This window comes from Pelophylax lessonae (assembly GCF_965119305.1).
Source record: "Pelophylax lessonae genome assembly, chromosome: 6".
NCBI lineage: Eukaryota > Metazoa > Chordata > Amphibia > Anura > Ranidae > Pelophylax > Pelophylax lessonae.
Genome location: NC_138773.1, coordinates 75,266,876 through 75,411,054, shown reverse-complemented (window position 1 = coordinate 75,411,054; position 144,179 = coordinate 75,266,876). Strand labels below are relative to the sequence as shown.

The following is a 144,179-nucleotide window of genomic DNA, read 5'->3' as shown; positions in this document are numbered from 1 at the left end:
TTATGTAGGATGCATTTTTTCATTGTGTTTTCACTTCCAGGTATAATTACCTCTCACAGAGATCACAGTGCTCCCCGTGACAATGCCTTTATCATCTTTCTTCAGACATCACCCGGGGTCAGCATTATACACAAAGCAAATAAAGGACAAAGGAATAGTCACCAGTGATGTCTGTGATCCCCCCCCCTGCAGCTGATGTTTTCCTTATTACCGATTTGCCATGCCTTGTTCTCCACTGTGTCCATCTTGGTAGGGGAAGGTCTTTGGTTTTCAATTTCAGAGTCGTCCCCTTTGATGACTTGTAGAGTAGGGTGACCAGACGTCCCCGGGCTGAGGACACTGTCCCCGGTTTTGTGCCCGCGTTGCAGAGCTGATCCTGGGTGGGTGCACTGCGAGCTGGGACAGGGGGGCATCCAGGGTCTCGCTGGGCCTATTAGGCTACCTCGGAGGGGAAGGGGGGGGCCAGCGCCACCGGATAACACAGAACAGGGATCTCGCGCTTACACAGCAGCTGCTGTCATACCAAGTCCCGCCTCCTGGACTGACTCCTATGATAGAGAGCACACTGGTGACGTCTATCATAGGAGCCGGGACTTTGTATGACATCGGTTGCGCAGGGTAAGTGCAAGATCCCTGTTCTGTGTCATCTGGCGGCTCTCCCATTCCCATGCACTGATCATGCTGCATTGATGGGGCACTGGTGAGGCTGCATTGATGGGGCACTGGTGAGGCTGCATTGATGGGGCACTGGTGGGGCTGCATTGATGGGGCACTGGTGGGGCTACATTGATGGGGCACTGGTGGGGCTGCATTGATGGGGCACTGGTGGGGCTGCATTGATGGGGCACTGGTGAGGCTGCATTGATGGGGCACTGGTGAGGCTGCATTGATGGGGCACTGGTGAGGCTGCATTGATGGGGCACTGGTAGGGCTGCATTGATGGGGCACTGGTGGGGCTACATTGGTGGGGCTACATTGATGGGGCACTGGTGAGGCTACATTGATGGGGCACTGGTGAGGCTGCATTGATGGGGCACTGGTGGGGCTGCATTGATGGGGCTGCACTGATGGGCACTGGTGAGGCTGTATTGATGGGCACTGATCAGGGTACATTGATGTTCACTAGTGAAGCTGCATTGATGGGCAAACACATCTCCACCATCAGGGGCTCTAGTGAACACTGGTTAGTACTTAGATCTTGCACTGGCCTCCGAGCCCTAACCCCTGACTTTGACATTATTTCCCTTTCCCCCTAATCAATATGCAAACAAAATGTTAAAATAAAACCTTGCCATTTTATTACAGAATATATTTTAGTCCCAGTGATGTCATCACTGCATTTCTGTACTTCTCTATGCAATGCAGGCAGATGATGACTAGTGAGAGAGGCCAGTAGGGTGCTCTGCAAAGCTTCCTGAGAAAATTACAGTACAATTCAAGAGTCTTCAGTCCTGATACATGCAGTGAGTTGGCTCTTAAGAGGAGTCATACAAATATCAATATACCTTACTAGGAAAATGTATATAAATACACTATTTTGTATGCATGACTGACATTGTTCATTTTATTGCAATTTAGTAGCGCACCAGACTTTTTTTACACTTACTAGGAAAATGTCTGCAGGAGTGGGCATTCCTAGGCAGACTGCATTTGCATGCAGACCCCACCCTAGGTAACACTCACATGTAAAGGCAAGCCTCCATAATTGAAAAAAAAAAAAAAATACAATGAATAAAAAGGGGTGGGTCAGGGACAGTAAAGCTCCATACACACGGGTCGAATGCAGACCTACATCAGCCAGATCAATAAAAACTGGCCGACATTGAGCACGTGTGTATGCCAGCTGGTCCAACAGATGTCGACCGTTTATTCGGCTTCTGTCGGACGAGCATGCTGGAAAACCACCAGCCAACCATCCCCTGATCAGCGCTGTCAGCCAATGGCTGAGAGCTCAGACTGGAGTGGTCTGGCGGGGGGGCTACCCTCCCCGTCAGAACACAACAGCTCAGCAGGGGAGATTGCTGTACTAATGTCGGATCGTTAGTACAGCGGCTCCAACCACAGCGGACAGTTTTTTTTTCATTGAACCTGCTGGGTTGAACAGAGAAAAACTAACAGTGTTCCAGGCCTAAAGAGTAACTCCACTTTTGTTGAAAAAAAAAAACATTCCCCTCTGAGTGATCTCTGTACATTGCAAGGATTATAACAAACTTTGTTGCAGATTCCTACCTTTTGTTATTCTGAAGAAATCCCTGTTTGTTCCTCTGTGCTGAGTAGGTCTTATGGGAGTGGTTTCATAATTATCAATCAGCTGTGCACCAATGAGAAAATCTGCTGGGCCTGCATCCCTTTAGACGTGTTCCTATTGGAAGTATCTGACCAAAAATGACATTTTTGTTCCAAGGGAAGCCTGAAATCTGTGAGCCAATCACACAAGCAGAAAATTATGTTCCTGGGGGGGCTGTTCAGCACACAATCTGTGTACAGAACACCTCCAGGTAGCCATATTACATTGCATTTACAGAGCTGCAGATTAAAAAGGACAGTTAATTTTTGATAACATTCATTTACATAATGACTTGTGTCACATCTGTATACGTCATATTTTTTCCTTTTTTGCCATTTTTTTCCCCACGAAAGTGGAGTTACCCTTTAAGGTTTGATATCCTGCAGCCAGGAAACGAGACAGACTCTGAAAAAAACAACAACAACAACAACAAGAGAAAGGCGCACCAACCTCGTGCATTACCACAAACAGAGTTTATTAAAATCCAAAAAGGTAGCATACATTGTACTCACAAACGTAGGATATATATATATACGCATGTAGAAATTAGAGACCGATTGCTTCCAGGATACTAAATTGCTGGATGACGTGATGGTGTCTGGAATGGTCTGGCTGACGTGTTTCGAGGGAGGACCCTCTTTCTCAGAGCCAAAAGTGCTACTTTTGAGGGGCCCTTCAGGATACCATCACGTCATCCAGCAGTTTAGGGGAGTATCCTGGAGGCGATTGGTCTCTAATTTCTACATGCGTATATATACATCCTATGTTTGTGAGTACAATGTATGCTACCTTTTTGGATTTTAATAAACTCTTTTAGTGGTAATGCATGAGGTTGGTGCGCCTGTCTCTTGTTGTTTTTCAGTATAATTGCATGGCTCCCAACTGTCCCTGATTTCGATGGGACTGTCCCTGATTTCGAGGGACTGTCCCTGATTTCGAGGGACTGTCCCTGATTCAGAACAGAGTCCCTCTGTCCCTCTTCATTTGTCCCTCATTTTGGTCTGATCTATATAGTTGTAAATAAAATGCACTTTTTGATTTCTAACAGCGGCCCTGCCAGTAGAATAGTATGTGTAAATGTTATCGCGGGATGTACAGTAATTGCAGTTTTAACCACTTAGTTATACTGCGGCAGGCAGCTGCTCCTGCGCAAACCGCCGTAGGTATATGTCGGTCGCGCGCAGGGAGCTAGGAGGCCAGCATGCGCCGCCGCCGATATGCTCATCAGGGGGAAAGCCGATGCACGGGTCAGGCGGCTCCGATTGCTGCATGACACCCGCGATCGCTCCCTACTGAGAGAGAAGAATGGTCAATTGTTGTAAACGCAGCTGACAGTTCTTTTCCCTGGAATGATCATAGAGCCCCTGTGATCCTTCTATATAGGATTATATATCTCTGTGATCACTTCACAAGCCACCCCCCCCCTCACAGATAGAATCACTCCCCTAGGCTCACATTTAACCCCCTTGATCACCCACAGTGTTAACCCATTCCCTGCCAGTGTCATTATTACAGTAACATGACATTTTTAGCACCGATTATTGTAGTAATGTCGCTGGTCCCCCCAAAAGTGTCAAAAATGTCAGTCAGGGGTCCAATCTGGCCGCCGCAATGTCGCAGTCCCGCATAAAAAAAAAAAAAGAAAATCGCAGATCGCCGACATTACTAGTAAAAAAATAAATAAAAATGACATAAATATTTCCCATAGTTAGTAGATACAATAACTTATGCGCAAACCAATCAAAATATGCTTATTGCAATTTTTTTTACCAAAAATATGTAGCATAAAACAAATTGGCCTAAAAGGTTAAAAAATTTTGATTTTTAATTTTTTTTCAGAATTAACGCTCTTTTTTTTATAGCTCAAAAAATAAAAATCACACAGGGGATCAAATGCCACCAAAAGAAAGCTCTATTTGGGGGGAAAAAAAAGGACATCAATTTTATTTGAGTACAGCATTGCATGACCGCGCAATTGTCAAAGTAACGCAGTGCCGAATCGCAAAATATGGCCTGGTCATTAAGGGGGAAAATGTTCCGGTCCAGAAGTGGTTAAATTGAGATTTTTATTTTCTATTTTTGCATAGAACGGTTTCGGTTTAGCAATAGTACTGGCTGCTTGTGTAACGTATTGCTCCCATAAAGGCCATCTCCTCTCCTCGCTGTCTCACCGATTACAACATTAGTCTTCCACTTCCTTTTTTAACACTTCCACAGTCACATGAGTGATCCCTGCCCTTCTTCTTTTCTCAGCCATTTCAGAAAAATCAATGCACGGCTATTCCTCTGTCTGGTCCTGCTTGCCTGTGCGAGACTCTCAGTCCTCCCGTCACCCTGCCCTATCCCCTCCCTTCTTTAGCCGATTCGGAACTTGGGTCACGTTTTAGTGTAAAATCAGAGCAGGCCGTTTATCTGCTGGAGAATGTTTGTATTGCTCTGTGTATGGCCCCATCCATGTGCACCTTTCCTCTTCCTAGCCTTAAATCAATGCGGGCAGTTCCCATACTTGCTTTGTTGGACTCCGGATGTATAATTACTTATAAAATAAAGGGAAGATTGATAAAACTGGAGAGGTGTTGGCACTTTCGGGTCGGTTCACATTGGTGCAATGCGGGAACCCTCCAAATCCACTGCGGGTTCCCGCTTTGCACCCGAGTCGCAGGCAGTTCACACTGCCATATGATGCGAACTGCTGGGGGTGGCAATACAAAGTTAATGACTCCCCCAGATCAGTTCGCATATCGCAGTGAGAACTGTCAATTTGGATATACATCGGATAGCATAGGTGTGAACACCCATGTGATCCGATTCTGGTGCGGACCAAAGTCCAGTTTAGTCCGAATGCGTTGCAAATTTGGCCATGCAAGCTGTATGGCTATATTTGAATCGCACAGACATCGCGATGCACAGTGCGAATCACATGCAATGTTTGACATCTCTGCAGTGTGAACCGGCCCTTCCTCAGCAACATGTCAGGAGCTTACTTTTTAATGTACACACAGAATATAGAAAATGACAGTTGGAATTAGTTTGGTTGCTGCAATCAAAACTGACAGTTTCCTTGCTCCCATTTTATGGAACAAAAAGCAAGCGCTCTGGGCAACTGTAGGGGGGTCGGATGTAACCAATATACAAACAAATGGTCAGACAATAAAATGTCTCATAAATAGAGGATGGTATAATACAAGTTGTATAATACAATCATATGCATGGGGAACCATGAAAGATATTCTAGTCCATAGTGATAAATGAAAGTCCTAGGGAAGAGACAGTGTGCCAATAGGAATTGGATGCAAGTGCCGGTTCACACTTGTGCGGCTGCGGAGATCGCATTTAATTCAGAGCGCACTGCTCCTTCATTACATGTGATCTCATGTGCGGTGCGAATTTCAGCCATACACTTTGTATGGCTGAATTCGCACTGCATCCACACCAAAGACGCACAGGAGGCATTTTTTGAGCCGCATCAAAATCGGATCGCACAGTGGTTCACACTTGTGCGATCCGATTCTGTGCGTACTAGCAGATCGCACTGCGATATGCAATCAAACAGGGGGTGTCGTTAACTTTTAATTGACACCCCCCGCGTATCGCATATGGTAGTGTGAACTGCCAGATGTGCGGATGCGATGCGGTAACACGCTGCATATTTGCAGCGTTCCCGCATCGCACAAGTGTGAACCGAGCCTAAGTCTGCAGTAAGGGCTAGCTCCACAGCACAGGGAAGTCAGCTCTGTGGGAGAAGCATATGAAAAAACAAGCAGAGCGCCTCGAAGTGCAGTATTGATTTATTCCAAGGAAGCACACAATAATGTACAATAATGTACAAACTCACATGGGGTAAAAGATCATAGGCTCAGTCCAAGTCCGGTGGTCCGCGGGGATGGCTGTGGGATCCAGCGTCCAGAGCATGCGCCAAGCTCACAACGTGCATGCGCACTCTTTTCTCAAGTGTAGGCATGCTCTGAAATGCGTTGCGTAATTTTCCCAGTCCCGGGGACTTCACGCGGCGTACGCTGCGTTCCAGCATGGTTCACGGAAACTAGCCGAACCCAGAAGACTCATAGCCGGCCTCCCCATCTCCCGGCTCCATCCACCTGGCTACAGCCACCATCACATCTCCGGACGCTGGATCCCACAGCCATCCCCGCAGACCACCAGACTTAAGACTGAGCCTATGATCTTTTACCCCATGTGAGTTTGTATATTGTGTGCTTCCTCGGGAATAAATCAATACTGCACCTAGAGGCGCTCTGCTTGTTTTTTCATTTGCTCCCATTTTATAGGTCAGCCCCGGATTGTGTATTTGAGTACCGGTTCACACATATGCGATGCGGGAACCCTGCGAATGCACTGCGGGTTCCTGCATCGCACCCGACCCGCAGGCAGTTCACACTGCCATATGCAAATCGCTGTGGGTGTCAATACAATGTTAACGACACCCCCCAGATCAGTTTGCATATTGCAGTGCGAACTGTCAATTCAGACATAAATCAGATCGCATAGGTGTGAACACCCATGCGATCCGATTCTCGTGCGGACCAAAAAAAGGGTCCTGTGCGACTTTGGCCCAAATGCAATGCAAATTCAGCCTTACAATCTGTATGGCTGAATTCGCAATACACAGACATCGCATATGATTTGCAGAGCAGTGCAAATCACATGCGATGTCTGAAATCGCACACTGAGGGAATTCAAATAGTCTTAGAGCCTGGTCACACCACATGCAGTCCAGTGCGTTTTCTTCTGCATCGAAAACGCATGGAAAGTAGGTTATATGGTTACAAATGGCATAGTTCACACCAGTGCTTGCAGTTCCAGAAAAAAAAAGGAGAACATGCTGCATTTTTCCTGCCCTGGACTGTACTGGTACACTGTAAAATGCATCAAAAACACAATGGAACGCACCAAAAAACACAATGTAACACACGTTCCTTTTTAAGGTTAAGAAAAAAGAGGGGGGGGGGGATGCACTGGAACGCATCTAAAACGCACATTCAGAAAAGCATCTGGAATGCATCCGGACTGCATTTCTATGGTGTGAACTGGCCCTTAAAGTGGTTGTAAACTCTTTAAGGGTTAGTTCACATCACATGCAGTCCATTGCATTTTTTTTCTGCATCAAAAATGCATGGAAAGTAGGTTATATGGTTTTCAATGGCATAGTTCACACCAGTGCTTGCAGTTCCAGAAAAAAAGAACGTGCTGCATTTTTCCTGCATTGGACTGTACTGAAATGCTGTAAACGCATCAAAAATGCACCGGAACGCACCTAAACACACCAAAACCGCACTGGAACACTAATGTCCTGAAGCCCCGTACACACGTACCGATCGTTGGCCGAACGATCGGCCGACTTTTGTCCAGGGCTGTCGTGTCTGTTGAAAACTGCAAAAGACTGCACAAGAATTTTGTCCGCCGACTACAGCCGACTGCAGAAGTGATGTCATGTAATGGTTAACTTTCCCTGTGTTTTTTCTTTTCTGAGCATGCCCAGTCTTGCAAATCTGCGGTCTGTCGGCCGAATTCTGTACTGACTGGCGAACAATTGGCCGCTCTGGTGTCGGCATACAAAAAATTTAATGCTTGCATGACAGATTCTTTTCGGCCGAATGTGCGCTGTCGGAGGCATCATACTAACAAGCCGACAATCGGCCGTCGGCCGAAGCTTTTCGGCCGACGATCGGTACGTGTGTACGGGCCTTTATTGAAGAAAAGAGGGGAAAAATTAACTGGAATGCATCAAAAACACGCATGCAGAAAAGCATCTGGAGCACATTTCTATGGTGTGAGCTAGCCAGGACAGCAATTAAAACAATGGCTCTAACGTGATAATTTTCAATAAGTCAGACTCCGTTGCAAGGAAAGGGTTAAGTTTGCCCAGTGTGAGAGGTAGAAATGAAGGGGTTAAATGTTTCCAGGAAGGAGGAAGGATGATGATGGCAGCGGCTCTGTGTGGTTTCCAGTCATGTGATCTGTCCATGTCTTGGTGTGACTGTCCAGTGTGACGTTTACCTGGCCTAGAAAACTTCCAAAAACACAGAACGTTCCCAATGACTGCACTGCTTATAGGTGGTTTTTTTTTAAATCCATTATTACTTAACCACTTCTGAACCGGAAGTTTTTACCCCCCTTAATGACCAGGCCATTTTTTGCAATTCGGCACTGCGTTACTTTAACTGACAATTGCACATTCATGAGACGCTGTACCCAAATAAAATTGATGTCCTTTTTTCCCACAAATAGAGCTTTCTTTTGTTAGTATTTGATCATCTGTGCGATTTTTATAAACAAAAGAAAGAGCGCAAATTCTGAAAAAAAATTTCTGCTATAAATTATAGAAAAAAAAAAAAAAAAAAAATGAAAAGATCACATTTTTTCATAATTTTAGGCCAATTTGTTTCTGCTACATATTTTTGGTAGAAAAAAAAAATCCCAATAAGTGTATATTGATTGGTTTGAGCAAAAGTTATCGCATCTACAAACTAGGGGATAGATTTATGTCCTTTTTTTTCTTTTACTAGTAATGGCGGTGATCAGTGATTTTTAGCGAGACTGCGATATTGTGGCGGACAGATCAGACCCCTAACTGACAATTTTTTTTTTCAACAATAGATTTTTATAAATTTTTTATGAAGAGTCACAAAAAAGTAACAGAAAACATAGAACATATAGCGCGGTCGCAGCCGCTAATGGTAATATAAGAATACAGTGGTTACAAAATGAACTGCACCAATGGGTAAGGTAACAATAACAAAACCGCTTTGGGGGGGGGGGGCAGTGACATTACTACAGTAATTAGTGCTAAAAAAAATATGCACGGTTACTGTACTAGAGACACTGGCAGGGAAGGGCTTAACACCAGGGGGCGACCAAAGGGTTAAATGTGTCCCTAGGGGGTGCTTTCTAACTGTGTGGGGGATGGACTCACTGGATGAACATACAGATCTGTGTTCTTGAATAGGAGGAACAAAAATTGTGAATCGTTTTTTGTTTATAGCGCCAAAAATAAGAGAGACGCAGAGACAAATACCACCAGAAGAAAGCTCTATTTGTGGGGAAAAAGGACAACATTTTTATTTTTTGGGTACAGTGTCGCACGACTGTGCAATTGTCAGTTAAAGTAATGCAGTGCGGTTTCGCAAAAAAATAGCCTGGTCATGAAGGGGGATAAATCTTCCGGAGCTGAAGTGGTTAAACTGTCAACACAATGCAATGCAAGTATTAAAAGGTACCCACACGTTTTGGTCCAATACTCTTCTTTATAAATGGCCAACGCGCCACAAAAGTTCATGACCCTTAAATTTTGCAAGACGGTATACCCCACCACACGGTATTTGCATTGTGGCGCACTGCACAATGTGTTGGGGTGCCGATCACAATAAATTATGACTCCCCTGTAAATTCCATATCTTGAAGTGCAGTACAGGGCACGGGCAGAGAATTGGCAGATCCTGGCTTATAGGCTGGTACCTTCAGGTGATTGGAAACAATTTACAGGCAAGTCAAAATTCCTCTTCTCCTAATTGTACAGTACAGGACACAGGCTGGACGTCCTGAAAATCCAATTTTATGTTGATATTAAAACATGGACAGAGGGGAAATCTTCCAATAGGGACACTAGTTCTGGTGACACCCTGAGATTTCCTGACTTTGGAGGAATTTCCTCTCACTTCCTGCTTTGGCTATGAGACAGGAAGTAAAGGGAAATCTCCCCCCAATAGGACACAGATGTGAAAAAACAGACACGGGTTTATATCCTCCCTTATTTATGCCTGGTATACACGAGATTATCAGACAAATGATCTTCTGCTTTCTTTTTTTTTTTTTGCATGCTAATGTCATATCGAAAGTGAAGTGTACTAAAGGTACGAAAATTCTCATACGACAGAAAAAAAAAAAAAAAATCTGGAAGTGATGTAATGTGTTGTAGTGTATTTGTATTGTATTTTCGAATGAAAACTGTACTGATTAAAATGCAAATTGGAAGGTCTTGTATTGTATGAGAAAAAATGTTCCTGCTCGTCAATCGGGTGTGATCGGCTCTCAAAAGCTCTGTACTAGTGATCGTCTGATATAGTTTTTTTAATTGCCGATACCGATATTTTGGTCATCGTATATCGGTATCGGCTGATATTTTCATACAGTAAAAAAAAAAATTTTTTTTTATTTCTTTTTTTTGACAGGTACTCTTGTGGAGGGACCTGGGGGTCCAAAAGACCCCAAACCCCTCCTCTGCATTTAAAAGCATTCAAAACACTACGTTTGGCTGTTTCGAATGCTGTCATTTTTTTTAATTTGGCGCCGAGTACATCATGACATCACTTCTGGGTTTTTACATGGAGACCCGATCAGAGCCAAATGCGGCTTTGATCGGGTCTTCTCTTCGGCGGCCGTGTAGGCTGGTTGCCTGGGTCTCCCGGGCGAGCCACGTCCCCTCACGGTCCTTGTAATGACAGCCGAGCGGCTTCTTAGCCGCATCAGTTGTCATTCCAATCAGCCGACCGTCAGCTATGGACGCCGGTACCGGGGTGGTGCCTCTAGCTGCAGGCATCACTCCGGTACAAGCACTTTCCCGAAATATCGGCAATATCGGTAACCTCAGGGGCCGAATCCGATATATCGGGGAAAGTGCAGATCGGCTTTACCGATAATGGGTCAATTCCTACTCTGTACTCTGATCAGATTAACGTACAATTGCTTTGAATGTGGTATTTTTCATACGATTTTCTGATCGTGTGTACAGGTGTTTACACTGAGGAGTTTTTCAAGCACTTTTGCATAAAAAAAAAAAAAAAGCCCATGAAAAGCTAAAAAAAAAATGCTTCCCATTAAAATCAATAAAATGCTTTCACACTGGGGCGGTGCAAGAAAATCCTGCATGCAGCATTTTTGGAGAGCTAAAAAAAAAGCAACTCAAAAATGCCCCTCTGCATTGAAATGAATAGGAAAAAAAGTCTCAAAAAACACCCCACAGGGTTTTTACAGCAGTTTTTGAGTCACATGTCCTTTAACCACTTTACAACCGGAGGATTTTGCTGTCTTCCGTCCAGGCCACTTTTTGCGATTCGGCGCTGTGCGACTTCAACTGACAATTGCGCGGTCGTGCGATGCCGTACCCAAACAAAATTTACGTCCTTTTTTTCCCACAAACAGAGCTTTCTTTTGGTGGTATTTGATCACCTGTGCGATTTTTACTTTTTGCGCTATAAACAAAAAAAGAGCGTTTATTTTGAAAAAATAACAATATTTTTCACATTTTTTTATATGAAATTCCCCCCAAAAAAGATGTAAAAACCAATTTTTTTAAAAGTTTTTGGCCAATTTGTTTTATGCTACATACGTTTGGTAAAAAAAAAATCGCAATAAGCGTATTTTGATTGGTTTGCGCAAAAGTTATTGCGTTTACTAACAAAGGGAAAGATTTCTGTCATTTTTGGTGTTTTTTTTTTAACGCGTAATGGCGGCGATCTGCGATTTTTTTTGCGGGACTGCGACATTGCGGCGGACAGACCGGACCCCTGACTGACATTTTTGACACTTTTGGGGGTACCAGTGACATTACTGCAGTAATCAGTGCTATATATATGCACTGTTACTGTAAAAATGACACTGGCAGGGAAGGGGTTAATTTTATTGGAGAGGGAGGGGTTAATGTATGCCTGGTGCTTACTGACGTGTAGGGGGGGAGGTGACTGTGTGATTCATGGACAGATCGGATGTCCAGCTATGCTGAACAGTCCGATCTGTCACTCCCTGTCACTATGGAGATCCGCCCGCTGTGTTTACACACAGCGGGCGGATCTCCAGACTCGATCCCCGACGATCGGGTAAGAGCAGCGGCGATCGCCGCTGCTCCTCCCCTGGCCCGACTCCCGCTGTGAATGAAAACAGCGGGAGCGAGCCTCCGGCGGCGCGCAAGCGCCGCCCAGAAGGGGAGGAGTCCAGTCACGTTAATACTACGTGACTGGACGATAACGAACCACTCTGCCGCAGTAGTATTACTGTGAGCGGTAGCAGAGTGGTTAAAAACCACACCGCAAATGCCTCAAAATTGCTGTAAAAGCATTGCAGAAGCTTTCAGCTCAGAACCTCAGTGTGAAAGGGGCCTATCCAAAATGAAAAAAAGGTTTTGCCTTTAGTTACACTTTTACCCCAAGCAGATACAAAAGACAAATGAATGCCGCTCTGTAATCACAAATACATCAATAAATTTTCTTCTCACGTGATCCAGTGAAACCTCTCGGTGCCAGGCTCAATCTCTACCCATTATGCCACCAACGCACGTTGCATCTTCTGGTTTCCCTCCAGATGAAGCCACATGGACGGTGGCGTAACGCGTAGGGGTTGAGCCTAGCGGTTGGAGTCTCACTGGATTACGTGAGAAGCTGCATTTTATTATATGCTTGTTTTTTACCTAATAAATATGAGCGCATTTTATGAAGTGGGTTCTGTGCGCAGTGTTGAGCTTAATAATCCAGATACTGCTCTATTGGAGGCTGTTTTTTCTGTTTGTTGCTATGACCTATGTGTGAGCTGTGCGGAGCCATCTTGGAGAGGGAATTTTATTGTTCTTAAAGGAACCTGAACACCAAAGTTTGGCCCATCAGATTGATTCAGGTTTATGCTTTGAAGACCCTTAGGGGTCAATAATGGAGGTGAGTTTGCACTTCATCTGGTGAAAGGAGCACAAGTGAAAAATTATCATTTCACTGTGGTGTTATCTCTATGAAGCATCTTACCGAATAGAGACTTTTTTTGATTGCACAATCTATAGGAAGCTTTATTATTTACTGCATTGGCCTTTTTGTATTATAGGTTTGTTTATGGATTTAAATTTGAACTTACCTATTTAGTCATTTTTTCTTATCACTTTCTAGTTATTTTTACCTTGATTTAGAGGCAGTGTGATCACACATTTTAGTATTGATTTAATGCGGATGTGGGAACATATTTGGTGATTGCAGCAGCTGCACCCTGTAATTTCCTGATTTCGATCAATAGGAGGCAGCGTGCTACTACCACATTTATATACATTGCATTGCACATGCCAACGATACCACAAAAACAGTGTGAACACGCCTTCAATGTCTAGTCGTAGGCTGGGCCATAATAGCTTGGGCTCAGAGGAAGTAGGTTAAAAGATGATTGCTGTGTTTTAACGTAGAAGACTGACATCTAGTGGCAGAAAGTCATTACTGAGGGATAGTTCTGGATTTATACAGAAAAGTGCTGCAAAAGGGGCTTTTTATTCTTTAATAAGCTATTTTTCTTAATGGAGTTCTGCTTGAAGAGTCTTTGAAGGAGGCTCAAACAACAGACACCAAATCAGGAAACAATGAGAAGTAAAGAGAATGATTCATTTATTCCATAAGGAGTGTAATGTGAGCAACAAGCTTGTAAACAAGTGGCGGAAGCAGTCCTAACCCTGCAGTTACATCCAGAGGTGACTGGTTAATATAGCCTCTTTCGTCTGACTTTGATAAATGAGGCCAAACATATCCTTGTGTGATGAGAAAACAGTAACCAGAAACAAGCTGCTAGGCTTTGCTCAAAGTTTGGCCTTGCAGCCCTAGTTCTTACCGCCGCAGGAGCCGCTGGTGATGATGGGTCCTCTGTTCTTCCACGACTCTTGAAGCTGCTCTGTCCCTACTGACACACATGGTTATAGGTAGAAGACCGCTTACAACTGTGTGACTTAATATGTATGTATTTAATAGTACTTAATATTAGTATGCTACACTCCAACACCATACAGGAAATAGGCCAAGCGCCTGCTGGTAGATTGACCGCGTTTCTTCAATATATTTATTTCAACAATGCACAGATCATCCAACAAGCAAATAAACAGATTCAAGGATACCATACTAGGTAAATGAACATGGACCTATTAGCTGGCAATAAATTTAACTATAACAATGTTAAATTAAACTATGCCTACTGCAACTAGAGTATAAGTAACGGTATCAAATAACTCAGGAAAATAAAAAGGTCCCTGTGTGCACACCATGCATACAGCCACAATAGTGGTTGAGGGTATATGTTCCTGACTAAGAGGTACTCCGGAAGTAATGGCAAAGTACCTGGCGTCGAACCATTAGTGTTGGCTAAGAGTGTGCAGCAGATTGCTAGTGGGCTACCAAACAGGGGGGGGGGGGGGGGGGTTCTCTCCTGCCTTAACTGTGTCAGTATTGCGATAGGCATGAGTTTTCAGCTCACCCCTCCTGCATAGTTGCCAACAGTCCAGATTTTACCAGGACATTCACGGAATTCAGACCCATGTCCCGGTCTGACCATTTTTCGTGAAGACTAACAGAAAATTGGCTTTGTCCCAGGACAGCTGCAGTTACTGCAGGTAAAAACATGGCCGCAGGCCGACTTTTAAACTGCACATGCGCTGTGCAGGCTAGCTTGGTCATTCAGGCCCAGGCAGGGGGGCAATGCACAACGTCGCGAGACACAGGTGAATTGAGCTGCCGGGCTGTGAGCGGAGGAGTCCAGGGACCGACCGGGACACAACAGGAATGAAGGTGGTTATCATCCTATCTTCTCTGTACACCTCATCTCTCTGTGGTATCAGTTGTGTCCTTAGTCTCTGACCCCATCTCCTGCATCATGTCTGCACAGTCCCTGTCCAACTTCTGCATCATGTCCGCACACTCCCTGACCATCTCCTGCATCATATCCCCATGCTCCCTGACCATCTCCTGCATCATGTCCCCACGCTCCCTGACCATCTCCTGCATCATGTCCCCACGCTCCCTGACCATCTCCTGCATCATGTCCCCATGCTCCCTGACCATCTCCTGCATCATGTCCCCACTCTCTCTGAACATCGCCTGCATCATGTCCCCACTCTCTCTGACCATCTCCTGCATCATGTCCGCACGCTCCCTGACCATCTCCTGCATCATGTCCCCACACTCCCTGAACATCGCCTGCATCATGTCCCCACGCTCTCTGACCATCTCCTGCATTATGTCCGCACGCTCCCTGACCATCTCCTGCATTATGTCCCCACGCTCCCTGACCATCTCCTGCATCATGTCCCCACGCTCCCTGACCATCTCCTGCATCATGTCCCCACGCTCTCTGACCATCTCCTGCATCATGTCCCCACTCTCTCTGAACATCGCCTGCATCATGTCCCCACTCTCCCTGACCATCTCCTGCATCATGTCCCCACTCTCTCTGACCATCTCCTGCATCATGTCCCCACTCTCTCTGAACATCGCCTGCATCATGTCCCCACTCTCCCTGACCATCTCCTGCATCATGTCCCCACTCTCTCTGAACATCGCCTGCATCATGTCCCCACTCTCCCTGACCATCTCCTACATCATGTCCGCACGCTCCCTGACCATCTCCTGCATCATGTCCCCACACTCACTGAACATCTCCTGCATCATGTCCCCACTCTCTCTGACCATCTCCTGCATCATGACCCCACACTCTCTGACCATCTCCTGCATCATGTCTGCACGCTCTCTGACCATCTCCTGTATCACGTCTGCAGTCTCTGACCATCTCTCGTATCCATTTGGTGGGATCTGCCGGGGGGGCGATGGTGGTGGTGTTTGGAATATCTTTCTCTGCGGTTTATTAAACTGTCTGGCATACACATATTGCTATTATGGTGTAGGATCTGGGCCTGCTGTCTCTCGCTCCCTCTTTCTTTTCTTCTTTCCTTCTCTCTCGCTCCCTCTTTCCTTCTTTTTTTCCCCTTCTCTCCCTTTCTCTCTCTCTTCCTTCTCCCTCCATTCCTCTTTCATCTCAGACTCTATTTAACCACACCCAATATTTAGCATAGTTTATACTACGCCCATTTTCCCGCTACAACTAGACCACGCCTAAAAATAAATGCCCTGCTCCTAATTAAAACAATACTCCGCCTACAGCCAAAAAAGTGTCCCTATACATTTTTTGAAAATGTTGGCAACTATGCTCCCGGTACACAGGAATCTGGTCCAGATCACCTGGCGGTCTGCAATACTGCAAGACCGGTCCCACAGGGCTCAGTCTGTCAGTTCTGGTATAGGCACTCCTGGCAGCGAGTCTCTCAGCTCTGGTCCCAAGGCACAGCAAGCGATCCTTCTGCGGTTCAGTCCTTAGGCTCTTGTGGACACAGTAATAGCTCCTGGTCTCTGTGCAGACTCAGGAAAGACATTACATCAGAGCAGCCCAGCATCAGCTTAGTCTTTAGATTTGCCCGGGAAAACAGTCCTATGCCTCTCCTCGTCTGTATACAAGGATTTTGGCTCCTGTAGTTTTTGCAGCCGTTCACTTCCATTATCCAGTGCCCCCTACACTTTCCATGAAGCTCTGCTGCACAGCAAGTGTCCTTCTCTGATGTTCTCATTGGGTCAGACTCTCCTGCCCTCTGAACGGCCCTTTACTACTGCCCAAAGGGAAGGGGGGGGGGGGGGTGGAAGAATAAGCAGGGGATTTTAAACAGATCCTGCGCCTGTCAACTCAGAGAGGGTGAGAACTGGCGGCTTTCTTATTCTCTCTCTGTATGCCAACTAGCTCACTACTAGCAGAGAACAGGGAATGGGGGGGGGGGGGGGGGGTGAGCGGATCACACAAACAGCTGCACCCGGCTACTCAACAATAGAGTCTGCCCTCTCATTCCATTGATAAGATAATTATTTGATCTTTCTATATTTTTACTTTTACAGTTACAATCATTAGCTTCCCTTAAACTGGCCTGAGTGCACTTCTGCCTGGGTGACTGCAGCACTGCACACCACATTGGGGAAGTCAACTATTCTATATATTGTTTTCTATATAGTAAGTCAAGCTTTGTGAAAAGTCCAGCACTAAATACACAAAAATACTGCTGTAACAGTAGGATGGGTAACGGATGAAGGAATAAGCGCAGTCCATGCAGCTTTGTCCAACATTTTACAGAAGTAGTCCAAGCTTAAATTATATTTAATGCTATATTTTCCCCCTATGTAGAAAGATGATCCGCACACCGGTAGTTGCTCTTAAAAAAAATCTTCATCTTTATTCAGGAACCACAGAACACAAATGCTGATATTTTTCACCTAATCTTATGTCTCATTTGGGAGATTTCCCTTCCCTTCCGGTTACTCAACGGGAAGTGAAAGGATATATTTCCTATGAGAGGGCTATCACATCCCCCCATTGGAAGATTCTCCCTCTATTCCAGTTCTGTTGGCAGCTCTAAACTTTGGATTTACACCATTACCTTCATTCCAGGTGACATTGGTAGCGGGAACATTTACAAGCAGTGAATCTCCCACACAGGGACGCAGACTGAAATTAAAATTTGACAGTGGTTCTAACCCATCACCACTATCCAAAAGATGCATGTTCTTGTGCCTTTTGGGGTTTCCTCCAGGTACTCAGGCTTCCTCCTAAACCCCAAAAACATGCTAGTAGGGCAATTGGCTCATGTCTAAATTGGCCCTAGTGTGTGTGCGCGCTTGTAAATGTATGCATGTGGGATTAGGACCTTAGACCAGGGTTTCTCAGCCTTTGTCCCCGTCAAGGCACCCCATTCTAACATGTAAAAAAAATTAACCTATTTTTACGCATTGCAACAACATCTATGCACACAAGACACACAAAATTAGAGTTTTATTCTTTAAAAGCAAATAGACTTTTGCACACCTGTACTGACTAGTATCCCAGCTATTCTTATTCCTAATTTTCCCTACCCCACACAGCTAACATGACCCCAGTGCTGACACAGAGGAGCATGGGGCGGGTAAACAAGGATAGTGTGCCAGTGCCAAGTGTACTCATTTTCAAGCAATGTCAAATGAAATGCCCAAGGTTGTAATGCTGTGCAATGAAAAGCTGTGGCTTGGTGTATCAAAAAGGAAGGCTGATCCACTTGCTAGTACACATTTTTTGGGCAATTTTTAGGCACTTTGCCTTGGCACCCCGGTTGAAAAAGGCTGCCTTTCATCTTTATCAACCCTTTCCTATGTCACACAATATGAGCAAGACCTTGGATCTGGTATTGAGGGGGGAGAACTGGAGTATGGCTTGGACAACCATAGTGAAATGTTCATTCAACACTACCACCCTAGAGGTCTCTTATAAAGGGTTCCTGCGGTGGTACTGGGTCCTAGCTAGGCTTGCTCATGCTTATCCTGGCAGCAGTGACAGATAGTTTCAGAATTGTGGTCAACGTGGGAATGTCCTACAAATACGGTGCTCTTGCCCACGATTGATTGGCTTCTGATCCAGGGTCTTTTGCAGATGTTATTTCATATAACTGTCCACAAGGATGACAGGCTGGCTCTTCTACGTTGCCCTATACCAGGGCTCTTGGGACCCCAGCAGAAATTGGCCACATACCTTTTTATCTCTGCCAAGAGAGCCATTACCCAGACCTGGAAGACTCCATCTGTTGCTTTCCAGGGGATGAAAACCAGAATGACCACTCTGATAGTTAATGAGCAGGATGCCAGCATACTGAAGGATTCACGTGCAACATTTTTGAAAATCCAGGAACGGTGAATAAAGTACTCCTTCCCATCCCTGACTAGTTATGGTCAGCTTTAAACCATGTGGTTTTGTACAGGTCCCACATCTGTGGTACTCACCCTCACTTGCAGCCCCTGTTTTCTTTCTCCTCTTTTTTTTTTTCTCCCTTTTCTCTTTACTCCCAAAAGGAAGGCAAGGCTAGACTGCTGTACTCCAGGGTACGGAGTAATCTAGTCCATGATATTTGCCTAATTTTTAACCTGGTCCTCTATGGTCCTGTCAACGGTTTATTGTTAAAGTTACTTATTATGCTTACACACGCAGTTTCTTTACCTGTTCGATGTCGCCCATGCGTGGGTAAACCATGGCTTGTTATGAATCTTGAAACCGAAAAAGGCTGCCTGATACTGTAAGCTATCAGTGCAGGGACTTGCGTGAATATACAGTATTGTAAATCACTGCATAAAATTATTATGGGTGCTCAATAAAGAATTTTATTAGGGTCAGCCCTCTATCAATGCTGCCATCTAGTGGATGCTTGAGAATTGGCAGTACACCTGGCAAGTATTTTCCTTAGTAGTAACAAGCTTTATTTAGGGCAGGGGACAGGGGTATATTCTTCAAATGAACAAATCTAAAAATCACATGGGTCAGAAAGCCATCTAAAAAAAAAAAAAAAAAAGTAAACTGAGAACAATGGAATACCAATGTCTTTCATGGAAAAAAAAAAGGCCTTTGGTTTCCTCTAACATTCATGATAAAATAGAAAGCAAGCTAGAATACATAAACACCGAATTGATCCTGGTAAAAGAGAAAAGTTATCATTGAGTTGTCTGTATTGGTACAGCTTCAACTCAAGTACACAAATTGCAAGTTGACTGGCTGTGCATGCCTGCTTCCAAGTCAAAAGACTCAAAGCACTGTGAAGACCCACCACTGGCATTTTCAGGAAAAGGGTGTAGTTTATATCAGTGCAGGTTTCCTTATAGAACAAAATGAGATCTCCTTATAATGGTTTAGGGAAGTGGATGATCTTGGCACACTGGTGCAAAAATGTAGAGAGGCTAGAGAGATTCAAATCCCCAAAATCTATTCCAAACAAAAACAGTTTTGAGTTGACAGACCATTTAAAATGGGCCTATACGCAAACACCAGCATACCGTTCTTTAAACCAGGGCTTGCCAGATTTGCTTAGAATCTAGGAGCCAGCTTAAAAAAAAAAAGTTAGGAGCCAGTATTTTTTTTTTTTTCCGTGCATGCCGAATGGCCAGCTTCTGTCAGACCGGCTGCCATACAGATGGGCTGAATGGCAGGCCAGTTTTTAAGTAAACCAGCTGATGTTGCCTGGCGTTCAGCCTGTGTGTACTTGGCTTGATGGTGTGATGGGCAGTGGCTCACTAGGGGTAGGACAGTGCAGCAAGGTGGAGGCGATAGGAGATCCAGTAACTCATGCCAGCTTAGGCTCCTTTCACGCGGGCAACTCCGCTAAGCAGAATCCTCTTGCTCAGCGGGGATTTCTCCGCAAATTTCCACTGAGCAGGTGGATGACAGGTCTTGTCCACACTGCTATGCAGAGTGAACATGTACAGTCCCACTCTCCTCTGAGGCAGTTAGATGGAAATGGACTGCCTGTCCATTTCCATTCGATGCCATCTGATTCGATCTGTCAGACAGATGGAAAGTAGGACCACTATCAGTCTGTTTTTGGCTGTGGAGACTGGAGGGTGCGATTAGGTCCGCCTGAAAAACTGACAAATGGACCTGAACAGACAGTTCATGTAAAAAAAGGGGCCTTCAGCTGTGTGGCATAACAGGGAAAGAATTAAAAAAAAAAAAAAAAAATTATAGATATATAGATTTTTGAGTTACGGTAAAATCCATTTCTCTGATGTTCGATGACGGACAACTCTTGATATTCTTGACCATTGGGTTATATTACCCCCTACAGGAGTAGGACACTAGGCAGAAAAAAAGTCTGGCTATGGGTAGTCCCAGGAGGAATACTCCCCCTCTCTGCTATAGGTACAGAGAAATGGATATTATGGAAAGTCAAAAATCCCATTTTTGTCTTTCATTCATTGACAGACACAGCTCCTGATATTCTTAACCATTGGGACATCCCCAAAGCAGTGTTAAACATGAGGGGTGGGAACAGCAAAAAATTCAAGGCTAAAAACCGTAGCCAACCAGGCAACCGGTGGTGCTCAACCAAAACAACTGGAGCCCACCTGAAAAAAAAAAAAACAAACAAACAATACACCCTCAAAGAGGACCAAGTCCTCTGAACAGCAGCCCACAAAATCTTGCAACCAAAAAGGAGAAGACCAAAAAACAAAAAAACGGGTACGCACCAGGGAGTGTGGCCAATGGTCGCTGAAAGAAGCCCGCCAAAGCCAACACTTGGCCTTTGATGGTACTCAGGGCCAATTTCTGTTCAAGCCCCCGTGAAGGACGGACAAGTTCCAAGCCACCGAGAAGGAGCGAGGATGAACCCCAAGGGACTCACACCACACGATGAGAGAAAGCGTCCAAGGAATGCTGGCAACCAGCCGCACCAGATCGGCGTACCAAGCCCAGCGATGCCAGTCCAGGGCCACAAGATGACCGGAATCCCTTCTGCCTCAATCCTGCGTGGAAAGTCTTGGCATAAGCTTAAGAGGAGGGAACGCATAAAACAGACGATACTGACCCCCACATGGGGCCACCAGTGTGTCTGTGGCGTCTGCCAGAGGATCCCATGACCATGCTACAAACCTCTGCACCATTCTGTTGGGCCAAGACGCCAACAGATCCACCTTGGGCGTGCCCCATCCGAGACACAATTGATGAAACCTCTTCGGATGAAGAGACCATTCCCCCTGGTCCAACGCCTGCCGACTGAGGTAATCTGCCTGCCAGTTTTACACTCTGGAAATGTGTACGACGCTAAAGGCTGGAATGAACGTTCTGCCCACCTGAGAATGCCAGCTACCTCAGAGCCGCCAGGACACTTCTTGCGACCCGTTGGCGACTGACATAAGCCACGGCTGTGGCATGGTCTGATTGAATGCGCACGGGACATCCTTGCAGATGATCCATCCAATGACCCAGGCACAGTCTGATCGCTCGGAGCTCCAGGATATTGATCGGTAGTCTTGACTCTTTCATGGGTCAGAGCCCCCTGAGCAGAATTTGTCGAGAACGCCTCCCCACCCCGAGAGGCTGGCATCCATGGTGACAACCGTCCAATACAAGGAAAGGAAGGATTTGCCCTGGCGGAGTTCTGGAGAACGAAGCCACAAGATCAGGGACCCTTTTGCACCCCAGCTCAGCTGGATTTGGTTGTCCAGAGACTGGAGTCTTGTCCCATTTGATCAGTATCTCGCTTGCAGGGACCATGTATGTAACCGTGCAAACAGGACCGCCTCGAAGGTAGACACCATGAGGCCTAGCACTCGCATGCAAGTCTGGAGGAATGACCATCTGCTTGACAGCAGGAGACAAATTGCAGGCTGCGGTTTCTGGAGTTTGGAGAGGAAGAATTCTGGCTAAGGCCGAGTCCACAGTCAGACCCATATAGTCTAGATTCATAGAAGGAACCAAGGCAGACTTCTGAAGATTCAGAATCCAGCCGAACTTCCTCAGGGTCCGTATGGAGGAGATCTTCAGGTTTTCCATCAGCACAGTAGGAGACTCTGCTCAGAGAAGGCCATTCAAGTAGCCCTGGACCACGATCCCCTGGTGAGGTAACAATGCTAGCACTAATGCCAACACTTTCATGAAGAACCAAGAAGTGGAGGCGAGACTAAGGGTAACGCCACAAACTGATAATGCTCCTCTGCCACGGCAAAGCGGAGAAAGTGCTGATCGACACAAATTGAAATGTGAAGGCAAGTGTCCTTGAGGTCAATGGAGGCAAAAAAAACAAAAAAAAAACAAACCCTAATGCAGGGAAGCCACCACCATGCTAACAGACTCCATTCTGAACCTGCACAATTTCAATACCTTGAGGTCCAGGATTGGACGCACCTTGCCTTCCTTTCAGGGGACTGTAAACATGTTTGAGTAAAACCTCTGTCCTGGTTCCAACTTTAGAACGTTTTCAATCACCCCTTGAAGTAAAAGGTCTTGCACAGCCCCAAATAGCCTTTAAGTGGATTGGGGACAGTCACACGTTGGAGGGAAAGAACCTTTCTGGAGGTTAAGAATGAAACTCGATCTTGTAGCCAGATCGTTTGACTTCGTGGACCCACTTGTCTCGTACTGGGAAGTCCACAGGTCCAGGAACAAGCGAACACACCCCCCCCACCCCAGATACGGGTGAGGGCGCACCTTTAAGCTGAAGGGGCCTTGTCCTTAGGTCTGGAGAATCCCGCTCTTGACTTGCCAAACTGACAAGAGATTGAAGCCCTTTTTGTCGACCCTGCGGGACGAAAAAAATCTTCTGGATGAGCCGAGAAGGAGGTCCCACATCTACGAGGGCCCTTGCTCTTAGTAGTCTGTGGAAGGGTAGTCTTCCCCCCCCCCCGTGAGACCTTTAATAATGTCATCCAGGGTAGCACCAAACAGCCGCTCTCCTGAAAACGGGAAGATTAGTCAAGGCCTTTTTAGAAGTCTGGTCCGCAGACCAGCATTTGAGCCAAAACGACACGCCGAAGGACCACTGTCGAAACAGAGCTGAGCTACTAGGGGAGCTGCATCAAAAGGAGGCATCGCAGATAAAAACTGCAGCCCCTGGAGAAGCTGGTTCGCCAGTTCAGCAAAAGCAGAGGGGAGCTGTTCTCCCTCCAGGTCACGGCGTAAAAAAGCTTAGCCCACTCAGTCAGAGTCTGCGACATCAGGGCAATGGTGAATATTGGACTCAGTGCCAAACCAGCCAGAGTGTACATATCACGGGCCACACCCTCTGCCTTCCTGTCAGCCGGTTCTTATAGGCCGGGGACTCTTCACTGGAATCATTGCTGCCTTGTTAATCTGGAAACGGGAGGGTCCACCACCGGTGAAACAGTCCACTTCTTAAGGGACTCCTTATAGGGTATTGCCCAGCAAAGCACTTAGGGACCCCAAGGGGGCGCTTTGGTCGTCCCCACTATGTAGTGACAACTCTGTCAAAATAGGAGGGGAAAGGTTGTACCCTTGCCGCTCCGGATGGCTAGTGAATGCCAAAGGGGACCTGCGCCTCTGTCGCAGCTGCGTATTCCATTTTTAAAGTCTCATGCACAAATACAATCAGTGCGTGCTCCAGCCCCTTTTTGTGTACGGTTGCAGAAGTGGAGAAATCCTCCTCACCATCTGAGGATTCAGGGTGCGTGGTGGCAGACCCATGCAGGGTGACCCACGTCTGCGGCGGTCGAATCAGATTCAGGATCTGAGGGAACAGATGAGGCAGGGGTGCTTTTTTTTTGCCAGCCCGTTGCCCAAAAGCCAACAACTCCAACCAGGACATAAAGCACTCCAGAACTGCGGTCAGTGCGACGATGGATGGTTGGGACCCAGAGGGCGCCGCGGCCTCAGAGTGGATCATGTGGGGAGATGTGCTCTAAAAAGACTTCATGAGGCACCAGGGGGACGCCATAAAAAGAAGTGTAAACCACTACTAAGGGACACACCCATGGCTCTGGCAGCACACCCGGTTGCCAGTCACAGAGTCCCAATTAATCCTCAGCAGAGAGGGAGAAGACCCCACCAGACTCACCACTCCGCAGAAATCAGGCACTGCAGCCACCAGGAGAATCTGAACTTCATTTACGGCAATCAGGAAAGGATCAGGAATCAGCACCAGGGGATGAGGGGCTCCCACCGCCGAAATCACTGACCATAGGGCTCCACTGTCATGGCTGCCGCTGTTTTCAATGGAAAACCACTGCAAAATGGCCACCAGACTATACAATAATGGCCGCCATGCATTGCAGCACAAAGGCTACAAGAAAATGGTGGCCCCACGAAGTTCCCAGGAGGGATCCCCCACCAGGTACAACTCTCCGCACAGCCGCTCGTCCAGTCGCTAGCAGCGCACCCCCTGCCCCCTTTGCCAACATAGCGCCCTGCCCAAAACCCTCCAGGGGGGGGACCGCTACTCACCATACCAGAAACCAGGTGGGCACCACTCCAGAAAGAAACCCCTGCCATCGAAATAGGGGGGCTGTCAGCCAGGAGGAATGCTGCGACTCGGGCCGAGATCTGGTCGTATGTGACTTCACTTACAGGCCAGCCCCCGTTCGGTGGGGCTATGTCGCGGCCAACCTAGCACGGAGCTGAGGTCTGCATGTGCTCGCTGGCCAGACTGGTGTGACCACTGGATCTAGATTATCCAGCCCGTCGCCCAGTCCGGCAGTTGATTGTAGATTTCACAGGAAAAACCAGGAGAAATAAATCTAAAATAAATTTTTGCCAGGACTAGAGATCCCAGCAAGGAACTAGGTCCTTACTCCTGACTAGGCAGGAAAAACAAAAAACTGAGTAGCTATAGCAGAGAGGGAGTATACCTCCTGGGACTTCCCATAGGCATAGCCAGACTTTCTGCCTAGTGTCCTACTCCTGTAGGGGGCAGTATAACCCAATGGTTAACAATATCAGGAGCTGCGTCCCATCAATGAACGAAAGAGAAAATAAAATGAAAAAAAAAAAAAAAAAAAAAAATTTTTCATCTATGTGGGGTTGTAAATGAAACGGAAGTTGTTCCGATGAGCTGGCCCACACTCCCTGTCCACTCACCCATAAGGACATGGCGCCAGATCAAGTCCTCAACATCTTTAACCTCTTCTCTTGGGAAAGAGATGGGCAGGCAGTGAGAACAGGCAGGGGAAACCCTCAGCGCCACCAGTGACTTCTTGTTGCAGCCCCGCCCTCCACAAGGACACCAGTTCCCCGGTGTAAGCGCGTCGCTACAGCAGGCCGCAAAACCTCAATTACTGGCCGAAGCCAGTAAGACTAAGTCTTAGTCTGTGCACCCACGGGCAGGGGCCACATGGGGACAAGGCACCCCAAAGCTCAAAACACACAACTTTCTTGTGATTAGGAACACCATTAGTAACATCATTAAGCTCCCAAGAACACCTGGCACACCCCCTGTGCAACACCTATGCATTTCATCATGTATGTTCAGATTAGCTGATCCTCCCTCTTTGGTGACCCTCCAAACCACAAGGTTAGACTGTTGGCCACATGACCAGAACCTGAGGAAGCATGAGCCAACATTCTGCCTTTAATTCTTGTTGAGATGGATAAAGATAAAGTGTTACTAAACCCACAACAGTTAAATCAGTCTGTATATGCAGTAAACCACATACATTCTGAGACAACTCGTGGCGTAGTGGAGTCTTTTCTATTCATAAAAGCTTGAACGTGGTAAGACGCCGTCTACATGCATCTGGTAAGGGTAAGGAGCCAAGAAAATGGGTAATTTGTAGTTTCTGCCAGAACAATAATCCCGCAAAACGCCAGTTAGTCCATGATATGTTTGCCTAGAGACCCATTGTCCATTTATAATAAAGTGTCGGGCTTGAAAAAGCCCAGTGGACCTCAGATCCTGAAAACGAGCAACCTGTATACCTGCAGCGAAGGCCGGGTTCCCAATTATTGGAGTAAGCAGAGAGGGGACCGTGGAAACAGACGTGGACCGGAAAGTCTTGGGAGCATAAGCGGCATGTTTCACTCACCGTAGGGTGGGCGAGAAATTAAGTGGGTAGGTCGGTTTGGCACCACAGCAGAGGGTCTAACGGAAGCCCGGAAAGACGCTGTTCCACCTGCACCCATTGTTTAAGAGGGCCATGATGGTGCCAATCCAGTACCCTTGCCAGATGTCATGCCGCGTGATAAAGGGCAGCATCAGATAAAGCTATACCTCCCAACAATTTTGGCAATCGTAGTATTTGACTAAGACAAAGAGGCTTCTAAGCCTAGAGGAAAAGGATAAGCGCTTGATTGACCGCTCGAAGAAAAGGTCCAGGTATACGGATTGGAAGGGCCAAACGTGGCATAATGTTCATCTTGACAATGCTACATCTTTCAAACCATGAAAACAGACCGCGTTGCGATCTTCGAAAGATCTTTTGATGGTTGTAAGAGGCAGAAAGTTTAGGGCAAATAGGTCTTACACCTTATCAGGAAGAAAGTCTAGGTATTTTATATAGGAAGTATCCCATTTGAAGAGGAAGTCCATCCTAAGAAGAGTGGCTGTAGAGGCTAGCATGGAAACACTTAGCGCCTCTGATTTTTGATAGTTAACCCTAAAAAAGGGATAAATCTTTATAGGTCTTCAATTCCGACATTCAATTTGGAAGAGAAACAAGAGGGTTGGCACAGAAAAAAAAAATAGCATGTCATCAGTGTACGCTGTAACTTTTGGCGAGAGTGTTAAATCAAGATGATCATCTGTATTATCTGGGTATTCCTGATCGAGCATAAAAAAGGTTTGAGTGTCAGGATGAAAATTAAGGGTGATAGGGGACAGCCCTGCCGGGTCCCATAAGTGATCCTGAAGGAGGGAGAAAGAGGACCGTTCGCCTTCACTTGGGCAGGGGGACGGGAGTAAATTGCGTGAATCCAGTGCATCATCCTCTGACCTAGACCAATATGTTTGAGAGTTTCTGTTTAAAAGACCCGATTCACCCTATCAAATGCTTTTTCTGCATTCGTCGATAGGAGCAACATAGGGATTTTTCAAACATGGGCTGCGGGGATCAAAATTGATAGCTTTAATTGTGTTGTCTTGGGCTTCTCTTCTCTTGAAGCCCACCTGATCAGAATGGCTCAGCTTGGGGATCAACTCAATAGTGCAATTTGAGGTCAGTGTTCAGAAGGGAGATCGGGTGATATTTTCGACAATGTAACGGATCCCTACCTTCCTTCCCAATTACTGCGACAACTGCTCGAATCGTGTCTCCCAGAAAGACAGCGCCCCCTACCCACGTCATTGTATGCAGAAAAAAAAAATGGGGAGTCAAAAGAGATGCAAATTTTCTGTAATAAAGAAGAGAATAACCATCTGGGCCAGGGCAGTTACCCGTTTTCGTATGAGGAGATAGAGAGATAGAGAGCGAGATAGATATACATTTTTTTTTTTTTTTTTTGAGTCCCTAATCCTTACATATGCCCCCCCGCCCCCTGCAAGAGCATGGCCTGTGCACAATAGTAAGGCTGCTGGTGCTGTGCCTGACTGGCATGTGAGCAGTAGGGCCTGGTGGCACATGTACAGTAAGGGCTGCCATTTTAGAGATCTGGCTCTGAGAAGATAGGAAGTATGGTACAGCTCGAAAACAATGTACGGTACAGCACATGCGCCTGACAGCTCTAGAGGCCCCTACCACATATGCAAGGCACCAGTTGGCAGGAGCAGACACTTTGGGGAGGCACGGTGGGATGGGGTACCAGAGACACCCTATTGTCAGAAACATTTATAGGCTGGTAAGTTTGAAAAAACAATCCAAAGTTCCAGTGCTAAACAAAACGCCATCGTGTGAAACATGTCGTCACGGCATCCCATATGCGTTCCAGGCTGGTCTTGACTGTCGCTGACGTCCATTCCGTTCAGCCGCTTCCGGTCCAAGCGACGCCGCTCCGCTGCGCCTGGCTCTGCAATCGGCAGGAGGTGGTCCCGTTGTGGACACCGGCTGGCCCGGCACCACTCAGGACCCAAGGCTTCACCATCCAGCAGCCCCTCCCACACCATCGCGGTCACCGTTTCTTTCCACCCAACTGCTCTGCCATTGTGTGACTTTCACCACCAGCAGCTTCAGCGGTGACAAGTTACCAGTTTGGAACCTTATTTCATTTACATGTTCTTTCAAAAAACATGATGCTGTTTCTATGGGCTATTTTCCTAATGTTGCAATTTATCCACCGTGATTAGCGCTGCTTTCCTCTCCTCTTTAGTAATGTTGTAAAGTCTGCATAGGGGACTCTACCAGCCTATGAAAGACTAAACAACACTGGGAACAGAAAGTAATGGGGATATAAAAAAGGTATGCAGCTACATGTATTTTTTTCCCCAGGAGGGTTTACGATCACTTTAACAAAAGCCAAGCACAGAAAGCCATAGCTGCAGCAGCTGTACCCATCGGTGTCCGAAGGAATACACTGGAGGTTAACTGCAGGAAAAACATAAAATTCAGTAGTAATGCGAATAGCAAAAATTACCCCATGTCTAGTACCAGTAGTAACAGGGTCTGCCATAGGAGGTTGCAGTTCAGATTTTTAGATAACAGTCAAATTAATCTACCAGCTAGAGTGTGTGAGGAAACCGTACCCAGAAGGAAATCCAAGTAAGCAGAGAGAAATTGCAAACTCCATACAGATAGTGTCATGACCGGCATTCACACCAAGGCCCCCAGTGCTGCAAGGCATAAGTGCCAACGACTATGCTGCCCCTGGAGTTCTCCTTAAAAAAGCTATATTTATAGAAAAAAAGAAAACCAACAAAACCAATCAATGCCTGAGATTCACTTTTATTCCTAAAATTTCCCACATGGGAGACAAACTCAGGACAAGTGAAATAATTCCCTATCCAGACTCAGGTTCTTTTTAATGTTTCTTATTTAATGTTACAAATGATAGCTGGTCTCTAAGGGAGGAGAAGGGAAGACTGAATACACAAATACATGAAGACAGTACAAATAGCTGCATGTGACAAGCACACAGGGCACAATACCACAGCAAACACACTCTGGAATGGGCGGAAGTCACATATCCCTGGTGCAAAGTCTAAATGATAAGAACTCTTTGATATGCTATGGAATGAAGAGGATGAGGTTACTTCAACAGACATCTAGCCGTAAATCTCAGACTCAGAGGTCATAGTATGGTCTTATACAACACAACAACAGATACACATTTCAGTCCATCAGACAAGAACCGCAACTCCACGACCAGAAACTCCAGCAGACCGCCTGTGTACCTGCTTAGCTGTCCCAGAATTCTGCGCTGGTGACATCAGTCATTGCGAAATGCCTCAAGGTAATGTTGAGGGACGATCCTCATTGTGGAGATTGTCCTTAAAACCCCACACCTCTATTATTGCCACCTGGAAGGTTTCAGAGCACAGAGGCTGGTTGTTGAAAGTGTTGCAGTGGCTGGTTCTTCCATAATTCAGATCAGAGTCCAAAAATAAAGCTTGACCATCTCCGCCACCTAGTGGAAGGAAAGATTCAGGCAGGACCCATCAGTTAAGACCATAACCGGAAGCAATGCAGCAGATCAAAGGTTTTATCTGACAATCAGTAAACATTTTCTAAAAGCAATAAAATGCACACATTAATGACCTTCTGAAAAAGTTGGTTATCTGATTATACTAAAAGCCTGGCTTTAGTACTGTTTAACATGGTAGATCAGGTCGGAAGTGTTTTTTTTTTTTTTTAACTTCACACTTGCAAAAGCTGAACTAAAAAAGGTGCAAAATACCTCCTATCTCTTATCTGCGGTCCGCGAGGTCCCTAGCCTTGATTAACTGCCACAAGATGCAAATGCCTTGCATGTGTAGGAATTAAATGTATCCCTACATCAAGGGACTGAGGAAAAAAAAATGTACAGAAATAAGATCAGCATAAAAGCCAGACAAACTTTCAGGATTAGAAGTCAACAATGGTGGCCTCTCGTTTCACTAAGGGTTTCCTTTAACTTCACAGCAATTAAAAAATATTTAAAGTAGGGCTTTTATTTACCCTTGGGATCACAGGAATGCACTTAAGTTATGCACTCCTGTGAATCATATTCAGCTGACAGCGGGCTAAAGTCTGTTGGCTGACATCACTGAGCCAGTCCAGGCTCTGTAGGGATCTCGACTTTAATGTAGGGATCCACCCAGATGCCTGGACCAGCAGCTGACTCAGCGTCTCAAGGAGCCACAGAGCCTTGAGCCATCCTCCCCCCACTAGCCTTGCACTGACAGCCATAGACTGAAGACTGAGAACAGAGCGATCAGCAGTCTTTCATCACTCAGTTCTTGGCCTTCGAAGCGGCAGGGGGCAAATGAAGCATTGGACCAACGCTGTATAGGTGAATACAATTTTTTTTGCATTCCCATCCTTCTTTAAAAAGCAACTTGGTTACTAAAAGATTTTTTTTTTTTTTTTACAAAAGTGGCTCCCACAAGTGGCTGACATGATTACAGCCGACTAACTAAAACAATTCAGATGACTAAAATAAGACAAACTAAAATGGCATTTTAGCCAAAAGACAAACTAAATCGAAATGGAGGTCAAAATGAAAACTTCTCCTACAAAGACTGGTCAATTTTCCTTCTGAGTTGCCAATACTAGCGATCGCTGCTGTAATAAAGAGGGCCCATCACCCACAGCATACAGCAGCGGTACAAGAATTAACAGATTTTGGAGATTCTACGGGCACTGGTTCCTCTGACAGGACCGTCGAGCACCCAGCTTGGGTGCCTGCGTCCAGATAAGAGCTTCTTTCAGTCTGGAACCAGAAACCAGGTATTCTAGCTGAATTAATATTGCACCCAAGATACTAGGCATCACTAGCTTAGATGCAAACTGGAACTAGAACTCTTTATTGTAAATTCACACAAACTGACACAAACACAAAACCAAAGAACACAAACTGACTATGGAAACTTCACACTGGACCTCATGCAACTTACAGTGCCTTGCGAAAGTATTTGCCCCCCTTGAACTTTGCGACCTTTTGCCACATTTCAGGCTTCAAACAAAGATATATAACTGTAATTTTTTGTGAAGAAACAACAACAAGTGGGACACAATCATGAAGTGGAACAAAATTTATTGGCTATTTCAACTTTGGTAAAAAACTGAAGAATTGGGCGTGCAAAATTATTCAGCCCCTTTACTTTCAGTGCAGCAAACTCTCTCCAGAAGTTCAGTGAGGATCTCTGAATGATCCAATGTTGACCTAAATGACTTATGATGATAAATAGAATCCACCTGTGTGTAATCAAGTCTCCGTATCAATGCACCTGCTCTGTGATATAGTCTCAGAGGTCCGTTTAAAGCACAGAGAGCATCATGAAGAACAAGGAACACACCAGGCAGGTCCGAGATACTGTTGTGGAGAAGTTTAAAGCCCGATTTGGATACAAAAAGACTTCCCAAGCTTTAAACAGCCTAAGGAGCACTGTGCAAGCGATAATATTGAAATGGAAGGAGTATCAGACCACTGCAAATCTACGAAGACCTGGCTGTCCCTCTAAACTTTCAGCTCATACAAGGAGAAGACTGATTAGAGATGCAGCCAAGAGGCCCATGATCACTCTGGATGAACTGAAGAGATCTACAGCTGAGGTGGGAGACTCTGTCCATAGGAGAACAATCAGTCGTATACTGCACAAATCTGGCCTTTATGGAAGAGTGGCAAGAAGAAAGCCATTTCTTAAAGATATCCATAAAAAGTGTTGTTTAAAGTTTGCCACAAGCCACCTGGGAGACGCACCAAACATGTGGAAGAAGGTGCTCTGGTCAGATGAAACCAAAATTGAACTTTTTGGCAACAATGCAAAACGTTATGTTTGGCGTAAAAGCAACACAGCTCATCACCCTGAACACACCATCCCCACTGTCAAACATGGTGGTGGCAGCATCATGGTTTGGGCCTGCTTTTCTTTAGCAGGGACAGGGAAGATGGTTAAAATTGATGGGAAGAAGGATGAAGCCAAATACAGGACCATTCTGGAAGAAAACCTGATGGAGTCTGCAAAAGACCTGAGACTGGGACGGATATTTGTCTTCCAACAAGACAATGATCCAAAACAAAGCAAAATCTACAATGGAATGGTTAACAAATAAACATATCCAGGTGTTAGAATGGCCAAGTCAAAGTCCAGACCTGAATCCAATCGAGAATCTGTGGAAAGAACTGAAAACTGCTGTTCACAAACGCTCTCCATCCAACCTCACTGAGCTTGATCTGTTTTGCAAGGAGGAATGGGCAAGAATTTCAGTCTCTCGATGTGCAAAACTGATAGAGACATACCCCAAGCGACTTACAGCTGTAATCGCAGCAAAAGGTGGCGCTACAAAGTATTAACTTAAGGGGGCTGAATAATTTTGCACGCCCAATTTTTCAGTTTTTTATTTGTTAAAAAAGTTTGAAATATCCAATAAATTTCGTTCCACTTCATGATTGTGTCCCACTTGTTGATTCTTCACAAAAAATTACAGTTTTATATCTTTAGGTTTGAAGCCTGAAATGTGGCAAAAGGTCGCAAAGTTCAAGGGGACCGAATACTTTCGCAAGGCACTGTAGATTCTATGTCTCTCAACTCTTCCTCCAGACTCTGGAACCTTGATTTCCAAATAAAATGCAACATTTTCCACAGTCAGTGATGATTTGGGGAGCCATGTCATCTGCTGGTGTTGGTCCACTGTGTTTTATCAAGTCCAAAGTCAGTGCAGCCCTCTACCAGGAAATTCTAGAGTACTTCATGCTTCCCTTTGCTGACCAGCTTTATGGGGATGCTGATTTTATCAGCGAAACCTGGGCTTCCATAACACCTCAGCAGTGCCACAGGCTGATCACCCCCAAGCCACACCACATTCATGCAAAAAGGAGCCCCGATCAAGTATTGAAGGCATACTATACTTTACACCAGTGGTCCTCAACTCCGGTCCTCGGGGCCCACTAACAGGCCAGGTTTTAAGTATTACCTTGGGGAGATGAAAGCTAGAATACTTCAATCACTGAGCAGCAAATGAGTTCACCTGTGAGGTTATTTAGTTATCTTGCAAACCTGGCCTGTTAGTGGGCCCCAAGGACCAGGGTTGAGGACCACTGCTTTACACGGACATACTTTTCAGAAAGCCAACATTTCTGTATTGAAAATCCTTTATTGGTCTTATGTAATATTCTAGTTTTCTGAGATACTGAATTTTGGGTTTTCACTAGCTGTAAGACAATCATCAAAACTGAAAAATGCTTGAAATATATCACTTTTTAAATTGAATTATTGAAAACCAATTAAAATTTTGATGATATTCTAATTTTTTTTAGATGCACCTGTATATATGTAAAGGGCTGAGTAAATTGATGACACTATACAAGTACCTGTAATAAATAATATAAATCTGTTACATGTAGGAGATCGGACTTAAGCCTCGTACACACGCGTCGAAAATTGGCAGGGAATTTTCGTCCAACGACCGATCTACCGATTTTCGGCTTGTTAGTATGATGCTTCCGATAACCGACTCAGACTTTTCGGCCGAAAAAAATCTGGTGTGCAGACTATAAAATTTTTGTCTGCCGTCAAAACACGGCCAATTTTCGTGCAGTCAGTACAGATTTCGACAGATAAAAATCTAATGAGCAAGTCTGGGCATGCTCAGTGAAGAAAGAACACAAAGAAAGCAAACCAGCACATGACATCACTTCTGAAGTAGATTTTTGTTGGGCGAGAAAATTCATGTGCAGTCTAGGCACATTCCAACCAAAACAACTCTGGACAAAAGACGGACGATCGGTCGGCCGATAATCGTTGCGTGTGTACGGGGCTTTAGTCTCTTGTCCACCAGTGATAACTCATTGAGACTAGATCCTTCAACTTCCTGGCAGCAGCATGGCAGATCTGTGTAACAACATCATGTATACTAAAGCAAGAACATAAAGACTGCTGTACAAATCCCTCTCCACCTCATCTAATCAGAGAATACTGTGCATTCATCAAAAAGCAAAAGATTCTGTACACGGAGTGGATAACCTGCTGTGTTGACAATGCATCAGGCTGACCACTCCGTATGGGACACGGAAACAAGTAGAGATCACTGTTAGCAAGATTGACTTCAGTAATTTCCAGCTTCTAGGGGGAATCGGCCAGGTATGGCATTATACCTATATAAAAACTTTGGGGGCAAAAAAAAAAAAATGTTAAGAAGGCTTTTTGTTGCAGGAGACCTACACCATGTCTTTTCTGCAATCAACTTTTCTTACCTGCCTGCTAGCAAACTTCTGTAGATTGTGTAAAATTTCAGCATTGATGTAAAAATGAATACACATGCACAGGATTTAGGTCATCCCGGGCTGGCCTAACAAGATGGCCGATGAAACCAAACCCGCAAGACAAGGCATTTAGGTTAAATGGCTACTTTGGATATTAATCAGCCTATGCATTAGCAATAAATGAAACGTTGGTGCAAAGCACCCGTCCCCTGCACTCTGAGTGGTGCAATCCTCTATCCACCTCAGCCACAAACTTGCAGTTGTTGAGAACTAGCGACACGGCAACACTGGATAACTTCGGCCTTGCAGCCCCTTTCAAGACCAGGGTAGACTGGGACCACTGAAAACAACAAACACAAGGGCGCACTGGCCTAGTGCATTGTCCTTTAAAAGATTAAAAATGAAAGGTATAAAAATACTCAAACGAGTTCTTGATAAAAGCATACCAAACAAGGTACATAGTCCTCAGCATCGAGATCAGGAGTATACCGCCCCCCCCCCCAAGCTGTAAAGGCTTACTAGTTTCGAGGCTGGGTCGCATACACCAGGGCGGACTCGAGGCTGGAAACTATGTACTCCCTCTATAATATCGCTGCAGTGCGGCATACATATGGAATTCCCCAGCCCTTGGGCAGTGTCTAGAGGGAGAAGGCTGCACATTGCTTACCCCTGTGAGGAAGCATACCCCAACTGGAGATGCCTCTAGGACTGCCCGGTGAGTCTCTACTAACTACTATCAACTGTATTGATACTATGTGTGGCCCCCCAATATCTATAGTGTCTATGGCCTCCCCTTTCTCTGCAGACCACTGCTGTGGTACTTAGTGCGGTGTACATGTTGGTGAGACAGGGGCTATTAGTAATATTATTACTACTATTGCGGTTAGTATTTCTCAGGACTAGCATGTGTACTCTGTTGGCCAGGAGAAATGTGCTTTCGTTTTGGCTTGTCCTGTTTTGTTGTGCAGTGCCTCCCCTTCTGTTTTCATGTGTTCATTCATCATTGTTTTTTTCTATTCCATCATGCTTCTATTAATTCATTGGTTATTACTCATCATCATTATTACTTCCTCTTGTGAGCGATACCCTATCAAAATGGATAGATATCTGTGGGCGGGTACCTCATGCACACGCCCTGGTGAGGGAGGGCTCTTATCCAATTGTATCTGGTTCATAGAGTCATTATCTAGTATATAAAGCATAAGCTTAGATATGCCATTCAGGCTCTGAGGAAGAGGCTAAGCCTCGAAACGCGTAAGCCTTTACAGCTTCGGGGGACGGTATACTCCTGATCTCGATGCTGAGGACTATGTACCTTGTTTGATATGCTTTTATCAAGAACTTGTTTGAGTATTTTTATACCTTTCATTTTTAATAAATCTTTTAAAGGATAATGCACTAGGCTGGTGCGCCCTTGTGTTTGTTTGTCGTTTTCTATGGCTATGCATTAGAATGATCCCAATGCACAATAAACACAACACCAATTCCAAAAATGTTGGGGCACTGTATACAATCTACATAAAACAGATTGAAATTTGGTAAATCTCATAAAACCCATATTTTATGCACAATAGAAAATATTAAAAACATTTCACATGTTTAAACAGAGAAAATTTACCATTTTAGGAAAAAGAACAAAGGCCATTTTGAAATTGAGGGCACGATGTAGCATCCCCCTTCTTTTAACAACACTCTGTAAATGGCTGGGAACTAAGGAGAGGTTGCTAAAGTTTTGGGAGAGGAATGTTGTCTCAATATTGCCTGATAAAGGATTCTAACCGTTTACTAGTCCTGAATCTTTTTGTTGCATTTTTCGTTCCAAGATGCACCGAATATTTAAATTGGTGAAAGGTCTGGACTGCAACCAGGCCAGTTAAGCACCCGGACTGTTCTACTGTGAAGCCAGGATGATGTCAGATGACATACGTGGTTTAGCATTGTCCTACTGAAAAATGTAAGGCCTTTCCTAAAAAAAAAAAAAAAGACAATCTGGATGGGAGTGTATGCTGCTCTAAAACCTGGATAAATTGATAGTGCCTTTCCAGATGTGCAAAATGCCCATTCCCTACGTATTAATGCACCCCCATACTAGCAAAGATGTAAGCTTTTTAACAGAGCTGATAAGCTGGAGGGTCCTTCTCTTTAGTCCAGAGGGTGCGGTTCCCATGGTGGTAGAAGAAGAAGAAGAAAAAAAAAAAGGCCAATTTTGATTAGTCTGACCACAGAGCAGTTTTCCACTTTGCAACAGACCATTTTAAACGAGCTTTGGCCCAGAGAGGTGTTTCTGGATCATGTTCCGATATGGCTTCTTCATTGCATGAAAGCGCTTTACCTCACATTTTTGGATGGCATGGTGAACGGTGTTCACAGACAGTGAATTTTGGAAGTATTCCTATCTGATGTCTTCCACAGAATCATGCCTGGTTTTAACGCAGTGCCACCTGAGGGCCAGAAGGTCATGGGCATCAAATACTGCATTTCGGCCTTGTGTCCCTTGCACACGGATATCTTCATCTTCTCTAGATCTTTTCATAATATGTACTATAGATAATGATATATTTAAAGTCTTCGCAATTTTACATTGAGGAACATTATTCTGAAAACGGTTCTGACAAGATTTTAGATGCAACTTTTCACAGATTGGTGAACCTCTGCCCATCTTCAATTCTGGGACACTCTGACTCTCCAAGATACTCTTTTTATACCCAATCATGTTCCGGACCTGTTGGCAATTAACCTAATTAGTTGTAAAATGTTCTTCCAGCTCTCCCTTGTTCGTACCATTTACATTGCCAGCTTTTTGTTGCCCTGTCCCAACATTGAGACTGGTTGCTGCCATCAAATACAAAATTACCTTTTTTCTCTCAATTTAAACATTTGATATGTTTTCTATTTTCTATTGTGAATAAAATATGGATTTATGACATTTGCAGATCATTGCATTCTGTTTTTATGTCGATTTTACACAGTGTCCCAGCTTTTTTGGAATTGGGGGGTTGTACTAGTTGGGTGGGTAACTTGCCCTGAGCCCCGCCTTAAAACACGAGGTAGGGAAGGGAATAAATATGAAATACTGTAAAATGGTCGCTTTACACTTAAAGCAATAAAAATAGGCCAGTATTACACTTTGTGCTCCAACTACTCACCTATGATAATGCATTCTGTGCTCCCAGCCATAAACATGGAGGCTGTTTTGGATGGAAGGTTGAAGTGGCGAGTGGCCAGGAATGGAGAGAGGCGATCAGAAGGGTCCGTGCCATCAGCGGTGTCTTGGGAAGAGTTTAATTCTTTGTCCGCTGATGCGCTTACTCTGCCGAGCTCGGGATGTTTTATGATCACCCACTCATAGCGCTCCACCTCGGGCTGAAGCTAAACAAACAGAAACCATTAGAACACTGAAAAAATTCTGCCAGTTATGCCTTCCATGTACACAATGTCCGGCACGGTCAAGTTCTGAAATCCATGGATTTGACCCCTGAGATGTCTGAACATGCAGGTTCAATGCAAATGAGGTTTTCTTCTTCTAGTTTTTGCTTCCACCCACTTAATAATCTCCTATACAGTGGGGGAAATTATTTGATTCCCTGCAGATTGTGTAAGTTTCCCACTTACAAAGAAATTAAGGGTCTAGAATTGTTATCATAGGTGTATTTTAAATGATAGACAGACTATTAACCAAAAATCCTGAAAACACACGATACAAAGGTTATAAATTAAGCTGCAATCAGTGAGTGATAAAAATATTTGAGCCGCTACCAACCAACAATAATTCTGGCTTGAGTATGTGCTCATGTGGTACATAGATTAGTCCTGTCAATTTAAGAAGGTACTCCTAATGACAACTTGTTCTGTGTATAGAAGACACCTGTCCACAGAATCTCTTTCATCCATTCAAAGCTCACCGTCATGGGCAAGACCAAAGAGCCATCAAAGGACATCAGGGACAAGGTTGTAGACCTGCACAATGCTGGAATGGGCTACAAGACCATTAGCAAAAAGCTTGGTGAGAATAAGACAACTGTTGGAGCGATTATTCGCAAAAAACACAGCCCATTTTACAAAATTCCTACTAAATATAAAAGCTAACCTGTATTCAGTTAATAACCATTATTTGTAAATTTTAGATTGCGCCTTTTTACGAAATAGTGAACACCAAAACATAGGCAAAAATGGAAATATCCAAATTTCTCCTAAAATATAGAAGAGTTTATGGTTTCCTTATAGCTTTCAGAGTTTAACCACTTCAGCCCCGGAAGGATATGCCCCCCTTTCTGACCAGGCCCTATTTAGCGATTCGGCACTGCGTTACTTTAATGGACAATTGCACGGTCGTGCAGCGCTGTACACAAATAAAATTTACATCCTTTTTTTTCCCCCACAAATAGAGCTTTCTTTTGGTGGTATTTGATCACCTGTGCGATTTTCAATTTTTGCGCTAACAAAAAAAGAGCGACATTTTGAAAAAAAAAAAAAAAAAAAAAAATGTAAAAATCAAAATTTAACATTTTAGGCCAATTTGTTTACTGCTACATATTTTTGTTTAAAAAAAACCCCAAAAAAACGTAATAAGCGTATTTTGATTGGTTTGCGCAAAAGTTATTGCGTTTACTAACTACGGGAAAGATTGTCATTTTTTTCCCCTAGTAATGGCGGCGATCTGCAATTTTTTGCGGGACTGTGACATTGCGGCGGACAGATCGGACCCCTGACATTTTTGACACTTTTGGGGGGGACCAGATTACTACAGTAATCAGTGCTAAAATATGCACTGTTACTGTAATAATCACACTGGCAGGGAAGGGGTTACCCTATGGGTGATCAATGGGTTAAATGTATGCCTCATGCTTACTGATGTGTGTGTGCGTGCGTGCGTGCGTGCGTGTGTGTGTGTGTGTGTGTGTGTGTGTGGTGGGGGGTTAATGTGACCGACACAGATCGCAGGTTCAGCGATGCTGAATCTAGTGATCTCTTCCTGTCTGTCACTGAGAAGACCCACCTGCTTTGTTTACATAAGCAGGCGGGTCTTCTCAGTTTCCCCGACGATCGGGGAAGGGAGGCGGCAATCGCCACCTCTCCTGCTCCGGCCCGATTCCCACTGTGTCTAAACACAGTGGGAGCGCGCCGCCCGAATCACTAGTTCATTGACGTAGGTCTACGTCGCTGGACCCAGGGGAGCCGCACTGCCGCACCAATATTACTGTTGGCAGTCGGCAAGTGGTTAAGATCCCCCAAACCATATATTTTCTGAAAGCACATGACCTGTAGAATAAAAAGGTGCTTCTGCAATATTTGTGCAGAGGTTTATCAAAACAATATATTTGCTAAAAATTCACTAAAATATTTTTAGCAGATATAAACAAAGCAAAATTTTACAAAATTCCTGCTAAATTCCTACTAAATATAAAAGCTTAATCTGTATTAATAAACAAATATTTGTAATTTTTAATTAAGCCTTTTTGCAAAATGGTGAAAATTAAAAAACGTACACAAAATTATAAAATAACCAAATCTCTCAAAATCTGGAGGTTTTCATTTTTCACTTTCAGCTTTCCGAGTTTCTAAAAAACCTCCAAACTATACATTTTCTGAAAGCAAAGGGCCAGGAGAAGAAAAATGAAAGGTGCTAGTGATATTTAAGGACCCATGATATTTGCGCAAATGTTTACCAAAACAATATTTTCTCTAAAAATGCACTAAAATCATTAACCGATACAAACACAGCAAATTTTACAGAATTCATGCCAAGTTCCTTCTTAATATAAAAGCTACACCTGTATTGGAGTTAATAAATAACAAATTGGTAAATTGTGCTTTGAGAAACAGTGAAAATCTGACGTATGCAAACATTTCTCTAAAAATCTGAAGGTTTTCCTTTTTTACTTACAGCTTTCAGAGTTTGTAAAAGACTCTCCAAACCATACATTTTCTGAAAGCACATGGCCAATAGAATAAAAAGAAGGTGCTATTGATTTTTCAAAGCAAAGCGATTCTTGCAGAAATGTTTATAAAACCGATATTTTAACTAAAAATACACATTAAAATTATATGGATGGGTGAATGGATTCACACGTGTCAAAATTTACAAATTCCTGCTAAATTCCTACTAAATATAAAAAAAAAGTTAAACCTATATTGAGTTAATAAACAACAAATATTACATTTTAAAAATTGCACCTTTTTGTGAAATGGCGAAAACCGAAGGTATGCAAGACTGTAAACAAAAACAATTTACTCCGGAGGTTACCATTTTTCAATTACAGCTTTCAGATTTTGAAAAGACCCCTCAAACCATACATTTTCTGAAAGCACATGACCTGTAGATTAAAAAACGTGTTACTGATTTTTTTGGGCCCCGCAATAATTGCGCAAATGTTCATCAGATCGCCATTTTCACTAAAAATACACTAAAATCATTACTAGTGCACATAAACACAACATAACTTACAAAATCCCTGCTAAATTACTACTAAAGCATCGTTCACATGTGGCTGCATCTGATCAGATTCACCAAACAGACAGATGGGGATCCAATTCCCCATCCATCTAGCAGATCGGATGGGATGGTATCGGAAGGAAATGGACAGGCGGTCCGTTTCCATCCGACTGCCCCATAGAGAAGAGCGACCTGTTATCCGCCTGCTCAGAGGAGATCGACAAAGATCCCCGCTGAGCAGGCAGATCTGCTTGACAGAGTCCGCCTCTCCATGTTTTATTTATTTAAACAGACCCCCATATCTCTCTTTTGAGACCTCTACATCAGCGGATGTGGACCTGTCATCCATCATCCATTGATTGAAGGAAAGAAAAATTTGCTTGATTCTCCCCCCCCCCCCCCCAATCAACACGGACTGTGTTGATGGGGGAATACCTCCCGCAGAGCTATTGTTTTCCATAGGTGGGGAGCAGTGTTGCCAACCGTCAGTATTTTTACTGGCAGCCAGGGACTTTTCTCCTGCCAGTAAATGGCAGTGACAGGAAAAGGTTGGCAGTAAAAAATATGGCTGTGATGCTCGGCTTGGAACTGAAGTTCCAGTCTGGTGCCGGCTGAGACCATCCGAGTGTCGGCTACAGTGTGTTCGGGCGGGTCTGGCAGAGGCGGTGCCTGAGTGTGTCGTGTGATTGAAAAAGCTCAGCTTGAGTGAGGACACCGCTGGATTCCTGGACAGGTAAGTGTCCTAATAATAAAAGTCAGCAGTTATGCCTCGTTTCCACTGAGCGGTACGGTACAGTTCGGAATGGTACACCTTGATCAGGCTTGCGTTTCCACCACCCAACAGCACCTCAACAGTGTAGCTCCACCCTGTTGGTACTGTACTAATGTGCTTGGTACCAACAAAAGGGTCCCAAAAAAGTGGTACGGTGCGGTTTGGAATTAAGGTACCATTCACAACTTGACAATGGAAACAGCAAAAATTGCGTACCGTACTGAACCGAACCGCTCAGTGGAAATGAGGCATTACAGTATTTGTAGCTGTTGACTTAATTTTTTCTGAAGGAGCCTGGAGCATACTGTACGTGTTTTAAGTGCAAATTTCAGAATTTAGACTACAAACTGTAATTTTTTTACTTTTTGTGCCAGTAAATCTAGAATGCTGTGTAAGTAAAAGCATTCCAGATATACTGGCACCAAAAGTGGCAGTAAAAACGTGGCTGTGCCAGTAAATTTTGGGTGTCGTGTCTGTAAATTTCAATCTGGTAGGTTGGTAACACTGGCATATAGGTTGTAGATTTCTGCATAGATAATATCTGCACATGATATCAGTGCTGTGACGTGAAAAGGGCACATAGAGCACAATGGTTATTTTGTGCCCTTGCAGAGATGGGTGCAGAAAAACTCATGTCCTTGCACATGGTGTGAATTAGGCCTTAAAGTGATACTAAAGTCTTTTTTTTTTTTTTTCTTTTAAAAATAACAAAACAGGTTATACTTACCTGCCCTGGGCAGTTGGTTTTGCACAGAGCAGCCCAGGTCCTCCTCTTCTCTGGTCCCGATCTTCCTCTTCTCTGGTCCCTCGCCGGTGCTCCTGACCCCTCCCTCCGAGTACCCACAATAGCAAGCAGCTTGCTATGGGGGGGACACCCGAGCCGCGGCTCTAAGTCTATCCAGACAGCGAGCTGCGGCTCGCCCACCGCCCCCTCTTTCTCATTTGCTCACTGACTTTGATTGACTTCAGCGGGAGCCAATGGCGCCCACTGTGTGTCTCAGCCAATCAGGAGGGAGAGTCCTGGACAGCTAAGTGTCTGGTGCAACATGGCTGGATCGAGATGGGGCTTCGGTATTAGGCCCCTTTCACACTGTCTGCTCCGTCGGTGGACTCCGTTTTTCTCAGCGGGGATCGATCCGCGGGGGGGGGGGGGGGGGGGGGGGGGGGGATCAGCGGATCGATCCCCGCTGAGAAAAACTGAGTCCACCGACGGAGCAGACAGTGTGAAAGGGGCTGAGCAGGCAGATGGCAGCTCCGTCTCTGCTCTGTGTGCGGAAATGGAGCTGTCAGGTCCCCGCTGTTCTCTATGGGGGAAATCGGAATGAGAACTGACCGTCTGTCCGTTCTCATCCGATCCGCCAGACGGATGGAAGATAGGGTTTCCATCTGTCCGGATGTGACAGACAGGATCGGATGTCAGCGGACATGTCTCCGCTGAAATCCACTGCCCCATAGAGATGCATAGGGCATCCGTTCAGATCCGCCTAAAAAACTGACAGGCGGATCTAAACAGTCCACCTGTGTGAAAAAGGCCTCAGGGGGGCTGCTGCACACAGGATTTTTTTTTTTTATCTTAATGCATAATTAGACACATTAGACACTTCAACCTGCTCCAAAGCAGAGAAAAAAAAATATGGGCCTATATGTTGGGAGATTATCCAACAAGCTAAAAAATGTGCTTATAATGCCCTCTAGGAGCTCAGAAACCTCATTAGAAGTGGTTTGATTACTGGGCTGCCCATAGGTATGGTTTTACTGACTGTATGAAGAGGACTGTTGGAAGATTTTCTTACCCGAAAAACAAAACACTCTCCAGTTCCAAAGAAGCTCAGCTTGTTTCCGCTTTTCTTGCGTGAATTCCAGTCAGTAGACAGGTATGCACCACACACCTAGAGAACAAAATGGAAGCACAGAAAGGGAGAGACACTGAAAATGGTCAACACGAGTAGGCTTTTATTTCTCACCGTCAGCATTTACACACCTAGCACATGTGGTCACAAAACTCCTTTTTTTCTTCTTTATAAGAAAATAGGATATTCTTTCCTGATGCCCTGGGAGAGGGACATAGTAAAGTCTTTTGGCCTCAACTACAGGTGTACTATAGATTTCAGCCTATATGCATCAGGTAAGTTGTAAACAACCTATGCAGTCAGTCGAGAGTTCCTTGTTCCTTTCACTAGTCCTAAAAAAGATAGGAGCGGGCCAGATAATAATAGCCACCACCTAGGGATTCATTCTACAAAGTGCAGCAATGCTTTCTCCAAGGAGGAAGGTATTTCATTATTCCTTTATGATCCATGGGCAAAATATGCATTCAGAGTTGATTGCATACAGCATCTGGTGCAGCTGTGCATAGTAACCAATTAGCTTCCAACTTCAGCTTGTCAAATTCAGTGTCCATTCACACTAGTCCGAATTGTCAGGCGACTTGGTCAGCCTGACAATTTCACGCACTGTCGCGGTCCATTGACTGGTACAGGAGCCGTTCTAATAGGAGCGACACAAGTCGCTCCGACTTAGAAAAAGGGTCCTGTACTACTTCTGGGCGACCTCAGAGCGACCTGCATAGACTTCCATTTTATGAAGTCCGTGCAAGTCGTGCCGAAGTCGCGGTGCACTTACATTATTTTACTTTTACTTTTATTTAATTATTATTATTTAATTATTATTATGATGATAATAATAATAATACAGGATTTATATAGCGTCAACAGTTTACGCCGCACTTAACAAAATGAAGACAGACATTACAATTACACCACACTTGGTACAAGAGGAATCAGCGCACTCTGCTCCTTACAATGTAAGAGGGAGGGTCAATTGATACAGAAGTTAAAAGCTGTTGGGGGGGGGGGAGGGGTTGGTGAGGTGATGGAGAAAGTGAAACAGTATTAGGCCCATTTCACACATACGGACTGTTCATCTCATCAGTTCAGTAACGTCAAAATGGATGAAATATTCATCTGTTTTTCATCCATTTTCTTTTTACATCCACTACCAATGCAAAAACAGATGAAAAAGGGACCGTTTGTCCATTTACATCCGATCCATTTTTTTTTTTTAAACAGAAGAAAAAAATAGGGCTTTTGTCCTTTCAAAAAAAACGGATATTGACGGAAGCGGATGAAAAACGGATGTAATCGGATGATCATCTGTTTTTTCCAAGAGAATGCACTGATGTCCGTTTTTCATCTGTCAACGGATGGATGAAAAAACAGACAAACGGTCCGTATGTCTGAAAGGGGCCTTAGTTAGAACCCGGATAGGCTTCTTTAAAGAGGGTTTTCAGGGCCCGGCTAAAGATGGATATATTAGGAGACAGTGGGACAGATTGGGGTAGAGAGTTCCGAAGGATGGGAGAAGCTCTGGAGAAATTACATGCTTCTAATACTCACTCAGTCGCTATGGGTCCTTTCACATTAGCGTTCCGTTTGTTTTATCAGTTCGGTCACATTTTTTTCAAAGAAAAAAACAGATCAGTTTTTCATTAGTCTTTATCAGGCGCTCAGTTTTTTTTTTTTTTTATCCACTACCAATGAAAACACTGATCCAAAATGGACCATTTGCCTATTTACATCCATTCCGTTTTTTTTTTTTTTTTTTTTTTAAAAACGGAAGAAAAATAGGGCATTGATCCATTCCAAACAATGTTGAGGGAAGCGGATGTAAAAAGGGATGGTTATCCGTTTTTCCATAGAAATGCAATCATTTCTGTTTTTCATCCGGACGGACAAACAGAATGCCTGTGAGAAAGGGGCCCAATGGAAATGTATCAATTTCCATTTTTCATCCGGACCGACAAACCGAATGCCCGTGAGAAAGAGGCCCATGAGATTGGTTTTCTATATTCTGCAAAAAAACTGGTTGAGCCTACTGTTTTCAATCTCCACCTTCTTTCCATGTCCCCCAATTCAGCTAGTAATTTTGCAGAGCAGTGTTGGCAACTCTGCACATGCTCAGTTTTCAGTGAGTTTCTATGCTGAGCATTTCCTCCTTATCACATCTGAGCGGCTTATGTGACTATAGAGTGACATGTGGATGAATACACAGTGGTAAAAGGACAGCCCACTCTCTGCCTCCCTCCTCCATGTCCACTAACCAGCTAAACACAATAGGGGCAGGATATTATATGTATATTAATGGAGGCTTCACCTCCCTGTTATTCTAAGACACCGGCTAGGAGGGGCGTGACACAGCCTGTGACTGGCAGAAATCTGCCCACACAATGTTATTGAGAAAAAAAAATAATAAAGATTTGACGTCAAATATATTTGTATGACAATTTAAAACCATATATATTTTTTTTATTCTGCATTCCAAAGGCTGTTTTTTTGTTTGTTTTTTTTTTTTTTTTTTTTTTTTTAATATTTGACCAGCAGCAGAGGACTAGAAGTGCCTGCTGCTTATGTTTTCCTGCAGACAGGCTGGGAACGAGCTGGGTCATGTGACCGCTGTATATTCATTAGGAAAAAAAAAAAAAAAAAAAAAAAAAAAAAAAAAAAAAGGTACAGGAGTTTTTTTTTTTTTTTTTTTTAAATTAAAGTAATTACAGTGTCATCTACATACAGAAATAGGAGGGACAACGTAAATTAAGCAGTGTGTGTTTAGTATCACTTTTAACAATCAAACATGGAAGCCCACTGGTTACAATCAGTTGCACCAGTTTTAGTAAATCTCCCCCTACAATACAGAGACACCTTGAATACAGTTTCTGAAGCTTGTTAGCTCTCATCAGCACAAGAATCAGGGGTACTGCTAAGCAGGCCTCAGAATGTTAGGAAACCGTACCATCAGTCCAGTGATGGACCAAGAGAAACCAGGATGCTCTCAACTACTTTCATAATATAACTGGATACTAACATTAATAGGTAAAGTTGATCCAGGGAATATCTGATTGCCTCTGTGGGGGATCAGGAAGGAATTTTTTCCCCTGCTGGAGCAAAATTGGATCATGCTTTGCTGTGCTTTCTGCCTTCCTCTGGATCAACTGTGAGTAAAGAATGGTGTATATAGGACTGTACACCCCCTCCCCCCTTTTATTGGCTAAACTAGATGGACTTGTCTTTTTCAACCAGACTAACTATGCCTTTTGGCTAAGATCAAGTGTAGTATCTGTTATCAGTCGGTATGGACCTCAGCTAGTACCGGTATGACCAAAACCCGGAGCGCCTGGAGGTACCGGGGTATGGGGAGTAGGTCATCCGGGAAAGCATGTGGGGACCCCCGCCTTCTGATTTGAATGGGTTGAACTGTTCTAACCAGTTTGAAGGGAGCAAGAAAGCCGGTCTGACTGGGTGGCCGGTGGAATTGCTCCTGGATGTAATGGGCTGAGGAACAGGATGGCGATGGGAAAGCTTTCTCTCCTGGGTTTTGATCTGGCCTTGTAAAATGCCTGTCCCCAGTTGTAGGTGGGCTCTCCCTAAGCTGTCCAGGTTACGATGTCTGCTGGTGGGGATAGGCTACACTTGGTCTGGCCGGGGGCTGAGACCAAAAAAGCCCGTGGTGTAAGTGCCCCTGGGGTGGCAGCCCAGGGGTGCCTTAATTCTCACTGGTGAGGGGCAGCTCGCCTTGTTTTTCGGCACCTTGGTCACTGCACCATACACACCTTTTTCGCACCTGCCTCTTGGGCCAGGCCTTTTGGTATAGACCAGAGGAATTTTTTATTCCGGCCAAAAGGCCTGCCTTGGTACCTCACATGGCACCATAGCACTTACCCCACTACCCCTTCCCCCACCTTTTTGTTTGTGTGTTTTTATTTCTTTGTTGTTCTGTCACTGCACTATCACTCTTTTTCCTGCACGACTTGGAGGGTGTGGGTCCTCGGGCCCAGCCTTGAGTCTTGGGAGGGGGTGGAATGGCCTTCTGGCTTAGTTCGCCCTCTCTCATGGGGTCTCCCTTCGGGGGAGCCCCACCTAGTACTTAGGGTGGGCTGTTCCGGCAGTCCCCCTGGAGAACGGACCATAGGAAGTACCTTAGTCCCTGTCAGGAGTCTTGCGCCCCGGGGGATCAAGGTTAGGGTCTTACCTCTTCGGAGGGAAGACCATTTCGCACACCCTGTGCACTTTTTTTATTTCCACGTTTGCGTGTGTGCACTTTTTTATGCACCGGGTGTAAGTCTTGAGTGTGTTTCACACGCCACTGGCTTTAAAAAAAAAAAAAAAAAAAAAAAAAAAAAAAAAACCTAATGTACAATGCTGTGAAGTGAAGCACTGACAAAAAAAAAATAAAAATGACATAAGTTACCAACAAGGAAACTAGCGAGTCCTACTGCGGAATTTTGCCACTAAACCCTCCTAAATCAAAACCTAGAAACTAAAAAAATTGGCCATTTTTTTTATTTTATAATGCAAAAAACAGCATACAGAATTTGTAATATAAGAAAAATAAGAGGGGCGTGGCCTGGATCGGCATGGAGTAGGACGCTAGTGACTAGAGCTCCGCCGGCTGATCATCCTTTAACCTCATTTATCCTGCACCCCGGGCCTTACTTTTGGCTTCACGGGACCCTCCTTGTGCCCTAGTACCTCAGGCACCATGTCGCCGCCGAAGAAACCCACGGACACTGTGGCTAAACTCGACAAATTTCGCCGACAGGAGAAGGATGGCTCTTCCCAAGATGGCGCCGAGGCGGGTGCGGGAGGTAGCGTGGCGACTGCGGACACGACCCGTGTTCTGGATGCGATCTCGCTCTGCCAGACCTCCCTCACGGCCAAAATTGAGGAGATCAAAGTTGACATCTCCCTGATCCGCCAGGACCTACAGAAGGTGCGTGACCGGGTCGGCGAGGCTGAACAGAGGATCAGCGGAGTGGAGGATTCCCTGCCCCCCCTGCAGCATGCCTCTGATCATCTCCAGCTCCAGGTGAACCAGCTTTTGCTTAAACAGGACGACATGGAGAATAGACTGAGGCGGTGTAATGTAAGGCTGATTGGTCTCCCGGAAGGGGCAGAGGGCAGGGACCCGGCGGATTTCCTGGAGCGGCTCCTGACCGATACTTATGGGCGCGAGGCCTTCTCCCCCACATTTACAGTGGAACGAGCCCACCGTTTATCGGGGAAACCTCCTCCTCCGGGGGCGCCTCCCCGCACCTTTATTGCTAAGCTGTTGAACTATCGGGATAGAGACACCATCTTGCGCTTAAACAGGGAAAAGGGCAATATCCCTTATGGAAATGGACGGATTGCAATATTCCCCGACTTTTCGGCCGAAGTGCAGAAAAAGCGCAAGACCTTCCTTGAAGCCAAACGTAGACTACGTGTCAAGAACATAAAATATGCTATGTTGTTCCCGGCTCGTTTGCGAGTGGAGGGGGGAGACAGAGTTCATTTTTTTGATGATCCGGAGGCTGCCATATCGTGGCTGGAACGTTTGGACGCTCGGAATTGAACTCCCCCCCTACCTCTTCTCTACTACCCGCTGGTGACAGGCTTATTGGCAATTTCTCTCACATGGCAGCTCCCTCTCCGGGTTGCGTATCCCATACCCTTGTCTGGAAGGTGACTATGACTGCTCCTGTGCTGCCTTGAACTCCCTCACTTTTATCCTGCCCGGTCCACGAACCATTCACTGGTCTGGAAGGAGACCGCGCTGTTCTCCTATGTGCCTTGATATCCTCACATGTATGCCTTTATATCTCTGTGTCTCTCTCTCCCCTCCTTTTTCGCCTCGGTGACCATACTCTCTTTCTACCTTCTCCTTTCTATCCTCCTATGACGCCATGTGTGTTGTTGATTACTGCTGCCCATGGGGTTTTTTGGCCGGTGGGCCCTAGTCCTCTTTTCTTCTTCTTCTCTCTTACCAAACCCCTCTTTTCTTCCCCTTTTCTCTACTTTTTTCTCCCCCTTTCTTCTTTTTTCTTCCTCTTTCCTTACTTTTGGTACTCCTTACCCAGTTTTCTAGCTTTCCTACGACTGTGTCTTTGCTACCCAGCGAAGTTTCGCCCGTGGGCTCTGTGTCAGGCAGAGCTGCGCACCAACCACTCCTCCATTGTCTGTGTGGACGGTGGGGGTATATGCTCAGGCTGTTGTTTTCCTGGGCCGGATGCTGGACCTGTTTTTCCCCTCATTTTTGTGCGGGGGTTTTTTCTGATGGTCCCTATTTTCTTAAGTTTTACAGGTCCGGGTTCTGTTGTGGTTGGATATGGGATTTGAATGCCCGCACATGTTTGGGTTGGTGCAGGGCGGGGTGGGGGGTACTGTTTTCTTTATTGTTCACAATTGATCAGTATCTGTGGGAATGTGTATTGTTTACCCTGTTCAGTTTTCTACGGCTGTTTGCAATTTTTATGGAACAACTGTCTATGTGCCTGACCGAGGCTACTCCCCTAACATGCATGGTAACTCTTATTACTGTGGGTCCCACGGGACTCCCGGGGCTCCTGCGCAGCTTGCTGCTACCAACAATTAATGGCCCAACTTAAATTTCTAACATGGAACGTCCGGGGCCTGGGCGACAGGATTAAACGCTCGGCAGTGTTTACCTCTCTTAAAAGCCAGCGTGCAGATGTGGTGGTGCTGGTGGAGACCCACCTTGAGGGCAGACTTCAGATGGCACTCCGTCGCCCGTGGATTGGCTGGACGTTCCATTCCATGTTCACTTCCCATTCGCGGGGGGTGGCTGTACTCGTGGCCAAGACTGTACATTTTGAGCTCCGGGGATCCCTAGTAGACCCTCAGGGTAGATTTGTGTTTCTTTCTGTGCTGCTGTATGGGGAACCTTTCCTACTTATGGCGTATTATGTGCCCCCCCCATTTTCCTCTACTATCCTTATGGAGGGCCTGGATTTTATGATGTCAAACCCCCACATACCGGTACTCTGGTTGGGGGATTTTAATAATACCCTAAATCCTAGTTTGGACAGACTTCATACGGTGCCCCCGTCCTCTCCCCTACCCACCTCGACTAGATTTGCTAGACTGTTGACGGAATTTAACCTTTTTGACACCTGGAGAGCTACATACCCTGATAAGCTGGCCTACTCCTGTTACTCCTCTGCTCGTCAGTCCATGTCTCGCATAGATTTTATCCTGGTCTCCCCTTCCCTCCTCCCACGCCTGTTGGACGCTGGTTTCTCGGCTCGGGGTTTGTCGGATCACTGTCCCTACTGGGTGAAGATTAGTTGTGGCCGTGACCGTCCCCCCCCGGCGTGGAGGCTTAACCCACATTGGCTCGGGCTTCTTCCTGAGGAGACGGATGTGTCATCGGTCTGGAGACCGTTTTTTGCGGAGAATGACCATTCTGCTTCCCCTTCAGTGGTTTGGGAAACGTTTAAGCTACATGTCAGATCCCATTTAACACATGCAATCAACAGGATCAAGGCTGGGTCTGTGGAGAGCTATAACGGCGCTCTGCGCGATCTGGCTGCGGCGGAGCAGGCCTTCCAGGCGGCTCCAACGCCGGAGGGAGCCGCGCAGCTTAGCCTTGTGACTAGGGTGGTAGCGCAGATGGAATATGAAAGGGCTCGTAGGAAGTTATTTTTCCAAAAGCAGAAACTGTTTGAGCACGGGGAGCGAGCGGGTAAACTCTTGGCTTATCTGGTGCATTGCGAAGATAGGCCCCCGGTGGTGATTAAGTTGCGCTCACCACAGGGTTCTTTGACCGCTGATCCTGAGCAGGTGGCTGATTTGTTCAGGGAGTTTTTTCGGGATCTTTACACTTCTGTGGCCCCGGCGGATGATTCTCTAATGAATGCTTTTTTGGCCTCTATAGAACTCCCCCAATTGTCGGCCGAGCAGGTAGAGTCTTTGGAGGCCCCGCTTACGGTGGAGGAGATCGTGGAGGCCATATCGCAATTCTCGAGAGCCAAATCACCCGGCCTAGACGGCCTCCCAATAGAATTCTATTCAGCATACGCTGAAGACTTGGCCCCACGCTTGTTGGCGTTGTTTACAGATATCTTTGAGACCTCTGCTCTGCCCCCATCCATGAGAGAGGCTCTGGTGATTCTAATACCTAAGCCCGGTAAGGATCCGCATCGTCCGGAGTCCTACAGACCTATATCCCTTCTCCAGGTTGACGTGAAAATTTTGGCGAAACTCTTATCCATTCGGGTCAACAAGGTCATCCTCTCTCTGATCCACACCGACCAGTCGGGCTTCATGCCCGGCAGGAACACTTCCTTTAATTTGAGAAGGCTATTTATGAATTTACAGGCCACGCACGATAATGTGGGCTCCAGAGTGGTGGTGTCCTTGGACACCGCCAAAGCTTTCGACTCTGTGGAGTGGAAGTTTCTTTGGAGATGCCTGGAGGGGTTTGGCTTTGGCCCGCATTTTGTCCGCTGGGTGCAGGTTCTGTACCAGGCACCGGTGGCCAGGGTGTTGGCCAACGGCTGGACATCTGCTGCTTTCCCTCTTAGTAGAGGGACGCGACAGGGATGTCCGTTGTCCCCACTGTTGTACGCTCTGGTGGCGGAGCCCCTAGCCATTGCTATTAGGACCCACCCGGATATAGGCGGCCTTCGCGTGGGACCCTTGGAGGAGAAGATTAGCATGTACGCGGACGACACACTGCTGTTTCTGGCGGACCCAGAGGCCTCTCTCCATACAGCGTTGTCCCTGATTGGCCGCTATGGCCAATTCTCGGGCTTAAAAATTAACTGGGATAAGTCCCAAATCCTGCCCATCGACGATATCTCGTCGGTCCCCCACAGCCTTGAGTTCCCCTTGTGTAGGGTGGATCGCATTAAATACTTGGGAGTTCAAGTCACGACGAGAGCGTCTGATTATGTCCCGGACAACTTACTGCCTCTCCTTTCCATGGTTAAAACACGGACTCAGACTTGGGCTAGACTGCCATTGGGGGTCATGGGACGCATCAATCTGATAAAGATGGTGTTACTCCCAAAACTGCTCTATGTCTTGTGGCATTCCCCGATATATCTCCCACTCCGGTATTTTCTTCAATTGGAATCTCTCCTCAAACCGTTTGTCTGGGGATCCTCCAGGCACAAATTGTCCTGGCGGAAACTGAAGAATGCTACCAATCTAGGGGGGATGGCTCTCCCTGATTTTAATTTATACTATATTGCAGCGCAGCTGTCTCATTTTTTCCATTTTAATTCTTCTGATAGGGAAAGATTCCTAGCGCTCCTTGCACCGTCTCGGGCCCATGCACTCACAGATCCACTGTCTCTCATAGTCTCGGGTATACGGGGGGCAGATAGCAGAGACAGCAGGACTTCAATGCTGTATCACTATCGGAGGCTGTGGGATGTGGTCTCGAGCAAGCTGGCCCTCCCAGACCTTCACGAATACACCCCCTTGTGGTGTAATGCCTCCCTTCCTGAGTTCCAGACTATACCAGATGTGCATGTGTGGGTACGACACGGAATCTTATTCTTGTCTCATCTCCTCACAAATGGCAATATTAGGAACTTTGAGTCCCTCTCCACCAAGTTCCATCTTCCCCCCCATATGCATTATAGATATCTTCAACTGAGACACGCTTTTCAGGCACAATTCCCTCAACCTCTCCCTGCCCTTCCTCCAGTTCCTGTGCTGGAAGTGGTTAGCTGCTCGGACCCTAGTCACCTCATTTCGATTTTATATACTATGTTGCACGAGCCGGCGTCCACGGTCCTGGCTTATGTCCCTAAGGCTAGATGGGAGGAGGATGTGGGAGCCCTGGAGGATGACGAGTGGAGTGACGCCCTGGATACTTGTAAACTGGCCTCCCCTAAATTGTCCGACCGTCTTACGCAAATATATATCCTACATCGTGCGTATCTTACCCCCATCCTGACAGCCAAATACAGACGTGACACCTCAGACACCTGCCCTATGTGTAAACGGGAGCGGGGAACTTTTTATCACTTGTTGTGGAGCTGCCCAGAGGTTCAGGGCTACTGGGCACAGATAGTTAAATTCCTGCATGACACCATGGGCTCTCCTCTCTCACTGGTCCCCAAGCCGTGTCTATTGGGTATATTTCCTGACACCAGCATGAATAAGTATACCACTATCTTTCTGCATGAGGTCCTGTTCTCTGCCCGAAAGCTGATTGCGAGAAGTTGGATGCGAGATAGACCTCCTGCTTTTCATGATTGGCTGAGGGAGGTTAATGCCACTATTCCGTATAAGAAACTTCTATATAGTCATCGTGGATGTCCCACGAAAATTTACTAAGATATGGGACAGGTGGACCCAGGCCCCGGAGACGTGTATTGGACCCGGTCTCCCGTCCCCCTCCCCTACATAGTTCCCTGGTCCGCAGGCCATTCACAGTGTTCCTCGGTCCTCACGCCTCACGCTGTTGTGTAGTTGTTCCATGCCATCGATACTTGTCTGGGTTACTTTTCTGGGTATGTACTCGCAAATATGTCCTTTGATACTCATACCCTGTTGTTCTGGTCATAGCTTGGCTAATTATTTGTGGATTACTGCATTACCCTGTTACTGTTATTTGCACTTTTTTTGTTCAATAAAGAACTGTTTGATTAAAAAAAAATATAAGAAAAATAAATATCAAATTTTTTTTTTTTTTTCTTTTTAGAAAGACAGTGGTAGGTAAGCATACACTTACCTTAGTGTGGTCTTTTCTGAGATTTGGTTCTGCTGAAACTGAATGGAATGGAGTGATACTAATATTTTGAACAAGAGCACCAAAAGTTTGCGCAGCCCTTCACATAATAAAGGGGGACAGTACAGTTACTACACAAATCAAGACAAGAGGGTTAAAAAAGGACCCCACTTGTGAGGGCTACTACTGCCTCAATGCTTCTGGAAGTCTATGGAGCTGCCATTGTAGTAGCCAATTCTACTCAGAAATCAGCAAGGGCAGGAAGTAAATTGGCAGACGGATCACAGCATGGAGGCAAGTGTAATTAAATGAGGTATGGCCAAAGGTCTTTTGGCCCCATTTCTCCTCACAGAGCCGGTCCAAGCCTCTGCAGGGATCCTGACATTGTCGGGGTCCGCCCAGAAGCCTGGACCAGCAGTTGGCTCAGCACGCCGCTGAGAGCCTGAGCTATCTGCTCCCACCCCCACCACAGTCCAGCACTCCAGTGGGTACTGGAGGGGTAGACCAGAGTGTGGTGATTGACAGTCACTGGTCTGTGCTCAGAGCAGACCTGAGAACTGGGAGCGGTCTTTGATCGCTCAGTTCCAAGTTTAGAGCTGGTAGGGGACAGGTGCTGCATCTACATAGGTGAGTATGTAGGTATATTTTTATCATTCCTGCAATAAATAAATAATGGAGGCTGCAGGTTTAACACTATTTCTCCTTTTCAATGTTGGAACTGAATATGGATATTGGACTGATGGTTGAAAAAAGTATGCAGATACGGTTCTCAATCTTCTAATGTTAGTCTGGCACCAATTATTTCATACCGTATGCGAGAATATTTATGGCTATTCTTGTGCAGCCTACTAGTTTTTGACATTTTATGGTATTTCTCAGTTCATCAAGCTGCCGCAATCATAATAAATAAAATAATTTGGGGAGAGCACACAAGCATTCCTGTAGAAATGTGTGAATCAATGTTATGTATGTAGAAGTGAAGTTTTTGAAAGTGCTGCCTGCATGTTAAGTGTTAGTGTCGGTTCACACTACCGCGACTTGTCAGGCGACTGGGGCAGCCTGACAAGTCGCGGTCCATTGTGTGCTATGGGAACCTTTCTAATAGGAGCAACTCAAGTCGCTCCGACTTAGAAAATAGTTCCTGTACTACTTCGGAGCGACTTGCATTGACTTCCATTATGTGAAGTCCGTGCAAGTCGCGCCGCAGTCGCGGTGCACGCGACTTCACAGGTCGCCTCCGAAGTCATGCCCTCAGAGCTCTCCTCTCGACACTGCAGAGTGTATCTTCAGCTCCCCTTTATTTTCTCAATTCTCAGACAAGCTTAAAAATGCAGCACTTTGAATGGCTGTAGAGAAGAGAAGACTGCAGATAAACAGGTACATTTTATATAGGAGGATTGGTTCAATCTCTCTGTATGACCTGAGGATATTCACTTCACTGGGTATGTGGAAGAGGTAAACACCAACTTAAAGGCTGAATTAACACTGACTTGCAGTAAAATGTAGGGAAAATTATGTCGATTTCCATAAATTTTAAGTGCATTTTGACATGCACATTTCCTGTGACATCAAATCCTGTTCCTGCTTGTGGGTTACAGAAGGAGTGAGTGAAGACATATTCAATTTTGGAGAGTTAGGTAAACATGTATGGTGACTAGAAAGCACCTGCTCTGCACACTAGGGATCGACCGATTATTGGCAAAGCCGATAAATCGGGGAAAGTGCATATCGGCCCTCGATATATCGGAATCGGCCCCCGGAGGTTACCGATATTGCAGATATTTCAGGAAAGTGCTTGTACCGGAGTGATGCCTGCAACTAGAGGCATTACCCAGATACCGGCGTCCATAGCCGAGGGTCGGCTGTCTTGTAAAGACAACTGATGCGGCCGAGAAGCCGCTCGGCTGTCATTACAAGGAGCGGGAGGGGACGTCTCTCTTCTCTCTCCTCCCCCCTCCCCTCCCCTCCTCCCCCCTCCCCTCCCCTCCCCCCCTCCTCCCCCCTCCTCCCCCCTCCTCCTCCCCCCTCCTCCCCTCCCCCCTCCTCCCCCCCCCCTCCCCTCCCCTCCCCTCCTCTCCTCTCCCCTCCCCTCCTCCCCCCTCCCCCCTCCCCCCTCCCCTCCCCCTTCCGCAGCTCGCGCGATTCTCTTGTCCCACCGGGAGACCTGGGCAACCAGCCTGCACGGCCGCCGAAGACCCAATCAAAGCTACATTCTTCTCTGATCGGGTCTCCATACAAAAACCCAGAAGTGATGTCATGACGTCACTTCCAGGTACTGGCGCCCGATGAAAAAAAAAAAAAAAGACAGCATTCAAAACAGCCAACAGCCAGACCCCCAGATCCCTCCACAAGAGTACCTGTCTAGAAAAAAAAAAAAAATCCAAAAACAAACATTTTTAAAATGTACGAAAATATCAGCGCATATCGGCCAATACCGATATGCATTGGCCAAATCATCGGTAACGAAAAACCGATATTAGTCGATCACTACTGCACACATTGCTCTTCTCTGCTCTCCAATTTCCCAAAGATGGCTGCTGGTATGGGTGCTTCTAAAGGGACAAAATTAATGGCAAGACAGTTTTTTTTTTTTTCCTTTACAGGCGCTTTACACATTTACACGTGTTGCATTGCGTTAAAATGCATATATGTTGCATTTTAAAGCAAAGCAGCATTGTAACATGAATAGGACTCATTGAAAGAACAATTGTTTTAGGCGTCTATGCGTTTAACAGCATTATACAAGTGCCATAAAAACACAGATCACCACACTAGTGTGAATTAATCCTGAAATGAAAACCATTTCTCAAGGTGACTTCTATTGTCAGCAGCATGTCCTAGCTTTCTGCTTGCAGCGATCTGTGCTGTGATGCAGTTCCTGGCCACCACCAGGGGGTGCTGCATACAGATAGGAGATCTGCTCTGCATTTTGCTGAATGGCCAACCTGTCACCCTAGACTAGATTCATTAGAGCATAGCAGAACGCAGGAGAAAATGCTGCGGAAAACAGGTTTGAACTGTAAGTGAATGTCATTAGAGAAGATGTAATACGAATACAATGTAATGCCTTACTCCTCGATCTGCCAGGCTCCCTCCATCTGTGCGATAACACCAGAATGCAACAACCAGTGGAGAGTCCTAAAGAAGAGGCTTCAGGGGACGGATCACACAGATGGAGGAAGCCTGCCAGACCAAGGAAAAAATAAAATAAAAAATCTAGTACACCTTATTTCTATACTTCTAGATTTTATGAGCATTTAACCCTTGCACTGAAAGGGAAGTTCTTTGTAATTCCCTGAGTTGGGCTTTAAGTCACAGACCCACAAGCTGCAAATAAGCGGCGGCATTCCTTCTCCTTATACTTGTTCCGGGTCAGTGACTCAAACTGCACTGAAGGCAAAGCATCAGCATGACCACCTGGGAACTAGCGTACTTACAAAAGGAAATCGGCATCCTTCATTCTCTCATGATGGGTTCACATTAGATAGGAGTAATCCATCAAACTGCCATTTAACAGGTAATCAAACTGCCATTTTTAGGGCTCCAGGGACAAGTAAAAATATATACATTGTAGTGGAAAAAAAAAAAAATAGACAAAAGCGCACCAACCGCCTTCAATACAACTCATTTATTGGGGGCAAAAAATATGAAGGATTAGAATTACAAATAGAAGATTAAAACAGTGCTCATCTGTGAGCAAAGTCTGCCGACAAGGAGCCCACTCGCTGTGGTCAGGGGTCAACTGAAAAACAATAAAAACCTGACTTTGGTCTCTTTCACAGGACCGTTTCGATCAGGTCAGCCTATCTTTTTTTTTTTTTTAGATGGACCCGATTGGACAGTCCCATTCACCCATATGGACCAGCTGGTGTAAACCGACTTGTGTTCATTTACACAAGCCTACCTCCACCTACCTGGATCAGCATCATGGTTGCCCCCAAAGGGCCAATTGGATCTGTAAAACTAGATGTCCATAGCGCCCCCACCATCCCTTACATCCCAATGTACCCCCCTTGCCTTGTGCTGCTTGGGAAGAAGCTGGGTGCGGAGCTGGGAAGTAGAAAGTGCAGAGTCTGGAGTTAGCAGTTGAATGCGGAGACCAAGGGAGGCAGAGAAGAGAGAGTACTGCAGCTGCACGGAGAAGCACAGGATCTGGTGGAGGGGGTTCTGTCCTCTGCTGCCAAGTGCTGAAATAAGGGGGGGGGGGGGGGTGCCACAGCTGCAGTAGAGGTGCAAGGACAACAGAAATGGCTTGGCGGGCTAGATTCCGGCGGCAAGCCCTGTGTTTTACCCATGTGGCCTAGGCGGATCAGTTTGGAGGGCAGTCGGGTGCACACAGATAGCCGAGTCTAATGACATCTGGCCACCCATAGAGCACAGCAAAGCTTGCAGCTTTTGGGAGCACTATAAAATAACGGTATGTAGCCTCACCTACATACAGTAAATGATCCTGCAGCAGACGAGACCTTCTTTCCACTCCTGGAACGAAATCGAGTCAGGCTGAGTGCTGCCTTGAATTCTATAAATGTATAGACCCCTTCCTCTGATTGGCTGAGATGGAGAGGCGGTCTGATGACATACTGAACTCCGCCCCAGCCAACCAAAGGAAGATTTGCAATCCTGTGAATGGCGGAGCAGTACTCCGCTCGACTCGTTTTTGTTATAGAAGTGGGATGGGAAGCTCTTGTCCTGCTGCTGGATCACATACTGTATATAGTTGGGGTTACATACAGTTTATACAGCCTTTCCAGCTGCTGCAACCGTTAGTAAGGTAGATTGTGTGTTTGGACCCGTTTGGCTCAAACAAAATAATTTAAAGTTAAATGAAACCAAGAAAAAAAAAAAAAAAAAAGTACCAGTGACCTTCAGATGTAATGACATTTCTGAAGTTTTGCATTTCAGTGATAGGGTCCTCTTCTCTATTCTGTCAAGGGACACCAACTGTATGCCATATCTGCATGTTCTTCCTACTATTTCGGTTTCCTCTGACCATACCTGATCCAAAAAGCATACGGGTAGGTTACCTGGCATGTAATCAAGCTGGCCAGAGTGAATAAATGTGCAATTGTATGACAGGAACCTTCTACTGGAAGCTTTTATCTGGGCAGTGACTGAAGTGCTCTCTGTATAATGTAGCATAATAATTTCCTTTTAATTAATTTAAAAAAGCTTTTTTGGCTACACGTCTCTTGTGGGTTACAGTAATGCACTTAGTTGTGCTCTCCTGTGACCCAGAATAAGCCGACAGTGGCCTAAAGTCTGTCAGCTGACATCACATAGCCACGCTGATGGACAGTTGACTGAGTCTCTCAGTGTGCAGCTGAGAGTCAGAGCCAGCTGCTCCCACCCGGCACTCCAGTGAGTGCTGGACTGCTGTTTAGAGCAGACCAAGAACTGAGCAATCAGCGGTAATGCAATTGCTCAGTTCTCAGGCTTGGAGTTGGAGAGAGACCTCACAGTGATGCTGCAGCATAGATGCGAGTATGTATGTGTATGCCATAATACGTACCTCTTGGCTGCTTGTTTTGATCAGGAGTAAGGTGGGCTCATGTCCTTCAGAATGCAAGTAGAACCTGGAAACAGAAGGTCAGCCAGAATAAATGTCAATTTAAATGCCACTGGGAAAAAAAATTTTTTTTTAACATATGCAACTTCATATTAAATAGGATTTTGTATGCATTGCAAAATTGGAACACACAAGTTAAATGTTCTTTTACATGTAGGTATAGCTCCCGCCTCTAGGAGCTTTGGACCCTATATAGAAAGGGGCCTAACTCTTTCCAGGGTCTATACGTTGGCACCTACAAGCAGAACGGTGTCCTACGGTGAAGCCTTTCTTTAAATGTTCATTGGGGGATATGGGACTTTATTCTTCAAACATGTGTAAATGTCTAAAAGCAGTTCCTAAAATAAAATGTTAGATACACACACACACACACACACACACACACACACACACACCCCCCATCTGGAGAGTATTCAAAGCACTTCACTTTTCCCAAACTTTGTTAGGTTAAAGCCTATTCCAAAACGTGATAAATGTATTTTTTCCTTAAAATTCTACAAACAATACCCCATAATGACAACATGAAAGAAGTTGGTTTGAAATCTTTGGTTCCAATTACAGCCTCAAGACTTAGTATGATGCTACAACCTTGGAACACCTATCTTTGGGCAGTTTCTCCCATCCTTTGTAGGACCTCTCAAGCTCTAATCAGTTGTATGGGCGCATCGGTGCAAAGCCATTTTCAGATCTCTCCAGAGATGTTCAAATCTGGTTCAAGTCTGGGCCTGACATTCAGAGTTGTCCCCTAGCCACTACTTAGTTATCTTGGCTGCATGCTTAGGGTCTTTGTCCTGTGGGAAGATGAACCTTCACCCAGTCGGAGGTCCAGAGCAGGTTTTTATCAAGAACGTCTCTGTACATTGATGCATTCATCTTTCCCTCAATCCTGACTAGTCTCCCAGTTCCTGCCACTGGAAAAACATCCACTCAGCAAGATACTGCCACCACCATGCTTCACTGTATGGATGGTATTGGCCAGGTGATGAGCGATACCCGGTTTCCTCCAGACATGACGCTTGTCATTTAGGCCAAAAGTTTAATCTTTGTCTCATCAGACCATGTTTCTCATGTCGGAATCCTTCAGGTGCCTTTTGGCAAAACTCCAGGCAGGCCATCATGTGCCTTTTATTGGAGGAGTGGCTTTCGTCTGGCCACTCTACCATACAGGCCTGATTGGTGGAGCGCTGCAGAGATGGCTGTTCTTCTGGAAGGTTCTCCTCTCTCCATAGATAAATGTTGGAGCTCTACAAGAGTGACCATCAGGTTCTTGGTCACCTCCCTAAGGCTCTTCTCCCCCGAGCGGCCTGCTCTAGGAAGAGTGTTGGTGGTTCCAAACTTCTTCCGTTTATGGATGGAGGCCACTGTGCGCATTGCAGAAGTTTTTCTGTAGCCTTCCCCAGATCTGTGCCTTGATAAAAACCTGTTGGAGGCATATAGACAATTCCTTGAACTTCATGACTTGGTTTGTGCTCTGACATGCACGGTTAACTGTAGGACCTTATATAGACAGGTTTGTGCCTTTCCAAATCATGTCCAATTAACTGAATTTACCACAGGTGGACTCAATCAAGTTGTAGAAACATCAAGGATGATCAGTGGAAACAGGATGCACCTGTGATCACTTTTGAGTGTTATGGCAAAAGATGAAAAAAAAAAAAAATTATATGCAAGTGAATATTTTTTTTTTTTTTTTTAATAAATTTGCAAAGATTTCAAACTTCTTTCACATTGTCAGTCATTATGGCATATAGTTTGTAGAATTTTGAGGAAAATTTTTATTTTCAAGCTTACCGTGAAATCCATTTCTCTGAGTTTTACGGACACAGTGCTCCATATTCAGAACCATAGGGTTCTATTGCCCCCTACAGAAGTAGGACACTAGGCAGAAAAAAAAAAAAAAAAAAAAAAGGAAGAAGGACTTGGCTACACCTATGGGCAGTCCTAGCTGGTATACATCCCCCTCTCTGCTATAGGCCTTCAGTTTAGTAACAAGCCCTATCAGAAGTATCAAAACTCCATAGAGGGGTGGGTGCTGTCAATGAACTCAGAAATTGATTTTACGGCAACTACAAAAATACTAAAAAACAGGATCCCAACCTAAACAATACACCCCCAAAGAGGGAACAGACCCTCTAAACAGTAACCTGCAAAAGCCTGGGCCAAAGGAAGCATCTGCAGATGCCAGCACATCCATTTTGTAGAAGTGAAAGTGTGCACCGGTAACCAAGTGGCCGCCTTGCAAACCTGCGTCATTGACGTCGGATGACGGAAAGCCCAAGAAAACACTAAGTGCCCAAGTAGAGTGTGCCGTTACAAGAAAAAGGAGGAACCTGACCCTTAATAGAATAGGCCTGAGTCACCATCTGTCTGATCCTTTCGGAAATGGTCGCAGAAGAAGCAGACAGCCCTTTTCTTGGCCCATCCGTGATCAAACAGTGAGCCTGACCTCTGAAAAGACGCAGTGGCTGCTAGATACACCTCCAAATCACTCAAACCACATCCAAGGCATGCAATTCAAATTCCTTGGGAATTAATGGGCCTGGGACACAGGGAAGGCAACACAATGTCTTCAAATGGAAGTCCGTGACTACCTTAGGTAAGAACGGGCGTGGTCGAAGAACCACCTTATCTTTGTGGACCACCAGACCAAACAAAGCTACCTTCTGAGACAGCGTAAGCAGGGAAATCTCCCAATATTTTCAAAGAGGCTTTTGGAGAACAGAGCACCAAGCTCAAATCCAACAGCAGTAAAGGAGACCGCACCTGAAGTCAGGGGTCAAACCCCTTGGAAAAAAAAAAAAAAAAAAGTACACACCAATCAATGCATTACCAGGGGTCACTGAAAGAAGACCGCCAAGGCAGACACCTGGCCCTTGATGGTACTCAAGGCCAAATTCTGCTGGACACCTCGTTGAAGGAAGGTCAAAGCCACCAAAAAGGAACAAGGGTGAACACTGATCGACTCCCACCACTAAATGTACGCATTCCACGTACGATGGGAAATCTTTCTAGAAGTAGACTTCCGAGCCTTCAGCAATGTCAGGATAACCGACTCAGGCAAACTTCTATAATTCAGCACTTGGCTTTTAACAGCCAGGCCGTCAAAGCCAGCGACTGTAAAGCAAGATGGAAGATCGACCCTTGGGACAGCAGTTCCTCTCTGAGAGGCAGTCTCCAAGGAACATAAGGTCCAAAACAATATTAGTGAGGAATACGGAAAATTCCAGGTGAAATGTTCACAGCAACTTTAAGGTGCAGGTGATCCCACCACCAAGTTAGGACTGGCCCCTTACCAGAGCTGAGAAATTAAGGGCGTTTTGAATAGGAATCCAGATGGGAGAGGGGTGCTCAGGTGAGGATGGGTACTAAAAAGCACCACTCAAACGTGAGGATGAGCCTCTTATCAGATAGTAGACGGTATAGGGCTTATCATAGATTCTCCTGATGGTAAGTGTCCTCTATCCTGGGCAGCCTCGATCTGGATGATTCCCCTCTGGTGCCAGTGAATATGTCCACACGGTTTCTCATAAAGACAGAGACCAGACAATAGTGCAGTACCTTCTTAACATTTATTAAAAAATACAGGGTAGTCTTTAAATAATGCCTCGGGAATGGACCGAAGAGAGGGTAACCGTGGCCGCCTGCAGTGCGGTCCGCGGCAATGAATTATGACGATGCGGCGCTCCTTTCTGACGCGTTTCCTCCTAAAGCGGATGTCAATGGAGACAGGAGACAGGCTGAGGCAGTCTGCCTGCCAGTTTTCCACTCCTGGAATGTGTACGGCGGAGAGGGCCGTAACGAGAGTTATGCCCACCGGAGAATGCTACTTCGAGAGCCGCTAACACTTTGTTCCACCCTAGTAATTGACATAAGCCACCGCCATGTCATTGTCCGACAGGATCTGTACCGGGAGCCCCCGGAGCCGATCCCTCCAGTGATCCAGAAACAGCCTGATTGCCCGAAGTTCCAAGACATTGAGCAGTAGGGTGGATTTCTCCAGCGTCCAACAACCCTGAGCGGAGCTCAGTCCCAGGGCACCTTCCCACTCGGAAAGACTGGCAACCGCAGTGACCACTGCCCAACAATACAAGGGGAGAAAAGATTTACCCTGCCAAAGACCCAGAAAGAGAAGCCACAAGACCAGGGAACCCCTGGCTTCCCAGCTCAGCTGAATCTGTGTATAGAGACTTTGGACACTTGTCCCATTTTACCAGGATCTCACCTTGGAGGGACCTCAGACTGTGCAAACGAAACTGCCTCAAAGTAGACCCCATCAGTAGAGATCGACCGATTATCGGCAACACCGATATATCGAGGGGCGATCTGCTTTCAGCCAGCCAGCCACCACAGGGTGACACCAAGCCAGCCAGCCAGCCACCACAGTGGGACACCAAGCCAGCCAGCCAGCCACCACAGTGGGACACCAAGCCAGCCAGCCACCACAGTGGGACACCAAGCCAGCCAGCCACCACAGTGGAACACCAAGCCAGCCAGCCAGTCACCACAGTGGGACACCAATCCAGCCAGCCAGCCACCACAGTGGGACACCAAGCCAGCCAGCCACCACAGTGGGACACCAAGCCAGCCAGCCACCCACCACCGTGTTCCCTGCAAGCCAGCCAGCCACCCACCACCGTGTTCCCTGCAAGCCAGCCACCCACCACCGTGTTCCCTGCAAGCCAGCCACCCACAACAGGGTGACACCAAGCCAGCCACCCGGCCACCACAGTGTTCCAGCAAGCCAGCCAAACACAACAACAGGGTGCCAGCAAGCAAGCCACCCACACTGCCAGGCGTCAGCCAACGATCCACAACAGGGTGACAGCAAGCAAGCCACACTGCCAGGCGTCAGCCATCAACCCACAACAGGGTGCCAGCCAGCCACCCAAACTGCCAGGCGTCAGCCTCCGATCTACAAGGGTGCCAACAACTCAGCAAGCCACCCACACTGCCAGGCGTGAGCCACCGACCCACAACAGGGTGACAGCAGCCAGCCACCCCACACTGCCAGGCATCAGCCACCAACCCACAACAGGGTGCCAGCAAGCAAGCCACCCACACTGCCAGGCGTCAGCCACCGACCCACAACAGGGTGATAGCAGCCAGCTACCCCACAACAGGGTGCCAGCAGGCAAGCCACCCACACTTCCAGGGGTCAGCCACCAACCCACAACAGGGTGCTAGCATCTTCAGCAAGCCATTTTTTTAATCTTTTTTGTGTCTTTCAAATTGAAATAGAGATGGATGAGGAGAGAAAAAAAAAAAAAGTAAAAAGTGTGGTCTGGGACTATTTCTCGTCTCAACCTTCTCCAGGAAAAGCAACAGTGTGCAACACATGTACAGACATCATAGGCATGGGATCAGTAACTGCAAAAAACAAAAAAATACGTCAAATCTTTGGGACCCTCTAAGAGTTCATCATATTAAATTATATCATGCAGCACAGAAAAAACAAAATGAATATCAATGTGATTTTGAAATACCTCCTCCACTATCCCAGGCAACAATAACAGATATGTTTCAGAAAAAAGTGTCACTGTCTAGATTCAGATGGAAGGTCCCAACTGCTGGACAGAGTAATCGCAGAGATGATGGTCACCGATAACCAGCCATTTACAATGGTGTCTGACTCAGGATTTAAGCGGTTGATATCCATACTTGAGCCAAGCTATACACTGAAGAGTGAGAAGTATTATCGAACAGAAATGCTGGGAAAGAGTCACCAAAAGGTCGTTGACAAAGTAAAGGCTATGCTGCAATTAGAGAATGCTGGCAACTCACTCTTATCCATGAATGACTGCTGGTTAGGACAAACAGAGTCCGGCAACTCATTAATGATTCTTACATGCCACTTCATTGACAGTGGGTGGACAAAAAGGCAATTGGTTCGATACAAAAATGATGCAAGGATACTGAGTACAGTAGAGAAAGGTTTCTAGGCATGCTTGAAGACTGGGGAATCAACAAAGACCGAGTGATGCTTGTGCTACTTCGAGAGACTGGAGCAAACCTGCGGAAAGGAATGAGGCTTGATGATAGGTCATACCTCAGTGTCATGGCACACAACACCCTCCAACTTTCAAATGATGGTCTGTCAAGCCAAAGAGCTTTGATTGATATGAGAAGCATGAACAGATTAAAAATGTTGTGCTTGCAAGTCTTTTGAATCTTCAATACAAGAACAATGCTTTCTCTTCTGATGATGTACTGGCAAAGGCAAAACAATGGCTGACAGAAGATATTTAACAGGAGGTTCCTGCTGAAAGACCTTGTTTGGATCACTATTTTGATAATCTGAAAGAGCAGAATGCTGCAAAAAACAGAAAAATGTCCAAAAATATGTCAAAACAGAAGAGAACTGCTTCGTGGTCGAATTGATCAGTAAATTTTCAGTGTTTTATTGGGGCCTTGGATGATTCAATTTCTTCTGAATCTGCAATAATGAGCCTGGATGATGAACTTTATCTCTATTTGAAGGAACCAGAAATTGACAGAAGAAGTGATCCTCTTCAGTGGTGGAAAGAAAATGAGGCACGCTACAAAAGACTTGCTTCCCCTGCTAGAAGATATCTCTATCTGCTCCTCTGTCCTCCTGAGCATGTTTATGAAGTGGCAGAATTATATGAACAAAACAGAAACCCTTTAACAGGTGACCATGGACATGCTGAAATGTGATGCTTTCTTCAGTATAATATTGTTCTACTTAACTGGAAGTATTGAAAAAAAGAGTAGTGTCCACTCAAATCCATTGTGTAGCTGTCGCCTAACTTTTGCTAGCAGTTTTGCACTGACTGCAGTAAATCATTGCAATGAGTGCACTACTGCACCAGTAGTCCACTGACTCCAGTCCAAACCACTGTCTAGCTGTTGCCTTGCTTTTTTTCTAGCAGTTTTGCACTGACTGCACTGCAGTAGGGATTCAAAATTATTGCAGTGATTGAGTGCACTACTGCAGCAGTTTATTATGCATTAATGAATAAAAGAGAGAGAACAGAGCAGCGCCACCTGAGTGTAGTATTAAAACAATACTTTATTGGCATAAAAGGTAATGCACTTACATGAGTGATAGGAAAGCAGGCTTTACAGCAAGTCATCCGATCCACTGCAGGGGAGGCAGGAGAGGTGTAGACAGCCCTGGGTCCTGGCTGTGTCAGTGGCTTCTGGCACTTCTGATGTCCTGTTGGAGTCACAGCTTCTCCCTCATCACATCCGGTGGAAGCGGGGTGGTGCTAGCGTTCGAGGCATGCATGCCCCTTCGTCAGGCATTGTCTACAGACCAAAGGAAGCTCCCTCTTATATGGCTAGAGTTGGAGCCAGTGTCATCAGTTGTCAAGGAGATGGGGGAGTGGCTTGGAGCAGAGAGGAGCTAGTGTACAGCTGTGAGAGATAAGGGCTGAACATCCTAGGCTGATTAACCTTATGTGCACTTGTTAGGAGTATTATGAGCAGTTCAGCTAAGATTGGACACATACTTGGATTGGATTGGGTGTCCTGATGGAAGTTCCCTCATGGGGATTAGGGGGCTGCTGTATAGTAGAGGGGAAAGAGGGGGGTAATTTGTACGGTGTCTATGCGCACAAGTGAGACTGATGTGTGTGAATCGCACGTGCTCACATGATGATAAAGGATGAGCCTAAGTTTTTCCCCTATGTGCACTTGTGTTAAGTATTATTAGGAGTACTTATAGAGATGGTATTTAAATAATGAGGCGCTAAGGACCGATAGGGTCAGACAAAGGAGAGAAAAAAAAAAAAAAAGAAGAAAAACCACGTGATCCTAATGCGGTTTGGAATTGAACAGATATACGGATATACTGTAAATGGATTATGGACAAGTGTCTTTGCTGGGGGCTCCTGTCGGGAGTGGAGGGGAAGGGGGTGGGTTTTGTAATGGTGTGTGTGCGGTGTTCATGCGCACAAAAGCGGCGAATCGCACGTGCATGTTTATCCATAGATTTGCGTATGTTTGCATGTCAATGTCCACATGTACCTGACATACAAGCATTCGGCCTCTACAAACCTAATCCACTTCCCAGTAAAGAAAAGTCAGACTACAACAACTGAACAGCCCCGGCGATTCACTACCACCTTCCACACGTTTGACCTGCAATCATGTCACCCATGGAATTCGTGGTTTACTGCCTGTCTTGCCCCTGCGGCCTGCTATATGTAGGCCGCACCATACGCACTCTGCGGAAAAGGTTCGGGGAGCATAGACGCTCCGTTGAAGCTGGTTCTGACAAACTCAGTGTCCCCAAGCATTTCCTCCAACACCACCACCAGTCCTCAAGAGAATTGAAAGTATGGGTCATCGAATCCATCCCCCAAAAGCTTCCCCCAGCCGAAAGATTTAAACGGCTATGCAACCGTGAATCCTATTGGATTTATCGCTTGGATACTTTGGCCCCCGGGGGCCTCAACGAAGAGCTAGAGGTCAATCCACTATTATAAAACCGATAACTATTCTCCTAATCGAACACAAGCCACCCTGTATGTCAGGTACATGTGGACATTGACATGCAAACATACGCAAATCTATGGATAAACATGCACGTGCGATTCGCCGCTTTTGTGCGCATGAACACCGCACACACACCATTACAAAACCCACCCCCTTCCCCTCCACTCCCGACAGGAGCCCCCAGCAAAGACACTTGTCCATAATCCATTTACAGTATATCCGTATAGCTGTTCAATTCCAAACCGCATTAGGATCACGTGGTTTTTCTTTTTTTTTTTTTTCTCTCCTTTGTCTGACCCTATCGGTCCTTAGCGCCTCATTATTTAAATACCATCTCTATAAAGTACTCCTAATAATACTTAACACAAGTGCACATAGGTGAAAAACTTAGGCTCATCCTTTATCATGTGAGCACGTGCGATTCACACACATCAGTCTCACTTGTGCGCATAGACACCTTACAAATTAAACCCCCCCCCTCTTTCCCCTCTACTATACAGCAGCCCCCTAATCCCCATGAGGGAACTTCCATCAGGACACCCAATCCAATCCAAGTATAGTATACAGTGGCGGCTGGTGCTCAAAATTTTTTTTTGGGGGGGGGGGGGGGGGGCGCAAAAAGAAAAATGTAATAGGTATTGCTTCGCGCCAAAAAAACGCAGTAAAAAAATTGCGTGACTTTGAAGCTGTGCCCCCTTCAATGCAATGAACACTGTGCTGTGCCCCCTTCAATGCAATGAACACTGTGCTGTGCCCCCTTCAATGCAATGAACACTGTGCTGTGCCCCCACAATGCAGAGTTCAGCGTGCATGCCCCTTTCAATTCAGAGCGCCACAGCATTGTCCCCAATCACTGCAGAGCGCCACATCATTGTCCCCCAATGATTGCAGAGTGCCACAGCATTGTACCCCAATGATTGCAGAGTGCCCACAGCATTGTACCCCAATGATTGCAGAGTGCCACAGAATTGTACCCCAATGATTGCGGAGTGCCCACAGCATTGTACCCCAATAAATGCAGAGTGCCCACAGCATTGTACCCCAATAAATGCAGAGTGCCCACAGCATTGTACTCCAATAAATGCAGAGTGCCCACAGCATTGTCCCCCAATAAATGCAGAGTGCCCACAGCATTGTATCCCAATAAATGCAGAGTGCCCACAGCATTGTACCCCAATAAATGCAGATTGCCCACAGCATTGTCCCCCAATAAATGCAGAGTGCCCACAGCATTGTCCCCCAATAAATGCAGAGTGCCCACAGCATTGTCCCCCAATCAATGCAGAGTGCAGCGTGCGTGCTCCCTTCAATTTAATGCACTTACCTGGCGGCGGCGGGTTCTTCCCTCCTCGATCCAGTCCGTCCTCTCTGCGGCGGCGGGAAGGAGAGCGGCTTCTCCCTCGTCCTCCGAGCGGCGGTGACGGTGAGTGACTGACTCACGCACCGGCACCGCCCCCATTGTGACGTCAGGGATCGGATGTCCTGGATGATGATTGGTCCAGGCTGGAGACTGGACCAATCACAGCCAGGATATCCGAAAGTGGGGGTGTCCTATCGCAAGGACTTGCGATCGGGTTACGCCCCCAGAAGGCTGCCGATCGGCGCCTCTTCTGGGACGTAACCCCATCCCCCCCCCCCCCTAGCCACCACTTCCATTACAGAGGCCGGCTAACCCAATTTTTTTTTTGTAAAACTTTGTGTTCGCTTTGTCATTTTTTTTTTTTCGTTAGGGGTAGGGGGGCGGCGCCCTGGCGCCCCCTATGCACGGGCCGCCACTGATAGTATATCTTCTCCAGTTGAAGCATATTCATATATGTGTCCAATCTTAGCTGAACTGCTCATAATACTCCTAACAAGTGCACATAGGGTTAATCAGCCTAGGATGTTCAGTCCTTCTCTCTCACAGCTGTACACTAGCTCCTCTCTGCTCCAAGCCACTCCACCATCTCCTTGACAACTGATGACACTGGCTCCAACTCTAGCCATATAAGAGGGAGCTTCCTTTGGTCTGTAGACAATGCCTGACGAAGGGGCATGCATGCCTCGAACGCTAGCACCACCCCGCTTCCACCGGATGTGATGAGGGAGAAGCTGTGACGCCAACAAGACATCAGAAGTGCCAGAAGCCACTGACACAGCCAGGACCCAGGGCTGTCTACACCTCTCCTGCCTCCCCTGCAGTGGATCGGATGACTTGCTGTAAAGCCTTTTAAATGTGTTGATCTGTGTTTGCAGCGCTGCTCAAAAGTGTTGATGTGTAAATATACCATAAATTACAATAAAATTCAAAAGTGCATATTGAAATTCATATGTGCATAATAAATAAATATATAAAGCTGCATAATGAAATGAATCATCAAGTGCAATAGTGCTGTGCTGAAATTGTGTATAAACGACCTGTTAAATATCACCATAAAACAAGTGCAGTAATAAAACTCATATAAAGTCCATAATAAAAGTCCTTTTTCAAATTATAAAGTGCTGGTGCTCATCCGTGTTGCTTGCGGGGTCTCCCCCTTTGTGGATGTACTTACCACAATCTGGTTTAAACTGAGCAGGTAATGGTAATCATGATGATCTTTGAATTCAATATTGTTGACTAGAATTCCAATAAAGACTCCTTTTCCTCTTTGAATACTCCCAAGTGTCCTCATAAAAAGAAAAAACTTTCCATGGTGAAGCCCGTTTAAAATTGCAATTTATTAGGGTTAACAGACAATGGGATACTCACAAACATAGTATTGTAAAAGACATGTAAAACACTCGGCTCGGTGGTTAACTGCTCCCGCAGCGTGCGCTTCACCGACCGGATATCATGTGACAGGGCTCTCGGCCAATCGCTAGACGCGTTTCGCTGTTGAACACAGCGTCTTCTGTAGCTAGCTATCCGAGCCTGTCATTACGCTTAAATAGTATTGTGCTGTGCATCTCTTCCGGTTACCACTATTTCTCTACTTAAAAGTTTCTCCTCACTCCCCAATGTAATATTTGGTCATGTCTCCTGGCCCGATATATTAGTCTAATCCTTTATTAAACAACAATAATATAGTTACGATCGTTCTGAAAAGTCCATTTGGCTTAATGGACACCCTGCCCTCTAGTGGTGAGATGAGACCTCCTCTCTCTAAGTGACATCAATTCGAGTTGTACTACAATTAGTTTGATACCGTGTATTTACATACATCGTACAAGATGGCACACGATACCTAATTCTATGTTACTGGTTAGGATATGTACAATGTATATATAAATGTAATATGTTAATATACTTAGTTACGATATTAACTTGTGCTGCCACCTAACGGTAAAGACTAGCATTAATCCTATGCTCTTTGTTTCACGATTGTACCCATACACTTTCCAATGGCATACAATCTCTGTTACTTTAATAAATACATATATAAATAAATGTCATATAGGTATAAGGAAAAAGGATTTTAAAAAAGGTTTCAAGCTTGAATTAACTGAGGTTATTGTACATTCATGTTAAAATTATATATTAATATTGTATGTTAAAATTAAATAAATAAATAATAGCATCTCTAAAATTCTTTAAAAATCATTTATGAAGCAGTTGATATCTATTTCGATGTTTAAACCCTTCGGCGTCATGCTGTCAAGTTTATGGATCCACCATGTCTCATTTCGAGAGAAAGTTTCGGGAAAGTGTATGGGTACAATCGTGAAACAAAGAGCATAGGATTAATGCTAGTCTTTACCGTTAGGTGGCAGCACAAGTTAATATCGTAACTAAGTATATTAACATATTACATTTATATATACATTGTACATATCCTAACCAGTAACATAGAATTAGGTATCGTGTGCCATCTTGTACGATGTATGTAAATACACGGTATCAAACTAATTGTAGTACAACTCGAATTGATGTCACTTAGAGAGAGGAGGTCTCATCTCACCACTAGAGGGCAGGGTGTCCATTAAGCCAAATGGACTTTTCAGAACGATCGTAACTATATTATTGTTGTTTAATAAAGGATTAGACTAATATATCGGGCCAGGAGACATGACCAAATATTACATTGGGGAGTGAGGAGAAACTTTTAAGTAGAGAAATAGTGGTAACCGGAAGAGATGCACAGCACAATACTATTTAAGCGTAATGACAGGCTCGGATAGCTAGCTACAGAAGACGCTGTGTTCAACAGCGAAACGCGTCTAGCGATTGGCCGAGAGCCCTGTCACATGATATCCGGTCGGTGAAGCGCACGCTGCGGGAGCAGTTAACCACCGAGCCGAGTGTTTTACATGTCTTTTACAATACTATGTTTGTGAGTATCCCATTGTCTGTTAACCCTAATAAATTGCAATTTTAAACGGGCTTCACCATGGAAAGTTTTTTCTTTTTATGAGGACACTTGGGAGTATTCAAAGAGGAAAAGGAGTCTTTATTGGAATTCTAGTCAACAATATTGAATTCAAAGATCATCATGATTACCATTACCTGCTCAGTTTAAACCAGATTGTGGTAAGTACATCCACAAAGGGGGAGACCCCGCAAGCAACACGGATGAGCACCAGCACTTTATAATTTGAAAAAGGACTTTTATTATGGACTTTATATGAGTTTTATTACTGCACTTGTTTTATGGTGATATTTAACAGGTCGTTTATACACAATTTCAGCACAGCACTATTGCACTTGATGATTCATTTCATTATGCAGCTTTATATATTTATTTATTATGCACATATGAATTTCAATATGCACTTTTGAATTTTATTGTAATTTATGGTATATTTACACATCAACACTTTTGAGCAGCGCTGCAAACACAGATCAACACATTTAAAAAGCACTTGCACTTTTATTGCAGCTAGCAGCTCATTCATCTGTTTTAATTAATTAATTAATTTAATTATTTTACCATAAGCGCGAGGTACACTAGTTTCACATTGCTGTAAAGCCTGCTTTCCTATCACTTATGTGAGTGCATTACCTTTTATGCCAATAAAGTATTGTTTTAATACTACACTCAGGTGGCGCTGCTCTGTTCTCTCTCTTATTTATCTACCATGCAGAGTCTCCTCCTAACTCTGATAGAGCCGGCGGCCACCCAGCCATCCATCTGTACATAGACTCTGCTCCATGGACTCTGTATCTATATACACCTGAAACATTTATCATTGTGTTTATCAATATTTTTTGATTCTTTATATCTGCTTTTATATCTATTGTTTACATTCATTTTTATAATTTTCCCCTCACACTGTGGGTTTAATAGCGCCGGTCCAGCATCTGTCATATTATGCATTAATGCACAATCAGAATGATGTGAAACTAAATGCCCTGTAATTGAAGTTTTCCTATCAGTTCTCATGCAGTTAAGGTGTGAAAAACGAGCCCTTAATGTTAAAATTGTTAATAAAGTTTTATATGGTCAGTAACAGATTTGAGTCGAACTTTGTGTTTATTTTGCAAAATTTTAAATACCCTATTTTCCGCGTATAAGACGACCCCCCTAATTTTCATCTACTGGTAATACTTATACTTAGGTTACCTTGGAGATATTATACTCTGCGTATAAGACGACCCCCCATTTTTGGGGGATTTTTTTGAGGTTCAAAAGTAGTCTTATACGCCAGAAAATACAGTAGTAATGAAAAAACGATATTGGTCGATCACTAATATACAGTGCCTTGAAAAAGTATTATTTCCCTTGAAATTTTCCACATTTTGTCATGTTACAACCAAAAATGAAAATGTATTTTATTTGGATTTTTTGAGACCAACACAAAGTGGCACAGAATTGTGAAGTGGAAAGTAAACAGTAAATGGTGAAGAAATTTTACAAATACCTGATACCCCAAACTAAAATCTAGTGGAAACAATTGCCTTTAGAAGTCACCTAATTACTAAATAGTCCCCACTTGTGTATAATTTAATCTCTGTATAAAAACAGCCATTTTGTGAAGCCCTCAGAGGTTTGTTAGAGAACCTTTGAGAACAAACAGCATCAGGAAGGCCAAGCAACACACCAGGCAGGTCAGGGATAAAGTTGTGGAGAAGTTTAAAAGCAGGGTTAGGTTATAAACATCCCAAGCTTTGAACATCTCATAAAGCAGTGTTCAATCCATCGTCCGAAAATTGAAAGAGTATGGCACAACTGCAAACCTAGCAAGACTTGGCGGCCCACCAAAACGGACAAACTGGGGAAGCATTAATCAGAGAAGCAGCCAACATGGTAATTCTGGAGGAGCTGCGGAGATCCACAGCTCAAGTGGGAGAATCTGTCCACAGGACAACTATTAGTCGTGCACTCTACAAATCTGGCCTTTATGCAAGAGTGGCAAGAAGAAAGCCATAAGAAGTCTCGTTTGCATTTAGCGAGAAGCCATGTGGGGTACACAGCAAACATGTGGAAGAAGGCGCTTTGGTCAGATGAGACCAAGAATTGAACTTTTTGGCCTAAAAGCAAAATGCTATGTGTGGCAGAAAACTAACACTGCACATCAACCTCAACACACCCCATCCCCACCGTGAAACATGGTGGTGGCAGTATCATGTTGTGGGGATGCTTTTCTTCAGCAGGGACAGGAAAGCTGGACAGAGTTGATGGGAAGATGGATGGAGCCAAATACAGGGCAAGTTTAGAAGAAAACCTGTTAGAGCCTGCAAAAGACTTGACTGGGGCAGAGTTTCCCCTTTCAGCAGGACAACGACCATAAACATACAGCCAGAACTACATGGAATGGTTTAGATAAAAGCATATTCATGTGTTAGAATGGCCCAAAGTCCAGACCTAAATCCAATTGAGAATCTGTGGCAAGACTTGAAAATTGCTGTTCAGACGCTCTCCGTCCAATCTGACAGGACTTGAGCTATTTTGCAAAGCATGGGCAAAACATTCACTCTGGATGTGCAAAGATGTTAGAGACATCCCCAAATGACTTGCAGCTGTAATTGCAGCGAAAGGTGGTTCTACAAAGTATTGACTAAGGGGGGGGCTGAATACAAATGCAAGTCACACTTTTCAGATATTTGTAAAAAAAAAAAAAAAAATTATAGATAGATAGATAGATAGATAGATAGATAGATAGATAGATAGATAGATAGATAGATAGATAGATAGATAGATAGATAGATAGATAGATAGATAGATAGATAGATAGATAGATAGATAGATTATATATATATATATATATATATCTATCTATCTCATTTATCATTTTCCTTCCACTTCACAATTATGTGCCACTTTAGGCACTTTTCCACTGCAAGTACCGGCTCGGCTCTATTCGGCCCGGTTTGCTTTTCCACTGCTGGTACCGCATGGTATAGTGTCGGAACGGTTCGGTACGGTATAGGTTTGCTTTTCCACTAAAGTAGTACTAAAGTTAAGTGGGTGGGATAACAACGGGGTGGGTGGGATTCTCTGACCAATCAGTGGCTAGTAGTGACTGCATGCAAAGGATTGTGGGATATGGTACCAGTTTGGTACCTGTTGGAACCACAATGGAGTAGGTACTGTTTTTTCAGAGCCGTACCGTACCGTACCATTCGGTTCCATGCAGTGGAAAAGCAAACCTATACCGTACCGAACCGTTCCGACCCTATACCATGCGGTACCAGCGGTGGAAAAGCACAAAAGCGTGCCGAACCGTTCGGTTCCATGCAGTGGAAAAGCGCCATTTGTGTTGGTCTATCACATAAAAGCCCAATAAAATACATTTACGTTTTTGGCTTTAACGTGACAAAATGTGGAACATTTCAAGGGGTATGACTACTTTAAGGCACTGTAGCCACTAGATGAAGGTGAGCCTCTTGATGTGCTTAGTGTCCAAACCTCCTAGAGATGGGAATGTGTGTCATCACTTACACAATAAAGGCAAAAGTCCTGGGTCCTGTAAAATTCTGCCCCTTGACTACACCACTCAAAAAATAAATAAATAAAGAAATAAATAAATAAAAAAAAAGGCACCTACAAGACAAAGTTCTAAAATCTCCATGACCAATCAGGCGTGGGAACTTCCCATTACATTTGGAAACAAATATTTTCAGGACAGGGATAAATGAGACAGCATGTGACATAGTACTGAAATGTTTAGCAATATGTTCCTCATTGTAGGGTAAGCATGTTTATGAATGTCTGTGCAACAGTTCCATTTCTCTTTGCCGCTTTCTAGAAAAACAGTTTATTAGTTTGCAATAAAAGACAAAGGAATTTGTGATTGAGTTCCAGTGTTTTCTCCATTTGAACTCTTGTAACTAAAGGGAGTACGAGGGGAGCTCACATGTTACTGCGGAGAGGAGATTCAGGACACTTGCAGTGGACTGGAGAAGCCATCTTTAAATGGTATGAGCAGGCCACTAGTCGGTCTGCATTCAATACTGAGGCCCATTAGTACCTGTAGTTATTACATGACAGGTTTATTTTAATGGAAGTCCTATTCATTCATGTTATTGGAACACAAAGCATACAAACATGGTAGACTTTTAGGATTCAAATATAATACAAAAGCAGGACCACATAGCAAAAAAAAAAACAGTATAATGTGTGAATCTGACTCCAGTAAATAAAGACCGCTTGCTACAGCTTACTGTCTTACCACTACTACCCTTTTGGATTGCTTTATTGAATAGGCCTGGCAGTAGAAATACCTTTGGACAAAAGCTAGGAATTCACATCTTGTGCCTGATAAAGTCATCTTGTGTATCAAAATTACATTGGATGGAACTCTACCCAAGCATGGGTAGGGATTAGAATCACCATCAGGTTTCCATTGCTCTTTGTGCCCCCATTTGGGAGATTTACCAATGCTTCCTGTCCTGGTGACAGGACAGGAAAAAATACCCAACAGCACACAGAGGATCTAACCCTTCAGTACAATTGCAGGTAAAAGCTTTTTTTTTATTATTATTTTAGTTTTGGGTAGTCTTTTTTTTTTTTTCTTTTTAAATCGGTGTGTGCCCCTGGGAGAGTCACCCTCTAATTGTACAGTTTGCCATTATCATTCAGGCAAAAAAAAAAAAAAAAATATCCCAAATGTAGGATTGTTCCCCCCCCCCCCCCCCCCAAAAAAATAAAAAAAAAAAGAGAGAAGGGGGCAATCTTCCAATGGGGACACTAGTTCTGGTGGTGACTTGGGGTATTCAAAAGAATCCCTTCATTTGCAGGGATTTCCTCTCACTTCCTGTTTGGCTATGGGACAGGAAGGAGGTAAAATTTCCCCAATGAGCAAATATGGCAAAAAAAAACAAAAAACCTATCCGGGGTTATAACCCTTCCTTCCTCTAGGCAAACCCCCCCCCCCCGTTTTTTGATATAGTCCCATTTGAAGAAGTTTTGCTTGGGGGGGGGGGGGGGGGGGTGGTTCAACTAAGAATCCAGCTGGCAGCAGAAATAATAGTAGCGACACTGCAGAAATCCGGGGCTCTTACCTGCCGAGGCTATTGCCATGCTCCTGGTTGGTGAAGAGCAGCAGTGGCTGGCAGAGGGCAAACCTTTCCGGAATCCAGGACCAGATGTCTCGCATCTCCTTCACGCTCACAATCTCAGACTTGAAGTTTTCGGCATGTACAGCCAAGTGGACATTCTGTCTGTCAGACACAAAGTGTTACAGAAATCCATTAGCCTGCATTATATACTTTGGCTGTATATCCATTTTGAAAGTCCTAACTGGTCACTTGCATGGCAAGTTTAAGATCAGGTTATTTTTTTATTTTTTTTTTTACTAGTAAAGTTTTTTGGATTCTAGCTAGAGAACCAGTCATCTACAAAACTGAATTGTGTGCAGCCTAACCAATTACATTACTGCTCCTCAGTATGGCTTAGCTTCAAGAGGAATCCCTGAATAAGGATTGCCACGTACAGCACATTAACAGATGTTCCAGATGTCAAGCATCAATTTCGACATTCGTGCCAGTCCTGCTGTCCTAGGAAACGATAATGAGCACCTGTAGGGGGGGGGGGGGTGGTTGTTCAGATGTTTTACACGTTTTCAGCTTGCTTGAAAAATCTTTCTATAAGTGGGCCCGATTCTTTACCCTTTTATTGAAAGGAAAATGTGAAGGAAGCACGGCAAGTAAGCCATTGGGGGTCGATTTAAAAAACTGGAGTGCAAAATCTGGTGCAGCTCTGCATAGAAACCAATCAGCTTACAGGTTTTTGTCAAAGCTTAACGGAACAAGCTGAAGTTAGAAGCCGATTGGCTACCATGCACAACTGCACCACATTTTGTACTCCCCAGTTTTAGTGAATCGACCCCACTGTTACAGCCCGTCAAGGTGGTTCAACTTGCTTGAGGAAGGGCAGATTTTTGTACACCTGTTTCCCCAGGGAGGAGATGTTGGTTTGTCTATTTTAGAATGGCCACATCACACTGCAATTTTGTAGAGGTGGTTTGCAGCAGTTGCAGAATGGCTCCCCTTTACCCTTAAGGGCCGTACGCATGGGCTGAATATCAGGCAGCATCAGCCAGTTCAAAAGAAACTGGCTAACATTTGGCCCGTGTGTACGGCAGCCCGTCCGACAGAAGCTGGTCATTAGGTCAGCTTCTGTTGAAAGGGCATGACCGGAAAAGGTCTGCCGATTGGCATCCAATCAGCGCTCGAAGCCAATGGCTGAGAATGCTGACCAGAGTGTTCTAGCACAGCGGCTCCTCTTGATCTGGAGCCACTTTATGGGAAATGGTTCCTTTGCCATGGTCATTGGTATTCTGGAATGGTCCTAAAATAATAAAAATCAGGGAAATTTGTAGAGGCCACAACTTTGCTGGTGTGTCAAGGCACTTAGCTCGGGGCTGTGTCTAAAAAGCAATGTCTTGGCTCAGTTTGGAGATAAATCATCTCCATCCTCAAACAAATGCAGCACACGTAGGGTATTTTTTGCACCAAATAGACTCAAATGTTGCCATACTAAAACGTAGCTAAAATATCCGATACTACACAAGCCACTGTTCCCATTACTCTACAACAGATCTATTCATTCTGCTGTCCATGAGCTCAAAAAATGTTATTTTAGCATCCAAGAAGAACAATCCCATAATTCTGATTAGACTAAAGGCAGCTACTGAATGAGCTATAGCACTTACTAGCCTAGTCGCTTATGAGAATATGGCAGCAAGATGAAGAATTCAAAAAAGGTTGGTCAAAATCCACCTGATTGCAAGTAATGCTCCAAATTGAGAGTATTGTTATAAGGCCATGTTGACTACTTGTAGCTTTACCAGCCATTCTCAACCAGGATTCTGTGTACCTTTAGGGGTTATCACGCTGTGGTTAACAGACTCATCTGATGGTGCCTTCAAAGTTCCAGGTCCAATGCCACAATGCCACATGGCAAATCCAGCAGTATGGTTGCAAGGGTGTCATTCTGGTCACCACTGCAAGGGGGGGCATTCTTCCCACTTACAATGTAAGGAGCATTTTCTCATTGAACCCAGTGGACTAATCTTATCTGGGGTTCCCCGAGACCTGGAAATAATGTCAAGGATTCCTCTAGGGTAAAGGTTGAGAAACGCTAAGCTATACTGTTGATGTACAGACAAAATTTGATCACATGTACAGCTGACAATTCACGCAGGTTCTGTAAATTAAAGTTAACACTTTATTTTTTGCGCAGCACGCTATAACAAGTCTAGTCTATCACTTGAACTTACTGGGCTTATCAGTTTCTTAGCAACAAAAGAAAAGCCTGAGAAGATTACGCTAATCATGGATGAAGTGCCAAGACGAAACAGCAAGAACTGAAAAAAAAGTGTTTAACTGCTATATATACACACAGATGTGGTTTTGACATTTGCATTTCTTAAGGTGGCCAGGTCAGATGCAGCCCTAAAACAAGCAAGTAATGTAACAGATTGGACACTGTGTGAAGCTTAGTTCATGCACTTTGTTAGTTAATAAAATGTACTTCCAAGTTAGCTTGCATGTACAGCTGCTACAAATTTCTGTATAGCTTTACCCATTTTCTATAGAGTTATGATGCAGACCACAGTAGGTCCTCAAAGTGCAATAGAAAGAACACCAGAACTTCTACTAGACTGGTCTGTGGCAACCGATGCCTGCAGGACTCAATTTTCACTAGATTTGCAAATGATCCAAGAACCATTATCAGTTATGCAATGGCCAAGGACGTTCTGTGGAACGAAACGCATCAGAGCAGGGGCTAGCAGTGCAGTCATGCAGGAATGGTTCGTCGATGTGGTTTGTATTCCATGCTCGCTGCGAGTATATGCCTTACATTTCAATAAACTATGAGGTCTCCTCTTGCCTGAGATTTGTCTGTATACTGCCTGATGGTTGATTTGAGGATCCATTAGCTTATATGCTGGGGAAACGGAGTCATGGGATTTGATGATTAGATTACAAGCAAGGTCAGATCTCTAATGCAGGGTCCTGAGCTCAGGTAAGGGAGCTATATTGGTGGTGGTATCACAGTGGATGGTGAAGCAGTCTTTCTATTGCTGGATTTCACAAGTGGATATAGTCACAAGTTTCACTCTATATGGAATGTTTATACTTGTATGGTTAATGTATAATTAAAAGAGCATCACATGAGCATACAATTTCAGTATTAACCAGCAAGTGACCAAAGTGCATGGGGGTCTATTGTACAGATCGCTTAACCGGATCTAAAATTTTTGAAAAAAGTTAAAAATGCATGTCCAGCCAGGTTTTGGTTGGACGTTCTCGTAATCCAATGCCCTTCGGAACCCCTTTATAAAAAGTACATTTTTTTAAGGCCTTCATTTTCCTCACTAGGACCTCTTTTTGGTTTAGGCATCTTCTTCGTAATGGTGGGTGACCAATATGTACCCAGCATGTAATATAAACCATTGCTCTTTGGTCAAGTACCTTTTATAGGCCTATCTGTGTGGAGGGAATGTTAGGACTTCTTCTAATGCTGCTGCTTGGGAGAAGGCTGGATGGGCCAAAGCTAGTCAGATTCAAAGACTAGTGACAGGATATTAACGGAGTCAGTCCTCCACACTAATGTAAAGGGGCACTGTGATATAAAGGGGATGGCACTGTAATTACAGTGCAGTACCCTTTATATTACAGTGCCCCTTTACATTACAGTTCCCCTAGCAATGACAGCCCCCCATAACCATTCCCCCCTTGCAGTCATGTCCCCACCTCTATGTCTATCTAATCACAGTGACTCCTTTTACTCTGCTTCCCTGCACAATCCTACCTCCAGCAAGGCAGATGCCGGATTAAGCCTGTGTGTCCTCAACAGGGTCTCCCACACCGCAGACGATGTCATCCTATCAGCAGGGCAGGAGGCCGGTGGAGCTGCAGATCTGGATCATATTAACAAGCAGGTGATTACCTGCTTGGTGGTATGAAAAGAATCCCACTCTCTGTGCAGATCTCCAGCTCCTCCCGCTCTTCTTTGCTTATAGGGAGACATCATTGGTGGGACAGGAGAGGAGACACAGGCATGGCTGCATAGCGGTAGGTGAGGGGCGACCGTGGTCTGTATTAGCCATGTCCGGACGGTGGTCGCTGCTTACCTCCGCTGTGCGGGCCGGTCATTCACAGTATGCGGCCTGGAAACCCCTGCATTAGCTTGCAACCCCAGCCCACCAGGTAAATGCCTGGTGTGCCCTATGGCCAGTCTGGGCCTGGTGCTATTAAATGGATCCTAGTATGTAATGCATTTTTATATTATACACACACACACACACACACACACACACACACACACACAGTACCTTGCAAAAAAGTATTCACCCCCCTTGGCATTTTTTTTTGTGTTTTGTTGCCTCACAAACTGGAATTAACATGGATTGTTTTGAGTATTTGCTTAATTTACAGAACATGCCCACACCTTCGATTTTTTTTTATTGTGAAGCAAACAAATCGGACAAAACAAAGTCATTGTGCATAACTATTCACCCCCCTAAAGTCAATACTTTGTAGAGCCACCTTCTGCGCCAGACATAGCGTTTTCTTTGATGGCCGAAAAGTTCAATTTTAGTCTCATCAGACCAGAGCACCTTCCTCCATACATTTTGGGAGTCTCCCACATGCCTTTTCGCAAACTAAATGTGGCAATTTGTTTTTTGCTGAAAGTAATGGGTTTCTTCTGGCCACTTTGCCATAAAGCCCAACTCTATGGAGCGAACGGCTTATTGTCCCATGTACAGATACTCCAGTCTCTGCTGTGGAACGCTGCAGCTCCTCCATAGTTCCCTTCAGTCTCTGTGCTGCCTCTCTGATTAATGCCCTCCTTGCCCGGTGCGTAAGTTTTGGTGGGCGGCCGTTTTGCCATGTTCTTTCCATTTGGTTATGATAGATTTGATGGTGCTCCTGGGGATCATCAAAGATTTGGATTTTTTTTTTTTTTTTTTTTAATATAACCTAACCCTGACCTGTACTTAACAACATTGTCCCTTACTTGTTTGGAGAGTTCCTTGATCTGTGGCAGTGTTTGGTTAGCGGTGCCTCTTGCTTAGGTGGTGCAGCCTCTGGGGCCTTTCAAAATAGGTGTGTATATGCAACGACAGATCATGTGACACTTAGATTGCACACAGGTGGACATATTTCACTAATTATGTGACTTCTGAAGTTAATCAGTTGCACCAGAGCTTTTTATGGGCTTCATAACAAAGGGGGTGAATACATATGCACATGCCAATTTTCGGTTTTCTATTTCTAAAAAATAGTTTTTAGGTACATATTTTTCTCATTTCACCTCACCAACTTAAACTATTGTGTTCTGATCCATCACATAAAATGTAGATTATCAAAACATTGAACTTAAGGCTGTAATAAAACAAAATGGGTACAAAGTCAAGGGGGGTGAATAATTTTGCAAGGCACTATTACACATATATATATACACACATACACACACACATACATACACACACACACACATACATATACACACACACAGCCTCAGGTAGTCCAACATTATATCACATACACACCCAAGTTTACATTTTGAAATCGGTTTAAATTGGATAGTCTCTCTTCTCTTCAGAGCCAGTGAATTCCTGTTGGTCTTTACTATACCTCTTGTCCCATTAAACATGCACCCCAGTTAGTATTTCCATGGATATGCTTGAGGGAAGCGCACAGTTTGCCATTAGCCATGCGATGAGAAACAAAAAGCTGGTATTGAATGTCATGCAATCTGCTCTGCCCTTCTCTCCCAGCCTTCACTTGGTTGGCATTTGACAAAAGATTTGCCGTTAGTGAACAGAGCGCCTTATAAATAAAAGCATTAAAAATTAATTCTGTCAGGTTGTCTGGGATACTTGACCGTAAGGCTGCCAACGATGCAGAAATCTAAGGACAGTCTGTAAAACAAGGCAAGTTAAATGAGGCTTTCCTTCATAAAAAAAAAAAAAAAAAAAAAAAATCAGTAAAATAAAATTGTCCAAAATAAAGGGTTCATTTTTCTTACTTTTTTGCATTGGACCATCAGTGCTTTTATCACCTTAATCCACTGCTGTACCATTTTTTTTCTTTTTTTTTTTAAATAGTATTACAAAGCTCTCAAAAAACATACCAAAGCTACTTGTTGATGCATAAAAATCCCAATTCAAATGTAACTAATAAAGTACCAGAAAAAAAAAAAAACACAGACCATGCAGACTTTGCCAATGAGCATGCTTACATGGGTCTTTATAGGGATAAAACGGTCAAATACATTTGGGGTAGGGATAGAGGCAAACAACTACGGTGGGTGGTCTTGCTGCTGAAGTCAATCAACAAGAACAGCTACTGGGCGATGTATGCCGCCAGACTCCACTTATTTTCAAATATAGACCCACGAGCTTCCGGTTTGGTTTGTCTTGAACACCTTTCATTTGTCCAACCCTTACGTTGTAGGACATACAAGAGGATTTGGTTATTTTATGAAAGTCTGTTAGAAGGGATTAATGGGATTTTGGACTTACTGTAAAATCCATTTCTCTGATGTTCATTGACCGACACAACTCCTCCTCTTCTTGACTACGTGGGTTATACTGCCCCCTACAGGAGTAGGACACTAGGCAGAAAAGGACTTGACTACGCCTATGGGGCAGTCCCAGGGGGTATACTCCCACTCCTACTCAGTTACAAGCAGTGTCAGAAAAGAAACCCAACTCCATAGAGGGGTGGGTGCTGTGTCCGTCAATGATCATCAGAGAAATGGATTCTACCGCAAGTCAAAAATCCAATTTCTCTTTTGTTCATTGAAGGACACAGCTCCTTATCTTCTTGACTATGTGGGATGTCCCAAAACAGTGGGAAACATGAGGGGTGCGAACAGCAAGAGGAGAAAAAAAAAACAACTTCAAGGCTAAAAACATACATGGTATGTATACAGGTAACATGGAGCTCAACTGGAAAAATAAAAAACACCCTCAAAGAGGACAAAGTCCTCTAAACAGCAGCCTGCAAAACCTTGCGGCTGAAGAAAGCATCCACAAAAGCCAACACATCCACCTTCTAAAACACTTTGTGAACATGCGAACATACGACCAGGTAGCCACCTTGCAAACTTGCATCACTGGCACCTGAGGGAAGGCCCAGGCGGCACTAAGCGCCCGAGTAGAGTGAGCCTTAACAGGGAAAAAGGAGGAACCTGACCCATAATGGAATAAGCCTGCTCTGGACATCTAGTCTTACAGATACAACCGGCCCTTTGAAGGCAACCATAATACTGATGTGGCCCACAATGAAATGGAGTTTGACACCCCTGGTCTAGAGACTGAGGATTCTTGTTCCATTTCACCAAAATCTCTGCCTCATGCAATTCCTGACATTTTTCCAGAGGAAGAAACACTCTGGCTGAGGCCGAGTCCAGAGTAATACCCAGATTTGTACAGGCTTGTGGACAGAACCAGAGCAGACTTCTGAAGATTCAGACTCAAAAAGGAACTCCCTCCCTCAGAGTAATCTCCAAAGTTGTCCAACAGAGCAGTCAGTCAAAGACTGCTCACAAAAGCAGATCGTCCAGATACCCCAAGTACCACTATCCCCCGCAGACGAAGCAAAGCTAGCACTGGGGCCAATAATTTTGTGAAGACCCGAGGAGTGGAAGAGAGACCAAAGGGTGAGGCCACAAACTGATAATGCTCCTCGCCCACGGCAAAGTACAGGAAGCGCTGGTGGCCGACACATATTGGGATGTGCAGGTAGGTGTCCTTGATGTCGATGAAGGTGAGGAAATTCCCCTGATGTAGGGACGCCACCACCGTGTGAATGGATTCCATTCGGAACTTCTGTACCCGCACAAAGCAATTCAGCACCTTAAGGTCCAGAATTGGATACACCTTGCCTTCCTTCCTGGGAGCTGTAAACACGTTTGAGTAAAAACCTTGAAAACGTTCCAATGTCGGAACCGGAACAATCACTCCTTGAACTAACAAGTCTTGCACTGCCCCAAAGAGATCCCCCAAGCGATCTGGGGACAAGTGCAGGTTGGAAGGGAAGAACCTGTCCGGAGGATATGATCAAAACTCGATCTTGTAGCTGGAGCGAATGACTTTGTGGACCCACTTGTTCTGTATCAGAGAGGTCCATGGATCCGGAAATCCGTGAAGAGGTCCCTCCCACCCCAGATACTGATGAGGGAGCCCCTTCATGTGGAGGAAGCCTTGTCTGGTAGAATTTGCTTGTGGTTTGCCGGACCAGGTCCTCTTAGAACCCCAGGTGGAGGCTCTGAAGGGGTTCGATCCCTTGTCTTGAGACCCTGAAGGAAGAAAAGGCCTCTTGTGAGCCGAAAAGAAAAGGCCCCGGTCTGCGACGGGACTCCTTACCCATGGAAGCCTGAGGAAGAAGAGTAGAGTACTCTTCCCCCTGTGAGGTCTATGATGATGTCATCCAAGGAAGCACCAAACAGGCGATCCCCCACAAATGGAAGATCGGATAAGGCCTTCTTAGAAGGGACTTAAAGGAGTCGCATCCAAAGAGGCATTACAGACAAACTGTAGCCCTTGGACCAACCGATTTGCCAGCTCTGCAAAGGCAGGGGGAGCCGTTTCTCCCCCCCTCCAGGTGCCGAATCAACCACAGTGAACATATGGCAGGTCAAGGTCTCTGATACTGACAATATCGTCAAAGAAGGTGGGAAAGAGGAAGACCTTCACTGCTTTGGAGGACCTGTGGGTGCCAAAAGGTGACCCGTGCCTCCGATGCTGCGTTAGTTGCATGCTCCATCTTTACGATTTCCTGCACTGATACACTCAGCGCACCCACTAGCACCTTTTCATGCACGGCTAGGAGGACCTGAGGAATTATCCTCACTATCCGAGCACGCAGGGTGCGTGGACACAGACCCCGAAAGGATAACTCACATCCACGGTGGCCGAATCAGATTCTGGATCTGACGAGACAGGAAGTAGGTGAAGGCGGGGGAGGCTTTTTGCTAGACCGTTTGCCCAGGACCAAATCTACCTTGGACATCAAGGACTCCTGGACCGCCATCAGTGCAGTCAGTTTGTTGGGACCCAGAGAGGGGATCAGGCGGTGAAATATTCTCCAGGGACTCAATGAATGGAGAGGGGAACCCACACAAAAAAAAAAAAAGTGTAGAACACTGCAAGGGACACCCCACTGCGCCGTTGGCACCAAGGGCCCAGCACAGAGCACTACTGCTGAGTGGGAGAGAGAACACCACAAACAGACTCACCCCCACTGGGCAGGTATTCACCGCACTGAACATGCGGCGATCAGGAAGAGGAATATCCAGAGATCAGTACTAGAGGCCAAGGAGGGGCTCCCACCGCCGAATCACCGCCCATCCATTTTCAAAAACATGGCTGTTGCTATTTTCAATAGGAAACAACAAGAAAATGGCCGCCGAGGCAACACAAACATGGCCAGCAATCTGCAGCATAAAAGGCTACAAGAAAATGGCAGTATCACCAGGCTCCCAGGGGACCCCAGAAGCATGAAAATGATCCCAACAGGAAGGGGGGCCCAGGCAGGCACCGCCACCAGACCCATCCCCCTCTCAAGGTTCGATTGTTCGGTCACTGGCACACTCCCCCCCCCCCCCCTCACCAGCTCAACATTCAAGACTGATCTTAAAAAGGCATGTCCACCTGGGGGGTGGGGGTGTGGGCAGATGGGGGGGGGGCAAGAATAGCAGAAGAACACAGAGAAAAAGGGTGGGGCGCTGACAGGGAGGGGAGACCGGGGGTTCGACCATTCCAGGGAGGGGCTCATGTCCACCCCAAAACCCTCCAGGGGTAGAGGAGGGGGACAGCTACTTGCCACACAAGGAACACGGTGGGTATCGCTCCATCGTAATGTGGGTGCTGTCGGCCAGGAGGAAACGCTGCAACTTAGGCCGAAGCCAGTTCGTATGCGCCCTCGCGAGACTATTAACTTGCAGGCCAGCCCGCGTCCAGTGGGCTATGTTGCGACCGACCTAGCGCGGAGCTGCGGTCTGCACAGGCTTGCCTGGTCAGACTGAGGGGACCCTCTGGATCTAGACTATTCAGTCAGTCGCCCAGTCCGGCACTGGATTGTAGATCTCACAGGAACAAAAAAAAAAAAATTCCATTAAATAAAAAATTGCCAGGATCAGAGATCCCAGCAAGGAACTAGGTCCTTACTGCTGACTAGGCACCTATAGCAGAGAGTGGGAGTATACCCTCTGGGACAGCCTCATAGGTGTAGTCAAGTTCTTTTTGGCCTAGTGTCCTACTCCGATAGGGGGTAATATAACCCACGTAGTCAAGACGATAAAGGAGCTGTGTTCATCAATGAACAAAAGAAATTAAAGCCTTCATTGTCGATTGGATTCTGAAGCAAGCACACCATTTTAATTTATTGGACTTCTATAACCAGGAGCACAATTTTTTTTCCTGTTTTGGAGGTTAAGCCCATCCCTGCAAAGACAGACTTTTGCCCTACACTACCCAACAGTCCTGTAATTAGGGGGGGTGGGGGGAACACTGGACATTTGTCTTACCGTAAAATCCTTTTCTCTGATGTTCATTGACAGACACAGCTCTATATCCTCTTTGACCCTTGGGCCGTCCCAAATCAGTCTTAATATGAGGGGTAGGAAGTACACAGCAATAAACATACTTCCCAAAGGCTAAAACGTAGCCAACCAGGGAAAAAACAGGGAGCTCAACAAGGAACAAGTTGAGCTCATCTGGCAAAAATTTACACCCTCAAAAGACTAATCCTCTCCAACAGAGGCCTGCAAAACCTTGCCGCCAAAGGCGTCATCAACAGATGCCAACATATCTACCCTATGAAATTTTGTGAAAGTGTGCTCGGATGACCAGGTATGCCTGCAAACCTGCACCACTGATGTCAGATGAAAAAAAAAGGCCAAAGAGGCACTAAGCGTCCTCGTAAAATGCGCCTTAATAGGAAAATGGAGGATCCTGATCTTTAATACAATAGGCTTGCACCACCGTCTGCCTTATTCATCGGAAATGGTCACAGCAGATGCGGCAAGCCCCTTACGGGAACCATTCGTAAGGACAACCAGGGAATCCAATTTTTTTTTTACACTACTCAGTTGCCGCTAGGTACACCCTGATTGCCTTACATTCTTTTGGATGTGGTATGGGCAATCTCTTTAGGATGCTTAGAACACAAGGAAAGCAAGACAATGCTTTTATTTTAAATGGAAATCGGAGACGACCTTAGGATGGAAACTGGCAGAGATGAAGCACCATTCTATCTCTGTGAACCACCAAGGTGAACAACAAGACAGCTGCCAGCTCCGACACCACCAATGCAGAAGAAAAAGCCACCAAGAAGGCTACCTTCTGGGATAATGTAATCTTGCAAATATTTTCCAACAGCAGTTACTGAAAACAGACAGCACCAAGTGGAGATCCCATGAGGGCAACGGAGACCGTACTGGGGGAGCCAAGTGGCAAATACCAATTGGCTCCCCCAGTACGAACCACAGAAAGCGTGGCCAAAGGACAAAGAAAGCAAATCGCCAATGGCCGAACCTGGCCCTTGATGGAACCCGAGAGGCCAGGTGCTGCTCAACACCTCGTTAGAGAAAACCAACTCCGAATCACAGAAAAGGAGCAGGAGTGAGCCCTAGGGGATTCATAGCCCCAAATATGCTCCTCAAAAGGCAATGGTAAAACTACCTAATAGTAGATTTACAAAAAGACCCACCGTGACTTAGAGGGGCTGGGGGCATGGAAGGGAACCCAGGGGTCTGACTATCCCAGGGAGGGGCCCCTATCCACCCTGAAGAATCACAAGGGGGGGGGGGGGGGAGACAACAACACACACACTACTTACCACACCTTGGAACCCGGGCGGGCACAATTCCAGGCAGACCAACCCCCGCCCCCCCCCATCTTGGTATGAGGGGTGCTGCAGGTCAGGAGGTATTCTGCGACCAGGTCATGCTCAGCCTCGTGAGGCATTTCACTCGCCAGCCTGCCCCCGTCCAGTGGGGCTATGTCGTGGCAGACCTAGCACGGAGCTGCGGTCTGCACAGGCCAGACTGGGGAGTTTGTAAGGATCTAGGATATCCAGTGCGTCACCCAGTCCAGCAGTTGATTGTAGTTCTCACTTAAAGACTTAATTGTAGAAAGAAAACCACAAAAAAGGAAAAAAGTTCAGTTTAAAAAAGGGAAAAAATGCTAGGACCCAAGATCCCAGCAGGGAGCTAGGTCCTTACTCCTGACTAGGCAAAAAAAAAAAAAAAAAAAAAAAAAACACCACTGAAGAGCTAGAGCAAGAAGTGCGAGTATACCCCCTGGCACTGCCCCATGGGCGTAGTCAAACTCCTAACCCTTTTCCGCCTAGTATCCTACTCCCAATAAGAGCAGCATAACCCAAGGGTCAAAGAAGATATGGAGCGGTGTCCGTCAAAGAACGAAAGAGAAATTTACGTTTTTTGCCTATAGTTCTACTTTAACCTATAAATGCGGATCCCTCCAGTGGCTTGCTGCCTCGTTCTTTACCTGGTCTTCCTTCCGGGTTGGCGGGCTCTGGCTGTTTGAACAGATGGGCTGTGATGAAGATCCCTCTCGTGCATGTGCACAGGAGTCCAGATCGCAGCCCAGTGCTCTGAATCTATTCGGTGACGTGCTGCTAAAAATGGGAATATCTCCTCAGTTGTGTACGTTTAGGAGATATTCATTGTACCTACACAGGCAAGCCTCATGTTACGTTCACCTGTAGGTACAAGTAAAAAAGCAGGACTTTACTACCGCTTTAACTTGCACTGAGATGAGGTTATGAAATCTGCTCAGCAGGGTTCTTTAACAGCTTATTAGAACACATTTTAGGATAATTTTTCCCAAGCAGCTTAAACAACTTGTGACCATAATGCATGCTAAGCATTTAAAGGAGTCTTGGACTGCAGCAAAGGGTAGTTAGTCAGCCAGAGAGCCATCAGCGATTAGACTAGAGGAAGCGGAAGACAGCATTGGGATTAAGTACAGGACAGAACAGGGTGCAGCGAGGTCACTTACCGGACAGGAGACTGTAATCTGGAAAGGACAGGAAGAGGAAGAGATAAAGACAGAGAGAAGACAAGAGAGTAAGAAACAGAAGTTATTTTATTGGTGAAAAAGGGATAACATTTTAATCCATTAAAACCCATTTGTTGGCAATAGTTCTAAATGGAAAGCCAAAATTTATAGGCAAAAAAGGACATAGAAAAAAAAAAACCCAACCAACCGGCAGGTTGCTATTGGTTGGCTATATAATACAAAATACTTCAAAGTTGCTACATACCTTGGTCACCCAGTCCTCATGCATGTAGGAAATGAAGGACTTCAAAGCAGCATTACCAAAAAAATGTTTAGGCTCAGTCCACACTAGTATCATGCGACCCAGTCGCAAAAATCCATTTATTTCAATGGCACCCATTCCAATGTATGGGACTCAAGTCACGTAAAAAAAAAAAAAAAAAAAAAAAAAAAAAAAAAAGAAGGTTCCTGGACTACTTTGATGTGATTTAGAGTCCCATAAATGCATATCGCATGCTGGGGGTGTCGCACTAGTGTGAGTTAAGCATTAGGCCCCTTTCACACTAGCCGTCCGCTGGACGGATTCCGTTTTTCTCAGTGGGGGATCAAGTCGCCGATCCACCGCTGAGCAGCAGGACAGCTGTGTCTCCGCGCTGTGTGCAGAGACACAGCTGTCAGTTCCCCATGCATCTCTATGGGGGAAATCGGATGGGAACGAACCGACGGTCCGTTCTCATCCGATCCGATCGACGGATGGAAAAACTGAATTTTTGTAAAATCTTACCTGTAAAATTCCCTTTCTCCGAGTCCTCCGACAGTCGCCGCCTCTTCATATTCGTCACATATGGGGTATTAGACTTTGCTCCGAAGGAGTAGCTAGGCAACAGAATATGTTAACATTAAAGCTTTTAACATATCCCACCCTCAAGGGGTGGTCCCCTCAGTCAATACCCTCCTACTTCCTGCAACCATATCTCAGTTTCAGTGGAATAGCAGTAGAGTATACAACCAAACCCCAAAAGAGGGGCGGGGGCGGCGACTGTCGGAGGACTCAGAGAAAGGAATTTTACAGGTAAGATTTTACAATAATTCCGTTTTCTCTTACGTCCTCCGACAGTCACCGCCTCTTCATATTCGTCACATATGGGGACGTCCCAAAGCAGTGCAAACATGAGGGGTGGGAAACGCATCCGCGCCGAAAGGCAACGCAGTCTCCGCATCAAAGAAAGGAACCTTACCAAAGGAAGGAAACCAGCTGGGCTACAGGAAAAACAAGTGCTCAACAGGAGCAACAACCCAGGAAAAGACAAATAACCAGGGGATAAAAAAAAACTTATCCCAACAGCCAGTAGTCCCCAACAAGGGACCCTAGGGAATTGCCGCACTAAGAACCTTGCGGCCAAAGGAAGCATCCGCCGATGCCTGAACATCTACTTTGTAGAATTTTGTGAAAGTGTGCACGGTCGACCAAGTCGCCGCCTTACACACCTGGGCTACAGAAGCCCCATGACGACAGGCCCAGGACGTACTCAGAGATCTAGTAGAGTGCGCCTTCACAGGCACAGGGGGAACCTTCCCCTGCAAAGCATAGGCCTGTTCAATGGTCTGCCTGATCCATTTGGCGATGGTAGAGGCCGACGTCGCTATGCCCTTCCGAGGACCCTCTGGAAGAACAAACAAGAAGTCCGTCTTTCGAAAAGACTCAGTCGATTTAAGGTAAACCCTTATCGCCCGAACAACATCCAAAGAATGTAATCGCACCTCCTTTGGATGTTTAGGCTTCGCGCACAGCGAAGGCAAGACAATATCCTCATTGAGATGGAATTCCGAAACTCGCTTCGGAAGAAAAGAAGGATTAGGTCGCAAGACCACCTTATCCAAATGAACAACCAGATACGGAGACTTGCAGGACAAAGCCGTCAGCTCCGACACTCTGCGAGCCGAAGTGATAGCAACCAAAAAGGCGACCTTTTTGGACAACATAGACAACGAGATCTCCCTGATCTGTTCAAAAGGAGCACGTTGTAACACAGCTAGAACGAGATTCAAGTCCCAAGGGGGCAGAGGATCCCTCCTAGGAGGAACCAGATGCCGCACTCCCTGAACAAAAGTGCCAACCAAGGAGTTGGAAGCCACGGGACGTTGAAACAGAACGGCCAGCGCAGACACCTGACCCTTTATCGTAGCCAGCGCCAAACGCTGATCGACACCCGTTTGAAGGAAGGACAGCACTCGGGAAACCGAGTACGTGCGGGGTGAAAACCCCCTGGACTCACACCAGGCAAAATAGGCCTTCCAAGTACGGTAATAAACCTTCCCCGAGGAAGACTTCCTCGCGTTGATCAAGGTATGAACGACCTCTGGGGAGAGACCCTTCTCCTTCAGGACCTCGGTCTCAACAGCCAGGCCGTCAAAGCCAGCGACTGTAAAGCAGGATGGTATATCGGTCCTTGAGAAAGGAGATCGTCTCGAAGAGGCAGACGCCACGGGGCGTCGACCGCCAGATTCACGAGGTCTGCGTACCAGGACCGGCGAGGCCAGTCCGGTGCCACAAGAATCACCGTGCTGCGTTCCGAGTGTAACCTGCGAAGGAACCTGGACAGCAACTGAATCGGTGGAAACGCGTACATCAGCTTGTACTGATGCCACGGGGCCACTAACGCATCCGACGCGTCTGCCCGAGGGTCGCGCGTCCTTGCCACGAACCTTCTCACCTTGTTGTTGAGACGAGACGCGAACAGGTCCACATCTGGAAGACCCCACTTCGCGCACAACGTCTGGAAGACAGCCGGGTGGAGAGACCATTCCCCCTGATCCAGGGTCTGGCGACTCAGATAGTCCGCCTGCCAGTTCTCCACCCCCGGAATGTGAACCGCCGTTATCGCCGGGACATGAGTCTCGGCCCAAGACAGAATGTCGGCCACTTCGAGCCGCTCGGGCACTCCTGGTGCCCCCTTGGTGGTTGATGTAGGCCACCGCCGTGGCATTGTCCGCCTGCACCCGAACCAGGCAGCCCTGCAGCCGGTCCGTCCAGCGATGAAGACAGAGATTTATCGCACGCAATTCCAGAATGTTGATCGGAAGGGAGGACTCCCCCTCCGACCAAGTCCCCTGGGCGGACAGAACGCCCAGAACACCACCCCAGCCCGACAGGCTGGCATCCGTGGTGATTACCGTCCACGAGATAGGACGAAACGACTTGCCCCCGGATACCAACAGGGACTGGAGCCACCACAGAAGGTCTCTTCTGGTGCGATGACTCAACGAGATTTGAAGATCCAGAGATTGAGGTCGCCCGTCCCACATGGACAGGATCTCCGCTTGGAGACCCCGCGTGTGAAACTGGGCGAAGGGAATCGCCTCGAAGGCCGAGACCATCAATCCCAGACATCTCATGCACGTCCGCAGAGACGAGTGCGGAACGTCCCTGAGGGACCTGACTTCCTCCTGAAGAGTTCTGAGTTTGTCTTCCGGCAGGAAGACCTTCGCCTGCACCGAGTCCAGAATCATTCCCAGGTAGGGAAGACGAACCGACGGACTCAGTGTCGACTTTGGAAAATTTATCGTCCAACCAAACTCCTGCAGAGTTTGCATCGTGACAGACAGGTCCTTCTCCAGACCCTGGCTGGTCGCAGACCGAACCAGAATGTCGTCCAGATACCCCAGGACAGAAATGCCCTGGGCCCTCAATAATGCCAGAACCGGTGCAAGCACCTTGGTGAAGACCCGCGGAGCCGAGGCGAGACCAAAAGGCAACGCCACGAACTGGTAGTGATCCTCCGCAATGGCAAATCGAAGGTACCTCTGGTGACCCTCGAAAATGGGGATGTGAAGATACGCATCCTTCAAATCGATGGAGGCCATGAATTCCCCCGGAACCAGGGCAGCCACCACCGACCGCAGGGATTCCATGCGGAACTTGCGAACCCGCACCGAGCGGTTCAGAGCCTTCAAGTCCAGAATTGGACGAACCTTGCCCTCCTTTCTGGGCACGGTGAACAGATTGGAATAAAACCCCCGAAATCTGTCCCGATGAGGCACCGGAACTACCACTCCCTGAGCCCTCAGGTCCCGCACCGCCAGGTGCAGGTCCCGTAAACGCTCCGGAGACAGTTGAAGATTTGAGGGAAAAAATCTGCTCTCCGGCCGAGAGAGAGAAACTCGATCTTGTAACCAGATCGAACGATCTCCTGAACCCATCTGTCCCGCACGCGGGCCAACCAGGGCTGAAGAAAACCAAGCAAGCGTCCCCCCCACCCCAAAACTGGGTGAGGGCGCCCCTTCAGGCCGCACTGTTATGGGCTGCGGATCCGGATTGACCGGACTTCTGTTTTCCAGACCAGGGCTTCTTCTGAGAGCCTTGACCTTTGAACGGTTTGCCCTTGTAGTGCGACCGAAAGGCACGAAAGGACCCCTGAGGGGGCCGAAAATTAGCATGCTTCTTTCCAGAAGCCCCCTTAGCCTTGGGGAAATGGGGCAAGAGAGTGCTCTTACCTCCGGTGATCCCCTTAATCAACACATCCAAGGACTCCCCAAAAAGGCGAGACCCATCATAAAGGCAGATTGGCTAAGGTCTTACGTGAAGACTGGTCCACCGACCAACATTTCAACCAAACCAGGCGGCGAGACAACACCGCCACGCTGTGCACACATGCAGCCAACGGGACTAGGTCCAAGTCCGCATCACACAGATACATGACACCCTGGTGGATTTGAGCCACCATATCCAGGGTCGCCGGCGAGGCCGAATCGGCCACTAGGACGCGCCTAAGCATCTGCGTCCAACTTGCGACCGCCTGGGCCGCCATGAGAGAGGCAAACAGAGCCTTAAGCATAGAACCCGTAACAGAATAAGTATGACGGGCAAGAGACTCCAATCTCCTATCCGTGGCATCACGGAACACAGGGGAATCCTCTGCAGGAATCGCAGTGGATTTGTTTAAAACCGCAATTGCGTGATCCACTGGGGGTGGCACACACCACCTTTCATCAGTGGAAGGCGAGAAAGGATAACGCAGCTTGAACCTACTTGGTACAGCAAAAGGTTTGCGCAGATTGCGCCATTGTTCCTTAACAGCGCGCTGAAAATCATCATTGCAGGGAAAAACCTGCGGCGTCCTGCGTCCCATAAGCCGCCAAGGCAGCGGGGGGACACACTTCATCCTGCAAACGCAGCGTTTGCTTTATGGAAGCAATCAATTCATCCATGATTGCAAGCTCTTCAGGCGAGCCAGGGGGAGAATTATCAACCCCTTCAACTTCAGCCTCCACCTCGGACCCCACTAGATCCAGGGAGGAGCGGGACCCCGATAAGGAGGCCCCCGCCATAACAGCCCCATCACCTTCACCCTCAGAATCAGAGGAAAGAGAAACTCTGGGTCTTTTAGTAGATTGAGCAGCCACCAGCATCTGCACCTGAGCAGCAAGGCCAGCCACAATAGTGGCTAAATCCCCCCCTGGGGGGGAAACAGCGGTCCCCTGGCTTTCCACCAAGGCGGTAGGAAATTTGCCCTCCTGAGAATCCATTGCCCCTATAACAAATGCCGGATAATAAAGGGTTAACTACCCCTTTAACAAGCGCGGCGAGCGCAGCCCACCGCACCACACACAAGCACAATGAGACCCCCACAGGGACAATAAAACTGACACAGGCAATGGATAGGAAGGATATAACCTGAGGAGACCCTCGCCGCTGCTGCTGCCTCGATCGGTGTTCCTGGAGAAGAGGAAGTGATGCTGCCAGGGCGCTCTATGAAAGCCTATGGGAGGCTACAAGAAAATGGCCGCCATGTATGTAGAACATGCGGCCGGAGCGAGTGTAGACAAAATGGCGCCGTTTGGCGCCAAAACCGCCGCTCCACAGTACAGTAATGCACACATGTCATCCATGTATAAAAAAACATGTTAGATCGCCGCAGCGATCGCTGTATAGTGCCCAAACATGCCACAAAACATGCCCCACAGCACACAGCTTCTCACACTGACAAGGCTGACACACACAGTGTCACACAGCTCCCCCCCCCTTGCAGCCCACAGCATGCAGCCGAGAGATAGGGAGACAAACAGTGTGAACAGAGGCAGGTTACACAGTCCCAGACTGACACCCCCCCAGACAGACAGGTCCCCACATAGATACACTTACCTCACAGTGGCGTGGGGGACCCGCACAGGCGAACAAGCCGCTGCACATGAGGCAGGGAGAGTCGCATACAAGACGCACAGAATGGGGGTTAAGAAACCGCACAGCGTCCAGTGAGGTAGCCACCTCACCAATCATCCCTGCACCGAACAGGGATGGGTCGTTCACTGTGCCAGGAGCGTTACCTGGCTGAACGCTCGATGGCAGGCTGGGAAGCCACTGACCCACGACCAGGGGGATCAGCCCGAGACCCAGCCCGCATGATCCTCTTCATCCGAAGAACTAACTAACGCTGACAAAAAGAACAGCTAAGTAAAGGTAGAGAGAAAACTCAAACAAAAAATCAAAAAAGAAGAAAGAGTCTGGGGCACAAAGCCCCAGCACAGAGAGAGCCAGCCACTCCTGACAAGCTAGACATTGAAACTGAGATATGGTTGCAGGAAGTAGGAGGGTATTGACTGAGGGGACCACCCCTTGAGGGTGGGATATGTTAAAAGCTTTAATGTTAACATATTCTGTTGCCTAGCTACTCCTTCGGAGCAAAGTCTAATACCCCATATGTGACGAATATGAAGAGGCGGCGACTGTCGGAGGACGTAAGAGAAATAGGGTTTCTATGCGTCCAGATTTGACAGATCGGATTGGGTGTCAGTGGACATGTCTCCGCTGCCATCCGATGCCCCATAGGGATGCGTGGGGGGACCGTTCAGATCCGCCAGAAAAACAGACAGGCGGATCTGAATGGTCCGCCTGTGTGAAAGGGGCCTTAGTCAGCTGAAATCCTGGAGTAATTAGAATTGTGTGCTAGGTACACTCACTTCTCATCCAGCAGGCCTTCAAACAGGTTTTTCATTCTGCAGTCACCCCACTCCAGCTCTTACTAAAGTAAATCCATTGCAAAGATCTTGCACAGTTTTTGGTCATAACCAGCAAGAAAAAAAAAAAAAAAAAAAAAAAAAAAAAAAAAAACACTGATCAATGCCTGCTAGGAAAGAAATGTCACTGGAAAAAGCCAAGTACCACAGGTAAGATTTACAGAACAGTTAGGCAATTTATCCTCATAGGTAAATACTTAGTGAAGTTGTCCTTTAAGGTTTCCCCCCCCACCTCCTTCAGTGAAGCCTAGGTAGTAATATACACTGCTCAAAAAAAAATAAATAAAAAGGAACACTTTTTAAATCAGAGTATAGTGTCAAAATCAATTAAAACTCCTGGGATATTGAGCGGGACAGTTAAGTAGCAGAGGGGGTTTGTTAATCAGTTTCAGCTGCTTTGGTTTTAATGAAATTAACAGCAGTAGATGGGCAACAATGAGAACCTCCAAAATAGGAGTGGTTTTTACAGGTGGAGACCACTAACATGTTTTTCCCCCATCTCATCTTTTCTTTTTTTACTAGTTTTGCATTCAGCTAGGGTCACTGTCACTACTGGTAGGATGAGGAGATACATGGACCCTATTGAGGTTGCACAGGCAGTCCAACTCCTCTAGGATGGCACATCAATACGTGCCATTGCCAGAAAGTTTGCTGTGTCTCCCAGCACAGTCTCAGGAGCATGGAGGAGATTCCAACAGACGGGCAGTTACTCTAGGAGAGCTGGACCGTAGAAAATCCTTAACCCATCAGCAGGACTGGTATCTGCTCCTTTGTGCAAGGAGAAACAGGACAAGCACTGCCAAAGCCCTACAAAATTACCTCCAGCAGGCCACTGGTGTGAATGTCTGACCAAACAATCAGAAACAGACTTCATGAGGGTGACCTGGGGGCCTGATGTCCTCTAATGGGCTCCCTGTACTCACTGCCTGCCACCGTGGAGCTTTATTGCATTTGCCATTGAACACAAGAATTGACAGGTCCGCGCCACTGGCGCCCTGTGCTTTTCACAGATGAAAGCAAGTTCACCCTGAGCACATGTGACAGACATGAAAGGGTCTGGAGAAGCCGTGGAGAACGTTATTCTGTCCAACATCGTTCGGCATGACCGGTTTTGGTGGTGGGTCAGTGATGGTCTGGGGAGGCATATCAATGGAGGGGCGCACAGACCTCTACAGGCTAGACAGACAATGGCACCCTGACTGCCATTAGGTATTTAGAATTAAATCCTTGGACCCATTGTCCGACCCTACACTGGTGCAGTGGGTCCTGGGTTCCTCCTGGCGCAAGACAATGCCCGGCATCATGTGGTGAGTGTTCAGCCAGTTCCTGGAGGATGAAGGAATTGATACCACTGAATGGCACCCATGCTCGCTTGACCCAAATCCAATAGAACGTCTCTGGGACATTATGTTTTGGTCCATCCGACATCGCTAGGAGCTCTGTGATGCCCTGGTCCAGATCTGGGAAGAAATACCGCAGGACACCATCTGTCTCATTAGGAGCATGCCCCAATGTTTTCAGGCATGCATACAAGCACATGGGGGCCATACAAACTACTGAGTACCATTTTGAGTTGCTGAAAAAACATTTCAGCAAAATGGACTAGCCTGCTACATAATTTTTTCACTTTGATTTTCGGGGTGTCTTTGAATTCAGCCCTCTGTAGGTTGATGATTTTCATTAAACGATGTGGCATCCTTTCATTCCTAACATCACCAAATCCATATCGGTATAGATAACCAGCATTATATTTTTCCCCATTGAGATCTGATGCGATTTTAAAGTGTTCCTTTCATTTTTTTTATAAAATAGCGGTGTTTCCCTTCATCCCTACTGCTGAGATCTTCAATGCCCAGCCTTAAATGCCACCATGCAGCTCAGCTCATTTATTTCTATGGCTGGTATGTCCTTATGGCAGTCCCCAGTCATCCACAGAAGTAGGACAAGATCAAAATAACCAACAGGCTGAGTGGAACATGGGCACAGGAGTAGCTACAACTTTGCCAGGCTGCACATTGAGGATCTCTAGAGTGAGGAGGACAGTAAGTATTTTACTACCTAGACCAGGGATAAACACTGAGGGACCACTAAACTGTTTACCTACATAAAGTCCATGGTTCTGGCAGTTTCCTGATTTAGGACTTATTGTCCGGATCACAGGCAGGGCATTGCTGTAACACTGGTCTACAGGATTTTTGAAAATGATCGACCTCCTGTGCTGGTTGGCTAAAGTAAGATATTTCACAATAAAGATTTATACACAGACGAGTATTCACCTAAAAAGGGACGGAGGCATCTGATCATCATGATGCCTCTTAACTGTAACAAAGTAAAGTAGAACAATGAAAATGGTACCACATGGACGTGTATAAATGTATCTTCACTTTTAGACTAAAGATTACCTACAGTAACTATTTTATTGTTTTATTGCAAGGTACATTTGTCTTGATCAGAGCTACGCATCATACAATTACATCTGGTGGCTTGTGAAAGTGTCATTGCCTATCATTTCCAAGGAACAGTTGCGTCATATTTTCCATCCGAAGCCAAGATGCCTCAAAACGGTGTAAACAACGCAGATAACTTCTGCTACATTTGTGGCAAGGTTACATTTGCATCTCAAAAGTGCAGTATAACGGCAGTAGTAAAAAAGGCAGATCACCTACATTTTGGATGCAAAATAGGGGATCAGGACAAGTGTTGGGCCCCTCATTGTTGCATTATATGTGCAACCGATCAGCATCATTGGCTAAACAAGAAGAAAAAGTCCATGCCAAAACAATAAATAAATGGAAAGTTAGGTTATTGGTATCAATAAAAATATACATTTATAATAATGACTGGTGGGGCATTAGTCTCATTGCAATATAACATTTTGCAGAAAAGTTATGGAGCATAATCGCATATTCCCCTCGTAATTTTGACCTGAAGCTGTATCTTGGAAACTGAAAGCAATTAATACTCAGGACTACATTTCCCTTTATTAGTGACCCAAATCTGGTACTTTACTTTGAGGCTTTCTCCTTGTATACAAGTGTATGCTAAAATTCCAATTCCCCCTCTAGAGGTAACTTTCTGTATACAGGTGCATCTCAAAAATGAGAATATTTTATAGGCTTAAAAAAAAAAAAAAAAGGATTTTGAATACCGAAATTTTGGCTTACTGAAAAGTATATCTATGGCATGGAGGCGATCAGCCTGTGGCACTGCTAAGTTGTTATGGAAGGCCAGTTTGCTTTGATAGTGTCCTTCAGCTAGTCAGCATTGTTGGGTCTGGGGTCTCATCTTTCTCTAGACAATACCCCACAGATCCTCTATGGGGTTTAGGCCAGAAAAAGCTGAGTTAGTCTTACCGGTAACTCCTTTTCTGAGAGTCTTCCAGGACAGCCCATGAGACCTAGGGCTCCTTCTACCAGGACAGGAAACACATTAACCCCACCTGATAAAAGGCTGTCCTCCAGTCTTCAACCTTCAGTATTCGAGAACCGTAGGACATCCTGTAAAACATACGCATAATACAAGACATTACCGGGTGGGAATGTGGCTTTCCTGGAAGACTCTCAGAAAAGTCTAAATCAGCTTTTCTCAAGTCGTCTTCCAGGACAGCCCATGAGACGATGAACCAGAACTTACCAGATTAGGGAGGGACTATTGCCTGGAGCAACTTTCGACCAAACGCCTGCTCCTGAGAGGAGGTCCAGGCGATAAGGTCTAACAAAAGGTCGAAATTTTAGACCAGGTAGCTGCCTTACAGATTTGTTCCGGTGAGGCAAACAAGGCTCTTGTTGAAGGTGCGTTGATAAGAAGGTGGAACATGATTCCTAACTTTGTAGGCCTCAGTAATTGCCAGCTTTATCCACCTAGCTATGGTGGCTTTAGAGGCTCCATTACCCTTGTGTATTCAAGAAAATACAAATAAGGTTTCAGACTTCCTAAAGGTTTTGGTCACCTCCAGGTAGGCTAGAAGAACCCTTCCGACATCAAAAAAGGACAACGTTTTAAATTTTGGGAGTATAACAAAAAAAGGTTGGTAGTACAATATCCTGTGATCTATGAAAGGAAGTGGCTACCTTAGGTAAAAACCCTGGATCGGTTTTGAACACTACTCTATCATCAAAAATCACAAAGGAAAGGTTCTCTAATTGAGAGGGCCTGTAATTCACTGACCCTACGAGCGGACGTAACTGCAATTAGGAACACAGTCTTCAGTGCAAGTAACTTTATTGACAAATCCTTCAGAAGCTCAAAAAGGAACAGTCACCAAGGCTTGAAGGACTAGCGAGGTCCCAAGAAGGCCATGAATTGACTACTATTGGTTTCGATCGGACGACTGCCCTAAAAAAACCTAGCTATGACGGTTTTTCCAGAAGAGAGTACTGGAGAAAAACAGTAATGGCCGCAGCCTGCACTTTTAGGGTACTAAGGGATAGACCTTTGTCGACACCCTCCTGAAAAAAATTCCAAAACATCAGGGAATAATCTTTGATTCTCCGACAACTAAGAACTAAATATCTTCCAAACTTTGCAGTATATAGTTCTAGTGATAGGCTTTCTTGAACGAATAAGGGTCTTCACCACTTTGGCTGAAAAACCCTGGGAGCTTAGCATCTGCTCTTCAGATACCAAGCTGTCAAGTTTAAGGATGCCACCTGCGGGTGAGACACTGGACCCTGAGACAACTGGTTCGGTCTCAAAAGGAAGAGTCATTGGAGGTTCTGAGGCTAGTGTCTGTAGACATAATAATAACCATTGCCTATTGTGCCAAGAGGGGGCTATCAGAATCAAGTTGGTGTCTTCCAAGAGAAATTTCCAGAGGACTTCTGGGATTAGTCCGATAGGAGGGAAGGCATAGCAGAGGCCGAACGGCCAGTAATTCACAAAAGCGCAGATCCCCAGAGACCGATCCTTGGATTCAGGGGGAAAAAAAAAAAACCTCTAGGAGGCCCCACCTGGCAGTAATTTCCGCAAAGGTTTCCTGATTGAGGGACCAATTGTCCCAACACACCTGGAAGCGGCTGAGATGATCTGCCACACAGTTCTGAGAACCTTTCAGATGAAGTGCTGAAATGGAGGCTAGATTCCTCTCGGCCCAAGATAGAATCATTTTGGCTGTAACCTGCAAGGTTCGACTTAGTGTACCCCCTTGTTTGTTGAGGTACGCCACAGTTTCAATTTTTGTCAGATCGGATCCGCAGATGGTGTCCTGACTTCTGGCTGAAGACTTCTAAGGCTCTCTGTACTGTCGGCAGTTCCCTTTGATTGGATGACGCTCCTGCTTCCAGCAGGGACCATTGTCCCTGTGCTATACTGTTTTGAAGGTGGGCTTCCCAATCGAAGGCACTTGCATCCGTGGTTATCCTCTGGGATATTGGAATGACCCATTCCAACCCTCTTGTGAGGTGAAGTGGCAGCTCCACCACCACAGGGTTCTTTTTACTTTGGATGGAATTTTTACCTTCCATTCCAGGGAACTTGGAGACCCGACCCAGTGTACCGGGGGGAGGGGACTATGTGACACAAGGACAGATCGCAGGTTCAGCTATGCTGAACCCTGCAATCTGACCCTGCCTTTCACTTAGGAGATCCGCCCGCTTGTGTTTACACATGCAGACGGATCTCCACACTCGATTCCCCGACGATCGGGGAAGAGCAGCGGCGATCGCCGCCGCTCCTCCCCTGGCCCGACTCCCGCTGTGACTGAATACAGCGGGAGCGAGCTTTCGGCGGCGCGAGAGGGGAATGTCTGGCGACGTAGGTCTACTTCGCCAGACGTTATCGAGCCACTTTGCCGCAGTAGAGCTCTAGTGAGCAGCGGCAAAGTGGTTAATCAAAATTAAGAGAAAGAAATGCTTGAAATATAGCACTGTGTATAACGCATCTATATAAAATATATGAGTTTCAATTTTTGAATTACAGAAATAAAATTAAAATTTTGATGATATTCTAATTTTATGAGATGCGTCTGTATGTAGAAGCAGAATCACCTAGAGAGCAAGGAACACTTTCACAGGTACATCTTTCACAGGAACACATGTAGCACATACTCATAAAAGCAGACATTGGGTTTTACTTAAACTTTCCTGAGTATTACCAGGAGAACAAGAGGGAGAATAGAGAGAGTAACTAAAATCCCATAAGATCTATAACTTCGTGTATCCAAAGCAATCTTTGGGTGGAGGCATTAAAAAAAAGTACCATAACTTTTACCCACTCTAGAGTGCTTACCTTTTCTGCTTTACTGTGATGCCTTTCTGCTGCAGAGCTTTCTCATTGGCTATCTGAAGTAACTGTATCTCTTTACGGGAGAAAAGTCGGATAGCAAAAGCTTTCTCCAAGAGTTTTTCTGGAGAAACAGATTTGCTGATGTCCCTCACAAATTCCTGGATGTCTCTTTTCACATTATTTGACTCCATAGGCTGACCACCTCTTACTTTGTGAAAGAATTTCAGGAGAGCCAACGCGATCCTGAAGAGAACTTTGTAACCTTCCACCAAAAACACATCAAACACTCTAGTGACATAGTTAAAGGGCAATTCTCCAAAAAGCCACCTTTGCCAGTCTGAGTATACCTCCATGACATCTTCAGATACTGCTACCATGAGCTTGTGAGGTCCCTGGCAGTATTTGCCTGCCAGATCTCCGAACGTCATGCAAGACGACTCAAATGCTAAAAAGGTTTGGTCAACAAGCCTCCTGTTGGGGTCATTGCAGGCTAATATTCGAGAGACGCTCTCAAAGCATTCTGCCTCGTCCTGGCTATAATGTAGAAGAAGAGCCACAATGGAAGGCAGAGCAGGACAAAAGGAGATATCTGGAAACTGATTTGAGATACACATTATGACTTTCCTGACTGCTCCAATCCCTTCGGAGTTCAGGCAGTAGGTGGGAACCTGGCGGTCGTCAACAAATTCAGGTAGCGGTAACGAACCGGCATTTCTCTTGCCTACTATTTTTCCCACAATGTCTCGGTACACGCTGGCGTCCGGTGTCACAGTGCGGCAAGGGATGTCTTTGATAAGTTTTTTATAAACCTTTGCCCGTAGCGAATGGTTCTTGGCCCAATAACCCTGACGAGATAGCAGTTTCAGCTCCTGTAAATCGTTACAGTTTAGTACTTTGGGACTCTGTTCCTGGCCCCCATTCTCCATCCTATCCCAGTCCACAAAACGGCCATATTCGGTATCATCCATAGTCGATCTTTACCAGGAATTGGTCTTCACACTCAGCTGTCAGTTCATAGCTTCCTGAAAACAAAGAACACATTAAGTAGCAAACCTCTACTATGCCAACATTTTTAGGTTTTCCCCAGTTTTTGCTAATGCCCCCCCCCCCCCAAAAACCACCAAGCAATGGACAAATTTGACATTTGCTAGCTGAGGAGAAACTAAACTGGGATGGCTGGAAATCAACCTCACCAGTTACAAAGGTTATTCTTGTGCTGTAAAACAAGGTTGTTACCCAAAATAAGGGGACGTACCCCCAAAAGAACCAGGAGTAACTAGTAATGGCACTTTTACACTGCAAGTACCGGCTCGGCTCTACTCAGCCCTGCTTGCTTTTCCACTGCTGGTACCGCATGGTACGGTGTTGGAACGGTTCGGTACGGTACCGTTTGCTTTTCCACTAAAGTAGTACTAAAGTTAAGTGGGTGGGAGAACAATGATTCTCTGACCAATCAGTGGCTAGTAGTGACTGCAAAGGATTGTGGGATATGGTACCTCTTGGAACCACAATCGGGGTGGTACTGTGTTTGAGAGCCGTACCATTCGGTTCCATGCAGTGGAAAAGCGCCGCCGTACCGTACCGTTCCTACACCGTACCATGCGGTACCAGCAGTGGAAAAGCACAAAAGCGAGCCGAACCGTTCGGTTCCATGCAGTGGAAAAGCGCCATAAAAGTGTTCAAAAAACCAACACCATAGAAAAAAAAAAAAAAAAAAAAAAAACAGACATTACAGAAAAACCACATTAGGAAGTCTATCTGGATAAACAATTACTATAAAGCTGGTCTTGACAGGAAAGTCATTTTGCATTAGCCTGTAATACAAGAGGCCTGCTCTGTTGAGTCCACCGAATGTTTGTACAAACCCACTCTCCTGTTTACAGGACTTTACACAGGCAGCATCCCATAAAGTCAGCAGTAGTAGAGATATCATCGGCTGTGACCCAGATAACTTGAAACCCAAGTTAAAACATTAAACAGCCATGTTCAAACTGTACGGAGTGCCAGAAGAAAGATGGACCAGCCAAAACACCCTATTCCTAACATACAGAGGCCTGTTAATAATATTAAGCAAAATGCTAGCCAGGCCACCAGCATGTGCAAATAAAGCGGATATTATGACTCCAGCAGGCTCCAAATATTGCTGATGTTGAAGAAAGAAGCTTCACTCAACATCCACAATCCAGGGATCACTCTACATCAGATGACCCAGACACAAAAAGTACAGCATTATGGCTCGACATAGTCTTACACCGACAAGTTCTAGAATGCTAATACAACCACAAAGGTCACAAAGTAGAATGCAGAAATGCCAAAATACTTCCAGTTTTTGCATTCAAAAACAATAAAATGAAGCAGCAGGAATAAATAGTAACAGTATGTACTGCAGAATCATGTTTGCACGGTCTGGCCTATACAGGGTCAGGGTTCGTTCACACCTAGGCAGGTGCGTGAGAGTGTGTTTAAAATGGTCAGGGCAATTTTCAGCTTTCAATTCTGTCGCACTTTGAAAGACAATTGCACGATCATGCAACACTGTATCCATATGAAATATTTTTATCATGTTTTTGAGACAGATAGAGGTTTCTTTTGGTGGTATTTATTCATCGCTGGGTTTATTTTTTCCTATACAAATTAAAAAAAAAAGTTTGTTATAACATTTTGCAAATAAGGATTTTCTTTTTTTTGGGCGTAATGCGTCCCGCGATTTTTTTTTTGCGCGATGTTACCGCGATTCAGCAGGCGGAAATCGCGGCAACATCGCTCAGCACTTGGGGTGCTATTGCAAATCACGGGCAACGCACAGGCGTCACGCGATTTGCAATGATTCCCGGATTGCAGGCGGAATCGCAGCAATTCTGCCCGCGATCAATACGCTGACATGTGAATGTAGCCTAATGCACACTAATTTGCATTGCTGGGGCTGCACCGAAGATCAGTGCCCCGATTATCAGTGTAAACACTGTACTGATATAGCCTTGTCCGTTTGTCGGGAATCCTTTCCTCAAACATACACAGCGTGTGAGGAAAGGACTGCCGATAACTGGCAAGTCTCTTTACATGTGATCAGCTGTGATTGGACACAGTTGATCACATGGTAAATGGCTGCTGTGATTGGCCCTTTACTGCAATCAGCTATGACCAATGGAGAGCTTTCACAGAGCGTGCCCCAGGGAGCTCACGGGAGGGGAGGCAGGGTTCTAGGAGGACATCTATAGACGCCCTCCCAAAACTGGACAACCACACTGTAGCTGTCTTTCGGCTATAGCATAGTTGGGAAGATGTTAAAAATGCACAGGGCTGCCATTCATTCTTAAAAGAGAAGTATGGGAATGTTTTTAAATACTTGCCTAGCTGAATGCAGCTGATTGAATTGGTAAGATGCTGCATCTGTCCCCCGCCGACTCGAACACTGAGAAACGAGCGATCAAACACCAGCGATCAATCAGTTCACAGAGCTCTGTAAGCTAGTGACTGTCCGTCACAGGCTCTCTGCTCTGCCATCCAGCGCTATCTGGAGCGCTGGGCTATAGAGGGGCTGGTCAGGCTCTCATCGGCTCGCTGCGAGGCCGAGCTGGGTGGTGTTCCAGGCATGTGGGCAGATCCGGCCATATGCTCACGATTTATTCCAAGCCTAGACTGGCTCTGTGACTTCAGCCCGCTGTCTGCTGAGATTAGGTCACAGGAGTGCAGAACTAACTGCACTCCTGTTCCACGGGAGAAGTACAGCCAAACGAGCTTTGGCTGTACTTTTTCTTTAGTGGCAACCCCATGCATCTAAAAAACGCGTCACGTTTGCAAGTGCGGGAACAGCCGGGAAATCCTGCATGCTGCTTTTAAAAAATGATGCAGACAAAAATGATTTTTCTGCTTGAAAACGCAGACACAGCAACCCATTCAAATGACTAGGCTGCCGTGCCACTGCAAATGCAGCTCGCAGAGCCTCAATAGTGTTAGCCAAGTCTCAGTGTGCAAATAAAACGCACAGGGGTGCCATTAAGAAAAATATGGCACTGGTGCACATCTACAAAAGTGTGCGCATTCCTGCGACGCACAAATGGGAACCTAGCCTCAGTGCAAAATTCAGATTCCAGTGCTCTGCATTTTCTCATTATGGGTAGGTGCCTACTACAGGGAGGATTGAGAGGAGGGGGGTAAAATGTAAGGCTTGCTAGTATTCACTGCCTGGCAGTCTTAAACAGACCTTGCACAGTTCGAACTTTGGCTGATGAACAGGCCAAAAAAAAATCACTTAATGGGTGACCTGGTCGGCCCCCTCCTGCACAACAGCTTTGGATTAAAAAAAAAAAAAAAAATTCAAAGAACCTGGCGAAAAACGGTCCACCAAACAGTGGCTACATCAGACTACAAATAGCCTATAGGGGGATTTGTCCATCCACATAGCGTGGATGTAAGAATTTGTAAGATTATTGTTTAGCCAACACGCTATATAAAAAAGGAGGCCTCAAACACTGGACATTTTTACAGCTGCTCCTAGGGGCATCTGACTTTTTCCAGTCTCTAAACTCCCTGCACATTGACCCATGTCCATGTACACATAGGCTTTTAGCAGTGTGTGACGGTACTCACCGTCACTGGGAGTGAAAGACCGATACCTAATGGACACTGAGAATATGGTTTGGATAACTTCAAATGGGAGAGTAATATTTATCAACAATATCTCTCAAGAAATATGAAGATTTAGCGCCGGTTCACACTACCGCGACGCTACTTCCTGGGGCGACCTCCGAGATCGCGGTGCGAGCAGCGCGCCACGACCTTGGAGCGGCCGCCACGGACTTCATAACATTGAAGTCTATGGCGGTCGCCTCCTGGTCGCCCCAAAGAAGCTCCGGACCCTTTTTCTAGGTCGGAGCGACTTGTGTCGCTCCTATTAGAACGGGTCCGCAGCTTCCCTATGGGAGGCGACCTGTGAGGCGACCAGGTCGCCTCACAGGTCGCCCTAGTGTGAACCGAGGCTTAATCCCACTTACACTGAGACCTATAGCCTGTTGCCATGAAGCTTGACTCCTAAATAATCAAAGCAATGCGTAGATGTGTATTGAGATAGTTGGTATTGTATTTCAGTAGCTCGAGGACGGCAGTCTGCTAGTTAATTGGCTCAGGTTGATTGAATAATTGTCATCGGTTAGTTGCTGAGTGGAAATCGTATACCGTTTGTGTTGGTTGTTCTTTAGATAATTATATTTCTCTATACAATTTCTTCTGCATAGGATAATGTAGTCAGGCAACCCCTGACCTGATGGGGTAATTTGATCAGGAGGGGGGGGGGATGTGCTCATGTGTAAAATGGAGTGTGAAACTGTTCAATAAAGGGAGAAGATTCCAGTACAAGCTAAGTTGTCGGCTAGCTTTGTATGGGGTGGCTGGGAAAATCTGATATCTATGTTCACAACAGGGAGGAAGCAGTATACTGGCGGAAGTCCACAAGTACAGTGTGGGTTGAGGTTCCGTTACAGTGTTTAGTGGCCAGAAAGTTTAGAAGCAGGAAAAAAAAAAAAAAAAAAAAACACCATCAGTCCAAGAGCAGCAGAGTTGTGGCAGAAAAACGCTTGGCATGGTTAACAGTGCCTAAACGCTAGGTGTGTTTAGCAATTCAGCTTTTAGGCTACGTTCACATCTTGGCATTGCCATTTACAGGCGTTTTTAGGTTGACAAGTAACTAATGGAAAAAATACAAAACACCTGTAATCTGCCCAAAAAGAAGCTCATGTACTTTTTTGAGCGTTTTGCTTAAAACGTTAAAACGCTCAGGTGTGAACAGGGGCCATTGAAATGAATAGGATTTGTCTTGTTGGGCATTTTTTGAGCTGATCCTAGAGCAGAAAAACACCCCAAAACGCCTATATGTGAATTTAGCCTTATTCATTTCAATAGCCAGAAAAAAAAAAAAAAATGGATTTTTGTAAGAACTTACCGTAAAATCCTTTTCTCTTAAGCTCATTGACAGACGTAGTCTTCTTGATTCTCAAGAGCTGGGTTATGTTGTCTCCGCAGGAGTAGGACTAGGCAGAATGACAAAAACGTTCTGGCTCCACCCTAGGGGGCAGTCCCTGAGGGTATATCCTCCCTCTCTCTGCTACAGGGAATCAGTTCTGTTTAAAGCAGTACAGAGAAATTAACCCAACCCAACTCAATGATAGAGGGGCGGGTACTACGTCTGTCAATGAGCTTAAGAGAAAAGGATTTTACGGTAAGTTCTTACAAAAATCCATTTTTCTCTATCGCTCATTGACAGACGTAGTCTTCTTGATTCTCAAGAGCTGGGACATCCAGAAGCAGTGCCACAAATGAGGGGTGGGATTGACAAAATCAAATCCAATCTAGTAGGCCCAACCGGTGCCAAACTAGAAGTTTTAAAGGCTCATTATAAACAAAGAATGAGACTAAAGAAAAAATTTTCCAACGGAAAAAAACCCTCGAGGTAGACCACTGGTCTCCTCAAATTGCGGCCTGCAAAACCTTGCGGCCAAATGAGGCATCAGACGATGCCATTACATCAATTTTATAATGTTTGGAGAAGGTATGCACCGACGACCAGGTAGCCGCCTTGCACACCTGGACCACTGACGCCTGATGGCGAAAGGCCCATGACGCACTAAGTGCCCGAGTGGAGTGCGCCTTAACAGGGAACGGGGGCTCCCGACCCTTAATAGAATAAGCCTGCACTATCGTCTGTCTGATCCATCTGGAAATGGTCGCGGCAGATGCAGGCAACCCCTTTTTGGGTCCATCTGGGATCACAAAAAGTGAATCCGTCTTGCGAAACGAGTCTGTCGTTTTCAAGTATACCCTGATCGCCCGGACCACATCCAAGGAGTGCAAAGCAAATTCCCGAGGATGACTGGGCTTAGGACACAGGGAAGGTAATACAATTTCTTCATTCAGATGAAATTCTGAAACTACTTTTGGTAGGAAGGATGGATTCGGACGAAGAACCACCTTATCTCTATGAACCACCAGATATGGTGAACGACAAGATAATGCGGCCAGTTCTGACACCCTGCGTGCAGAAGTAATAGCCACCAAGAAGGCCACCTTCTGGGACAACGTGGGTAGAGGAATCTCCCTAATATCTTCAAAGGGAGGTTTCTGAAGAACCGACAACACTAAATTAAGATCCCAGGGGGGTAACGGCGCGCGCACTGGCGGAGCCAGATGTCGCACCCCCTGGATGAAATTCCGCACCAAGGAATGAGTAGCCAAAGGCTTCTGAAAGAAGATGGCTAATGCTGAGACCTGACCCTTGATAGTACTCAAGGCCAGTTTCTGCTCAACCCCTTGTTGCAGAAAAGCCAATATTCGACTAATCGAATAAGACCGAGGACGGAACCCCAAAGGTTCACACCATGCAATGTAGGACTTCCATGTGCGATGATAAATCTTTCTGGAAGTCGCTTTCCTTGCTTCAACTAGAGTAGGAATAACTGAAGCTGACAAACCTTTGTCTTTCAGCACCTGGGTCTCAATAGCCAGGCCGTTAAAGCCAGCGATCGTAAAGCAGGATGGAAGATCGGTCCCTGAGACAGTAGATCCTCTCTGAGAGGAAGTCTCCACGGGACGTCCGCCACCAGTCTGACCATGTCGGCGTACCAAGCTCGACGAGGCCAGTCCGGAGCTACCAGGATTACTGGGATTCCTTCCTCCTCTACCCTGCGAAGAAGTCTTGGCAGTAACGCGAGAGGAGGGAAGGCATATATTAGCTGGTATTGCCCCCACGGGGCGATCAGTGCGTCTGCGGTTTCTGCTAGAGGATCGCGGGAGCGAGCCACGAATCTCTGAACTTTCCTGTTGAATCGTGATGCCAACAGATCCACATCCGGGGTGCCCCACCGTAGGCACAACTGGTGGAAAACGTCTGGATGGAGGGACCATTCCCCCTGATCCAGGGTCTGACGGCTGAGATAATCTGCCTGCCAATTCTCCACCCCCGGAATGAACACCGCAGAGATTGCTGGAACAAATCGTTCCGCCCAGCGAAGAATGCAAGCCACTTCTTTGGCCGCTCGGACACTCTTGGTGCCCCCCTGGTGATTGACATAAGCCACGGCCGTGGCATTGTCCGACTGGATCCGAACCGGGCTGCCCTGGAGCTGCTCGGTCCAGTGAATCAGACAAAGTCTGATCGCTCTCAGTTCCAATACATTTATCGGTAATCTGGATTCTTCCGGGGACCCAAGTCCCTGGGCAGATAATTGACCGAGAATTCCTCCCCATCCGGATAGACTGGCATCCGTGGTCACTATCGTCCAATATATTGGCAGAAATGACTTTCCCTGGCTGAGCATTGGAGACCGAAGCCACCAAACCAGAGACTCTCTGGTCTGTTTGCTCAATCGTATCTGATTGTCCAGGGATTCCGGATTCCGATTCCATCTGAGGAGAATCTCTTGCTGAAGAATTCGGGTATGGGACTGGGCAAATGGGACTGCTTCGAATGAAGCCACCATCAACCCCAGAACCCTCATGCAAGTCCGAAGGGAAGACCAGCTGTTGGACAGTAACAACTGGACTGCTGATTGAATCTTTCGAAGTTTCCCTACCGGAAGAAACACTCTTGTCCTGACTGTGTCTAGAATTAGACCCAGATATTCGAGCCTCTGGGTGGGAACCAGAAAGGACTTTTGCTGGTTCACCAGCCACCCGAATTCCTGTAAAGAAATCATAGTAATTTCTATGTTTTGTAGCAAGGTCTGAGGAGACTCTGCATGAAGCAGAAGATCGTCTAGGTAACCTAGAATCGATATACCTCTTTGGCGCAGAAGTGCCAACATTGGGGCCAACACTTTTGTGAAGACCCGCGGAGCCGTGGCGAGACCGAAAGGTAACGCCACAAACTGATAGTGGTTCTCCTCTACGGAAAAGCGTAGAAAACGCTGATGTCCTGCGAAAATGGGAATGTGAAGATAGGCGTCCTTGATGTCTATGGACGCTAGGACATCCCCTGGATGCAGGAAGGCTGCTACCGTGCGAATGGACTCCATTCTGAATCTTCTTATGTTGACGAAAGAATTGAGTGCTCTTAAGTCCAGAATTGGACGCACTTTGCCCTCTTTCCTGGGTATTGTAAACAGGTTTGAATAAAACCCTTGAAACCGTTCTGTCCAAGGAACGTGGACTACCACTCCTTGTTGTAGTAGATCTGTGACTGCTCTCCGCAGATCTTCTAGACGATCCGGAGATAGTCGGATATTGGAAGGGAAGAATCGCGCCGGTGGGAGAGATCGAAACTCGATCTTGTACCCTGACTTTATGACTTCGCAAACCCATTTGTCCGGGATTCTGGAAAGCCATGGATCCGGGAACCGGCGAAGACGTCCCCCCACCCCAGTTATGGGTGGGGGCGCACCTTCAGGCTTTGGATGGTTTATCTTCAGGTCTGGAGGGGGCGGGCTTTTGCTTGCCCGACCAACGACCCCTGATGCCTCCTGCAGGAGGCTTGGAGGACTTAGTTTTTTCACCCGCTGGACGAAAAAACCTCTTGTGAGCAGAAAAAGAAGGCCCTCGTCTTTGACGAGTTCCTCTACCTTTAAAATTTTGCGGTAAAAAGGTGCTTTTTCCACCGGTGAGATCCTTAATGATCTCATCTAAGTTGGCTCCAAATAGACGTTCTCCTGAAAAGGGGATATTAGCCAATGCTTTCTTGGAACCTTGGTCGGCTATCCAACCTTTTAGCCACAGTGTGCGCCTGAGAACCACTGCTGAGACTGATGCTCGCGCCATTAATGGAGTGGCGTCTAACGCCGCATCACATACAAACTGTAACCCCTGTATCATTTGTTCCAACAAATCTGATACCGCCTGAGGGACTTCTTCTAAGTCCCGACGTAACCACTTGGTCCATTCAGTTACAGCCTGCGAAACCAGACCAATAGCAATTATTGGCCTGAAAGCTGATCCAATCAAGGAAAACATGGTGCGAGACATAGCTTCTATCTTGCGATCCACTGGATCTTTAAAAGACGGAGCGTCTTCCAAAGGAATAACCGTGGCTTTATTCAATCTAGCAATTGGTGAATCCACCACAGGTGGTTCTGTCCATTTCTTAATAAGGGTTTCCTCAAACGGATAACGCCTGTCAATGCGTTTGGAAATATTAAAAGTGCGTTTTGGCAGACGCCATTCTTCATCGATTGGATTGCCAAAACATTTGGGCAATGGAAAAACCTTTGCCACTTTGATGCGCTTTTTAGTCCCAAAAGGGATCTCAGTTTCAGCTATTTCTGATGGAATACCCTGTAACCTTAAAGTCTCTTGAACAGATACAATGAGTGCGTTTACCAACGCTTCCTCTCGGGCTATGGCTGATGCCGAAACATCCTCCTCACTGTCTGAAGAGACAGGACCCGAGACACCAATCCCAGATGAAGTACCTGCAACTGCAGAAATAGGCTCAGAGTCTGAATCCGAGGTTTCAGATAATAAGGGGTTAGGCGGGGGTCGCTTTCTTGCGCCCTGTCCCTGACAAGCCACTTCCACCCGGGACACAAAAGTTTCCATAATGGCTGACAAAGATTCAATTGTCAATGGGGTGCTGGAGGATCCCGCAGACCCCTCGAGGGGATCCGGAGGAGATACATGAGTGGCAGGGTCCATGTTAATACAGGACACTTTTGCCAGCAATAAACAAAAAAACTTTTCTTTTTTTTTTTTTTTTTTTGTGTGTCTCCCCCTAGCGCAATAGCGCCCCTCAGAGTACCTGCTTCTCAACCCAGAGAGAGAGAGAGAGGGACCCCCAAGGCTCACCAACCGATGCAGTGTAGTTTCCAACAAACTGCAGCCAGCGTCTGTCTTACACAGACTGGAAGGAGCTGTTTGCTTTTTCCCGGGCAGAAGGCGTGGCTCCGCCCCCTGTGTACGCCTTCCGGCGTTCCCAGCCCTCCACGAGGAAGCTGGGCTCACAAAACATGGCCGCCCCCATAGAAGAGACATAAGACTCCAAAAACATGGCGGCCGGCGTGACCTGAGGACATACATGCATTCGGTCTACGGCAAAATGGCGGCGGACCGCCGATATCGTCTTCCCAGCACATCCACCTGCACTCTGCTGAGAGGTGACATATGGATCTACAGAGATACACTGCACATAAGGTAGGATTATACCTCCTATGTTTGCTGTAATGTTACAGTCTGCTGGGTAGAGTGTTAGCTCTTGAACCAAGTCCACTTCCCACAACACCTGCTGTATTACAAGGGGGACTTGTAAGTGTCAGATATATACTGACCATATATGGAGGGGCCCATAATATATACTGCCTCATAAATGAGGAAAAAAAGGGAACGTTTTACTCACCATACCGAACCGACAGGCACCCTCTCTTCATAATACCCTCTCCACCGAGGTGGGGGTTTGTGGACGCCTCGACTCTCTGGTCCTGGCGTCCAAGCGAGCTTTTAACTCGCAAAGTTAGTCCCTTTACTGGGACTCCGTCGCGGCCGACTCAGCGCACTGGTCTGCACGCGCTTTTAGGCAGAGACCGGGGTGACCACTGGATTCACATCCAGCCCGTCGCCCGGCCCCGCATACTTACTTGAATATGTCGCGGCCGACCAAGCGCAATGCCTGGTCTGCACGCGCTCGTAGGCCGGCTGGGGTGACCACAAGTGTCGCCCAGTCCGGCATCTTTGCTTGAAGATCTCACAGGAAAAAAACACTGGAGAAAACTACCTAAAAAATGTCTTTTTCTTAAAGAAAAAAAGTCTTGCCAGGACCAAAAGATCCCAGCAAGGAACTTAGGTCCTTACTCCTGACTAGACAGAAAAAAACTGATTCCCTGTAGCAGAGAGAGGGAGGATATACCCTCAGGGACTGCCCCCTAGGGTGGAGCCAGAACGTTTTTGTCATTCTGCCTAGTCCTACTCCTGCGGAGACAACATAACCCAGCTCTTGAGAATCAAGAAGACTACGTCTGTCAATGAGCGATAGAGAAAAAAAAATTCTGGCCAATGAAAAAAAAAAAAAAACGCAGCTTAGGTGAGTTTTTAAAGCCGATTCCCCCTGTCAGGAGAAACAGCTTTTACAATAAGCCATTGTGCATGAGGCCTTAGTATGACACACTTAACACAAACTCTGCTTCTTTATACTCTGTTAGCATAGGAGCCCGGCCCAGCACAGGTTAGGCAAGTCTGCCAGCATTTTTACATACTTGCTTCTCCATATGGTAACTGTATTAAATACAGTTCAATATAGTTGTAATAAATGCAGCAGTGCTATTATTTTGCAAAATTTTAAACAATTGATGAGAAGAGATTACGTACATAGGAAGTACATTGTTTTTAGTAGATGTCAGTAGATGCATAGAAATTGCAAGAAAGTGCAATATAGCACAATCATTATGGAAAAACAGGAATTAGAGTGCATCATAAGCAAATATGACCTTCGGATGGATAGAGATGATATTTTGGGGAGATAAAGATGAGACAGACACACACAACTTTTTTTTTGATCCCCTGCAGATTTTGTAAGCTTGCCCACCTACAAAGAAATTAAGGGTCAATAATTTATATCATAGGTGTATTTGAAATGATAGACAGAATATCAACCAAAAATCCAGAAAAAAAAAAAAAAAAAAAAAAACAATACAAATATTATAAATTGAGTTGCAGTTCAGCGAGTAAAAAAACTGAAATTTCCAGTTGCCAGGAGACAGCCAAGAAACCTTCAAGGGGTTTTAAAGTCAGAAGGTTTTCACCCATTACATACCTGAGCTCGATCTCTATCCAGCGATGTCCACGAGTCCCTCGATCGTCCGGGACTCTCCCTCCTGATTGGCTGAGACAGCAGCAGTGCCAGCAGCTCCCGCTGCTGTCAAGGTCAGTTAGCCAATCAGGAGAGAGAGGGAGCAGGGGGCCGGCCTGCAGCTCAGTGTCTGAATGGACACAGGGAGCTGTGGCTTGGCTCGGGTGCCCCATAGCAAGCTGCTTGCTGTTGGCACTCGACAGGAGGGAGGAGCCAGGAGCAGTAAAGAGGGACTGAAGAGGAGGATCTGAGCCACTCTGTGCAAAACCCAACAAGAACTGAGAAGGAAAGTATAACAGGTTTGTAAAGTCTTTTTTTAAATAACAATCAATCACTTTACAGATCTTCTATCCTCTCGAAATCCTTAAAGAAGAAGAGTGGACCAAAAGTCCTCCTGAGATGTGTGCAAACCTGGTAACCAACTGCAAGAAACGTCTGACCTCTGTGCTTGCCAACAAGGGTTTCTCCACCAAGTCATGTTTTGCTTGGGGATCAAATACTTATTTTACTTAATGAACTGCAACCTAATATAGAACATTCGTGTAATGTTTTTTTTTGGTCGATATCATCTCCCTATTAAAAAAAAAAATAAAAAATACATACACACACACACACACACATATATATATTATATACACATATATACAGATGCGCACACACACATATATATATATATATATTATATATATTATATATATATATATATATATATATATATATATATATATATATATATATATACACACACACATATACATATACACACACACACACACACACACATACATACATACATACATACATACATGCATACAGTGCCTTGCAAAAGTATTCGGCCCTCTGGAACTTTTCAACCTTTTGCCACATTTCAGGCTCCAAACAAAGATATAAAACTAATTTGTGAAGAATCAACAAGTGGGACACAATCATGAAGTGGAACAAAATTTATTGGATATTTCAAACTTTAATAAATAAAAAAACTGAAAAATTGGGCGTGCAAAATTATTCTGCTCCTTTACTCTCAGTGCAGCAAACTCTCTCCAGAAGTTCAGTGAGGATCTCTGAATGATCCAATGTTGACCTAAATGTCTAATGATGATAAATAGAATCCACCTGTGTGTAATCAAGTCTCCGTATAAATGCACCTGCACTGTGATAGTCTCAGAGGTCCGTTTAAAGCGCAGAGAGCATCATGAAGAACAAGGAACACACCAGGCAGGTCCGAGATACTGTTGTAGAGAAGTTTAAAGCCGGATTTGGATACAAAAAGATTTCCCAAGCTTTAATCATCCCAAGGAGCACTGTGCAAGCGATAATATTGAAATGGAAGGAGTATCAGACCACTGCAAATCTACGAAGACCTGGCCGTCCCTCTAAACTTTCAACTCATACAAGGAGAAGACTGATCAGAGATGCAGCCAAGAGGCCCATGATCACTCTGGATGAACTGCAGAGATCTACAGCTGAGGTGGGAGACTCTGTCCATAGGACAACAATCAGTCGTATACTGCACAAATCTGGCCTTTATGGAAGAGTGGCAAGAAGAAAGCCATTTCTTAAAGATATCCATAAAAAGTGTCGTTTAAAGTTTGCCACAAGCCACCTGGGAGACGCACCAAACATGTGGAAGAAGGTGCTCTGGTCAGATGAAACCAAAATCAAACTTTTTGGCAACAATGCAAAATGTTATGTTTGGCGTAAAAGCAACACAGCTCATCACCCTAAACCAGTGTTTCTCAACCTTTTTTCAGCCGAGGCAAACCCCAGTAATTATGGACAGTCTCGAGGCACCCCATCCTAAAAGTTTTACATAATGCAGCAACATCCACACACGTAGGATGTCCAACGTTAGAGGTACAAGTTGGTACTGACTAGTACTTCCAATGTTTCTCTTTTTCCTCAGTTTTTCTTCATCACTCAGCTAATATGACCCCAAAACTTATGGAGAGAAGCAGGGGAGGGTCAAACAAGCATGCTACTCAGGCGACTGACATCCTCCTTATCAACTGATGATGTCATTGGTCATTAGCAGTTCGGCAGCTAGAGGGCCGTAACGGTGCACAATGAAAACCTGTGACTTTGTGTAACGTAAAAGGCAGGCTTCATCCACCCGCTGCCTTGTATACAATTTTTGGGAAATATTTGGGGCATTTTGCTGAGGCACCCCTGAAGAAACCCCAAGGCACACCAGGGTGCCTCGGCACCCTGGTTGAAAAAGGCTGCCCTAAACACACCATCCCCACTGTCAAACATGGCGGTGGCAGCATGGCAGCATGATGGTTTGGGCCTGCTTTTCTTCAGCAGGGACAGGGAAGATGGTTAAAATTGATGGGAAGATGGATGGAGCCAAATACAGGACCATTCTGGAAGAAAACCTGATGGAGTGTGCAAAAGACCTCAGACTGGGACAGAGATTTGTCTTCCAACAAGACAATGATCCAAAACATAAAGCAAAATCTACAATGGAATGGTTCACAAATAAACATATCCAGGTGTTAGAATGGCCAAGTCAAAGTCCAGACCTGAATCCAATCGAGAATCTGTGGAAAGAACTGAAAACTGCTGTTCACAAACGCTCTCCATCCAACCTCACTGAGCTCGAGCTGTTTTGCAAGGAGGAATGGGCAAAAATTTCAGTCTCTCGATGTGCAAAACTGATAGAGACATACCCCAAGCGACTTACAGCTGTAATCGCAGCAAAAGGTGGCGCTACAAAGTATTAACGTAAGGGGGCAGAATAATTTTGCACGCCCAATTTTTCTATTTGTTAAAAAAGTTTGAAATATCCGATAAATTTCGTTCCACTTCATGATTGTCCCACTTGTTGATTCTTCACAAAAAATTACAGTTTTATATCTTTATGTTTGAAGCCTGAAATGTGGCAAAAGTTCGAAAAGTTCAAGGGGGCCGAATACTTAAAGGTACTATTATATATATATATATATATATATATATATATATATATATATATATATATATATATATATATATATATATACACACACACACACACACACACACACACACACACACACACACACACACTGTCCTATACATATTTTGCTCTAATCGTATCCTAGGCATGAATGATCTGGCTCCCTCTTGCCCAGCGGTCACAATAGGCAGAGGGAGGGGGTAACCAGGCACGATGCAGATCCATTACAGAATCATTGCACCATTCGATGAAACCCTGTAATGGGATTAAATACAGTTCGATCATCCCAGAAATAGTTGCCGGCTTTAGAAGTCACTACACATTGCCGCAGCCTGCTAGTGAGGATCGGAAATTCAATACTAGCAATGGTCAGGCTGCTACTCCGCTGTGGCTGAGCGCTAAAAGACCATTCTGTCTTTCTTATACGAAAATAGTTAAACTGGGAAAATATCACCAGAGTATATTGATTGGAAGAGGAATACACAAGTGGTTGAGCACAGTATTTATGGACAGGTCTATATCCAGGGAAAAATGGCTGGAAAATATCTGTGCTTAGACGCAAAAATAAAATAAATCTATACTGTGCAATTATGAGAGTAAAGGTACAGGAGTGCCTAGGCATAGGAAGTACATGGCTATTTTTCATGGAGAAATTCAATGCACAAGTAAAGCAACACTAAAAATAAATTCTAAACGACCCATTAATAAGTGTTACTAAACCCAGGACCTGCATTCCCTATATCTGGTCTCCCACAGTACACAGAACATGGAAATGCCATTATTTTAGTAAATATAAATGGCTAAAATACCTTTTCTTAGCAGTATATAGCAGTCTTGTGACTTGCATCTGTCACTAGTAAAGCTTGTGAGAGGAGTATTCATTTTCCCATTATCCTCTGTCTGGACAGTGCCGATTGGCCCCCTACTTGATCACATGCACCCTCCCAAGAAAAAAAAAAAAAAAAAACTCTTTAGCAATACCCACCAAACTGAGCATGTGCAGTCCAGCCCCTGGCTCTGTAAATATCAGGGAATTTTTTGATAACAGTAAAAGAAGGGGAGGATCAGAGAAGACAGGATCAAACAGACTTTATACACAATGCAAAGGATTAACCCCTTTGGGTTCCACAGTGAGTATAACAAGCATGCTTTACTGTATATACAGACTGATTTTAGTTACTATTGTGGTTTTGGGAATGCTTATAGAGCTTAGAGAGGACATTACAAGGGTGCAGAAAACACAGTAAGAAATGATTTGATGAAAAATTGATTACTGAGCCAATAAGTAGTGTGTATGGAGAATTAAAAAAGGTTGTAAAAGTCAATTTTTTTTTTCCCACTAAACTACAAAAAGATTACCTACCTGCTCTGTCTCTTTACTCCCTCTTCTGGTGCCCTCTGCTTGCCTCTATGTGTACCACCATAGGAGGCAGCTTTCTATGGTGGCACACTTGCGGATGCACTCTTGAGACGGGCTGTGGGCATCCCAAGACACACAGCCCGCCCTGCTCCCTACTCACAGGACTTGACTGACAGCAGCAAGAACCAATGGCTCCCACTGCTCTCAGAGGACTCCCTGTTGGGGCAGGGAAGGAACAGCAACTGGAATTTTGTTTTACCTAAAATGCACTAAGTATGGCCAAAGCGATTTTGGTTGGACTTCTGCTTTGGATCAGAGAACTGCAGCTTGTTTTGCACTCCTGTGATCAGTTTTCAGCTAAGCGCAAGCTAAAGTTCGATGTTGGTTGACATCACAGAGCCGGTCCAGATCCTGACCATATGGTCGGTATATGCCCAGAAGCCTGAATTGGTACCTGGCTCAGCCTCACAGCAATTCTGAGTCAGCCCCTGAGTCAACCCCAACGCCCCCCCCCCCCCCCACAGCCAAGTCCTCCAGTGAGCCGCAGACAGTCTCTGCTCAGAGCGGAGGAGTAGAACTGAGTGATCAGTGGCGTTTGATCGCTCAGTTCCCACTACAGAGCCGTTGGGGACAGATGCAGCATTGGATGGATACTCCTTCCACCTAGGGGAGTATACAATTTTTATTTTTTTTTTAAACACAACTTCAGCTCTAATTGAAGAAAAATTTCCAACAAGCCCATTGGAGAGCAGTCAGTCCTTAGATCGACCACTCTTGAACGGGAACAGCCATGGATGGATTATTCCAATCCATCTATGGCCAGCGTAGGCCCCTTTCACATGGGGCAGACTCCCCCAGGAGTCAGCTTGCTCAGCAGGGAATCTGTCCACTGATCTTGGCTGAGCAGGAGAATGGCTGGTCTGTGTTCGCTCCGCTTACACAGAATGGACACAGACAGCTCTCCTCTATGGGCGGCCCGAATGTAAACAGAACGTTGTCCAATTCCACCCGACTGCCATCCAATCCGCACAATGGACGGGGAAACAAATCCCCATCCCATCTGTTTTTAGCAGATCAGATTGGATGTCAGCAGATGTAAATTGACATGTCAGTTTACGCACGCCACTTCATAAAGGGCAATAAAGGGTCCGATTGGGCAACTCATGTGAAAGGGGCCTTAGGGATATCTTTTAGTGTCACTTATGCCTCGTTTTCACTGAGCGGTACGGTTCGGAACGGTACACCTTGATGAGCCTTGCGTTTCCATCGCCAACAGTACCTCAACAGTGTAGCTCCACCCTGTTTGTACAGTACTAATGTGCTTGATATCCCAACGAAAGGGTCCCAAAAAAGTGGTACGGTACGGTTCGGAATTAGGGAACCATTCACAACTTTTGAAAATGGAAACAGCAAAAATTGCGTACCTTACCGAACCATACCGCTCAGTGGAAACGAGGTATAAAAGTTCTAGATGTTCCAGATCACACAGAAAATCATAAAGCAGCGTCCTTCCTTTCCTGTGGTAGAACGACTATAGAAGTGAATTTGGAGAAATGGTTTTTGACTCACAGATATAACACATCAGACAAAAGAAATCATCAATGAAGCACCCCCTTTGCTAAAATTGCCCTGGTTTTTTATAGGGTGGAGGCACTGGGTATGTCTGATGTTTACTGGCCTCTATCATACCTATTCACTCAAGAGAATCACCCCAAAAGAGATGAAGTTGAGCTAAAGGGCAGAGCCAGCAGACTGATGCTATCAATTCAAAGCAGACAGCGTCGCAGGGTGCAGCTGTTAAGGAGAAGGACAGACTTATCTGGTGTCACAGCGTATGCCAACGTCTTTTAGTTAAGGCACCCTTTAAAAATTCTGCACAATCTCAAGGCCCCCCCATTTTAAAAAATAAAAAAAACTAAACTAATAGCTTTACATAGCGCAGCAACATCTGGACTCCCAACATTAGAGGTGGTTTATTCTTACAAAGCAAATACACCTTTGCACACTTGTGCTGTCTAGTAATCCAATGTTTCTCTTCTGCCACACTGACCCCAGTGCTGATGGAAAGGGACAGAGCAGGCGCACCTGAAGAGCTCCTTCTCAGTCGATAATGTCATGGTTTGTTAGGATGCCGGTGGCAGGTTGTATTGCTGCACAATGAAAACCCATGGCTTTGCGTAACTAAAAAGATTGGCTTCATTCACTTGCCAGCTTGTTGACAATTTTGGGCAATTTGGGCCAATTTTTAATCATTTTACCATGGCAGCAATGAAGAACCCAGAATGCACCCTGGCTGAAAAACGCTGGTGTATGCAATCCACATAAAAATCCAATTAAATTCCTTTACCCATCAACGCCACCTGTGCTTTGTTCGCAACGGTTATTTGATGGATAGAGGAGTGGGGAAAGGCTACACACCTGCCAGTTTTTAGTCTGAGCCCTGTTGGGGATATTACTGTTTACTTCCTGTCCCAGGGACAACAGGAAGCGATAGGAAATCTCCTCAAAATGATGAAATATCCACTCTTAGCTGTCACTGGAACAGTTATCTGCATTAGAAGGTTTCCCTGTCCAATTACTGTATGTTCCAGTGGAAACTTGCATCACTTTCTGTCCTACTGCCAATAGTCATCAGGGCAAAGAGAGGGTTAATAGTTTAAATATTCCTTGCTCTATCTAAAACTAAAACCTTGGGTCCACTTCTGGACCACTGAGTTCCTGCTCACATTCGTAAAAGCGATGGGGTGGCTGTAAAGCCGCCCAGGTCACTTTTAAAGATCAGCCTATCGCCAGCTCTAAAAAAAAACAAATAAAACCCAACAATAATATGGTTGGGGAGGGGAGAACTTCCGCTCCCATCACCTAGGTGGTTGGAGTAGGTATCTGTCAAAACTAGGTACCCACTCCCGTAGAGGCCTTAAAGCGATATTGCACAGAGCAGCCCCCTACCTCCTCCTCTGGGATCCCCCAGGCACTTTCAACTTCTGAGTGTGCCTTCATAGGAAGCCATGTGTTATGGGGGCACTTGTGCAGGCTCGCTCCTGAGCCAGGCTGTATGCATACAAAGTGTAGCTTGGCTCTGCACTCCGCTCTCTCCTCACTGGATTTGATGGCTCCCGCTGCTGTCAGAGCCTTCAGTGAATACAGGAAGAGGGGAGAAGAGCTGCAACAGATAAACACAGCGCTGAACAGGGAATGGACTCAGGGAAGTTTTCAAAGTGACAATCAAAAAATTCCTTTAGTAACAAACAGAATATACTTACCTGCTTTGTGCAGTGGTTTTGCACAGAGCATCCCAGAACCTCCTCTTCTCTTGTCCCTTCTCCTGGTCCTTCCCCTCTGCTCAGTGCCCCCACAGCAAGCTGCTCACTATGGGGCACTCATGCAAGCTTGCTTCCAAGCCTCACGTGTGCCCATAGGACATCCCCCCACATCGGCTGTAATTGACAGCAGTGGGGAATGGCTTCGGCTGTGGTCTTTGAGCCAATGACAAGGCAGAGAGCTGGGAGAGCAGCTGCTCTCATACATATCGCTGAATCGAGATGATGTTTAGGTAAATAGTAAGGGGGGGCGTTTTTTTTTTACTGAAGGTTATTTTACCTTCATGCATTTGACAGGTACCCTTCCCCACTTGTGGGAGATAATGCCGCCCCTCGGAAATTTAGCCCCCCCCACTGCTGGGCCAATTAAGAGAGGGTGATCCATGTGTGAATGGACACACAGAGCCATGGCTTAGGAGCCCCCATTGCAAGCTTCTTGCTCTGTGGGTATTAGGCAGAAAGGAGGGGCCAGGAGCGCCAGCAGGGGACCCAAGAAGAGGAAGATTAGGGTAGCTCTGTGCAAAACCACTGCACAGAGCAGCCAAGTAGAAGCTTGTTTTTTTTATTGACTTTAGGATCACTTTAATGTGGGGGAATCCTTTAAAGCAGAGTTCCACCCAAAAATGGAACTTTCGCTTTAAGGCCCCCTGACATGCCACATTTGGCATGTCTTTTTTTTTGGGGGGGGTACCTAGATTTGACAGGTACCCGCTCGGGCCACCTAGATCCCAGAAGATCGCCCGTCCACTCAGGACACACAGGGCAGGGCAGAACATGCTGCCTTTTTCCTGCACTGGAACACACATGTCCTTATTTAAGGTTAAGAAAAAAAAGAGGGGAAAAAAAAAAATGCACTGGACTGCATCAAAAACGAGCATTGCAGAAAAGCATCTGGAACGCATCCGGACTGTGTTTCTATGGTGTGAACTGGTACTTGTACTTATCTGAGCCCAAGCTCAATCCAGCACTGTGCCAGAGTGCAGCGGCTCTACACTCTTCCTCCTCACTGGGCAGATTGATAGCAGGCAAGAAACACTGCATCCATAAAAGCCTGTGATGAGGGAGCGGAGGGGGATTGGGCCGAGCCCCGCTGTCTGTGTCTGGATGCAGACAGCACGGGTCAGGATAGAGCCCACACGAGTGCCCCCATTGGAAGCAGCTTCCTAAGAGGGATACCGGCTAAAGAGGAAGAGCCAGGAACATCAGTGATGGACCCCAAAAGCGGAGGATCAGGGTTGTTTTAGTGCAAAATGATTGCATAGAGCATGCCAGTATAAAACACACTAATATATATATATATATATATATATATATATATATATATATATATATACATATACACACACACACACACACACACACACACACACACACATATACACAGTGGGTACGGAAAGTATTCAGACCCCCTTAAATTTTTCACTCTGTTATATTGCAGCCATTTGCTAAAATCATTTAAGTTCATTCTTCTTCCTCATGAATGTACACATAGCTCCCCATACTGACAGAAAAACACAGAATTGTTGACATTGTTGCAGATTTATTAAAAAAGAAAAACTGAAATATCACATGGTCCTAAGTATTCAGACCCTTTGCTGTGACACTCATATTTAACTCAGGTGCTTTCCATTTCTTCTGATCATCCTTGAGATGGTTCTACACCTTCATTTGAGCCCAGCTGTGTTTGATTATACTGATTGGACTTGATTAGGAAAGCCACACACCTGTCTATATAAGACCTTCCAGATCACAATGCATGTCAGAGCAAATGAGAATCATGAGGTCAAAGGAACTGCCTGAAGAGCTCAGAGACAGAATTGTGGCAAGGCACAGATCTGGCCAAGGTTACAAAAAGATTTCTGCTGCACTAGTGGCCTCCATAATCCTCAAATGGAAGACGTTTGGGACGACCAGAACCCTTTCTAGAGCCGGCCATCCAGCCAAACTGAGCTATCGGGGGGAGAAGAGCCTTGGTGAGAGAGGTAAAGAAGAACCCAAAGATCACTGTGGCTGAGCTCCAGAGATGCAGTCAGGTGATGGGAGAAAGTTGTAGAAAGTCAACCATCACTGCAGCCCTCCACCAGTCGGGGCTTTATGGCAGAGTGGCCCGACGGAAGCCTCTCCTCAGTGTAAGACACATGAAAGCCCGCATGGAGTTTGTTAAAAAACACCTGAAGGACTCAAAGATGGTGAGAAATAAGATTCTCTGGTCTGATGAGACCAAAATATAACTTTTTGGCCTTAATTCTAAGCAGTATGTGTGGAGAAAACCAGGCACTGCTCATCACCTGTCCAATACAGTCCCAACAGTGAAGCATGGTGGTGGCAGCATCATGCTGTGGGGGTGTTTTTCAGCTGCAGGGACAGGACGACTGGTTGCAATCGAGGGAAAGATAAATGCAGCCAAGTACAGGGATATCCTGGACAAAAACCTTCTCCAGAGTGCTCTGGACCTCAGACTGGGCCGAAGGTTTACCTTCCAACAAGACAATGACCCTAAGCACACAGCTAAAATAACGAAGGAGTGGCTTCACAACAACTCCGTGACTGTTCTTGAATAGCCCAGCCAGAGCCCTGACTTAAACCCAATTGAGCATCTCTGGAGAGACCTAAAAATGGCTGTCCACCAACGTTTACCATCCAACCTGACAGAACTGGAGAGGATCTGCAAGGAGGAATGGCAGAGGATCCCCAAATCCAGGTGTGAAAGACTTGTTGCATCTTTCCCAAAAAGACTCCTGGCTGTATTAGATCAAAAGGGGGCTTCTACTAAATACTGAGCAAAGGGTCTGAATACTTAGGACCATGTGATATTTCAGTTTTTCTTTTTTAATAAATCTGCAACAATGTCAACAATTCTGTGTTTTTCTGTCAGTATGGGGTGCTATGTGTACATTCATGAGGAAGAAGAATGAACCTAAATGATTTTAGCAAATGGCTGCAATATAACAAAGAGTGAAAAATTTAAGGGGGTCTGAATACTTTCCGTACCCACTGTATATATATATATTCACAAACAAGTCCATTCGCATGATTTAAATAAGCTTACAAAAGGAAAAAAACTATCACATCTTATCGGTTTCTCTCCAACGGCTAACCTTTGACCTACAGACAAGGCCTTCTGGCAGATATTACAATAGGTACAACCAAGGCCTGATAGCTGACTATTAGTATGGGGAATCAGTAGACGTTCTTCCACAACTTGTTTACTTCTTTATGGCTATAAAGAGGTCATTGCACAGAATAAGCTCCAAAGTTCTGATTCTGTAAAATTGAATTTGACTTCTGTGAGTCACTCATTAATGGAAGACATGTGAATTCCATTATAAGAAAGCTAAGCCTGCACAAATCAGGACGGCAAATGCTACAAAAACATCATAAGCAATGTTTAAGGCTCCTTTCACACGACCGCTCCGTGTGTCCGCAAATCATCCCTTCCGTTTGCGGATGATTTGCGGACATAATGTAAGTGAATGGCACTGCGGGTGTCAGCGGAATACCATCCGCTGACACCCGATTTTCCTCCTGTCAGTTCTGTTCCGTTTTTAGGAATGGAACAGAACCCCATTTTTCCTTCTGTGTAAAAAACGGAAAGGAAGGAAAATCGGATGTCAGCGGTGTCATCCGCTAACATCCGCAGTGCCATATACTTACATTATGTCCGCATATCATCCGCAAACGGATGGGATGATATGCGGGCACACGGAGCGGATGACACAAATGTCATCCGCTCCGTGGAAGAAAAAAAAAAAAAAGTCCCGCAGCGGACCTTTCACACGGAGCGGCCGTGTGAAAGGAGCCTAACGGCGGTTAAATGTCCATTCCGACCACAACAGATATTGATTTTCAGATCGGTACTAGCCGGGTTGAATCTCCTGCCACCTTCTCACACCTCAGAAACAATGAAGGTAATCTTTAGTGCAACGCTTTGTGTCTCTGCCCCTCCCACAAGGTCATAAAGTTAGGATTCTTAATGCTGGCCAAGGTGATTCCAATTGTACGACTCAACATTTAGGACCAGTTCACGCCACAGGAATGCAGTCTGGATGAGTTTCTGCATACGTGTTTTCCTGCGTTCTGTGCATTTTCCCCTAATTTCTTCAGGCCTGAAAATGCCAGCACAGTACAAATACCCCCCAAATTACCCCTTTTTTCAAAGTAGACAGTCCTGGGTATTTAGTAAGAGGCATGGCGAGTTTTTTGAAGTTTTTATTTTTTTGTCACGATTTGGAAAATAAATAAAAATGTTGTTTTTACATACTGTCACCAGTGCAGTACAGCGTTATCATATATCACTGTGCTATGCTAGGGAATATATATATATATATATATATTTTTTTTAAACACAATATGATTGCTTATACCAATCAATTTCATTGGCATAAGCAACCCATTTTTACTGAATGAAACTGGTTAAAGTGGTTGAAAACCGTAAACCACACTGATAACTTTTACCTATAGGTACTGTAAATATCTCCTAAACTTGCACTGTTTAGGAGATATTTATATTTCATGCAGCCGATGACGTCATCGGTGCATGCGCTCTGAAGGAACAGCCGCCCGTACCGTTTCTTCAGAGCCCTGTGACGGGGAGTGACATCACACGGCTTCCGGCCAGTAGCATAGTCGGAGTCCACAGATCAGGAAGGAAGATGGCTGAAGATGGATTCGACCGCCAGTGGGGACGATGCGGGCTTCGTTTGGAGGTAAAGTGTCACATAATGTGCTAGTATAGTATGTGCACTGATTATCAGCACAGCCCCTATCAGAGATGCCTACAACAGATGCCAGCCAATCAGTGAAGTAGAAAACTTACTAAGGCCCCTTTCACAGATATGGTCCCTTCAGTTCAGTCACGTCAAAATGTATCAGTTTTCCAAACGTTTTCCATCCGTTTGTCGTCCCGTCGTCATCAGTTTGTCGTCCGATTCGTTTTTTTTGACGGATGAAAAATAGGGCATTCATACCTTCAAAAAAACGGACATTGAAGGAAGCGGATGAAAACGGATGATCATCCGTTGTCATCAGTTTTTACATAGAGATACATTGATGTCCGTTTTTCATCCGTCAACGGATGGATGAAAAACGGACAAACGGACCGTATGTGTGAAAGGGGCCTTATTTGCAAAATTCTATAACAGAAATTTAAAAAAGGAGAAAAAAAAAAGATAAAAATGAAAATATGGGTACAGTGCAGCATGGTTTGAGCGCTGAAAGCTGAAAATTGGTCTGGGCAGGAAGGGGGTGAAAGTGCCCGGTATTGAAGTGGCTAATAAAAAAAAAAGAAGAAGTTTTACAATCTCTTTAACTGCCCATTTGTAATCTCCTGCAGAACTGAAACTGAGCTGCTTCTTTGTTCCTGACCGCCTGTAAGGAATAGCAGGGTTTAGTTCTGCTTTAACCACTTCTGGACCGGAAGGTTTTACCCCTTAACCGGTTGCCGACCGCCGCACGACTATATACTGCGGCGGTCAGCCCCGGCCAGGCAGAGTGACGTATCGGTACGTCACTCGCCTGTCACTGACTTGCGAGCCTATCGCGGGCGGGCGCGCGCCCGCCGAGGCGCGCGCCCGCCGCGGCTCCTTCACAGGCAAGTCAGTGCGTGTGACCGGCGGACTCGATGTCCGCCAGTCACACTGCGATCGCTCCTGTGAAGGGAGAAAGACAGAGCGGCTTGTGTAAACAAGCTGCCTGTCAGTTCTCCCTGTGTAAAAGTGAAGATCTGTCCGTTCTACTATGTAGAACGGTTGATCTTTGCTTTTACACCAATAGGAATGTCCCTACACAGTTAGAATCACGCCCCTAGGACACACTTAACCCCTCCCTGTCCAATAAAGTTAACCCCTTCCCTGCCAGTGTCATTTTTGCAGTAACAGTGCATATGTATAGCACTGATTACTGTAGTAATGTCACTGGTAACCCCAAAAGTGTCAAAAATGTCAGTCAAGGGTCCGATCTGTCCGCCGCAATGTCGCAGTACCGAAAAAAAAAAATCGCAGATCGCCGCCATTACGCGTTAAAAAAAAAAAACACCAAAAATGACAAAAATCTTTCTCTTTGTTAGTAAACGCGATAACTTTTGCGCAAACCAATCAAAATACGCTTTTTGCGATTTTTTTTACCAAACATAGGTAGCATAAAACAAATTGGCCGAAAAATGTTAAAAAATTTTGATTTTTACTTTTTTTTTTGGGGAATTTCATATAAAAAAATGTGAAAAATATTGTTATTTTTGCAAAATTTACGCTCTTTTTTTGTTTATAGCGCGTGATCAAAAAATCGCACAGGTGATCAAATACCACCAAAAGAAAGCTCTGTTTGTGGGAAAAAAAGGACGTCAAATTCGTTTAGGTACAGCGTCGCACGACCGCGCAATTGTCCGTTAAAGTCACGCAGTAAAAAAAAAAAAAAAAAAAAAAAAAAAAAAAAAAAAAAAAAAAAAAAAAATCGCAAAAAAAACCCTGGTCCTTTAGCAGCCAAATCCTCCGGGGCTTAAGTGGTTAATGACCAGACCATTTTTTGTGATTTGGCACTGCGTTACTTTAACTGACAATTGCGCGTTTGTGCGGCGCTGCACCCAAATAAAAATTTAGGACCTATTTTTTCCCCACAAATGGATCTTTCTTTTGGTGGTATTTGACCACTCCTGCAATTTTTATTTTTTGCGCTATATAAAAAAAAAAAAGAAAAAAGGGGAGCAACAATTCTGAAAAGGAAAACAAACAATATTTTTCACTTTCTGCTATAGAAATGTATGATCAAAATTTTTTATCAATTTAAGCCAATTTGTATACTGCTACATATTTTTGGTAAAAAAAAAAAATCCCAATAAGCGTATTTTGATTGGTTTGCGCAAAAGTTATTGCGTCTAGAAACTAGGAAAAGATTTGTCATTTTAAATTTTTTTTACTAGTAATGGCGGCAATCTGCAATTTTTTAGCAGGACTGCAAAATTGCAGCGGACAGATCGGACCCCTAACTGACGTTTGACACTTTGGGGGGGGGGGGGGGTGGGGGGACATTAATACAGTAATCAGTGCTAAAAATATGCACTGTTCATGCAATAATGACATTGGAAAGGAAGGGGTTAACCCAGGGGTGCTGAAAGGGTTAAAGGTGAGCCTAGGGGGTGTTGTCTAACTGTAAGGGGATGGGCTTGTGAAATCAATTCCTAAATAGGAGGATCACAGGCGCTCTGTGCCGATTCCTGAGAGAACAACGGTCTGCTGTGTTTACATCAGCAGACCGCCATTCTTCCTTCATTGGGAGCGATCGTGGATGGCCGGTGGCAACCGCCGACCCCATGGATCGGCTTCCCCCCCTGGCTCCCCCCATACAGGTACGGCGATTCACGGGAACCTGACACCGTATAACTGCGGCGGCTGGTCGGCAAGTGGTTAAAAAAAGGCACAGTTCACCTTTTCTAGAAAATAGACTTTGCAGTCAAGGGGCCCCAAAAGGTATTAAGCCTCGGTTTCCACGAGTGCGGCTACGAAGTCGTGCTACTTCTAGCACGACTTCGTAGCAAAAGTAAACCGCGGCTTCAATTAGACTTGTCCCTCATATATAGAGGGAAGTCGCGCTGAAAAGTAGTACACGATTTACTTTTGAGGTCGCGGCAACTGAAGCCGCGGTAGTGGAAACAGGCCCCATTGAAAACAATGGGTTTTGACTTGCTGTGCGACTTGACATGTGTCAAGTCGCACCGCAAGTCGCACTAGTGGAAACCAAGCCTAAAAACTGTGCAGCTTCGTAAAATGTTTTTTTTATGGTCATAGATGCACAAGCAGCCTGGGGGGTACAGGGGGGTCCCACACGAGCATTTAAAGTGGGTTTATGGGGTATGTAGTCCTGAGGAGCAGGAACAAAGGCAAAAGAAGTTCCTGGACTTTTCCCTAAATTCCTTTTCATCTTCCTTACCCACTTGCCAACCAGCCGCCGTAGTCTTACTGTGGCAGATCGGCTCTGTTACGCAAAATGATGTACCTGTATGTCACTTCGTGCAACAGATAGTGGGGGCGTGCACGCGCAGATTGGCCAATCAGCGGGTCCAGTGGACGTGATGGGAAAGGTAAATCAATTTTATTTGGGTACAGCGTCGCATGACTGTGCAATTGTCAGTTAAAGTAACGCAGTGCCGTATCGCAAAAAAAAAAATGGCCTGGTCATTAAGGGGGTAAATCCTTCCGGTCCTTAAGTGGTTAAAGTGATTGTAAAGTCTAATTTTTCTTTGGTTAAAAATACCAAACATGTTATACTTTCCTGGTTGTGGTTTTGCAGAGTGGCTCGGATCCTCTTCTGGGCTCCCGTTTCTCTGCTCCTGTCCCCTCCCTCTTGTCGGGTGCCACCACAGCCAGCAGCTTGCTATGGGGGCACCTGAGCCAGGTCACAGCTCCCTGTGTCTATTCAGACACTGAGCTGCGGTCTGGGCTCATCCCTTCTCCTGACTGGCTCACTGAATTTGATTGACAGCAGCAGGAGCCAATGGCGCCACGCTGTCGTCTCAGCCAATCCTAACACAGCCGCGTGTACACACCACGTCCTCGCTAACACAGCCGCGTGTACACACCACGTCCTCGCTAACACAGCCGCGTGTACACACCACGTCCTCGCTAACACAGCCGCGTGTACACACCACGTCCTCGCTAACACAGCCGCGTGTACACACCACGTCCTCGCTAACACAGCCGCGTGTACACACCACGTCCTCGCTAACACAGCCGCGTGTACACACCACGTCCTCGCTAACACAGCCGCGTGTACACACCGCGTCTCCGCTAACACCCACTGCGGGATGAATGGGGCTCCCAATTCATGGGAGACTTTACTGACAGCAAAATGTTCACATACACAGAAGTCACTATTTATTCCACACAATGTACACCCCATATACACTATATATTCCACACACCCCGCATTTACACTAGATAAACACACACACACACACACACACACACACTATACACCCCATATATACCACACACACACACTAATACACACACACTATACAGTATATATTACACACACACCATTTACACCCCATATACAATATATATACCACACACAATATACACCCCATATACACTATATATTTCACACACTATACACCCCATATAGTAAACTCCACACACACACCCCATATACACTATATACCACACACACACTATACACCCCATATACAGTAAATATTACACACTAATATATATATATATATTCCACAGACACAATTTACACTATATATTCCACACACAATATACACCCCATATACAGTATATATTCCACACACAATATACAGTACACCTAATATACACTTTATATTCCACAGACAATATACACCCCAGGGATAGTCTACACCAGCCTTTTTCAACCAGGGTGCCTTCTGGATTCTTCGGGGGCGCCTTGAAAAATGCTTAGAAACTGAATTGCCAAAAAAACGTCAACAAGCCAGCAAACAGGTTTATATTGTGTGGGATTACGACCCTGTGCACTGTGGGGGCCATGCATCCTAAACTAATACCATCATTGGTTAATAAGAAGGTAGGGTGCCTGTATAGTATCCTTGTTTACCCATCTCCTGCCCTCACCACCAGCACCGGGGTCATTGTAGCTGAGTGAGGGAGAAGAGAAACGCTAGAATAGCAGTCAGTATCAGTGTATGGGTATATGTGCTTTGTAAGAATAAATCGCATCGCATGCTGAGTGTCCTACCTGTGTGGATGCTGCTGTAATATGTAAAACTATTCATTTCATCTTCTACATTATAGAATGAGGTGTCTGGAGATTGTGCAGAATTCCAAAAAGTGCCTTGCCTGAAAAACATATACAGTATACACATATACAGTATACACCTAGAGCAGGGATTCCCAACCAGGATTCCTCCTGAGGTTGCTGGGGGTTCCCTGAGCAATTTCTGCCTCTCAGATCATTTCCCAATGACACCATTGATGTTTTTAGCTATCTGTGTATATATACACCCCCCAGGGATAGTATACCTCCCCATATACACCCCCCAGGGATAGTAGGGATAGTATACCTCCCCATATACAGTATACACTCAGGGATAGTATACCTCCCCATATACACCCCAGGGATAGTATACCTCCCCATATACACCCCAGGGATAGTATACCTCCCATATACACCCCCCAGGGATAGTAGGGATAGTATACCTCCCCATATACAGTATACACTCAGGGATAGTATACCTCCCCATATACACCCCAGGGATAGTATACCTCCCCATATACACCCCAGGGATAGTATACCTCCCATATACACCCCAGGGATAGTATACCTCCCATATACACCCCCCAGGGATAGTATACCTCCCCATATACAATATACACCCCAGGGATAGTATACCTCCCCATATAGAGTATACACTCAGGGATAGTATACCTCCCCATATACACCCCCAGGGATAGTATACCTCCCCAAATACACCCCCAGGGATAGTATACCTCCCCATATACAGTATACACTCAGGGATAGTATACCTCCCCATATACACCCCCAGGGATAGTATACCTCCCCATATACACCCCCAGGGATAGTATACCTCCCCATATACACCCCAGGGATAGTATACCTCCCTATATACACCCCCAGGGATAGTATACCTCCCCATATACACCCCAGGGATAGTATACCTCCCCATATACACCCCCAGGGATAGTATACCTCCCCATATACACCCCCAGGGATAGTATACCTCCCCATATACACCCCCAGGGATAGTATACCTCCCCATATACACCCCAGGGATAGTATACCTCCCTATATACACCCCCAGGGATAGTATACCTCCCCATATACACCCCAGGGATAGTATACCTCCCCATATACACCCCCAGGGATAGTATACCTCCCCATATACACCCCCAGGGATAGTATACCTCCCCATATACACCCCCAGGGATAGTATACCTCCCCATATACACCCCCAGGGATAGTATACCTCCCCAAATACACCCCCAGGGATAGTATACCTCCCCATATACAGTATACACTCAGGGATAGTATACCTCCCCATATACACCCCCAGGGATAGTATACCTCCCCATATACACCCCCAGGGATAGTATACCTCCCCATATACACCCCCAGGGATAGTATACCTCCCCATATACACCCCAGGGATAGTATACCTCCCTATATACACCCCCAGGGATAGTATACCTCCCCATATACACCCCCAGGGATAGTATACCTCCCCATATACACCCCCAGGGATAGTATACCTCCCCATATACACCCCAGGGATAGTATACCTCCCTATATACACCCCAGGGATAGTATACCTCCCTATATACACCCCCAGGGATAGTATACCTCCCTATATACACTCCCAGGGATAGTATACCTCCCCATATACACCCCCATGGATAGTATACCTCCCTATATACACCCCCAGGGATAATATACCTCCCTATATACACCCCCAGGGATAGTATACCTCCCTATATACACCCCCAGGGATAGTATACCTCCCTATATACACCCCCAGGGATAGTATACCTCCCTATATACACTCCCAGGGATAGTATACCTCCCCATATACACCCCCATGGATAGTATACCTCCCCATATACACCCCCATGGATAGTATACCTCCCTATATACACCCCCAGGGATAGTATACCTCCCTATATACACCCCCAGGGATAGTATACCTCCCTATATACACCCCCAGGGATAGTATACCTCCCTATATACACCCCCAGGGATAGTATACCTCCCTATATACACCCAGGGATAGTATACCTCCCTATATACACCCCCAGGGATAGTATACCTCCCTATATACACCCCCAGGGATAGTATACCTCCCTATATACACCCCCAGGGATAGTATACCTCTCATATATACACCCAGGGATAGTATACCTCCCTATATACACCCCCAGGGATAGTATACCTCCCTATATACACCCCCAGGGATAGTATACCTCCCTATATACACTCCCAGGGATAGTATACCTCCCCATATACACCCCCATGGATAGTATACCTCCCCATATACACCCCCATGGATAGTATACCTCCCTATATACACCCCCAGGGATAGTATACCTCCCTATATACACCCCCAGGGATAGTATACCTCCCCATATACAGTATACCTCTCATATATACACCCAGGGATAGTATACCTCCCTATATACACCCAGGGATAGTATACCTCCCTATATACACCCCCAGGGATAGTATACCTCCATATATACACCCAGGGATGGTATACCTCCATATATACACCCAGGGATGGTATACCTCCCCATATTCCTTCACATCCCCTAGGAATTGTATCCCCGTGTATATTGTGTTTCCTGCACACCTTTCCCGGGTACACAGACCCCCACCCCCTTCCCATACCTGATACACAGCGGCCTCCCCCAGCTTCTTTCCCCTCTATAGGCTGATCACCGCTCTGCTATTCCGTCTTCACTTATACCGCCCCCTCCTCTCTCCTCACTGACAACTACAGGCCACGCCCCTCACGTAACACAGCGCCTGCCATTCATTCAGGAAAGCCCCGCCCCTCACCTACCTACCCTATATGGAGTGAGTGGCTCTGAGCTGTCAATCAACCACGTGGCCCTGCCTCTACATTGCTCCACACCTCCATTGTATTTCAAGCTGTCAGGCAGCGGATTGTCCCGCCCACCCAGCGCCTCGAGACCAAGTCCGCTAGTTGGCGCATGCGTGCAGCCAGCTCTCTCCCAACATGTGCAGAATAAAAGATATCGGTGCTCCTTTCACCATGTCATTGCTGTCTGTGTCCTGTCAGGGAGATGCATCCTCTCTGTTTGTCCTGATGACCATTATCACAGAGGGCCAAAGAAATCCCACATTTTGGGTTGTCACCAGAGCAGGAATAGAGGGGACACAACTTCTGGTGACATCCAGGGGTTCCTTCTCTTTGCAGGGATTTCCTTTCACTTCCTGCTTTGGCTATGAGACAGGAAGTGAAGGAAAATCTCCCCAATGGGAACACAGATGGACAAAACAAAGAAAAAAATCTGACAGGGGTTACATCCCTCCCTTATTCTATCCAAAGTGAAAAAACTAATTTTTGCTTTAGTTCTCTTTTATTATTTTCTCTGGCCTCAGCAATCCGAGTCTAAGATCTATTTTGCCTTTTGTTCTACTTTAGGCCCCTTTCACACGGGCGATCCAATCCGCTTGTCAGTTTTTCATGCGGACCTGATCGGATCCTCCATGCATCCCTATGGGGCAGTGAATGTCAGTGGAGACATCTCCGCTGACACCCGATGCTATCCGATCCTGTCCGTGAAATCCGGACGGATGGAAATCCTATTTTCCATCCGTCTGGGGGATCGGATGAGAACGGACAGGAGGTCCACTCTCATCTGATCCGCCATAGAGGACAGCGGGGATCTGACAGCTCCATCTCTGCACACAGAGCGAAGATGGAGCTGTCATCCGCCTGCTCAGTGGGGATCGGCGGATCGATCCCCCGCTGAGCGGAACGGACTCCGTCACCGTGTGAAAGGGGCCTTATTGTCACCCTGAACTCTGCTTTACCCACTTCAGCCCCGGAAGGTTTACTTCTCTTCATGACCAAACCTTTTTTTGTGATACGGCACTGCGTTACTTTAACTGACAATTGTGCAGTCGTGCGACACTGTACCCAAATAACATTGGTGTCCTTTTTTCCCCCAAAAATAGAGATTTCTTTTTTTGGTATTTGATCACCTGTGCGATTTTTATTTTTTGTGCTATAAACAAAAAAAGACCCAACAATTTTGAAAAAAAAAAATATTTTTTACATTCTGCTATAAAACACTTCTAATAAAAAAATGTAAAAAAAAAATTGAATTTCTTCATCGGTTTAGGGCTACATTCTGCTACATATTTTTGGTAAAAAAAAAAAAAATCCCAATAAGCGTATATTGATTGGTTTGCACAAAAGTTATGGCGTCTACAAACTAGGGGATATTTTTATCGATTTACTTTTTTACTAGTAATGGTGGCGGATCAGCGACTTATAGCAGGACTGCGATATTGCAGCAGACAAATCGGACACTGAGGCTCGGTTCACACTTGTGCGATGCGGGAACGCTGCGAATATGCAGCGTGTTCCCGCATCGCATCCGCACATCTGGCAGTTCACACTGCCATATGCGATACGCAGGGGGTGTCAATTAAAAGTTAATGACACCCCCCGATCTGCAAGTACGCACAGAATTGGATCGCACAAGTGTGAACCACTGTGCGATCCGATTTTGATGCGGCTCAAAAAATGCCTCATGTGCGTGTTTGGTGCGGATACAGTGCGAATTCAGCCATACAAAGTGTATGGCTGAAATTCGCACCGCACATGAGATCGCATGTAATGAAGGAGCAGTGCGCTCCAAATTACATGCAATCTCCGCAGCCGCACAAGTGTGAACCGGCACTAAAGCTGGATATACAACTTTTGTTGGTAGATTTCCTTTAGAATTACCTTCAACTATGTAGTGCAAGTGCCTGCCTGATTGCTTACAAATTGAAAGTGTTTAGATTTGACCTCATATTATATGGTTTTGGTAAATCTAAAGGAAAAAAACTAAAGATAATTGTATAGTGTCTAAGGCCCATTACTGACACTTTTTGGGGACCAGTGACACTAATACATTGATCAGTGCTAAAAAAATATTCACTGTCACTGTGCTAATGACACTGGCTGGGAAGTGGTTAACATCAGGGGCGATCAAAGGGTTAAATGTGTGCCTAGCATGTGCTTTCTCACTGTGGTGGAGGTGCTTTAACTATGGGAAGGCATTAATCCTTGTGTCTGCTTTGCAGGAACACAGAATCCATGCCTTCCAGACTGACAGCACGGCTATCTGCCACGTTTACACAGGCAGATCGCCGCTCTGGCTCTGCCTAATTATTGGCGGGTGCCGGCAGACATCAAGTCTGCGGTAACCGCAGATCAACTCCTGCTGTGTCTAATCACAGCGGGAGCAGGTCACCAGTGGCACGCATGCACGCCCCAGACCCGGAACTGTATGATCACGTACTAGGTACAAGATCCTGCGCAGGAGAGCCACCTTGCCACCGAATATGTTCAGTATATGGTAAGCAAGCAGTTAAACAAGTTCTATTTGAGTATGTATCCCTATGTACACCCTATGTTGTTCTCAGCCACCTCCAAATCTCCACATTCCTGGGGGGTTTTCCGCTGTGATCTGACTTCCTGTTAGAGGGTGGCTACATTCCTTCTTTATAGTCCCACTGTATGTAGGAACGTAGCCACCCTCTGTGCCCACTCCCAAGGTGGGTTATGGGATGGATGTCCATTGCTCTATGCACATGGCTGCAACACCTCAGCCAGGTTAGCCCCCCCCCAAATCAAAATTTTTGAATAAAACGTATGCAGTTCGTTAGATCTTTGTTAGATCAATTGTTGTTTCCCTTGAATCTCACACAGAACAAGCAATAATTACCGGTAATTGGCAGGGGGTGCTAAACTGTCATCAGCCCCCCCTTATCAAAAAATAGATCAAACAGCTATTTTGGAAGCTATTTGTTAGATCCGGGGCCAGCCCATCCTTACGTACCACCACCTAATATCTCTATTTTTATGTGGAAAATCTCTGAAATGATGTGAGATCTAACGTTAAAACCATTTGATCTTCCCGGATCTAACGAATATCTATTAACATTGATGATTTTTCACAAGAAAATTGCATGCGAGGTGGCTGCAACTAACCCGCACTGCTCATTCCAAACAAACAGGGGAAAAGGAGAGGTGTAGGAGCTCATGGAGGATGTTACAAGAAGCCATACAAACACTATAAGAAACAATTTCATGAAAAATAGATATGTTGCATTTTGTAGAGTTCTGTCTGCTCTGCTGTATACACCATGTTGTACATTACACTGATCATTAATATAAGGGGTTCCTTCTACCACTCACCACCAATATAAGGAGTCCTCCCATTACCCACTAACATAAGGGAGTCCTTGTCCCACTGATCATCAATATAAGGGGGGTCATTGTCCCACTGATCATCAATATGAGGGGGCCCTTCTGCAACTAATCAGTAATATAAGGGGCTCTTCTCCCACTGATCACTAATGTAAGAGGGTCCTACCAATAACCACTAATATAAGGGGGTCCTCGTCCCACTGATCATCAATATAACGGGGTCCTTGTCCAACTGATCATCAATATGAGGGGGCCCTTCTCCCACTGATCACTAATATAAGAGGCCCTTCTCCCACTGATCACTAATATAAGAGGCCCTTCTCCCACTGATCACTATTTTAAGAGGGTCCTACCAATAACCACTAATATAAGGAGGTCATTCTTCCACTCTTCATTGTTATAAGGGGATCCTTCAACTGACCACTAATGTGAATAGGTGCTATCACTGATAATTTCTATAAGGGGTTCCGCCCATTGACCACTAATGTGAGGGGGTTTTACCCCCTCTGATCACTAATATAAAGGGGTCCTTCTCCCACTGATATTGATAATAAGGAAATCCTTCCACTGATCACTATTATAAGGGGGTTCTTCTCCCATGGATCACTAATATAAGACTATCACTGATCACTAATACAACGGGGTCTTACCACTGGTCACTAACATAAGGGGGTTCTTCTCCCACTGATATAAGGGGGAGGGGGTCCTTCTATCACCGATCACTAATACAACAGGGTCCTGCCACTGGTCACTAACATAAGAGGGTTCTTCTCCAACTGATCACTAATATAAGGCGGCCCTTCTCCCACTGATCACCAATATAAGGGGGCCCTTCTGCCACTGATCACTAATATAAGGGGGGCCTTCTCCCACTGATCACTAATATGAAGAGGGTTATTTTCCCACTGATCACTAATATGAAGGGGGTTCTTTTCCCACTGATCACTAATATAAAGGGGCCCTTCCACTACTAATCACTAATATAAAAGGGTCCTTCTCCCACTGACCACTAATATAAAGGGGGTTCTTCTCCCACTGATCACTAATATAAAGGGGCCCTTCCACTAATAATCACTAATACAACAGGGTCCTGCCACTGGTCACTAACATAAGAGGGTTCTTCTCCAACTGATCACTAATATAAGGGGGGCCTTCTCCCACTGATCACTAATATGAAGAGGGTTATTTTCCCACTGATCACTAATATGAAGGGGCCCTTCCACTACTAATCACTAATATAAAAGGGTCCTTCTCCCACTGACCACTAATATAAAGGGGGTTCTTCTCCCACTGATCACTAATATAAAGGGGCCCTTCCACTACTAATCACTAATATAAGAGGGTCCTTCTCCCACTGACCACTAATATAAAGGAGGTTCTTCTCCCACTGACCACTAATATAAAGGGGGTTCTTCTCCCACTGTTCACTAATAGAAAGGTGGTTCTTCTCCCACTGTTCACTAATATAAAGGGGGTTCTTCTCCCACTGACCACTAATATAAGGGGGCCCTTCTCCCACTGATCACTTATATAAAGGGGGTTCTTCTCACACTGTTCACTTTATAAGAGGGTCCTTCTCCCACTGACCACTAATATAAAGGGGGTTCTTCTCCCACTGATCACTATAATAAGTGAATGCTTCCACTGATAACTAAAATAATAAGGGGATTCTTCTTTCACTGATACTTAATATAAGGGGATCCTTCTATCACTGATCACCAATATAAGAGGGTCCTTCTATCATTGACTACTAATACAACGTGGTCCTACCACTGGCCACTAATATAAGAGGGTCCCTCTCCTACTGATCACCAATATAAAAGGGTCCTTCCACTGATCACTTATATAAGGGGTCCTTCTCCCACTGTTCACCAATATAAAGGGTCATCAAAAGAGCCCATCATAGATAGAAGGACTAATGTACCAATGAGGAAGATGTCAGTTTCATACAACTTAGTATGTGTATAAATGTTGTTCTTATAAAGATCTTTTATTATTACTTTATTAGAAATGTTAAATATATATGAAAACACACATTAGGGGGGAACATAAAATGATGTCATACAGCATCCAGATAAAGTGTTCAAATCCAGAATATTGTCTGCTTCAACGCCCTGTTTGATGCGTTTTACTGCATGCTACTGCTTCATCAGGAATGAGTAGTTGATATTGCATACATGTAAGGGCTCGTTCACACCAGAAACTACTCATACCTGTGCATTTTTGTTTATATGCATTTGGCGCGCATTTAAAGCGCGCTTGAGCGCTGCGTTTTTAATGCAGTTGCAGTGTATTTTTCTATACATTTTTGGGCTTGGCTTTCTTGTATTTCCTTTGAGGTCACTTCCTTCTACGTAGTGTGTGAAGAGAAGTAAGAATGTCTGCTCTTGTTGGGATAATTCTTGTGCTGGTCATTGCTATTTTGAGATGACGTACTTCTAGGAGGCCTCGTTACTGGGTTCATCCACTACTGATGGAAAGAGAGACTAAGGGTAGTAGTTTGGATATTCTCAGGGGTCTTGGACAGGATGGAATCTCCAACCCTGTGACCAGGGTGTTGGGGACAACCAGCAGGGTGTGTTCCCAGCTGCAGAGGCCCGTGAGACCAGGGAGGTTGTAGAGAATCCGGAAGTCTCTGGTGGGTGCTAGCTGGAGGTACTGGGAAAACCCTGTCAACAGGCCATGTGGACCTGAACAGCAAGGTGATGTCACCTATGTCAGAGAGAGCCTGAATAGCAAATGGCCTGGAAGACCAAAACAAGCAGAGGTACTGCTGACAGGGAGCCAGGTGGCTCGGTATTTTTATTTGTGTTTGCTGTCTGAAGTTGAAACCCCAGGGAAAGCCTGGATAGCCGTTTGTTTTATTTTTTCCCAGCGGACTTCCAGACCCTTAACTATAATGCTTGTGTGACATGGACTCAATGTACTAAAATAGCATCTACCATGGAGCTAAACATCCCCCATACCAATATACAGTATATATATATATATATATATATATATACAACATCTCACACAAAAGTGAGTACACCCCTCACATTTTTGTAAATATTTATTAAATATTTTCGTGTGACAACACTGAAGAAATGACATACATCTACAATGTAAAGTAGTGAGTGTACAGCTTGTATAATAGTGTAAATTTGCTGTCCCCTCAAAATAACTCAACACACAGCCATTAATGTCTAAACCACTGGCAACAAAAGTGAGTACACCCCTAAGTGAAAATATCCAAATTGAACCCAATTACCATTTTCCCTCCCCGGTGTCGTGTGACTCGTTAGTATTACAAGGTCTCAGGTGTGAATGAGGTGCGGGTGTGTTCAATTTGGTGTTATCACTCTCACTCTCTCATACTGGTCACTGGAAGGTCAACATGGCACCTCATGGCAAAGAACTCTCTGAGGATCTGAAAAAAGAATTGTTGCTCTACATAAAGATGGCCTAGGCTATAAGAAGATTGCCAAGACCCGGAAACTGAGCTGCAGACCATGTAGCGGTTTAACAGGACAGGTTCCACTTAGAACAGACCTCGCCATGGTCAACCAAAGAAGTTGAGTGCACGTGCTCAGCGTCATATCCAGAGATTGCATTTGGGAAATAGGCGTATGAGTGCTGCCAGTCATAGGCGTGCGCACAGGGTCACCTAGGGCACATTAGCATTATCGCTCTGTTTGCCAGTGAGGAGATGGTAAAGATCTCCCTCCGACCTGCTCTGCCATAAGAGAAGTGCCACACACTTCTATTTCACTTTGCCAGCAGGGAGAGTAATGTACCGGGGCCATATACATGTAGGCAAACACATGCATGTGTATTTAAACTTTGGGGTGCACACCCTAATGCAATAGGCTGCGCACACCTA

The 144,179-nt window shown here is 45.6% G+C and overlaps 1 protein-coding gene across 2 annotated transcripts; it reads right to left on the bottom strand.

Moving 5' to 3' along the window:
- Positions 1-29,523: 29,523 nt before the first annotated feature.
- On the bottom strand, positions 29,524-136,837 carry TBC1D24 (TBC1 domain family member 24). 2 transcript variants are annotated; one of them, XM_082260023.1, is made up of 8 exons: positions 136,753-136,837; positions 104,009-105,027; positions 90,770-90,787; positions 77,787-77,945; positions 59,867-59,930; positions 43,632-43,727; positions 37,780-38,002; positions 29,524-29,857 (listed from the first exon to the last, which is right to left on the bottom strand). In XM_082260023.1, the coding sequence occupies exons 2-8, from the start codon at positions 104,971-104,973 to the stop codon at positions 29,679-29,681; spliced, it is 1,704 nt and encodes a 567-aa protein (XP_082116149.1). In that variant the 5' UTR covers positions 104,974-105,027; positions 136,753-136,837; the 3' UTR covers positions 29,524-29,678. The 2 variants fall into 2 exon arrangements, with proteins under 2 accessions (XP_082116149.1, XP_082116150.1); XM_082260024.1 differs by lacking the exon at positions 90,770-90,787.
- Between the last annotated feature and the right edge of the window lie 7,342 nt (positions 136,838-144,179).

Excerpts from the sequence above, each read along its gene's own strand:
- TBC1D24 (XM_082260023.1), bottom strand. The coding sequence starts at position 104,973 with ATGGATGATACCGAATATGGCCGTTTTGTGGACTGGGATAGGATGGAG. Across the intron at positions 59,931-77,786 it reads CATGGCAATAGCCTCGGCAG|GTTCTACTTGCATTCTGAAG; the intron begins GTAAGAGCCCCG and ends TTCTGTTTCCAG. Across the intron at positions 38,003-43,631 it reads GAGAGTGTTTTGTTTTTCGG|CTTCAGCCCGAGGTGGAGCG; the intron begins GTAAGAAAATCT and ends CTGTTTGTTTAG.